The sequence below is a fragment of the Poromitra crassiceps genome (assembly GCF_964638095.1).
Source record: "Poromitra crassiceps genome assembly, chromosome: 10".
Taxonomy (NCBI): Eukaryota; Metazoa; Chordata; class Actinopteri; order Beryciformes; family Melamphaidae; genus Poromitra; species Poromitra crassiceps.
Window position 1 is genome coordinate 18004392 of NC_139631.1, and position 110000 is coordinate 18114391.

General features: G+C 43.4%; 8 protein-coding genes and 1 pseudogene across 11 annotated transcripts in view; 5 read left to right on the forward strand and 4 right to left on the reverse strand.

Moving 5' to 3' along the window:
• Positions 1-7464, forward strand: part of rassf2b (Ras association domain family member 2b) — a 14272-nt gene extending 6808 nt beyond the window's left edge. For all 3 annotated transcript variants that reach the window (XM_083644432.1, XM_083644434.1, XM_083644433.1), the window contains 7 exons: positions 114-265; positions 973-1091; positions 2217-2359; positions 2897-3050; positions 3781-3902; positions 4184-4281; positions 5389-7464. In XM_083644432.1, the coding sequence (XP_083500558.1) occupies positions 114-265; positions 973-1091; positions 2217-2359; positions 2897-3050; positions 3781-3902; positions 4184-4281; positions 5389-5455 (855 nt within the window). In that variant the 3' untranslated portion in view covers positions 5456-7464. The remainder of the gene's footprint in view (positions 1-113; positions 266-972; positions 1092-2216; positions 2360-2896; positions 3051-3780; positions 3903-4183; positions 4282-5388) is intronic.
• Positions 1529-2180, reverse strand: LOC310783728 (large ribosomal subunit protein eL42 pseudogene; annotated as a pseudogene). Its single transcript has 2 exons — positions 2158-2180; positions 1529-1838 (listed from the first exon to the last, which is right to left on the reverse strand). The product of its transcript is annotated as a large ribosomal subunit protein eL42 pseudogene (transcript).
• A 7467-nt stretch (positions 7465-14931) lies between the features above and the next one.
• sprn2 (shadow of prion protein 2) lies at positions 14932-15474 on the forward strand (the record flags this gene model as incomplete). Its single annotated transcript, XM_083645304.1, has 1 exon — positions 14932-15474. The coding sequence occupies one exon, from the start codon at positions 14932-14934 to the stop codon at positions 15472-15474; it is 543 nt and encodes a 180-aa protein (XP_083501430.1).
• Positions 15475-22970: 7496 nt separating this feature from the next.
• Positions 22971-27027, reverse strand: LOC310783997 (uncharacterized protein). The gene is made up of 2 exons (XM_083644943.1): positions 26982-27027; positions 22971-25014 (listed from the first exon to the last, which is right to left on the reverse strand). The coding sequence occupies exon 2, from the start codon at positions 25005-25007 to the stop codon at positions 23094-23096; it is 1914 nt and encodes a 637-aa protein (XP_083501069.1). The 5' UTR covers positions 25008-25014; positions 26982-27027; the 3' UTR covers positions 22971-23093.
• A 2707-nt stretch (positions 27028-29734) lies between these two features.
• Positions 29735-47503, reverse strand: letm2 (leucine zipper-EF-hand containing transmembrane protein 2). The gene is made up of 11 exons (XM_083644247.1): positions 47396-47503; positions 46717-46785; positions 42208-42751; positions 38440-38583; positions 37636-37779; positions 36553-36756; positions 36187-36306; positions 35642-35761; positions 34244-34342; positions 33558-33626; positions 29735-32917 (listed from the first exon to the last, which is right to left on the reverse strand). The coding sequence occupies exons 2-11, from the start codon at positions 46761-46763 to the stop codon at positions 32861-32863; spliced, it is 1548 nt and encodes a 515-aa protein (XP_083500373.1). The 5' UTR covers positions 46764-46785; positions 47396-47503; the 3' UTR covers positions 29735-32860.
• Positions 47504-50817: 3314 nt separating this feature from the next.
• nsd3 (nuclear receptor binding SET domain protein 3) lies at positions 50818-71863 on the forward strand (the record flags this gene model as incomplete). The annotated part of the gene is made up of 25 exons (XM_083643890.1): positions 50818-50907; positions 52247-53097; positions 53226-53474; positions 53597-53759; positions 54230-54384; positions 54680-55339; positions 56603-56762; positions 56854-56954; positions 57051-57096; positions 57457-57587; positions 59052-59177; positions 59309-59435; positions 59573-59773; positions 64053-64232; positions 65499-65645; positions 67092-67248; positions 67735-67937; positions 68075-68187; positions 68335-68481; positions 68589-68711; positions 69602-69718; positions 70791-70932; positions 71054-71160; positions 71282-71486; positions 71589-71863. The coding sequence occupies exons 2-25, from the start codon at positions 52291-52293 to the stop codon at positions 71861-71863; spliced, it is 4842 nt and encodes a 1613-aa protein (XP_083500016.1). The 5' UTR covers positions 50818-50907; positions 52247-52290.
• Positions 71864-77573: 5710 nt separating this feature from the next.
• On the forward strand, positions 77574-86959 carry plpp5 (phospholipid phosphatase 5). The gene is made up of 8 exons (XM_083644329.1): positions 77574-77684; positions 78201-78337; positions 80153-80261; positions 80498-80588; positions 81237-81300; positions 81467-81591; positions 82611-82781; positions 84446-86959. Exons 2-8 carry the CDS (start codon positions 78267-78269, stop codon positions 84613-84615), a joined length of 801 nt encoding a protein of 266 aa, XP_083500455.1. The 5' UTR covers positions 77574-77684; positions 78201-78266; the 3' UTR covers positions 84616-86959.
• A 628-nt stretch (positions 86960-87587) lies between these two features.
• cdc45 (CDC45 cell division cycle 45 homolog) lies at positions 87588-97065 on the forward strand. The gene is made up of 18 exons (XM_083644212.1): positions 87588-87705; positions 87843-87902; positions 88571-88663; positions 88809-88946; positions 89064-89213; positions 89315-89373; positions 89469-89517; positions 90180-90241; positions 90383-90433; positions 90551-90712; positions 91065-91196; positions 92716-92814; positions 92945-93106; positions 93511-93649; positions 94927-95010; positions 95127-95245; positions 96225-96301; positions 96916-97065. Exons 1-18 carry the CDS (start codon positions 87655-87657, stop codon positions 96978-96980), a joined length of 1752 nt encoding a protein of 583 aa, XP_083500338.1. The 5' UTR covers positions 87588-87654; the 3' UTR covers positions 96981-97065.
• A 12279-nt stretch (positions 97066-109344) lies between these two features.
• The window catches only part of cldn5a (claudin 5a), a 1567-nt gene continuing 911 nt past the window's right edge, over positions 109345-110000 (reverse strand). The window contains exon 1 of the mRNA XM_083643879.1: positions 109345-110000. This exon is cut by the window's right edge and continues 911 nt beyond it. The gene's annotated coding sequence lies outside the window, so the exon portion shown is untranslated.

The following is a 110000-nucleotide window of genomic DNA, read 5'->3' on the forward strand; positions in this document are numbered from 1 at the left end:
ACCACTGCCCTACCCAACTCTGTCTCTTCCCATAATTTGCCCCGGCCCAAAAGGATAACTCCCATTGTGTGTGTGTGTGCATGTGTATTGATCCCAGCTCTTTCCCCTAACAGGAAGAGGGGGAGTTGATCGTTGAGGGCTTGCTGAATATCTCCTGGGGCCTGCGTCGGCCAATCAGGCTTCAGATGCAGGATGACCACGAGCGGATACGACCACCTCCCTCTTCCACATCCTGGCACTCTGGCTGTGCCCTGGACAGTCAGGGGTAAGGTCCAGGCAGATCCACTTACACCTCACTGACCGGAAATGCTACACAGTGGCTCAATGGGTACAGATATAGTGTAGGTCTCGTTTGTCTGATGAGAAAGACAAGGTAAAGAATGGTCACTCAGCAGTACTGATCTCAGGTTTCAGAAATCAGCACTTTCACCTTTTGTTGACCTTATGTTTACATGAAGAGACTTCTGTAGTTTGTTCAATCTTTTGATTCAACAGCATCTGTCAACAGTCCCCTGATCTGCACTTTTGACTTAGTTTGTCATTTTGCCCCGAGGTATCATCGATCTATCTGTGTCAATATGAGGCGTTGAGCATCAGCTCTATAATCCCATTAATTCATCCAATCAGATGAAGCTATTCTTGTTCCCAGATTAATAAGCCTCAAGGGGATGGGGTTTGACTGATTCAGGGATATGTCCCTGTCTCTGACGTGTCTGGGCTAAGATGACCTACATTCAAAGCTGCTTGCAACTGTTAATGCATGCCTTGCTCTTACTCACTACACTCATATTTGTCTCAGAAATAATGCAGTTCATGCATTTTGTCACTTATCAGAAATGTCATTCATCTTGATAATAGAATATGCTCTATCCTTTACAGCTTTGTCAGCTTGCATTTCCTGCACTGTCCCCTGCCAATGTGCCTCTCCCTTCTCTTATTCATCTGTTCTTGTTGTGTGTTTTGTCTTGCAAGTTCCCCCAACAGCACAGAGGGTCAGCAGCCAGCACAGCAGATCCCGCCCACAGTGGAAGTGACCGCACCTGAAAGCCAACAGGATGATGATGATGATGTGAACGAAGACGACGCAGAAGGTGAATGATTTGAGCTACAGTAGGCAGGGCTGGACTGGCCACCTGGCATACCAGGCTTTTTTCCAAGGGGGTGACTAGCCTTATGGGCAGGTCAGGAAAAAAAAAAAAGGCCTGACCAGCCCATGAAACAGGTAGATAGGCCAGTTGTTTTTTTCTCTCTCGTAATTGACAGACACTGGGCTGGCCCAATCACATCTTTAAACCCCTCACCCTTAGGTCAATAATTAAATCAGGTTATCTCTAAAAGAAAGACTGTAGATCCTTGCTCAAAAACGCTGTGGGTTCTGGATATGCGTATGATCTAAACAAAGGTGGGAGTGAGGCCACACCTCCCTCTCATATTTACCTAATCTGTAAATGAAGATTTTTTTTATTTTTTTAACATTTCAATCCATTTATTGAAAACAGTGAGAACATCCAGAAGACTGGGCCACAGTTTAAAACTGGATGACCCGGCCCTTTCTCTTCTTGTCACCACCCAACTCAAAGTGCTTGTACCATTAGATGGCCAGCATTCTCTTGGATCTGCAGTTGGGCTCCACACACTCCAGCCTCAACACCATCTTCTTTGTAGTCTAGCCTGTTTATGGAAAATAGGCTTGGTCTGTCCACCGTACCCACTCTGCTTTCTGTCCTATCTCCTCTTACCCTGTGCGTAAAGAGAATCCTTTCCCTTCTTGTACTGGGTCACTTTGTGGGGTCTGGTGCTTCCTGCACTTTTTGCAGGAGGTCCTGCATTCACCATGGCTGCGTCCCGATGCAGAAGAAAAGAGGGCGTAAATGAATAGTTTTGTTCTAAAATGTGATACCCGCTACTTTTACAAAATGATTGCAAGCAACAAACAATCTGCAGCAAACAATCTAAAGAAAATATGGTGAAGAATAGGGGATAATGTAAGTCGTTGGCTGAAAGACTTAAAGCACTTTTGCAGCCTGAATCCTCTGTAATTTAAAGAGACTGAATAATGAACTTCAGGTAATATGTTTCCCCCATAGATATAGTATAAAGCATTTTGGAAATGAAGTCTGTCAAAATATTTCCCATTGTGTGCTTCTTTTGCATCACTTGTTCTTGAGAAGTAGCAGCATTAAAAGTATTTTCCATCCGTTGTGTTGAATGGACAGAGGACTATGAGAGCTCCGCTCAGCTGCTCAGGACGAAGAGTGACGCCGGGGTTTTAAGGCGGGGCCAGCGGCGGTCACCGAGCGACCAGAGGAGAATACGACGCCATCGCTTCTCCATCAACGGACACTTCTACAACCATAAGGTGACGTTGCCACCCCACCGTGTTGGCAGGTCTTCAAAAAGACTGAAGAATTAATCCAATAAATGAGCTAAATTGAAGGCCCCTAATGTTTCTTTGCATGTTCACCCAGATTAATATGCAAGAGTTGAATATGCAAAACAGGATCATGTCTGCTAGCTAAACACAACTGTCATTAGTTAAGTTCAAACAGAAGTGGTCTGGTTTTGCCATTATTGTTTTTTATTTTAGTTTTAAATCTGTCTTTAACTCCAGGTAGCATGAAAAAGACCTTAGAAAGTCCTAAATTTGTCTTTCTGAGACCTGAAGATTCCCTGCAAGCACACATATACAGTACATGCATATGCACACGCAAACATACTGTATACTAGTATACACATGTACATATAAACGCACGCACGCACGCACATACACACACACACACACACACACACACACACACACACACACACACACACACACACACACACACACACACACAGTTGTAAATGAAACTAAATGATTTTTGAATGTTTTTCTTTGTCTTTTCTAATCTCTCAGACAGCAGTGTTCACTCCTGCGTTTGGCTCTGTGACCAATGTTCGGATCAACAGCTGCATGAGGACGCCTCAGGTGCTGCGAGTTCTCCTCAACAAGTTCAAAATTGAGAACAGTCCTGACGATTTTGCCCTCTACCTCGTACATACAAGTGGAGGTGAGTGTGTGCATTCTTAGTAGTGTTAGTCAGTGTGTGCAGTGTTAGTAGTCTTAGTCAGTGTGTGCATTCTTAGTAGTGTTAGTCAGTGTGTGCAGTGTTAGTAGTCTTAGTCAGTGTGTGCATTCTTAGTAGTGTTAGTCAGTGTGTGCAGTGTTTTATTACTTCTTTATTTCTCCAGACAGGCCAATAACAAACACATCTTTAATTGCAATCCGGAATTCTCCTTTAAGGCAGGGGTGCCGAAAACCTTTTAGGATGAGTTCGACTTAAAAAAATGAAACTAGTCGCAAGCTACTTCTTTTTCCTTTGTCCCCCGGCCCAAGTACATATTTCACACATTTTAACAGTATTATATTATTTATTTAACATGATTTAATAATGGTATACTCTTAAATACTGTAGATACTGAGTTAGCTATACAGTACATGAGTGGGATTTAGTTTATGCATTCAAAAATGAAAATAATACATCTTGGATTTCTTTGGCTACTCATTGGTGGCGTATTGGGCACCCCTGCAATAAGGCAATTATGAGAGGTTATGGGATGGGAACCACATCAGTTTTAAGCAGTTGCTGTGTATACTATTTTGTGTGTTTGCACTGTTAACCTGTGTGTGTGTGTGTGTGTGTGTGTGTGTGTGTGTGTGTGTGTGTGTGTGTGTGTGTGTGTGTGTGTGTGTGTGTGTGTGTGTGTGTGTGTGTGTGTGTGTGTGTTTGTTTGTTTCAGAGCGCGTGAAACTGAAGCGCAGTGACTATCCTCTGGTGCTGAGGGTGATGCAGGGTCCGTGTGAGCAGGTCTGCAAGGTTTTCCTCATGGAACCGGACCTGGGAGAAGAAGTCACGTATGATGTAAGATCTCAGAGATTTATACCAACTAAAGACCTGTTTCATTATCCATTGGTTTGAGGGAGAAAATGGCTCGAGATCCAGAGATATGGATATGGAGATATGGCGTCGGGCTGTAAATTACCTTTCCTGCCTTCTTTCTTCTGACCATGTACAGCCTTAAACAAACCTCCCTGCACTTGTAAATAAGTCTCCAGTATGCCCCATGGACTGTAAATGTCCTCATTTACACCACAACGGTCTCTTTTGTGCTTTGTCATGATGTTTCCGCTCCCTCCCACCAGGTGGCGCAGTACATCAAGTTTGAGATGCCTGTCCTGCAGAGTTTCATCACCAAGCTGAAGGAAGAGGAGGACCGAGAGGTGCAGAAACTCAGGAGAAGGTACCACAGCTACTAAATAAAATCCTTTATCTGTTTGATAGAAGATAATATACTGTAGCATCTACCTCACAACGTCAGCTTGTATTTTGCCATGCATGAGCATGCCTGCAAGTTCTCTTCAACAAGTCAAGCCAAACATCTCCAAACAAGGACATAGCCATGGCACACCAACCAAACATTCTCCCTCAAACACAGACCAACACAGATGTTTGTTTGGAGATGTTTGGTCACGTTCAACAGGTTCAACCTGTGTTTGTTTGATGAAGTTTGGTCTGTGTGCCATGCTTTCAGATGCATATCCATAGCAACCAGCCAGCTGCTGTGTATTTGTTGCCATTGTGTTGAGTTAGGTGATTTAGCTGAAATGGCTTTGTCATATAAGTGGGGTAACCTCTTGCAACTGCTCTTGTGCGAATTGGGACAAGTTTACAAAACCAGATGTGTCTTGTATTGTTGTTATATTATTAGTTTATCTCCCTAAAGTGCGAGGCAGATGCTTTCCCCTGACCAGAACACACTCTGCAACCCTAAGGGTCTCCTCCTCCGCCCCCTCACACCGTCCCAACATCCTCCTTATGCATGCAATGGACAAAAGGATGTTTGTTTGTTTGTTTGTTTGTTTGTTTGTTTGTTTGTTTGTTTGTTTTCCCCCATTGTGTTAATTAAAATGGTCTTTTTCAGGGGGGGGGGTGTCTTCATTTTCCAGCTCATGACAAAGATGAGAAGCTCTTTTTGACCGTGCGACGTGTTTTTCTGGTTTGTAGGTGCCCATAAAAGTTTAAATATTTTCAAACTTTCTCAGAGTTGGGCCGCTTGTCAATGTCAGTTGGGCCAGGCAGTCAATTTAATCGAACAGAAGGCAGACATTCCTTCCTGTCTTGATGCCTTTTGATGTGGTGGGAGTGGTGGGACAGAGGAAAACACAGATGGAAATCTGATATTACCAGTATTTAACCCAGTCACACACGCAGCCCTGCTCCTCAGTGCTCCACCAAGCTGTTTTGCCCAACACAAAAATGGCATCAATAAAGTAACATGTTAAGTTCATCTCTGCTCACAGAGTGATTTGATCTTTCTTTCTCTCCCTTTGTCCACATGTATCTATAGGTATAACTCCCTGCGGTGTATAATTGAGAGGCAGATCCGGTGTGTTCCAGAAGGAACCTGTATGTGATCTGCTCTTGGAGACCAACAATGAAAATGTTACCCAGAGAGCAGCACGTTTTCCACCAGACTATGACCAAACATCAAATGAGACTGACCAAGAATCACCTGACAAGGAAGCAATGTATCCATGTGATATGTTCCAGTGATTTCCTCTGAATTCCTGTCTCCATATGGGTCTTTTGTCATCTTTAGCATTTGACCCATCATCGATCCCCTGTGTCCGATCCAACCAGCCAAAATATCAACCTGCAGACAATAATATAACATTACTGTTGTGTGCACGACCATCTCAGCAATAATCTTACCATGACGACTAAGATGAAATTCATTCAGACTCTCATTCATACAGAGTTGTACGGAGCCATGACCCAGACCCATCTACTAAAAAATGACTAGTTCTCTTTCTCGTACAGTACAAACGCAGACGGACTCTTTCAGCTTCTCACCTCATTGCTCTTCCTCCTGCAGTAATCCTCACCCTGTTGCAGTACATTACCTCTACAAACAAGCCTAAAATTGTACGTCTTGTCTACCTTCCTGATTGCAAGCTGATACACTATCCTTTTAAAGCACAATAATAATGTAAAGGCTTTGTAAAGTGCCTGTTACAAAGGTTTGACCAAGCCATTGGACCAAGCACAGAGGCGAGAACGATGATCAAATATTTTTGAAGCTGTTTCTGTGTAAATAATATTATGGATTGTATCAGGGAAGTAGCTCGAGCCACGCCAGAGTGACACAGTTTGGGTCGATGTCAAATCCAAGAATGGACCAGGAGCATGAAGGCGGTGGCCTCCCTGAGTGATGTCACCCAGTCCCACAGTCAAGGCACTGGGGCCCCAGCTTTTCTGAACTGAACTAGCTTGGTGACGTGACATTTTCTGCTTATTGTAATTACGTGTGACTTCAAACCAGGGGGCTGCCATCTTTATCTATCTTGGTGTGTGAAAATGTGTTTGATTCATGCAATTGGAGGAACTGAATTGACCCTGTCCATTTCATGGCAAACTAGAAGGTCACTGCAGGGATTGTGGAAGGCTGTGTGGACAGAAGATCCGTGTGCATGTTGTTACCATCCGTTCCTTTTGCCGGCCTGATGGTGACAACTGTCTCTGTGTTCACAGCTTTTCTGTAGGCGTTCAGATTGAATGTTAAAGACAAATAATGATTGAAGCTAAACAAGAGAAATCCACCCTAAAGCACTTAACACTGTTAAGAACAGCTATTGGTGATGTACCTTCCATTTATCGGTCCCCAGTCCCTCAGAGTCAAAGACCAATGGCTTCTAGACTCAGCATTTTGGACCATTTAATAATCCTACAAGGAGAAATCAGCATAGAAGAGGCAGAGACACCAATTTCTCTACTGACAGTAGCCTCAATAGACCAGGATGCAATCATGCAAAATCACTAAGTGAAGTAGAAGCAGAGGAGGCAGGTTGGGGGAAGTAAGCCCTTCATCACAAAATAATGCTGGAATAAATTGAACATCACATGCAACAGTTTTAGAATAGCCAAGGGTGGATTTTTCTTTTGAATCCAACAAAGAATGAAGCAAAAAGCACACAGAAGAGGGACGTCCCACCAGACTGTGAATTTATGCTGATGAGAATGTGTTGTGTGTGGAAGTGTGCGAGCCAAGCAAGCGTTTCAGGAGCTGTACACTTTGCCTCCTCATGTACAGCGCTTTGCATTATGTTTGCTTTTGCCTGTGTGTGTACAGCTGTGTGTATCTGTCCCATAGTGCTGACATCTTGGATGATATTCTCGCCGTACAGCACACAGTGCGCTGTGTTGACAAATGGCACAGCAATGAGTGTTGATGAAAAATCATGTGTAACAGACAGCGTGTGTGTGTGTGTGTGTGTGTGTGTGTGTGTGTGTGTGTGTGTGTGTGTGTGTGAGAGAGAGAGAGAGAGAGAGATTTTCAGTGTCCCTAATTGCCTGTTTATGAGCGTTTTGTATTTGTTTCTTTCACAAAATAATATGGTTTGTGATAGAGAATAAAATTCTTTACATCCGCTAAATGTGATAATTAACAGCTTATCTAACCAAATGAATTGAAGCCTTGAGTCCAGGACTGTTTAACATAAAAGTATATTTAATACCATATATTCTCTGCAATATGTATATTGACAGAGGGCATGAATCTCAATGTACACATTCTGATATGTCATACAGAGTCAAATATTCAGCCAATGGCCGACAGTGAACATATGCTTTATACTGTAAAAGAAGAGGAGGAGGAAAAGGCAGAGAGGAGGGGGTGATGACTTGACTTGGAGCCTACAGGGCTGCCTGTCTGTATCAGTTTGTTATGGGACTTGATGCACTTGATGCACTGTCCAAGGTTTCAGCAATGCGGGCAGTCCTCTGCTATTCTATATGGGTGAGAGGTCATGGGCCAATGCAAAGGGACTAATGACTCATAGCATTAATTATGTGTATGCAAATAGCTTATTGGGAAATGCCAATGGAACTTATATGGGGCTAATGACTCATAGCATTAATTATGTGTATGCAAATAGCTTATTGGGAAATGCCAATGGAACTTATATTTTTCTCCAACAATCCACCCAATTGTTATGTTCATCAACTATAACAATAATAATTACAAAATTTAAGTTCACTATTCAATATAATGCTTGTATCTGTACTTAATTGTGGGCCAGGGCTGGGCAGGGGGGGTTTTGAAAACATAGGAAACATTAAACACTTGAAAAAAACACAGAATTTTTGATCAATATGCAGTCCAGCGCAGTCTCAGCTCCATTATCACAGCATCTCCATTATCTATTGGGAAGAGAAAAAAACTGATTTTAGTGATACAATGACAAAATTACATCACCACTGCAGCTATAATATATAGGAGTGGGCCTACTAATCTTAACTCTATATGGTTCAATGCAAATAGTCTAATTAATATCACTATATATATTTTGCATTGAACTTAATATTCAGTGTGTTCCAAATCACACTTACGGTAAATCTTTTCCACTTTTGTAAAAGAAACTTCTTATATACATGTATGTATATATATTTTTTCCAGTTTCACTTTATTCAACGCTTGTTCGGACCTTCCTCTAAAAGGAATCATGTTAAGTATTCACAACAGGAACAATATTTTCAAAGTATTCACAACAACAACAATATTTCTCATCTTATGTGATGACTCTAGTTCATTCATTTATTTGTTTGTTCCTGGTGCTGTTGTTGTAATTGTTGTTATTAAACTATTTAATAGCCCAACTCCATCGCAGTGGTTAAAATTTCTTTTTGGGAACTATTTTATTAGAATAAAATTCTATTTCTAGTTTACTTTAATATTGGTTTGTTTGGAATAGGAACTGAAACTTTCTAAAATGCAAAACATTCATAACATTGATTAATCATATTCATTAAAACATAATCACAGTATCATATAACTGATTATTCTTAAAATGATACTTTAAAACACTTCATTTTATTTAATATTGAAAATAGAAAGAATTTTCTTTACTCTAGTGAGCACAGTTAAACGTACTCTCTCTAGTAGTTTACTAAACTAGGGAGCACAGTACTCAAAGTACAGATTTGTGCTGGTGTTGAAGGTCTTCCTGTGACGTACAACCTGCAACTGTAAACATTAGATTTCACAATGTGCCTGTATTTTAGACAAAATAATTTTCATTACAAGTTATTAGTACAACAAGTACGCACGTATGGCAGATAATGTTTGAGATACTCTGTGAGTACATATTCAATTGTTTACTTTATAATTTGTTTGCAATGAACCTCATACACAAGATGGCTCCTTGAGTCTGCCTTTCAAGTTTACAGATATTCGTGAACATGTCTCGAGAGTGGGTTGGATGAATTCCCAAAGAAAACTGCTTTAAGAGCTAGCTTATTGGGGTGGGTCAGTCCCCAGACTGAGGCAAAACAACAATACTCTAAACGCAAACTCAAGTGTAATCTCGTCCTCAGAGGCCATTGGCTTATTTATAGATACTTTTGAAAACATCTCACCGTACTTAAGTGTAAATTTTGGTTATGTGTACTGTAAATCATACCAAAAGTTAAATGTTGGTATGCCCACTTAATTTTATTTCTCATCCACCCAATTGGTGGTTGATAAATGTGCATTTTTCTGTTTAAGAAAATACTTCAGATTCAGATTATCTTACACAGGAACTCTTACCCTTCACAACACCTATTCTATTATGATTTATTTTCAAAATAATAATCAACAGTCTATTTATTATTGATTGATTCAAATTTGCTTACTGCACTTTAAATAATGCAGAGCTTACTTCACTCTATTGATTCATAACAAACAAACATTTCATTCAATCACATACTGTGGGGTTTGAACCTGGGGCTTGTTTCGACATTCAATTGCATAATGAATAATACTGTGGGGTTTGAACCTGTGACACAGGGCTTTATCTCTCCGACCTAGAAAGGCGGTGGCTGGCTCACTGTTTGCTCAAAGGTTTCAAATGTTTCTGGCTAAGTTTAACCTTGTTGGAAGACTGACTGTTCCAAGGGAACATAAACAAATTATTTCAGCCTGCTATGTTCCAACACATTGGGCCAGCTATAGGGGAAGAATGACCCTCGTGTTGCTGAATCAACAAGATGGCTGTTTGTCCACTGGCTGCTCCCGTTTTTTCTTATTCCGACATCTATTGGCCCAGTGTCCGAGCTTACCACAAATATGACATTTGTCTGTGCTAGGTGAGCGCTTTTGAGGTGCTTTTTCTGCGGTGTTTACATTGGGGAAAATCACAGCATTATTAATTGGGTTTGGCGCTGTGGCTAATTGTGGGGGCCCAAGCATCTGCTCAGCTCTCTCATATTGTTTGATAACAATCCCAAGCTGTCTAATTGTCTCTCTGGCTCCTTCACACTCTGGCCTTCTACAAGGCCCATTTTCAGTGTCCATTCTCAGAGAGCAGACAGTGTCTTATCTTATTTGTTTTAGTTACACACGACTCGGTGCAGAGCCGTTGTTTTGATCAATTCTGTTGCGTGTCTCTCTCTCTCGTAATCACTCCCTTTGGCAAAAGGCAAAGCACTGATTCCTCTATTTACTGTGAATGTCGCATTCATATTAATGTCTCATTGATTCACATTCAACTCTTTATATTTCAGTCTTGCATTATCTATGCACTAAGGGTGTTAAGCTTAATTGCTTACTTCATTGAGAGAGAGAGAGAGAGCTAGTGTTTTTGTTTATCACTTACTTGTGATCTGTGTCCGTGTGTGTAAAGTAATATTCAACACCTTACCTTTTAGTCGATGTGGGGTGGTGACAGAGGGACGGTTGTTCTCCTGTTGACCAGTTCCGTCCGTGTTTGGGGTATCTGGAACTACAAATTTGGTGACAGATCAATTTGTTCAATGGACAATTGATTCTGTATTTTGGGATTGGCTAAAATACACTTTTTGCAAACTTCCTTCAATTTTGCTCCTTTAAAATAGGCTTCTTAAGAAATTGTGTTGTTTTACAATGAAATAGCTGCTTCTTTTTGTTTGCTTGTTTGTTACATGCTTGTTACACATTGTGGGTATTTCCAAACATATCAACCATATTGGTTATACAACTATGATTGCTTCCCAGTCTCGCTCGGTGCTCAATATCTCTGGCCGATCCTAGCCAGCGCGCCACGGGGCTACACCCCGCCGAGTGAGTGGTAGGTTATGGGGAGATCTTTTGGTTTTATTTAGTATGTCGTGTGGTTCCTTCAGACCGTATCAATTATTGCCTAGGCTCTCTCACGTGTTTGCCGCAGTTTCCTAACTGGACTATTCTAGTCGCTGCTATGCAGCCTTTTGGCTTTGAAAAAGAGAGCTCATCTTGCCACAGTTTCCAAACTGGACTATTCTAGTCGCTGCTATGCAGCCTTTTGGCCTTTTTGAGGCAAATTATGTGATAACGCTTCTCAGGCTCTCTTGCTCTGCAGCTACCACTGAACCATCCAGGTCACTGCCAAATACAGCCTGTCAAGAGAGTTTTTAATGGTCCTGAGGTATATTTACAGTTATTTACATTGAGGCGTCCCCCCTTGTCTCAAGAAACCCACAAGATACTAACTTAGGTTATTATATAAACCATACATATTTACAGTTATATACAATGTTATTTTGACACACCCACAACATGCAAACATTTCAGATTATTTTAGATATCAGACGACAGCTCAGTAATGAATTATGAAATTAATTCAGACTTACCCGCTCTCGTAGATATCCTGTTCGTGACGCCAATTGATAGAGAATAAAATTCTTTACATCCGCTAAATGTGATAATTAACAGTTTATCTAACCAAATGAATTGAAGCCTTGAGTCCAGGACTGTTTAACATAAAAGTATATTTAATACCATATATTCTCTGCAATATGTATATTGACAGAGGGCATGAATCTCAATGTACACATTCTGATATGTCATACAGAGTCAAATATTCAGCCAATGGCCGACAGTGAACATATGCTTTATACTGTAAAAGAAGAGGAGGAGGAAAAGGCAGAGAGGACGGGGTGATGACTTGACTTGGAGCCTACAGGGCTGCCTGTCTGTATCAGTTTGTTATGGGACTTGATGCACTTGATGCACTGTCCAAGGTTTCAGCAATGCGGGCAGTCCTCTGCTATTCTATATGGGTGAGAGGTCATGGGCCAATGCAAAGGGACTAATGACTCATAGCATTAATTATGTGTATGCAAATAGCTTATTGGGAAATGCTAATGGAACTTATATGGGACTAATGACTCATAGCATTAATTATGTGTATGCAAATATCTTATTGGGAAATGCCAATGGAACTTATATTTTTCTCCAACAGTTTGAATGAAGCTTAGTCTCTCAGATGTTACGAACACACATGCCACTATTTGGATTTTTTTTTAACAATGATTGTAATTTAATAAAGGGTTATCTTGAGAGAAAATAGCTGTAATCTCTTTCCCTCTCATGTAGGTCATTGGGTAAAGAGCCTGAAATGTTGTAGAGATGATATAATACAAGAGGTTTGAGGTAACTTTTAAATATTCAGATTTTTCGGTGGGTCAGCGTTATAATAGTTTAGAAACAAAGACACACACACACACACACACACAGGTGTCTGCGTCTCATATTGGTGGTAGGGGCTTAAAAGATGACCACTGCTTACATGGCTCAGCCAATGAGGAGGTGTGAGACCGAGTGATCCACTGTACCTGAAGGAGATTGTCTGGAGATGTTGTCTGTCCCTGAGACATACTTTCACAGACAATCAGAGGACTCAGCGCCGCTCACACACACTCTCCGTTTGAGACTGAAGCCCAGTGGAGTAAAGAACATCATCTGAACCATTCAACCGTTTCACTCCTTTTTTCCTCAACCAGACATTCAACAGGTGAGCTGATTTACTCTAAGAGGAGTAAGAACATTGTTTACAATTAAGATGAAGTTTTATCCATGTGTTACTTCTCAAAAATATTTCTTATTGTTTCTGCAATGGTGGTATAGAAGTTATTTCTTAATTGCCTCAGTTTTGTAACGTTAATCATATCTCTCTTGCTTTGATTAAATGTCATTTTATACATCTACTGTAGAGCAAAAGAGGCTATTCATAGAAAACATGAGAATGCAGATAGCCTAAATAATAATGATGTGCTGGTAGGCAGCCCTTTCACAATGTTTCAAATTACACTAGAGTTCACAGGCACCCCAAGTCCTGGAAACCCCACAGAGAATGTTTCTTCACGCGCATTCAAATTTCAAAATGCTTACGTTTCCAAGACTTGGGGTGCTTGAACTCTAGTGCAATTTGGTTTTTTTTCTGAATGAGCCCTCCTGTAGCTGTATTGTAATCCAAGAGAAGTGTCATGGGATTATTCTCTCTGTGACCCAGTGTAATTATAGCTCAAGAGGACACAGATTATAATTTGTTGACAGCGGTATAAATGTCATGCTGCTCACTGATGGTGCAGTGCAGTCCTCACATTTTCAATCAATCAGTATCCTTTATTTAACCAGGTAAAAGTCTCATTGAGATTTTTACCTGGTTAAAGGTTTTGTTATGGTCTATTAGAACAGAGAGTCATTATCTCAGGTGGCATCTAAAGAAAAGGCAGAGTATTGTTTAAACAAATGCATCACAACGAACTTTTTGAGTTTCCCCCTTCAAAGGCAGATACCTTTTTGTTGTTTGCCAAAGGCCTCTTTACCATCTCGTCTATACCAATGAATGACTCATCAGACACCTTATTATTTAGTCTCCCTTGCAGATAGATTGTTTTAATCAGAGGAAGCTGTTTCTCTCTGCACATCAAGGGCTGCATATTCAATGGCACTGTGATCAGTATAGCATAATGTTTCATTCACAGATCCAGAACCAGAATAAACCTACAAAATCCTCATTATGGGCATTAGAGATTATGAAAGCTATCTGATCCCGGGTCAGCTGCAGTGTCAAGCTGTATTGCAGCAGTGATGGTTCTTGTGTAAGACGCGTCTCTCAAAGCTGGATTAGGAACCATGTTCTGCCCTCATTTGTAACACAGCAACGTAAAAATACCACGTAATCAGCCACACATGACTAAAGCCATGATGAGAACATCCCTGTGTGTGTGTGTGTGTGTGTGTGTGTGTGTGTGTGTGTGTGTGTGTGTGTGTGTGTGTGTGTGTGTGTGTGTGTGTGTGTGTGTGTGTGTGTGTGTGTGTGTGTGTGTGTGTGTGCGTGCGTGCGTGCGTGCGTGCGTGCGTGCGTGCGTGCGTGCGTGCGTGCGTGCGTGTGAGAGAGAGAGAGAGTGACAGAGGGAGAGAGAGACAGCAGTGTGTGCCTCCAAGACAAGACCAATCAACTGATAAATTGAGTGAATGAGTTAATATGACTCAGAAGATCTATTAGTTTAAGGCTGGAAGTTATCACAGGTTTTAAAGAGTAACTTAAAGGAACACTCTGCCCATTTTCAACCAGCTTTGTATCATTAGAACATCAGTAGTATATCAGAAAACTGTAAACTGTTTTGAAGTCTGTCATTTAATTTGACAGTTATTGAGTGTTAAAGTGTGGACCAGTGACATCACTGGTCCACACTAACTCAAATGAATAACTCATTAACTCAAATCAACTCTCAATAACTGTCATACTAGATGAATGATGAATAGTTTGACAGTTATTGAGAGTTGATTTGAGTTAATGAGTTATTAATTTGAGTTAGTGTGGACCAGTGATGTCACTGGTCCACACTTTAACACTCAATAACTGTCAAATTAAATGACAGACTTCAAAACCGTTTACAGTTTTCTGATATACTACTGATGTTCTAATGATACAAAGCTGGTTGAAAATGGGCGGAGTGTTCCTTTAAGCCCAACCTAAATATGTGCTGAAGCCTGAGACCTAATGGTGAAAAGTAGGGTACTGCACTGGTCACCTGCTATTGGTCTGTCTTACCTTCTCATTGCAGAGTGCATGATGATCTGACTTACCTTCTCATTGCAGGGTGCATGATGCCAGTGCAGCAGAAGCTCCTCGTCCCGGCGGCCCTGTCCCTGCTGCTCCTGGCCGCCCTGCTGCCCGGCTCTGACGCCCGGCGTGGCTTTGGAGGCGGCTTTGGCCGCGGCGGTGGGATGAGCCGCGGGGGGGGAGGCAGCCGGGGCTGGGGCGGGGGCGGAGGCGGGGCCTACAGACCCGCCCCGGTCCAGACAGGTGGCGCCAGCGCAGGGAAAGTAGCCGGTGCGGCTGCAGCGGGCGCCCTAGGAGGGGCCATGGTGGGGTCTGCGCTGAGCCGCCCTGGGTATGGGCATGGCGGCATGTTGGGCGGCGGGTATGGATACGGAGGCGGCTATGGAGGATATGGGGGGTATGGAGGTGGGTATGGCTACCCCCGGCACGGAGGCGGCTATGGCTCCAGGCCTGCCTATGAGCCCGAAGGCTCTGGAGATATGGAGTACTACTATGGAGCATCCAGCAGGCCCATCTACAACAGCATCATAGTCATCATCGGCTCTCTGATGTCTCTCATGATGGGCCACTGGGTGGCAGTCATGTAGAGCTGCAGGGCGATGGCGTCCCAAACAGACCCTAACTCACCCCGGCTAATAATAACCTGTGACTGACGATAACTAGGCTATTTTGAATCACAAACAATGTGACACTTGGATGAAGAGATGCCATGACCAAATTGCATCCTCAGCACCACAAGTTTGACAGGATGAGATCCACGAGAAGAGGAATTTGACCCATCTTATGAATTTGACCTGTCTGACCTGTAGGCTACAGTGTGTCAGCGTAACATCATCCCCCAGGCCTCAGGTGTGCAGAGTAAAGACACTTGTGTAGGATCCTGGTCTGAGCCTCAATGAATTGACTTGAGCAATACTTGTTTACTATATCCCCAATTCCCATTTCACTTTCCTTTTGACATTCTTATGTATTTAACCATGTAGTCATGATTATTTTATATAAGAAGATATATACTGTATATTATTGTCTTTTGATGAGGATGATGGCAATGATAAAGGCGATAACAATGATGTTGCTATATGGTAAGGATGATAGTGATGAATCCCCAACACAAGGGCAAGATAAGGACTGAATGTGCTGTATTATCAAGTTAAGTCTACGTCAGAAAATTATGTCAGGACTACAGTGTAAGAGCAGCTATACATTTTATATAATGCCATTCTGTCTGTATATTTCAGCTATTTTCCTCGCTTCCATTGTCCATTACACATTCTATCTCTACCATATGTTAGGAATAGGACAATAGGACAATATGATGCTCATAACCAAATACAATACGTTCCATGCCATGTTTTCTTGTTTTATGAATAACTATGCTTCCTTGTACAATGTTGTTATATAAACATAAAAAAAACAATTAGAATAAAAATTGCTGTCTAGAATATTATTCTCTGAATTGAGATGACCATTCAGATTTTACCTGCTAACAACAATAATGCATGACTCCACCCAATAGACATAACTAGAATATGTGTAGATTTAAAGTAAACACAGTCAGATTTTAGATTTTCAAGACATCTCTGACCGTAATCGTCAGTCAGAATTACAACTTTGGGTCCAGCTAGACAACATTTTCCATGCAGTAAATTCACGGCGAATTGAATGTGTTTATGAAATAAAGATGACTGTAGCATCTGTTTACTGCCCCTATATTCAAAGCAGACTAAAACCAGGCCAGCTACATCATGCTGAAAGGGCACACAGCGCTGTATGCAGTGATATGCCTATGAAGAATTATCTTGTTATCTTGAGAAAATGAACTTTGTTATCTCGAGATAATGAGAAAAATGATCTTGTAATCTCAACATAACAAGTTTTGTTATCTCGAGATAACCAGATAATCAACTCGTGAGTCATGTGGCCGTTCACATGCTTCCATACATCAACACATTTTGTGTGTGGGCTATAATTAAAGGGTTTTCAGTTTGGTCTGGCTGCTGCTGCACAAGGCTAATGAGCAGATGGAGACCTGAGGAGGGAGGCTGCATGACTCAGTGATCTGTATTAGGTTTTTGGCTTGTCTGCTGCTAGAACAGGTGTGAGGTTCACCAAGGGTCTCAAAGGCCAAGAGCCGATTACAGGTGATGTTTTGTTTTCAGGTGACAATAATGAGATAGCCAATCACATCAGCATTCCTGTTTGAGATTTTAACTTCGTTTGACACTACTGTTCCACTCTTTTTCACAGTATTTCTGCCGTCAGCTAAAGAGACAGGAGGAGCTAAAACAAAGGGCTTCAGATAGAGACTGGACTGGAGGGCTGCATAAAGGGACAGTACAAGATAAATAAAGAGTTTTCTGAACTGTGAATCCTACTCTAGTGGAGTCTCCGAATAAAATAATAATCAAATATAAAAGTGGAAAATTAGCATAGGTCCCCTTTAAGAGAGCAAAGGCTATTGATGCCCATGTCCTTGATTAGATATAGTATGAGCTTCAGGCTGTAGCCTATGTTAAGGATGTTGTCAGCCTCTCCAGGCTAGTACTGTAGTACCTTTCACTTCCAGCAGGTCAACCTTGAAACAGCGAGTAGAGTTGCCATACAGCAGCGGCCCTGAGGTGTCATGTAGGCCTTCATAAATAAGACATGTTGCCACCACAGACATGACCTTTTCAGACTGGGAACAAAGGGTGGAGCAATAGCCTTCAGCAGTCAGGGTAAAATTGAGGGAATAAGCCAAGTATTTATAGCAGGATGATGACTCTTTGCCTCTAAGAGCAATAGGCTACATGATGTATAAAAGCATCCTCTGAAGATCAACTCAACCCAAGAATGAAGTATTTTGCCATAATATTAATTTCCAATTAACCCAGAGCTGTAGTTCTTCATCTGTGTAAATAAAATCATTAATGATCATGGTTTATTTCTTAAATTGATATTTTTTCGCCCAAAGCCTATGCATAAGTTCAAAGCAAAAATTTACTTTTTAACCCTAACCCTAACCCTTTTTTTTAGCAGGGCAAAAACAAAACTTAACATGATTGCATTATTTCCTAGCCAGTGTTGGGCAAGTTACTCAGGAAATGTAATTAGTTACTTATTGCTCCTATAAAAAGTAATAAAATGACTTATTACTTATCAAAAGTAATTCGTTAGGTTACTCGTTACAACATGACATTTTTTTTGCTACCCCCTTCCAAAGGGGGTAGCAAAAGTAGCAGAACCTGTTTAGCCAGCTCCTTTTAGAACTGAATCCACGTTATTGGAACAATAATTAACCTTACAGGAGCTCCTGGAAAGTTAATTAACAATCAGCCAAACTGCATGCTTTCTATTTATTTGCCTACCTAGGACAAAAAACAAATGTTGTCCTGGCAATGCAGTAGTCTCACATAGCCAGACCTATCTCCACAATTCCTTTTTAGTACTGTGGCAGCACTGGGGAAAGTAATGCAGTAACTTAAGTTACTGTATGATTTTCATTTTAGTCTTTTGCATTTACCCCTTTATTTTTTTACTTTGTTTATAAGTTTATGGGCGGCACGGTGCCTCACAGCAAAAACGTCGTGGGTTTGAACCCCGGTGCTTTCTGTGTGGACTTTGCATATTCTCCTCGTGTTTGCGTGGGTTTCCTCTGGCTACTCTGGTTTCCTCCCACCATCAAAGACATTTTAGGGTTAATGGGGGGGGCGAGCAACCCCACCCAGTAAAAGCCCACTTGCTACAGAAAGCAGACTGCCCGGAGCCCATTGGCGTCGTGTGGTTGTGGGCCTATGCTCCATTTAGGAGCCTACAGGGAATAAGAAGATGGTTACAAATGTGTTTTTTTTTCACCATTAGAGTGAGCTCGAGCTTCCCAATGAAATAGAATACTAATTTCCAGCCAAAATGACACGCCACTTTTGTAACAAACCCCTGAAATATATATAATAATAAAATCCAGAAGAGCATATTAGTAAGATTGAGAAGTTTAATAGACAACACAAGCGTAGGTAAGGGAAAAGTGCAAGTCAACACCCAGGATTCAGTAGAGCCTCCAGCAACACTGTAACTGTGATCAGAGTAGCCGACACATCCATCAGCCAGAAAATTCACCCTGAATAATCAATGATGATTGTGTGGGGACAAAAGAGGATTGGACGTCTAAGGACTGATCTTGTAAATCTCCAACATGAGCAAACAAAAAGGGAAATGGATCGACGAAAAGTTGCTGAATCACCATGGTAAAAAAAAGGCAAGTTTTTACAAGGGATATCTTGTATGCATTCTGAAATACAATCAAAGTGAGAGACAATGTAGGAACACATAACATCACATTCATTGATTTATATAAAGAGGACTATTTCCACGATTAGAAAAGTCTTTGAAAAGTGTTCAAATCTTGACATCCAACCCCGCTAAGCGTAAACTCAGCTAATGACTCAAGATAACATTCAATAGCTTTGGAGATGGTCGATATGCATCCAGGTTGGTTCAACATTGGTACACCAGGAGCCTTACATAAGAGCACTTACAGGCTACAATCGCTGCCCGAGACAGGGGAGAGAGAGGTAAGGTAAACACTCAACAGAGCAAGGAGGGAGGGGAATCTATACAAAACTCACAAGATATATAATGTATTGTGCAACACAAGGAGAGGATATAGAAGAGTTTTACAAATGTCATCCAACAATGTTGTCATGGGTGGGGTGGGGGAGCTGTTTATAAGTCCAAATCTGTTTAACAGTAATTTGTCAAAGTTGTAGGCTACAAACAAAAAACAAAAAACAAAAAACAAAAAACAAAAAACCGTTGTTTAACACATTCACTGCCAGCCGTTTTTCAATACTGTAGTTAGCTTCTGCCAGAGGGTTTTTTTGAGGATTCTGGCTCATCTTTCAAGAGCCGAGGATTCGTTTCTGTTAGGATTTTGTGAACACACAATATCTCAAAAGAACTAATAGAATGTGTGCTTTCTCTGTCTAAAAGAGTTAGTTTGTAGAGTTAGTAGTTATGTAAGCATTAGCAGTTGAATACAGCATGGTTTCAGCGTCTGAAAATTTATTCTGAGATAAACGGCTTTTTGTGAAATTCGATAGAACAGTCACTTTAACCATTCATTTTTGGCATCAGTAAGACGTCAGACATCTAAACAATAGTTTTGAACAGTAATTTCCTCCATAACAGCAGGAAACACCCCTCTCCTTCAAACTCCTCCCTCCGTGTGTGTTCTTCTTGGCTGCAGCGGGCGTGTCACAAGCTCGTTTCTGTTGCTGCTGTAACCTCGCGTCACCAGGCTCACTGCTTTGCTGGTGCTGTGCCTGTCTGCTGGCGGCCGCTGGGCAAGTGTGGATGGGCTCGCTCGTTTCTTGGGGTTCTGAGAGCTTTGATGAAGCTTTTGCGATTCTGGTCTTATTTATGCTGCGTGTTTCAAAGTGTGTTCCACCCGTAATCTATTATGCAAATTTGCAAAACCCCACCGCCAGCTCCCAAGCGCGAAAGCGTTTTCGCCAATCCATTTTCATGAGAATGGCTTCCTCACACTGCTTTTTGCTTGCCTTCCTCTAGAATGGAGAGCACTGTCGCCACTTAGTGGGTCGGTGGAATGGGTTGTACATGTTCGGCATTGATCCACGTAGCACCGTCAAATTTTTTTTTTTTTTTTTTTTGACGTCTCAACTCGTCATTGGCAGTCAACCGTTGGATTTTTTTTGACGAGTCAACTCGCCATTGGCAGTGAACGTGTTAAAAGGGGATGGGGGGTGAGGGAGGGGGTAAGAAATGTCATCCAACACATGTAAAACTGCAGCATGAATATTAAAAGTCATAAATAATAAAATAATACATCCATTGGAGATTGAGAACTACACAAGTAAATGCTTTGTTGTTGTTGCTTGCACTGATTCCAAAAGTTTAATCTAAGAAGTTTAAGCTTAAGGAATGTTAGGACAATGATGTGCATATTTTGGTGTTTCTTTTCTACTGTACGTCTTGTGTTCTTGTGTAGCCTATGTGCCCCCCACCAAAAAGATAAAAATAAAAATAAATAAATTTAATCAGATCCCCCCCTCCCCCCCCCCCAAAAAAAAGTGGAGGGGGGGATACTTCAACCTGGATCTGGTTGTTTTCATTGGACCAAACACTGATTAAATAACAGTCCAGTTTGAACTATGGTAAAAAGGTGTAGATATGTTGCATTATAAGTAGACAACAATTATGCTTAGTGTATAGCCTTTCAGTCTGAAAGTGGTAATGTCAGTAATATTGGAATACTAGCAGACTACAGTATGAGTGTTTCAGAAATTAATTAGATCCATTGTTAATTGATAATATCGGATCATTATCCAGTGTTCTCCCACTTCTTGACTGTCATATGGTCGTCCATCACCAACGCCCCTCCAGCTAGCTTTACTGTACGCTATACACTTCTATTTCATCTCCAACATAATAGAGCAATTTATTTACACAGGTCATCACCATGGCTGAGCCTGTCCCAGCCGGCAAGCTAATCCTCTCAGCTGCGTTCTCCTCTGGGACAGAAAACCTAAGTGCCCGGTCACACAAACTGAATCAACAAAATAAAATCATAAATTCAGATTTTTGTGTGTGTGAAAAAAACACAAAGAAAACACCACTAATACTACTGAAACTATTCTATCATGAATAACTCATAATGGGGGGGGGGGAAGGCTTCCATCATAATAATCACAACCATTGAGGTATTCATCAGTGAGAGACAGTGCTACTTACGGTAATTGATATGGCTGTAGAGATAGTCAGTGTTTCCACAGTCTTGGTGTGTCTTATTAGCTATCAGATTGAAAGACTCTGGTTACCCAGATTGGTGTTTGCATAACATCCATCACTGTTTAGATCGAGACAGAGTCAGACAATTACACCACAGCTGGGAGGATCATGTCGCCCCCTCTGAGCAGACAGCCAGTTTAATGGATCTTTAATGGTTCAATTGTTCAGCCATCAACAGCCATCAAAAAGCTTGCAGCATTACAATGCAGTTAATGGGCCCGTTCTCTTCCACGAGAGGAAATGGGCAGTGCAATTGTTGTAACGGGTGGCTCAATCTAATGGCCCTTTCTTAATTTGAACACACAGTTCAGCGATGCAGCATGTACTGTATGCCAGCTAGGTGGTGCCAGTCATGTGCATGCATAAGGATGCAGGGCCTACATAATGATGCAGGGCCTACATAAGGATGCAGGGCCTACATAAGGATGCAGGGCGTACATAAGGATGCAGGCCCTACATAAGGATGCAGGGCCTACATAATGATGCAGGGCCTACATAAGGAGGCAGGGCCTACATAAGGATGCAGGGCCTACATAAGGATGCAGGCCCTACATAAGGATACAGGGCCTACATAATGAGGCAGGGCCTACATAAGGAGGCAGGGCCTACATAAGGATGCAGGGCCTACATAAGGAGGCAGGGCCTACATAAATATGCAGGGTCTACATAAGGATGCAGGGCCTACATAAGGATGCAGGGCCTACATAAGGATGCAGGGCCTACATAAGGATGCAGGGCCTACATAAGGATGCAGGGCCTACATAATGATGCAGGGCCTACATAAGGAGGCAGGGCCTACATAAGGATGCAGGGCCTACATAAGGATGCAGGCCCTACATAAGGATGCAGGGCCTACATAATGAGGCAGGGCCTACATAAGGAGGCAGGGCCTACATAAGGATGCAGGGCCTACATAAGGATGCAGGGCCTACATAAGGAGGCAGGGCCTACATAAATATGCAGGGTCTACATAAGGATGCAGGGCCTACATAAGGATGCAGGGCCTACATAAGGAGGCAGGGCCTACATAAGGATGCAGGGCCTACATAAGGATGCAGGCCCTACATAAGGATGCAGGGCCTACATAAAGTGAAAACAAGTTGAAAACAAAAACAAAAAACTAAGCAGAAATACACACACGATAGGGAGTCCTGAAGCTTCAGAGGGCAAACACACACCATCTGTTCCTCTCTCCATCGTTACCGTACACACTATAACTCCCTCCCACCCCCCCTCACACACACACACACACACACACACACACACACACACACACACACACACACACACACACACACACACACACACACACACAACCCTGCTTAAGCATCAATCTCCATCGGTTTCTTGTGACTCACTTTCACACATTCTCTGTCTTCCATTTGGATCTCAATCTAATCCAACACTTCTAGCAAACGCTTCAGTACAGCATTTGCATGTTGCTGTTCAGTAGCATCAGCACGGTCCCAGTGACCAGGGGCAGGAGCTCCCAGAAGCCCTTCCCCAATCCCTGCACTCCTCCCGGGAGTCCCCCCTTGGGCCCCGCGTGTCCCGCAGGTCCCGATTTCCCCGTAGGTCCCGCAGACCTCTTATCCTGCATCTGTTTTTCAGAGTACACCATGTACAGCTCCACACACCGCCTGGCCTTCATCTGCTCGATCAGCGCCGGGTAGCCGATCTCCACAATGCTCACCGTATCATCGTCATCATCGCTGCCGCCGGCCTGTGAAGCTGGGGGGTGCGGCTTGGCTTCAGGCTGCTTTGCAGGGCTGGGGGTTGCAGGTGCAGGGGCAGGTGCCTCTGATTTGTTGTTAGCAGTGCCGTTGTCTGGGGCTGAGGTAACAACAGTGCTGTTACTCTCTGATTTGCTGTTAGCGGTGCTGTTGTCTGGGGCGGAGATAACAACAGTGCTGTTACTCTCTGATTTGTTGTTAGCGGTGCCGTTGTCTGGGGCTGAAGTAACAACAGTGCTGTTACTCTCTGATTTGTTGTTAGCGGTGCCGTTGTCTGGGGCTGAAGGAACAACAGTGCTGTTACTCTCTGATTTGTTGTTAGCAGTGCCGTTGTCTGGGGCTGAGGTTACAACAGTAGTCGTGGTGGTGACGGGTTCATTCTTCCCCCGTCGATTCTCCACAGGCAGCAAGTCTGCTCTATTCATGCAAGTTTCCATGTACTTATCGTAAGTTATCGGGGGAGGGTTGAAGGTGTAGTCTCTGCTGTAGTCGTTCTGATCGGTGGACTTGGTGCCGTATTTCTTGTACATGTAGTGGTTGTAGTAGTACTCCTCCTGGGGGTTGTGGAAGTGGTAGTGGGGGCGAGGGAACCGCCCCAGTCCATAGCCCAGTGCCATGCCTGCCACCGCCCCAGCTCCTGCTGCCATCATCGCAGTACGCCCAAACCCTCTGGACCTATCAGATGGTCGCATGCCCATTCCGTGAACAGATTGGGCAAACGGAGAGCCACCCGCACCCCCATGGCCCCCATATCCATAGCTGCCCCCATAGTGAGGGCTCAGGATTCGGTTGTTGGGGTTTTGGTTGAAGTATCCTCCACCTCCGTAACCACCATAACCATAACCCCCAGGATATCCTGCAGCTCCACCACCTCCATATGGGGAGCCCCGTGCCGGGTAACCTCCGGCTGGATACCCTCCAGCAGGGTAGCCACCAGCTGGGTACTGGTTGGGGTAGCCTCCTCGTCCTGGCTGCTGGGGGTAGAAGCCACCCTGAGGGTAACCCCCTTGGTTAGGATAACCCCCTTGATTGGGATAACCACCTTGGTTAGGATAACCTCCTTGGTTGGGTTGCCCTGCTCTGCCTGGCTGCTGGGGGTAGCCTCCCTGGTTGGGAACACCGCCTTGGTTGGGATAACCACCTTGGTTGGGTTGACCACCTTGGTTGGGTTGCCCTGCTCTGCCTGGCTGCTGTGGGTAGCCTCCCTGGTTGGGATAACCACCTTGGTTGGGTTGACCACCTTGGTTGGGTTGCCCTGCTCTGCCTGGCTGCTGGGGGTAGCCTCCCTGGTAGGGAGAACCCCCTTGGTTGGGAGAACCCCCTTGGTTGGGTTGCCCTGCTCTGCCTGGCTGCTGGGGGTTGCTTCCCTGGTTGGGGTATCCACCTTGAGAGCTGGAGCCCTGATTGGTTTTGCCGCTTGTTTTGGTGTTTGTGCTGCTGCTGCTGCCCCGATTGGACGAGGAGCTGCCACCACGACCGGAGGTTTTCCCAAAGCCAAAGCTAGATTTCCCACCAAAGCCGCCTCCTCGCTTGGCCAGGGAGAAATGGGTGTGAACCAAGAGGAGGGAGAGACACAGCAAGGCTAATGAAGTCAGCTTCATATCTGCACTGCAGAGAGGAAACAAAGGAAAGGTGGGGAGAAATATGAGATATTATAGTTACAGTTACAGTAAGTTCAGGTCGAGCAATTTGATTGGACAAGAGACATTCTTCATGAGCACTGATATAATAGCATTGGGTTGGGTTTAGGCATGAGGAGGCATGAATAGTTTCCGTTCAGAAATTGAAACTGGTTTTATTCTGTTAATTAATCCCTACTATACAGTCTCTTGCTGCACTACAACTGCGGTGTGATCCATGGAAAATTCCAGGGATTATTACAGCATATTCTTTCATTTGAATCATTTCGTTTGATGTCTGAGTCACTCTCCATGTTAAAGTGGACAAGTGGCGGTATTAGACAGCAGGCATAATTCACAAAATGTAGCCTACAACAGAAGCACATTATCTGCTGGCAGGGATCATGAGAGAAATCACACAGTTCATAGAGCTTTAAAGGAAAACAAATGCAGCCAACACCTGTTTTCAAGAGTTGGGCAGCTGAGCCTGTAGACGAGCTTTACACAGTGGTGTAGTGAATAAACGTCCTGTGTTATAAACAGTGGCATGTATGACAAACTACGTTAATGCAGGAAATGCAAAGGCATAATGACAGAGGAAAAAAGATGAGACCGTTGAGAATATCAACATGTTCCTCAGGGGCCCGGACTGGCTATAGGGAGCATAGGGAGGTTTCCCAGTGGCCTGGCCTGCTAAATGGCCTGTAGGCTTAAAAAATAATAAATAAATTAAAATTAAAATTAAAATTAAATATTTTCAGAAAATGCACAATTGGTGCACAATTGGTGCCTCAAAATTTCCCTGGGGAGGACCCCGAGACCCCCCAGTTACAGTAATGTGTCCCCCCAATAGTCAAAGGAAGCCTACACCCGTCTGTACCTTTATGCTTGGGACAAAAAGTTGACACCCGCCCCCCCCCCTGGTATCAGTGCACTAAAATCCACCAGAATGGAGAAAATTAGTGGACTTAAACTTAAAATAAGTGGACTGACTGGGGCGATATTATTTCACCCTATAGCCTATTACCCGGGCAGCCGGGCTAAATGATTTTTGTAGTCCGCCACTGATAAAATGACTATGAAAAGCTCTATTGGTTGTTACATCACCACACGGCCATCTTGGTAGGAAAATAACAGGTGATTGTAATCAATTAACAGGTGAGATCAAGTGACACAAACAGGTAGGGGGGGAAAACAAGTTTCCATCAACGTCCATGGCATCCGCTATTCCTTCTTGCCCTGCAAGGTAGCAATTGTAGGCTATAGAGGGAATTTAGAAGCAGGTATACTCAATGATGACTGAAAAATAAGTGGGTATATTCCAAACCGTATACACATTATGGATTATTCATTCCACACATAAGACATAGGCTAATCGTATGCACTTATGACTGGAATGAATAAGCCATGTGTTCACCACATTAACATGACAGACTGTTTTTGCACCACACAGCAGTAGTAGAGCTAGAGGCTGTCAGTTTCAAAATGGCGCTAGTGTGCGCCTGTAACGGTCTTCACTAGACGCACACTTTATGGCTGACTACAGCTGCCCAAACTATTTTCTTTCTCGTTTATGATTAACCTGACTTCATGGGCATGTCTTGCTTTCTTTCCTTCAGCGTCCATGACCACAGTACTGCTAGGGAAATAACACGCTCCTTAAATGTCATGCGGTCTATTCACATTGTAATTTCACAAGCAATAATGTAACTGTAAGTAACGTTATATTTGGCCTATTTGTTCACTGGAGGCAGAGCAGTCAATAGACCGCAGCGACGGGAGACACAATGCTGTACAATCAAACAGGACTTTATTATAGGGTCGGTTTGCAATTTCGCAATTTTGGACCGTAAACTGCATTCATCAGTCTATTTTAGAAAACACCTGCTACAAAAAAACGGCACTGCACGTATCCCAATATAAAGTCATTTACAAAATTCAATCTCCAGTCCTTACCTTAAATATAGTACCTTCACCAGCGCCCTGTCTTCAGATCAGTCCGCTACAATGTGTGGCATGGCACGAGGGGAATTAAAGGTCCACAACACATGTGGGCGGAGTTTCCATGATACCCAGAATAATTGACCCACATTCTGATGACGTCATCTTTCCATGTGGGAAAGCTCAAGTTACCTACTGGATTTTGTGGTCTCGATAGTTCTATTATTATTATTATTATTATTATTATTATCCGAAAACATGTTTTGTAGACTAGCTTTCAATAAAAATTGGTTGCAGAATAAAGCATGTGACCAAGTTTAATTTTAAACGACTTCCTAGAAAACAAACTCAACACCTGTAGGTCTTTCACAAGCTGTTTCACAGTTGTGTGGAAATTGCAGGAAAAGCAGAGAGCTTTGACGGGCAAACCCCTGCGAGTGACCATGAGCTCACTGACTGGCTGCACAACACCTATCCTCTTCAATGTCTTGAACACGTATATGTCGCCATCTGCTGGCCATGAAAAGCTTGATAACATCAAAAAACACCCCGTCCTATGGCGGAACATAAATGTGTCACGACCATACATCTACTATGAATCACCTCATTGAATGGAAAGGAATTGCTTCAAAATGTCCCCATTCTATGGGGTGGAGTTGTACAATCTCTACAACCCAGTTTCTCTGGGTTCTAGAGATTACTTGCAAAACCCCATTCAATGGATAAACCTGGGGTCTCCGAGGCCTGGGTGGGCCGCAGGACCCTGTGGAGGTCCTGGGGTCGCTTCGGGGGGTCTGCGGGCCGAACGGAGGGTCTGGGGGCCGAACGGAGGGTTCGAGACCCTCGGGGGTCGTCTCCGGAGACCCCTCCAAGCCTCTCCCATGCCCCATACCTAATCCTAACCCAGACCCTAACCTCTCCCACCCCCTAACCCTAACCTCTCCCACCCCCATGCCTAAACCTAACCTCTCCCACCCCTAACCCTAAACCTAACCTCTCCCACCCCCCATGCCTAAACCTAACCTCTCCCACCCCCATGCCTAAACCTAACCTCTCCCACCCCTAACCCTAAACCTAACCTCTCCCACCCCCCATGCCTAAACCTAACCTCTCCCACCCCTAACCCTAACCTCTCCCACCCCCATGCCTAAACCTAACCTCTCCCACCCCTAACCCTAACCTCTCCCACCCCCATGCCTAAACCTAACCTCTCCCACCCCTAACCTCTCCCATCCCCCATGCCTGCAGAGGTGGGCAGGGTGGTTGAGAGAAGAGCCAATGGAGAATCCTATCCATTAAATGAGGTTTTGCAAGTAATCTGTACAACCCCCGAATCCTACCCATTAAATGGGGTTTTGCAAGTAATCTCTACAACCCCAGGGAAACTGGGTTGTAGAGATTGTACAACTCCACCCCATTGAATGGGGACATTTTGAAGCAATTCCTTTCCATTGAATGAGGTGATTCATAGTAGAACGGTGATCACACACCAGTGGCGATTCTAGAGTCTGTTGGGGCCCTAGGCTAAGATTCTAAGGGGGCCCCTTCCAACCAGCGTTCATCACAATTATTTTATAAATAATTGGTCAAAAAAAGTACAAAATCTAAACTTTTTTTTATTCCAAAACAATAAAAACCTAAATAAATAACCCAATAACTTCAACATTGTCACATTTTATATTATACAGTGCACTCCTCTTATAGTGATCACCTCGGGATGGGTCAAATTGATCACTATAAGCAGATGATCATTATAACAGGATTTTCTTCTTTTTCTTTATTTCTCGTGCAGATTACCATGTAATTGACATTTGTATATTTATTACATGAATACAGTACATATAAAGTAATGAAATGGACAGCTTTTCAATTTACTGAATGTTATTGACTTCAAAAATACAGTAAGTTAGGCCTCCAGCTATTGTAAGTAAAAAATTATAAAATGTAGTTTTAAACATTTCTTCCACTGTTCTCAGGTGTGCCAAGGCTAAAAATGATCACTGTAAGCGGAGTATTGATCACTATAAGTGAATTATTTGCTTTGTGGAGAGGGTGGGTGGGGTTGTTGTACATCTAGATTGCCATTTTGCTTATTGATTGAGAGAATAAGTCCTGGAGTTGGCGTTTGTGTCCAATGATCTTGGTGGACTGATTCACAACCTGTCAGTCTGCATTCAGTAGCCTACTATGTAATTGTTTAATCAGTAGGCCTCTCTGCTCCACTGTCTGGCTTTCCTTTTCCTCATCCTCTTTTTTTCTTTTTTGACTTCCAGATAACTTTGTAATTGTTCTTCCTTCACTTTCACTTCAAGAGAAAGTACATGAATCATGCAGGTTTGCCAGGAATGATTCACATAATGTTCTCTTGAATTGAAAGTGAAAGTAATCTAATAATAATCTGACATTCCATACACAGATGTTACACTATATCACCAACCAATTGATATAACACAATAGTAATTCAACCTATTATATTCAGCTCATGATTTTACATTGCTGTGTGAAGTGTCATGTAGGTCTTTCCTGGGAAAAATCACTGCAGCAAAGGCCATGCCCACTTATCACCAAGATGTAACCAAAATTAAAAAATAATCAAGATTCCCACATCATAACTTTACTGTTCTCATTCACTACAATCTCACTCACTGACAACTTCTAACATTACCGCTTGTTCATTTGAAATGAAGAAACTTATTTTAACTGCTATCGCATAATTGTATACATATTGTCGACAGAGAGACAGGACACAAGTGTAAAGGATTTCATGAATTTAATCATGTGAACTCTGGTCTTTCATCACCCAAACGCTCATTTGACATGGTAAAATGATGCAGAAGTTTAAATGCAGGGGAATGAGTAACAGGACAGCAAACGTTTTGGACTGAAAGAACAGACCTACAGTCACAGATCACAGTGGCGTTTAAACAAAAGTATGATCAGTTTGCAGTTAGCAGGCACAGTGATCGATACAAGAGTACGGAACAGTTAGTGCACACTTGGGTGCAACGATGCTGAATGAATGGAAACGAACGCTCTTCTTTGCGGAGAGATGAAATGAGGGCTATTTAGGAGAAGATGGACTATGTTGATCAATGAACTATGGCATATTTTGGCATCTTGAATCACAGCGATGGGCAAGTCGTTCATAAATGTCTGCCACTACTAGTCTAGTCTTCTTATCCAGTAGTTAGTTGTGAGGACATTTTACAAACATCTTTAAGTCTGAGACATGCTTAAGTCTGAGTCTAATGGCAGAAATAGAAGCCCAGTCCAATCATTCCCACTGCTTCATTACGCAGTACCAGCGATCAAATGTATGGGGGTGTGAGAACACTATCAACCAATTATCAACTCAACATCTGGAGAGCAACACGCGCGCGCGCGTGCACACACACAAACACACACACACACAAACACTACTGATGCCTTTCTCAATCACAGAGTGACACGGGCTGTTGTGAATTAAGCGCTGACCTCTTCCTCAAAACACCAACTTTCTGATTCTTTCCAAAGACCATTGTTGCTTAGATCAGATGACATATACACAGAGCTTCAAGTGAAAGCTGGGGATAAGGTTACATATGGCAGCAGAACACAAGTCAGGCTTGATAAATGCCAACTACTCGTGATTCACACATCTTTTCCTTTCTTGAGCTCCTTCCCACCAAGGACAGAGCTTTTCCTCAGTATCAGTGATGATGAGACGAGAGAAGATTCTTAACTTTGGGATCGAGTGGGGAGGAGAAAAGGAGACATTCCAAAGAGAAAAGGTGTGAGAAAGGTGTTGGACACACTCTCTGAATTGAGCCAAACCCAGTACAAATGACATGGTAGGACTGAAAATCAATATAATCTGATAAAAAAAAAAAAAAAGAGCAAACATCAACCCCAACGCCCTTCATCCACAGGAACATGAAAAACCAAGAATATTAAATCTCATTAGTTATCATTTGCTTAAAAAATATACCCATTCATTTATGGAATCTATTTCCAGCAAGTGTCTATGGGTGATGAGGTATGAAGAAGAATGTTGAGGACATGACAACTTCCATTCCATCCAGAGACGGTGAGAGATGAGTTGCCACGTGAGATCAGTTACACCATCAATCTCAGCTGTACTGTATGTAGGGTGTTTATAATCTCTCCAGACTTCATGCTAAACATTTCTCTCAGGCTAAGGCATTGTCCCTCTCGCTCTCTCACACACACACACACACACACACTCTCACTCACTCTCTCTCTCTCTCTCACACACACACACACACACACACACACACACACGTGTATACAGTACACTTTAACGTGGTAAACCTTCAAATAGCGACCTTCAAGGTCATAATAATTATGAAAGCTTAATGAAGTAGGATACCTGGGCATGGGCATATCACAGTCATAATACTATTATATTTTATCTCTTTTAGAACCACATTACAAAATGAAAATAAAATGTAAAACTTTCCCGTGTAATTATCTCATTTGTGGCTTCAACATTTAAATGCTACTCCAATATTATTGTATTTGATGCTTCTAATGACATATTCACAAGTAGTTTTAACAATTTGCATGGACAATATCAAATAGCAGCCAATGCTGTCAAGCACCTTTTCATTCAAATATGAATTAAGAAGCAAGTAGCCACATAACCTTAAACACAATATGCACACTGTATATTCCAGTGGAATAAAATAGGCTAATTTTACAGATTGCCCGTTCAGTTTATCAGTGGAGACAGACTGTGCACATCGCTACAGTCTCTCGTGGAGTTAAGGAGTGAGCGCTCTCTTACCACATCATAATAATAATAATATACCAGTCTTCATTAGCTATTTACAGCCGCAAGCACCAACACAATGCCCCCTCATTCAGTCTCGGGGCCAGTCCAAATCAGCTAGTCGTCAGCTGACATGCCCGACAACATGGGATTCTGGGATTTTCCCTGAACCTGTGGTTGATGTGAAATGCCAAAGGTTCAAATGTGACGTCTGTTGATGTTGGGACCTCTCTGCAGGGTTCAGAATGGCGAAGTTGCCGAGAGAAAACCAAAAGTTGAGACAGCTGCTGAACCCGAAAGTTCAACAAGACATCATCTCATCAGATGACTTCAGCTACAATCGGAACTGGAGTGAGTTAAATGTTACACAGATAAAATCAAATAAAATTGCTAAGAGGTAAACGTTCGATTTTGTTGTTGAAGAGAAATTAGGCAGTTGCATAGCAAACTGTACAAAGCTGCTGCTGCAGTGATGTCAGACAATGATAAAAATATACAGGATATTTACAAATATACAAGAGGAGGAGGAGGTCTAGAGTAGACCATAGGGAGACATCATCCAGCAGATGATTAAGTAGGTTGGGTAATTGCAGGCTGGGCCGTGTCTCTTCCAGGATATCAAATGAATTGATCGCACCATCAGTGGTCTGCCAGTCCAGTCAAAGTTCAGGTAGATACTTTGTCCCGGTGACCTGGAGAGATGTAGTAAACGGAGTGCACTCATTTGAAAGCAGAGGGAAGGGGGGTAAAGGGAGGCTGCTGAGATGAAGCAGAGGTGTCGCTCCGGGGAACCAAACCCGGATCTGGATCAGAAGAGAGCGATGTACCTGCTCTCAGCCACATGCCAGAGGTGCTGCCGCGGGAACAATGTTGAACGGGGCCAAGAACTTCCTATCCGTATGGTCCGAAGAAGGGACAATGGATTTGAAGATGGTGGGGATGAGGGATAGATTCCAAGTGGTTGATGATTTCTGCAATGTAGTTGTAGTAGATCACGGACGGCCCGACATCTGACCACTACTCCCCTGCCTTCCCTACTTTTCCTGTGGACATGGCGCTGTGGCGTGGCGTAGCTAAGCCCGTCTCTCCTTCAGTCCAGCCAGGAGCCTCCTGCACCTCCTCTTCACACACCGTTGGCACTCATCTTGCTCTTCTGGGACAAATCTGCAGCTGCCTTAGCCTGGGGAAGAGATCAGAGGTCAGGTCACAGAGCAAAGTTTAGCTTCATACGAGCACAAGAAAGTGACTTGACATGCTTGAGAAAAGGCTCATGTGGAGTACTTCATCTGTAAAGTCTGAGGAAAAGAGCAATATCCTGCTTTGTCTGATACTCAAGTTTGTATAGAAATATTCTTATGTACATGTACATAAACTTACCGTATTTGTTTAAATAATACAATTTTAATATTACAGCCAACATGAATGTGTATTTTAAGCCCATGTGGGCTGGCCACCTAGAGTGCATGTCACTGGGGAAAAAAGCTATAAAACATCAAGCTATTGCTTATTTTTTATCCTTCACATATTAAACTGAGATCTTTTTTTAGCCAGTAGCTACCTGCATCTGTGTGGGCTACTCTGACCTTCTCATCTAACGGGAAATCAATCTTTTCTCTTCAACCATCGGTTGAGCACTGTATCGTGTCTGACGGCTGGTTTCCAGGATTGTAGCTGTGACCTTCTGGTGTGAGAAATGAGCATGTCATGCAAGAAAGATCTAAGCCAGGAGGAACTAACTGGATTATGAAGCCCTGCCTAGCATCAAATCCCATACTGGATTGTGTGGACGCATACAGGCCCAGGGAACTACGAGTGCTCACCGCAAGGACTTCAGCAGGAGACAGAGGTTTGTCTGACAATACAGGAGCCTTGTCTCGTATCTCCTCCACCTTGGACAGACAGAGATAGAAGAATGCTGTGAATGAATGCATACATCAAAATCGAAAAATGGGATGATTGGTTGACATTTGTCAACCATGCCGTCTTCATTCATAACAAAATCTGCAGTGTGCTGACATCAGCTAGTACTATCAAATTTAAACTAAATTTCAACCAATAATATCATGACAATCAATCTTAATGGATGGAAGAAAATTCCGAGCAGGCAACATGGCTGCCTACATGGGCAGACTTTTCTAGCCCATAAATGTTAATATACTTAGCCAATAAGTATGTCTTCATTTAATGTAAATGCAAAAGACACGTAACTGGCTCGTTAACTCCCATTCCAGCAATATCGTTATTTACGAGGCTCGTTGCAGCTGAAATCCCCATTCTAAAACCCCATAGACTTTTTCCCTAATGAACCAAAATGTAAAATGGCAGCGATTTCTGGTTAAGCCTACAAAAATATGTCATCCCTGTGGTACTCTATATGGCATGATAAGGAATCACATCACCTGGAAATGCCATTTAAGCTCGACTTTAAGGTTCTGCAATGACCAAATTTCCATTTTAGCATCCATATACAGGTAATCTCATCTTGCTGTGTTTGGAGTGTACTGACCGGTCTGTCTTTGATGACCAGGGCAGGGTCTGCCAGCATGTCAGTAGAGATGGGGACTGTGGATACTTCTGCATTCTCCACTGGAGGAGGAGTTGCTTTCTGCAAAAATGACATCAAACATGTGAAAAAGAAAACTCACCCACAAAATAGGCATTGGCTATCTGAGATTATCTGTTAAATATTTCTATAGGTGTGTATACAAGTCTTTATTATCAGCCGCGACAGCGTGTGGCTGGCAGTGGTATTGTTTTCACCTTGTGAATCTGTGTCATCAAGGCAAAATGTGGTCCTGGAGACTCCTATTGTAGCGGCTGCGGGAACTATCACAGAAGCTGTTTTGAGGTCTTCTTCTGTGGTGTTTTATGGCAGGTGGCATCCTTTATGTTGCATTATCGCCTCCTTCTGGATTTATCCATCCACTGTTTCCCTACATTCTGTCCCTGGTCATGATTCCCTTCTTAACTCCCCTTCTTTTGAGTTCTTTGCAAGGTGTTTATATGTCTGTCTGTCTGTCTGTCTGTCTGTGGACAGATTTTGTGAGCGTGATATAGCATCAAAACTGTGCAAGATGCAGTGATGTAGTAGGACTTATGACATCATCAATGGCATCAAACCATCTCTGATTATCTCTGATGATGTCACCTCCCATGCTGACATCATCGAATACTTGTTGCTAATGATGTCACTTCTAACATCACCAGATGCGAATTACTGATTTTTATGGACCAACATTTTTAGGTGGACCAACCGACCAACCGAGTGTGGTTGGTTGGTTGGTTGGTTGGTTGGTTGGTGGGGGCGTGCTGCTGGCCGCAGCTAAAAAGTAGCCAGGTCATCAGTGATGTCACTCGAGCAATTGTAATGTCATCAGTGAGAGATGTCATCAGTGCCGATGTCAGTCTTGACAATGTGACATCATCGACTCACATTTGCCCAACTAGCATGTTCAGCCCGAATGACAATACTGATGATGTCATAAAGTCATGATGTGTGTGTGTGTGTCTGGTTGTGTCCAGCCGTGTGACACACATGTCACTTATAACTAACATCCCCTGCTCTTCCTGTGCCAGAACGAAGCATCCGCTTCAAGTGAGGAGCAACATTTTTTTTTAACAGAGTGATTTATATAGAGCTGCTGCTCAGCCATGCTGGCCGCAGCAGCTACAAACTTTTTGACAGAGCTAAGAATAATAAAACTAGTTATGTAACATCTGGTGTGTTCCACACACAGCTCAGAGACCAAGCTGGCCAGAACACATTCTACCTGACCTACATACCAACTGAACTTAAAAGTGAACTTTCCTGCACTGCGTTCCAATTCTCTAAATGGCACCTTTACGTTTGTAAGGTTTAATTAGCCTGTATAGGCTGAGTGTCGTATGTCGAACGTGGACTAACCTCTAGTTTGGGTACCGGTGGGATGACTGGGGGTTTTGGTTTGAGGTCAGTCAGGTACATGGCCCTGGACAGCAGCAGCAGGGATGGTGGAACATTCTCCTTTAGGTGCAGGTCCAGCCACTAGATGGGAGAGATGGACATTGATTAATGGGTATAATTGATAAGAGACATTTTTCATCAAAGACATTCCAAATTGAATTCTAATTAAGTCCATTCCAAACTGGTACATATGCCCATAAACAGTCAAAGCTAGTTTTACTGGCTCATTTTGTATTGGTTCAAGACTTATAGAATTACCAGAACACTTTTAAAATAAAAGGTTCATCAGATTTCTTTCACTTAAACAGATGCTGCCAATATGTTTGAGAATTTCTGCATGTATCACTTTCTTATCACTAAATTTACAATATAATACAAGACAATCTCTCGCACAATAGACTTAACTACAAATGAATTTATTCTAGCCTAATGGGCTCACCCAATTAATCATGCATAGAAATCAGGAGTTAGTTCCTGTCAGCCAATCAAAGTTTGAAATGTCTCACCTGCTGTATCTGCTGGCGTAGCTGGTCGGTGGTGAGACCTAGAGATCTCATCCCTCGACTACGACAAGCTGCCTGCAGCTCGGACACACTCATAGCCGGCACACCCTCGGTTGCTATCATCTGCACAGAAACAGAGAGGGAAGAGTCACAAACTGTTGTTGATACACATGAAGAGGAATTGGCACAAATTCCAAACTTTATTCTAACCTAAAGATTTGTCAATTTTTTAGTGCAGCATAAGTGAAAATGTCGTAACAGCAGGCCTCCACCCTTTGAACTTCCTCATTACATCTTCCTCTTGTTCTACCCCTTTCTCTCTCCCCTTCCCATGATGACTGCAGGTTACACCTTCTTCCTCCCTCTCACCTCGTCGTCTGCCTTGATGGTCCTGAGCTGCATCATCAGCTGGAAACGCAGCAAGTTGTTGGTGCCAATGGGCTGCAGCTCCAGTAGCTTACACAGAGCCACCAACTGGGGGCGCTCCAGGTGCTCCAGTGTCAGCTCATCCTCAAACAGCTTAGAGAACCTAACAATGTCCTGAGTGGCGGGCTGCTCTCCTGTGTGCCGCACCTAGAAAAAAAAGCAGAAGAGAAAGTGTGATCTATTTTAGCTAAACAAAATACCATTAGACAGTCTAAACACTTTAATTAGGTTCCAACTTTATGCCTAGTTCACTTAAATAAATCTGACTTTGAACCAGTTGTGTAGAATGACTCACTATGTTGTGCAAGTGTGTGTTTAGAACATGTCGTGGAAACTAATGGGGATCGGAATAAATGAATATAACGCATCTAGAGTGCTGCCTTTACTGTGGTTTACCTTCTGGACATATGTAATAAACTAATATAACGCATCTAGAGTGCTGCCTTTACTGTGGTTTACCTTCTGGACATATGTAATAAACTAATATAACGCATCTAGAGTGCTGTCTTTACTGTGGTTTACCTTCTGGACATATGTAATAAACTAATATAACGCATCTAGAGTGCTGTCTTTACTGTGGTTTACCTTCTGGACATATGTAATAAACTAATATAACGCATCTAGAGTGCTGCCTTTACTGTGGTTTACCTTCTGGACATATGTAATAAACTAATATAACGCATCTAGAGTGCTGTCTTTACTGTGGTTTACCTTCTGGACATATGTAATAAACTAATATAACACATCTAGAGTGCTGCCTTTACTGTGGTTTACCTTCTGAACATATGTAATAAACTAATATAACACATCTAGAGTGCTGCCTTTACTGTGGTTTACCTTCTGAACATATGTAATAAACTAATATAACACATCTAGAGTGCTGCCTTTACTGTGGTTTACCTTCTGAACATATGTAATAAACTAATATAACACATCTAGAGTGCTGCCTTTACTGTGGTTTACCTTCTGGACATATGTAATAAACTAATATAACACATCTAGAGTGCTGCCTTTACTGTGGTTTACCTTCTGGACATATGTGGAGAAGCGCTGCGTCTCATCCTCTGTCTGAGCCTTAGCCTTATTCCTGCGGGCCATCTCGGCAATGGTCTCCTGGAGAAACTTGGCCAGTTCCAGCTTTGCAGCCAGACCCTTCTTTTGCTTCTCCTCCTGTAGGGACAGAGGCTGGTTAGTTTCAAAAGCACCTGAAAACAGCTTCAGTTAGATGTGCTTTGCGATCAGTTAGATTAGTGAGAAGTACAGTCTAATTATTACTGCCTGGTCTGGGATACTATGTAATTATTTCACTGTAAAGTCAAACCACGTTATGCCAGGCTCAGAGAGGCCAGACGCCTCTCCGTTGTCCAGGAGCACAGGGGCATATCTGTGACTCACTCAACCATGTTCCAGATGAACCAGAGAACATTGGAGTTGACAGGGCTACTGGGCCCAATGCAGAAACCTGCTGCTTCTCCTCTACAGGAGGTTTGAAAAGCAACACCATGGAATGTCATATCATGGTGGATTTATGATAATGGCAACAATAGACAAATTAGATCAATATGGGGACATTTACAAGTCAGGGTCCTGCTCTTGCGAATGTTGAAACTGTGTGTACATTTTGATAAAGCTGTCACTGTAAATTGCCTCACTGTATCAGTTTAAGTCGGCCGCTTACATCAGCCATGGTCTGAACTGCTTAGTGCAGCTGCCTCAGCCATATCTGACAAGTTACACAAGCAAGAGAGGATAAACCCAGTCATGAGGTCATTGAGGTTTCTGGCGGCAGTGTGCATGTGCATAGTGTGTATATATATATGATACACATGCCTTTTTGGACTCTGTCTCGAAAGTGGAGGGCAACATCTCCGGGAAGAGCTTGAGGAAGACTGGAAGGAGGAACTCCATGAAAGGAACGATGATGAACACCGTGAAGGGCACCAGACGGAACAAGTCAGCACAGGTCCTCAGCAGCTGAAATGAGAAAGATGGAAATAAAAAAATATATATCAGTGTTTCCCCTAGAAAGATTTTCAGGCCTGGAGGGATTTCGAAACGTACCCCGACCGCAACGGTGACGGCTGGCGACGGTAAACTTTTAGCTAACCTGTTCGCATCTATGTTTCGCAATGGCATCTCAAGTATCATCATACTATTATATGATGCGATGTGATGCGAACAGTTGTATTATGGGATGTGCAAGTTTCCCAGGCAACGACACACGTTGACACGTTTTGGAACAGCGCTGCACACACTGGCACAATGCTCCTAAAAGCAAAATGCTTATTCTTTTGAATGACTTGGCATCTTCTATTACTGTCAACAACACTGTCAACACCAGTATTGTTGTATTGTAATAATATGCCATAAAGGTTTATTGACATTTTGGGGAGAACATGAAGAGAAAAAAGAACAAAAAAAGGCCCGCCAGGCCTGTAGAATGGTAGGGGATACACTGTATATCGTTAACACGTTGACTGCCACTGACGTATATATACGTCAAAAAAAATCCAGCGGTTCACTGCCATTGACGTATTAATACGTAAAAAAAAATCGTTTTTTTTTTTTGACGGTGCTACGTGGATCAATGCCCCCCGCGTCTCCTATGGAGATATTGGAAGTATTGAATGTGTATAATCTATTTTACCGACCAGCTAGGTGGCGACGGTGCCCTCCCGACAGAGAGAAAGTCAACCAAAAGCAGCCGCCTCCCGCGGCTGCTTCCTCCATTCTCAAGGAAATGGCTTGCCGATTTTACAGTCATCAGTCACCAGACTCGCCGCTCTCGGGCCGCGCCAGCAGCAGCACACGGGGGATTGCAAATTTGCATAAGCCTAGAGTCGCACGGGGCTTCATCGGGGCTCTCAAACCCAAGAGACGAGTGAGACCTATCCACACTCGCTGCCAGGGAGGGAGGCTGCTCGAACTCGCTGCAGCAGCAGCAGCAGCAGACCACTCGCTTGTGACAAACGCAGGCTGAAAGCCACTAGACACGCCCACGGAGGGAGGAGTTGAAGGAGAGGGCGTTCGGAACTATATTGTTTGGATGTCTGATCTCTCACTGATGCCAAAAATAAATGGTTAAAGTGACTGTTCTGCCTGTTTGATTGAATTTCACAAAACTGCGATTATCTCAGCTTTCACTCTCAGACAGCTGAAACCATGCTGTACTCAACGGCTAATATCTACATAACTACTAACTCTACAAACTAACTCTTTTAGACAGAGAAAGCACACATTCTATTAGTACTTTTCTGAACTTTGTGTTCACAAACTCCAAGCAGAAAAGAATCCTCGGCTCTTTTAAAATGAGCCAGAATCCTCAAAAAACAGCCTGGCAGAAGCTACCTACAGCAAAAAAAAAACGGCTGGCAGTCAATGTGTTAATAATGTTGTTGGCATCATGGGCTAGTAAAGATAGTAAAGTTACAGCATCTGGCAACTTGTAGGAAATCCCATCGCCCTTTTGCGATTTAGAGCCACTACATGTGCACTGCAGCTGTGCCAGTTCCCTTCTAAAATAGCCCCTCATGTAGTTCTACCCTGGCATGCACAGAGCTTGGGTCACTCACTGTGCGAGGCATGCATGTCCTGCTTACTCAATGTGTGCACCAGTCAGTCAGCACTCAGCAAGACATGTATCCTCCTTTCATGTAGTTTCTACTGCAAATGGTAAATACTTGCCATGACCTATAGGTGTCTAGTCTCCTTAAATAGACAGAAAGCCTAGATGATTTGTCTCATGCTCTCCAGGTAGAGCTCATAATATAAGGAACAGTAATCCCTACATAAAAGGCCTTAAGAAATCTCAGCAGGGCACACATGCTTGAACACAACGAAGACCAGCCCAGCTGACCACATCATCTGATCGGCGTTTCGTAACTGGCTCCTGGTACCAACTACTGATCCAATAAAATCACAGTATGGGCAATATGTGCTACTTAGTACAGTTGTTTGCAACTATACTTCAGGGGCCGGTTGCACCAACTGGTCTTACACTGGTCTTAAGCTAAGTTGGTCGTAACTTTACGACCTAACAGCTACGCCGGTTGCACCAAGACGACTTAAGCCTTATTTTCACTAAGACCAGGCGTAACTCCTACGCCTCGTCAGGAGGAGGCGTAGCAGAGATCTCCGCGGAGACCTTTTTGACCGCCATCGTCGTAACACCGCCAGTTCGCCGTCTTTGAAAGCACGACGTTAGATTATAACTAACTAGTTGTGTGGCTTAGCCTTCCCAAATGTTGCCGTTACTTTTTTAGAATGTAATACATAGAATTGGGAACGTTACATTCAATTTCATTCAGACTCCCTGACACTAATCGCCGCCGCCATTTTCCCCCGGGGCTTCCACAGGAGGAGGGGGGTGGGAGGAGGGAGGGTGTAGTGACGCACATACAGTAGTGGGTGACGGCGCGAGGCACATGTGGGCCAATCAGAGGGCATTCCCCGACAATTCACATAAACGCGCATTGCTACGACCAGCGTAGTTAAGACCAGAGTAAGCCGTGTTGGTGCAACAGGCGTAAATCCACTCTAAAGACTGGTCTTAACTAAGACCGACGTAGGAGTTACGACCAGGCATAGTTAAGACCAGTTGGTGCAACCGGCCCCAGATGTTTAAGTGCTACAGAGAACCACACCATGCTATAATAAGTATAATAATCTTACCACAATCCTCAGCAACATGGAGCAGATCATCCTCCTGACCAACTTCAGAAATGAATGTACTTCACAACTAAGTTAAGCAGCGATCAGCTCTACAAACTAAATCATGAACCGCTCAAGGATTGTTTATGTTTGCTTAATTTAATAGTGAATGGTTAAGAGACAAACCATGCATATTTCCTGTCAAAGGGAATAACTGCACCTACACAGATAAGCGAACATGGGTTGAACTAGGCCCTAGACCTTAACCCACTGACTTACTGAGACATCTTGTATTGTGCTAAACCAGGAAACCTATAGGCCAGTAAACAACAACAACAGTGTTAAGCTCACATCTCTAGAAGCTTACTCAGAGTCTACATTCATTTTGCACTCATATTTACAGCTCGTTTTGACTGGACACATGGCTGATAATGATAGACATATCGGAAGTTGCTGGGATCCAACTCGTGACGTATATTACAGCATAATCTCTCTAACCACTAGCCCCTCTCTATAGTACTCTGAAACAGAACACTTCCTGGTGCACATTCCCCGTTGACCGGGTAGAAGTGCAAAAATCCAAAACATGCCTTCAGGCATACAGTAAAGTGTGTCAGTGATTGTTTGTGTAACAACCTCAAAGCAGAGCAACCAGCGTGACAGCTTCTTACGTCTTTTGTAATGATGACAAGAGACCAGACGACTGTTACAAAACCAGACGACACCTTCTGTGACCCGAAGGGAATAAATGACAAGAGGGAAGGCAGAGGCAAAAAAGAACAAAGGCAAATACAGCTCAATGTTTTTTTTTACACTCCATGAATTTAGAACTGTAGCATAACTGATAAAAGATGCCTGTGCCTGGTGTTTCATTCCCACAGATGAGAATTAATCAAATAATAGCCGGCTGTATCCTATACTGCAACCAACATGCTCTGCTCTTCTTACCCTTCTCCTCTCCCTGCGTGTGAGCACTTGTCCGTGCAGCAGGCTCCACACCATCCTTCCCGCAATCGATGTGTCGATGCCTAGCAGCCGGAAGCCATTGTAGTAGTGCTTCAACTCGTCCACAATCCTCTGATACAGAGACTTTCTCACGACTGCCCTCTCCAGGGCTGGAGGAACAGCTGCTGCTGCTGTGGCAGCTGCGGACGCTGGAGGGGGACTTGATGGGGGTTGGGGTGGGGGCGGAGGGGCAGCAGCAGGGTCTTTCTTTGCCCCAGGAGGGCCATCCTGGGCAGGGACGGGCACAGCCTTGGTGTCCTCCTGCTTTGTGTCCTGGAGCCAAACACTTGAGTTGTGTAGTGACCTGGCCAGTAAGGTGGAGCTGTGAGTTCGGCAGGAGGCATGGCCCCGGTAACAGTGGGTATAGGTGGAGCGGGAGTGCCTGAGTGGGTACAATGAAGATACCACGCTGGGTGGGTCTATGTGGAGATAGGCTTTGGATGACAGAGAGGAGCAGCTGTGCCTGCTGGACAACAAATAGCACCCCCTGTTGACAGAAACAAGAAAAATGTATTAGTTATGAAATATGTCATAACGGATGCAAATGAAAGTTGTTACTGCCCAGGGTCTTAAATTAACATTTGGCAAGTGTCAAATGCCGGTTAAATGTGTCTTTGACGAATAAATGAGTACGGATCCCTGATTCCATATGCATACTAGGGGTGGGGGGAAAAAATCGATTCACCTAAGTATCGCGATTTTTAATGTCACGATTTTTTGGATCGATCTTTTATTCCAGAATCGATAATCGCAACAAATTTTTTTTTTTTTGTTTGTTTTGTTTTTTGTGCTTGCAGTCAGGCCACTCACTGAACAGCAGGCCAGGCGCCGCCTACTGGTTTACTAGTGGTTTTATTACTTTATTAGTTAGTCTGAAGTAATAATTACACTTCAGGGTTAAAGTGGGTGCATCTCATTGTAAAATTGGACTTCAAACGGCCCAAATCTGGCTTCAAACGGCCCAAATTTCACGCGCGTTGGCCCATATCGGCCTGGCCTGCTTGGTATCTAATGCCTGGCCTGAATTATGATCCCAGTCCGCCCCTGTTTTTAACTATATCGCCCAGCCCTACTCATGATATATAATATACAGTCTCTAGTGTATGATTCAACTTTTCCCATGTTCTAATCTAGTGTAAAAAAGCAAACAAACTGAAAAAAGAAAAGAAAAAAATAAACAAAAATCGCAATAAATCGTAATATCGAATCGCAATAATCGTAGAATCGCAATACTTAAGAATCGCAATATAAATCGAATCGGCACCCAAGAATCGTGATAGTATCGAATCGGGAGATAAGTGAATCGCCACAGCCCTAATGCATACTGGCTGGTAACTTTTTGAGACAATAACATTTTAATTCTTCAGCTATGCAGCCTACAGCCTTCTCTCAAACTTTGTCCAACCTGGCCACCGTACACTCTCTGAGATGGGAATTTCATGCATTTTCCTTAATTGAACACCTTAACGGTCAATTAATCGGTTAATCGTTAATGCTCCATAGCGCAAAAAATAAAAATAAAATAATATTGTTAAAAATAGCACGGCTTGTGCTTAGGGGGGCAGCCTTGTTCTCAATGTAGTTCAGTAGCTCACGAAATCCCTCACAGTCCACCACGTTGATCTGCATCATGTCCTTTTCCACCATAATGCAAATCCTCTGAGCTGTCTCTGCAGCACGCACATCAACAGCTTCTTCTGAACAGTCAGATGATGTCAGCGCCCGGGTGAGTTTCACTTTCGCCTCTCACTGCAACCTCACAACATTGACGATGCAGGCTACTGGAGCTGTATTTAAGAACGGCATCGCAATATAGCCTACATTTGTTTGTTATTTCTTGAATTAATCTTGACGACTCGCTTGCTTCACTGGAAATGGGAACGTATCAAATCAAATCAAAAACTATGATGATCCCCATCCAATCAAATCAAACCAAAGGATCTGTATCAAACAGGCTCCTGACTTGTTGCTCTACCCATTTTGACAGTGTCTAAACTTCTGGAGACTTTCCCTTCTATTTCTCAGCTACCTGGATGTTTAACTAGGCTAATATTACTTGTTGTGTAGTTTTACATTAAAACTTTAAATTTCAGAGTACCTGATCCTGTACACAAAACACTGAAAATCTCTCTCTCTCTCTCCAAATGGGAGTTTTATCTTTTATCTTTGCAGAGATGTGTGGGTTGGGCTATGTTTTTTCCTCTGCTGTTGGTTGGTTTGTTGTTCCTGTGGGGTGTGTGGGGGTGAGCGCTTATTAAGACAAAGTTTGATGAGATACAGCCAGGTCTCTGGAAACAGAGTCCAGACGCATGCGCACTGGCATCATTTCGTCTTCTACAGATATTTTGCAATGCATTCTAGACAGCCCCCGAACGCGTGACAGCAAAGATGGTCACAAAGATGGCAGATGTGACACATTGCTCAAGTTGCCAACAACCTTTCAACAAAAAAGGTTCAAAAGGGTGCAATCGGTGTAAACTTTCAACATGCATGCACTAGCCCAGAACATCAATTTATTTTTCACCAAATGATGCCAGTGCGTATGCGTGTGGAGTCTGGACTCTGTTTCCAGAGAACAGGCCGTATCTCGTCAAACTTTGTCTTTTAAAAGAATAACCGCTCACTTTTTGGAGCACCTAGGCTTCCGATATAATAAGGTTGCCCCATGCGACCCTACCTGTGACTTCAAAGTGCAGAAATAAGGTGAGTTTAATGCCTGACACAGATTCCCTAAGGAATTTTGGCTGGGTGACACACTACAGTGTAGTGTTGAAACGCAACATAGAAGAGCCTGAGGGTAATTCAGTCATGTGCCTCCGTCCTTTCCAACTACAGTAACATTAAGCTGGAAACGTGCTACAACGCCAGCCTCCACTTGGAGCCTTGCCGACGGCAGCTACACCGTATAGATTCGGAACGTCAGCTTGACGAGGGGGTTCGCAGAGGAGTCCCCGGCAAAATGAGTAAATTGTGTGATTTCACTAGGATTTCAATGACTAGAGGGAAGGCGAGAATGTAGTGCATATACTTGGTTATAGCTTTCACTCTCTCCTGTTATCTGCCCATCTACATTACACGTCAGCTGCATCGAGTCACATTTTCGGGGCTCACCAGCTGCGGCGCGCCCCTCGACGCGTACGGCAAGGGCTTTGACGTTGTAGCACGTTTTCCGCATTAGTCCACCACTCCGCATTCAGGCGTTCACTCAAAGCGAAGCTGTCTGCACTCTGCATGGAGGGTGAAACGAGCGAAAACACCGAGCCAACAAACCTTCTCAGAGAATTATGAGAGCAGTGTTAAAAAGTGTATAAAATAAATAATCATTCGTTAATTGTAATTGAGGTAAAAATGTGAAATAATCACCATATTGATTTGAAGCTATATCACCCAGTAGTGCCTGACACCATCCAAACCCTCAAAAATAATTTCTTCCGAAGGTTTTTAAAACCATTCAGAGAATTCGCCAGCCTAATTTCATTAGGGATTTTGTTCCATTCCTCTCCACTCGAATAGAGGAATGTACTTCTTCCTACTTTGGTCTTCAGATTAGGCAATTTTATCTTGTGTTCCGGTTATGGATGTCATGGACATACTGGAAGTACTTGTTGAAGTAGTTGGGGCAAAGGTTATGTAATATTTTATATACCATGGTAAGCTGTTGCGCTTTCCACTGGGAGCCAATTTAACTCTTTAAAGTGGGGTGGGCCAATGTGCATTCTTGGACAGGCCAAGGATGACCCTCATCAATTTGTTTCTCGGCTTTTTGGAGCCTGCCTTTAGACTTTTTTGTGATGCCAGTGCCACTGTACCAGTATACACAGGTGTAGTCATAGTGACATTGAATTAAGCATGTAGCTAAAGTCCTCATTGTCTTCTTGTCCACAAACTTAGATATTATTGCTAAATATTTAGTATTTGAGTGTACAGTACAGTACAGTAGTAGGGTCACTTTGGGGCTACTCTGAGGTGTGCTGGCCACTTCACATCATCACCCATTCACATATTGCACATGCAAGCTTCTCCATTCAGCAGCTTGGAAGGGTTCATCTGCTCTTCAACTACGTTTATGTCCCAGTTATCATACTCCCACTTTAGCATAACTGACATCCAGTGTCAGTTATGCCATAGTCTACTCCTTACCAATCGCTGCCTTTAGTCAAATATCAGATCTTACATCACTGAGTGTGTACGTGTGTGTGAGCTCGGTGCATACGGGAGTTATGCAGTTATTACCCGCAGTCGCTATCTATGCTAAACAGAAAGCTTGTGCTTTTGGCCCTCCTTCAATACATCGGATACCTCACTGTAACATGTAGCCCAACTATTATCAGTGGACTTTGTGAGGAGTAGTAATCAATTCATTATTTATGTTAACCTTTCGATATACAACCCTCTGTGTAATAACAATGATATTGTTTAACCTCCTAAATTTCGGGCAAGCGCATGACTTACCTTGATCTTGAGATTGCAAGGAGCACCTGGGGACTAAACACTGCCATTGCTGGTGCCGATTAAGGTATCCTGTTAATAAACACAAACGCAGAATACATTTCAGCCGTTTGGTCTAGCTAGCAGTCTGGAAAACAGATCCAAAAAGCTGCCTTGTTTCTATTCCCACCTGTCTCCAGCCAAATCACATGTTCCTAAGGGTTACTTAACAGACAAACGTGAGCCCGGCGAAACGTCATCACGTTTAGCTTTGTGGCTAACTTTGAATGAAAGACAGCACTTAACTACTCCTTTAACAGAAGCGGAATATGAGATAGCCTATTGTTAATTGAACATACACTCTTGGAAGAAATTCGCAGTGTTGACTATGCTAGCAAGTTAGCTGGCAACCTCTGCTAGCTAGCTTAGCCTAGCCTGACCGGTGAGTGGCATGACCCGCCCTACACTCTGTCTCTGATTGGCTTAAGTATGGGTTGGGTTTAGGCATGAGAAAATTATTGGTTGGGTTTAGGCATGAGGGGTGATAATTGGTTACGGTTAGGGTAAAATATTAGGGTAAGCCAATCGGAGGCAGAGTAGGGCGGGTCATGTCACTGCCATCCTGCATTTCTGGCTAGCGGCTAGCAGCCATGCTAGCAGCCAATATGCTACAACTGAAAATGGCTGTTGATGACGAGTTTACCTCCAGCGTCAATGACCAAGCGATGGCTGCTGACAGGGCGTTGTAAGGCTTCTCGGTGAGACAAGAACAATAATCCATTCACAACAACCGGACGACTGTGAGAGGCGCGACGAAAATAACGACTGATGTGATAATAAACCCATTTACGATGGGTTTATAACGTTAGATCGCTTCGAGAAACGTCGTGTTCCTCTTACCATCCGACCACTCGGTACAGCTTTCGCAAGCTGCAAAGGTCACAGTGTACATGCGTGAATGTTGTGTGCGTACAGACAAAGATCGTCTGTGTTTGAAAAGACGAATCACTCAGTAGTCAAAAACCGGCTGCCATCTTGCTTGTGTGACGTCATTTGTAACCGGAGTCTGCGAAGTCTGATGAAGGTTTGAGAGTGGCTGTCACAGCTGTCAATCAGCCGGTTTATAATCAAACAACTATTTAAAAACAAACTTATCAGAAAGATAAGCACTTGAACATACATCAGCATGATAAGAAGTAGCTACCTAAAATGATCGAAACCATCTCTGGGAAAATATTATCTGATGTGTAGGCTACTTTGACGTGTCCTGTCCACCAACATGGAGGGGGCAGGATTGAAGACCTATCCTGCAGCCAACCACAAGGGGTGATCAAGATGTTTTGACATCACTTGAATGAAGTAAAGTAGGCTATTTAGTGCCACATGGGTTGGAACGGAATGAAACAAAAAAGCAGAACAAAAAACGGCTTAAGTCCACAAGTACAAATTGACTTTGTGTTTTTGTATTTTAATCATTGCATTGTATTTTTGTCTTGGACCCCAGGAAGACTAGCTGTCGCCTAGGCGGCAGCTAATGGGGTTCCTTTCTAATAAACAAAACAAATTGACACTTCACTGATACAAGTGGTGCAAAAAGCAGAGCACAGGGACCTTGGAATTTGTGAGCGGAAAAAACTACATTTGAGACTCATAGTGGCAAAGCTGGTGTTTTGCTGATGACATTGATGGGCTAGCAGGAGAAGAAAAAGAACTTGCCAGGCTAGTTGAAAGGCTTGACACCACCTCCTGAGCCTACGGAATGGAAATCAGCGCAGAAAAAAACAAAGCTGATGAAAAAAACAACTGGCATCATCTCAAACATCAAAGTCAGTGGACAAGCACTTGACACAGTGTCCAGCTTCAAATACCTTGGAGCGATCGTGTCTGACGAAGGTTCCAAGCAAGTCCTTGCCAGAATAGCACAAACTGCTGCCATGACACAACTCAAGCCCATATGGAAGGACAGAAACATCAGTCTGGGATCAAAAGTGAGATTACTGCGCTTGTCATCTCGATCTTCCTATATGCATGCAAATCATGGACCCTTACAGCCAGTGTAGGAAATGTAAAAAATATTTTGGGGGCAACTTTTGACCCACTGTCTAAAAACTGGGGCCATTTACAAAATTTTGGGGGCACTTTGAAAAATAGTAATTAGTGCATAAAGTTGCTAAAGCATAGTGTAAACAACAGCACTGTATGTGTTTTTGTGTGTGTGTGTGTGTGTGTGTGTGTGTTCTTCATCATCGTCTTCTGGCAACCAGCTTGCAGGTGCTGAGTGTGTGTTAGAGATGAAAAATTATCAAAATATTGGGTCAATTTTTGCCCGTGGACAATGGTTTTTAGGGGCATTCTGAGATTTCTTGGGGGCATTTTTGCCCTTGCCCTGGCTAAATTATGTAGTATGGAAATGAGATGCTACAGAAGACTCTTGGGCATGTCTTACACCCAGCACATTACAAACAAGGAAGTCTGGCAAATGATCAGCCAAGCCATCGGTCCAACTCCTCACGATGACCTGCTTACCACTGTGAAGAAGCGAAAACTGAGGTGGTATGGACACATCGCCAGATCGTCAGGCCTTGCAAAGTCCATCCTGCAGGCACTGTACAAGGAGGCAGGAAACGTGGGAAACAAAAGAAAAGATGGGGAGGATAACAACCAAGAGTGGACTCACTTAAAACTCAGTGAAACAGTGAGAGCAGCTGAGGACAGAGAGAGATGGAGAGAGCTTGTCGACAGATTGTCTGTGGCGTGCCAATGATCCTCTGGGGCTATGGGATAGGTGAGGTGAGCAGTTGTAGTTATTGACTTATACTGTATTTGTGTTCGAAAAATATTAATGAAAAAAAAAAACATTTGTGAGAAAATATTCTACAAGGTGTACAACTCTCATTGCATGAATTCACATCATGATCTGCGGATGTACAAAATGTTGCCTTCACATTATTTGGTACGGGTATGTGAATGTTTTGCACCATATTAATTCACTGCAGCAACTGGTGCAAAACATTTGAGCATATGGGTTTCTTGATTTGTGTTTAATATAATTGGTTTTGTGCACCTCTAATGTAGAATTTGAGGTGTAACTCTTGTGATGTTTGTGGGAGAGAAAGAAACCTATAAGTCTGCCACTCCTAAAGCCTTCTGTGACCAAATTCACTGATAGCCTACACGTGTGACTATTTTCTACAACTACAAATTTACCGATACAGATGTGTGACCACTGACCTACAAAGTGACTGTCACAGGTGCACAGTTATTTTTGCTCCAATAATACCTATAGAGGCTATATTTACAATTTTACATCAAGAGCACAATGTGATCTGCAGCGTTTGCAGTAACCTCGCGTCACCACCAGGCGCTCTCTCACAGGAGAAGACGTTTGCACTTTGCGGTACCAGGCAGTGCGGGCAGAGTAAGAGCTCTTCTGTTTTGTCTCCTCTCAGGCACAGATCAGGCGAGGATGGTTACGTCGAGTATAAAAGCCAATGAGCCCCCACTGCAAATGTAGGCCTACTGCATCGGCATCGCGTTGTGTTTAGATTAAAATGTTTCAACACAGCTTATTTTGTGCCCTTTATTACAATATTAAAACTCTACATCCTGCAATCACACATGGCCTGAGACATACCTCCTCTCTGCTGATTTCTGCACATCATCCTTCTCAAAGGAAATGTGACATATTTTCGTTTTCATTGTAGTAACGTTATAGCTCACAAATCTGCCATGCCTATTTATTTTGTGCTGCTGCACTTGATTGATTTACCCCTCTATATTACACTTAATATGATATCTGAGCTAAACTACACATCCCGGTGTGCGCCTGATGACCCCTCCAATCGGCAGCTTGTGATTTGGCGCTGAGCGGAGAGACCGACAAGGCCCAAAGCGGGGTGCTTTTGTTAGCCAGAGGAAGAGGGAGCTAGAGATATCGAAAAGGCAACGTAGGGGGCGAGAGTTGAACATATCTCTCTAGCAAGGTTTCACGAAATGCCATAGTCCCTTGATTCAGGAGGAGCCGAGCAATGGGATTGGGTAGCCATCATCAGACACCGTAGCTAAACCCCCTCTGATCACACTGAACTGCGTTAAAACGGAGAGGCCTGCGCTTTAACAAGGATTTTGATTTCATTTTTTATTTTACATTTTATATAGATTATACGAGGAAACGCTGCTACCTGGTGCATGTGTTTAGAATGGGACACGCTGAAGGTATTGACATTTTATTACACTGCATCTCTCGACTCAGCATCTAAAGTGTGCTCCGCTTTGCTTTCTCTCTAACGATACGCGTGTTTGCCATTGTGTTGATGCATTTATCCCCGTACACGGACGTTTAGCCGTGGCTTATTTTTAAGCATTTTCTTCTTAAAAGCAGTGATGGAGGTATAATCACGACAGACAATTTGATTTAAAGGGGCAAAAGGCAGCCATATTGGCAACAATGTAGCATAGCTAACGTTAGCTTCCCTTTCATCTTGTTTCATGTCTTGTGCATATAAAAAAGCAATACTTGAAGCGTTCCGTCATGTGCAAGAATAGACGAACACCATATCGCCATTACAAACGTGTTTATAACGGGAAAATGGTGTACATTTTACAAGACGAGCCCGTTATGCCATGTAGCTTCAGGCTAGCTACCAGTAGCATCGCAGTGTAAGATCATTCAGTGAAACATTTTGTCTGCGCAGTGAGCAGTCATTTTCAAATGTAAGGACACAATAGTAACAATGTATCTGTGTATGGGAGCGGAGCGGAATATCCCAAATGCATGCAGGTAGCGGACGGGAAGTGACACGTAATGGCTTATGGCTGTTTACATCCCCGTTATTCATCGTGCGGTGGGAAACCTGGATCTGTTCTCAAATTAAATCGCAATCAGCAGATTAGTATTTACACTGTGACCGTACAGGCTAAGGCGTGATGATTTCATTTCCCCTTTTAATGTGATTAATCTTCACAGGAATTCAAACAGTCACCTATTCAAAGATCACTAAAGGGCAAATCAGCCACAAATTGCTTTGTTTTGTTGATGGCAGCCAGGCCCTATACCATGTGTTTATGAGAGATGGTATTAAAACATCAAAAGCAAGAACACAAACAATAAACCCTGAAAAGATGCATTATATTGTGGATTGATGGCCAGTAAAGAGAAGTCTGTCTTTGTGGGAAAACTTCCCAGTCACCTATGAGCTGTTTGGAATTTGTTTTGTGCCCTGACAATAATATAAGCAAAAAAATTATGTTGATGTTGGCTGGGGATTTGTTTTGTTTTAGAAAACAGTTGGACTTTGTAAGCCCACTTGTTAGCCAGCATCTTCCCTTCACACAATTACGAGAGCATGAGTAACTATTGTATCATTGTTATGTTGTTGACTATGTGCTGAGGAGAACACATGTGATATGTATTTATTGAACGGATTAAATAAACTGTTTGGGCCGGTAGCTTGTCTTGATTTTGAAGAAGGAATGTGTAGCTGTTGATTCAGTTTTACATTTATGATCTGAATCTGCTGTCCTCTCAGTCAATTGTATATATCTCTTTCAACAGGTCCAGTCAGAGAAAAAGACAGTTAAGGATGCAGGAGCACAACAATGGATTTCTCCTTCTCTTTCATGCAAGGGATCATGGGAAATACAATTCAGCAACCCCCTCAGCTCATTGACTCAGCCAACATCCGACAGGAGGGCACCTACGACACCGGTAGTGATCCGGGTGAGGATGGAGGCCCCTCCTACGATGCTGCCCTGGAAGCAGAGTTTGCTTACCCCCCCTCGGCCTCGGAGGACATGCCTCAAGTCGCCAATGGGTACCCCCCGGGTCTGGGCATGTACGAGCCACAAGCCAAGTTCTCCATGTACTCTCAGTTCCCCAACGGCTCGGCTAACGGCTACGGGGCGATACGGGGCTACGGCGAGCACGGGCTCATGCCGGGGGAGGGAACGGTGCTGAGAGGCCCGGGTCTCCAGGAGAGACCGCTGTCGCCAGTGTCTCCACCGCTGCCTCCGCACCACCCGCACCTCCACCCCCACCACCACCCCCACCACCACCACCACCACCCCCACCACCACCACTACCACTCCAACCCGCCTCATGTACAGCCTCACCCGCAGAGCCCGCCGCCGCTGCCCTCCCAGCACCACCTGCCCCAGACACCTCACATCATGACCCACACGCTGCCTCCTCCTCCCCCGCTACTCCTGCCCTCCTCCAGCCCTCCCCCCTCCCTGCTGGACAGTGCCCCGTCTTCTCAGCCGCCCCGCCCCCCGTCCACCAGCCCCGGCGGGGTGCTGAAGAAGACCAGCTCTCCGGAGATCAAGCTGAAGATCATCAAGACGTATCAGAATGGCAAGGAGCTGTTTGAGTCTGCTCTGTGTGGAGATTTGCTGCAGGAGTTGCAGGTAGTGCATGTTTGTCCGAGCAAGATAAGACACACTCACGAATAAAGACAATTCAGTAACTTGTAATGTAGTTAATGTTAAGTTAAGTGATGTTTCGCTGTCACAGTTCTAATTTTTTTACACTTCAGCAGGAGTCCCAGAAGGACCAGGCCACACAGATGGAGCGCAGACATGAGAGGAAGAAGGAGAAGAGGAAAAAGAGTGCTAGGCTGGAGGTGCAGGTCCAGGAGCAGGGTTTGGACCAGGGCCAAACACCGGCAGGAACCACGGGCCAGACGGAGGACGCCCACGTCGAGCCTCCGCCCAGTGAACAACCTGTGACTCAGACAGAGACGCCTCAGAAGACCGTCATCAAAGATGAGCCAAAGACGCCAAAGGCAAGAGCAGTTTAATTTGTTTATGCACCCGTCACTAGTACTAAATGTAAACCTATGTAGCAATTATTTATTTGCTGGATTGTTAAAGAATATTGCCTGTGTTTGTTTGTGTTCACCCGTAGGTTTCCAAGGTCCATCACCCTTCAGTGATCCAAGAGACCGGCTTCTGTAAGGAGTTTGTGATTGGGGATCTGGTGTGGTCAAAGGTGGGCACCTACCCCTGGTGGCCCTGCATGGTGTCATCCGACCCACAGATGAAGGTCCACACACGCATCAACACCAGAGGTAAGTCCATGCATGCATGCACGCACGCACGCTCTCTCACTCACACACACACGCACACGCACACGCACACGCACACACACACACACACACACACACACACACATGACACAAAATCACAAATAACACTCACCTTGAAACTGCACATTTCCTTCCTTTGTATAACTGCTAGGACATGCATATCGGTCACACTTTATTTATAGTCCAATGCAGACATTCAACTTTCTATCATGTGACTATGATGTGTCTAATGAGTTGAAGGTGATACAATAGTATGAAAAGTAGACTATAGATATTCAGTGTCTGAGTTAGCTAAGACTAAGTTCAGGGTTAGAGTTACATAGTATAGCGCCGATGTAGCAAATAGGCAAGTTACACTTTGTTCACCTGATAGTATCAACACTGAGCGTCCAAATCAAATGTGAAACAACAGCAGCTTGTTTGCCTGACTCTCTCTTTGTTCAACCATGCAGGTCACAGGGAGTATCATGTCCAGTTCTTTGGCAGTGTGGCTGAGCGAGCGTGGAGCCACGAGAAGAGGATAGTCCTCTACCAAGGGGAGCACCAGTTTGAGGAGCTGCAGGCCGAGACGCTGCGCAAGACCACCAACCCTGCAGAAAGACACAAAGTATGTTCATGGCTAGATCGGGCTTGCAAATTCTGATAGATTAGTATGTAAACTCATATGCCGAGTTTCATTCTGAATGCTTCATCTTGAGGGGAAACCATTAACTCAGGTTCATCATTCATTCATCCCCAATCCTTTTTTCTTTTCTTCAAATGCTGAGAAAAGGTTACATTTTAATTGACTTAACATTATGTATAACAGGTGGAGGAATTACATATTTGTAGAATCTGTTTAGATTATGACTAGAAGTAAAGTTCACCTGAGTCATGTGTACGTTTGGCACTTTCTCCCGCAGCTTATGAAGCCCATCCCCCAGAGGGAGCGTACTCAGTGGGAGGTGGGCGTAGGCCACGCCGAGGACGCCTTCGTGATGTCGCGGCAGGAGCGCATCGACAACTACACCTTCATCTACGTCGACCCGGACCCTAACGAGCCCCCGCCCACCAAGAAGGCTGCCGCCGCCCCCGCCCCCAGGGCCGAAAAACGTAGCCAGCGCTCCAGCAGCTCGACCAGCAAGAAGGAAGACGCGGGAGTCGCGTCGCCAGAGAGGGAGCAGCAGCAGCAGCAGCCGCCACGCAGACAGCTGCCTCGCAGGCAGTGCAGCGTCTCGAACACAAACGACTCCGCCAACTCCCAGGGTTCAAACGGAGAGAAGAGCCAGAGGGGGGGCTCCAGTCAGAGTGGCTCCCCCGCCCAGAACGCCGTCTCCGAGGCGAGGAGGGCGCGGCCGGAATCCCCGCCGCCGTTGAGGGCCTGGAAAACGGCGGCGGCGCGAAAGCTGCTGCCTCTCTCCATCACCATGAAGAAGCTGAACGTGGAGATCACCAAGTGCGACTGGCCGCTCCTGCAGAAGAAATTGGCGGCTGCCTCTCCCAAGAAAGAGAAAGTGGAAGAAAGAGAGGCAAGAGTGGAGGGAGAGGTCAGGCAGCCCGACCTGGGATACTGTTCACCAGAGGTTGGTGTGAGCCAGGCAGACGGCAACTTGTCAGAGGTCGCAGTGTCATCTAGTGTTAACTTTGACAGCAAATTTTGATTTAGTTTGAATCAGTCTCTCAACTAAGATTTAGTCACCTCAATTGTTTTTGTTTTAGTTTTCATCGACTTAATGTACTGTACATTCTGTTGACTAAATCTACTTTAGTCGATGAAAACTCACAGGTTTGATGAAAGTGTAATGCATTATTTAAACATTTCTTTGGAATTCCCAATTCATTTTCTGTATATATACAGTAGACTATACACAGATTGCTATACAACACTGGCTGCGACAAAGACATTTCTGAATAGTTTATGCTTGTTCATCTGGTCTTTTTTATTCTTGTATTTCTCTTATATTGTCAATAGGCTATTATCAACAGAGGATCGCATTATCTGGATACCTGGATGTACTCTATTTTAAATAGTTCCATTTGTCAAACAAATAACTAAACTGTATAATTTATATCTAAAGTGCTCCCTTTCAAGTACTTGGTGTCAAACTTAAAAATATAAACAGTGCTACCTTGTTCTGTTTGTTGCTTGTTTTTGTCTACAAAGTACAGAATAGAAATTAGACCCTTTTACAGAGTAATCTGCTTCTCTGCCCCTCTGCCCTGCTACATCTCTCTGTGCTGTCAGTCTCGCACCTGTATCTCCACATCATTCAATTCCTAGTCTTAATATTGTTACTGCTCAGCAGCAGCTCCTCAGGATGAGTCATTTTCCTTCTTTGAAAATATTTTCCAATATTAATCTGGATTGAGGGAGTCAGAGTTGAAAAGTTATTATTAACCTTATCAGGCCACTCAGTGGATTCTGACTATATACATCTAATGTGCTAATCTTGGAAACCCAGCGGTATTCTGAAAAAACCTTAACTCTAAGTTCTCCTTTTTGGGAATTCAGCCCCATGGAAAAAATAGATCCTTCATGCGAGTGCAATGGGAGGCAGACGGGTCCGGTGAGAGAAAGAGAGAGCGACTACTTATTTTTTGGATCTCTTCCCAACTCATCTTTGCTTAGCATTTTCATAAATGTTTTATTCATTGACAAAAGTGTCGATACATTTTGATGTTGTTATAGTTTTTCTGATAACTTTATTTTATTTTATTTAGTTGTCTCATTTTCATCAATGAACAAATTTGGTTGGTGAAAACTATGAATGAATATTATTCGTCAACAAAATACACTTGCGTTATCATTCTGTAAGCTGCTAATCAAATGCTGATGTTTTTAGCAGGACTGTGGAGCTAAACCTGAACCCAGCCCCGAGGAGGAAGATGGGGATGAGGTGGAGGAAGACGGGGAGGAGAAGAGAGGTTCCCCCGCCAGTCGAAGGAGCGAGGAGGGAGGGACGCAGCAGGCCTCCTCTCCTGGCTCCCCCCACAGTAGTACACAAGGTATGGGAACACACGGACATGTTTTGTACCAGTCGGATGACGTTACGTAGTCAGCGAGGGATCCAACTTCTTTGTTTCGTGTGTGTTTCAGGTTCTCAGGAGAGGAAGCAGCAGCGGCGGTCAGTCAGGAGCAGGTCTGAGTCTGAGAGAGGCAATGATCCCGTCCCGAAGAAGAAAACCAAAAAGGAACAGGTACCAGTCTTCCACGTGCTAAATGTCCTCAACTAACCTGCTAGCACCTGAATCAAAACGACTAAAACCAAACCTCTATGTTTCACCTGATCTCAGGCTGAGATGGCTCCTGAGACCACATTGAGGACGGGCTCACAGAAAGGTAGACTCTTCTTCTTTCACGACTACTGTAAACTTAGCTGTCACCTCATATTTCTAAAAGGCGAAACATTTATTATTATTTATTTATTCTGAAATTTCCCCCCCATTTTCTCCCTAATTGTACTTCGCCAATTTCCCCCCTGATGCCCCGGTTGCTGCGCCGCCCTCTGCTGATCTGGGGAGAGCTGTAGACTAGCACCATGCTTCCTCTGACACATGCGCAGTTGCCAGCCGCTTCTTTTAACCCGGGGGGCGTGAACCTGCAACCCTCGTGTTGGTAGGCAGGGAATCTACCGCTACACTACCCGGACGCCCTATTATTATTATTATTTTTTAAATCATTCCTTTGTGTTACCCTCAGGAGCCAGTGAGATCTCAGACGCCTGCAAGCCCCTGAAGAAGCGGAGCCGGGCTTCTACGGACGTGGAGATGGCTTCATCTCAGTATAGAGACACGTCTGATTCTGACTCGAGAGGCCTCAACGATCCCCAGGTTGGCTTGGGACACACAAGCACACGCACGCACGTGCGCACACACACACACACACACACACACACACACACACACACACACACACATACACACACACACACACACACACACAGAATAGAGCATTTGTTGAGACCAATAACATTGAGCTTGTTTAAGAATATGCCATTTTCTTACCTTAAAACTGACTGCTCACAGTTTTCATGATGCTCACTTGATTTATGACTAATTCACAATTCTTTTTCTTTTTTCCCGTTTCCTAATATTTGTATTACTTAAGCCGTTTTCCCACATGCGCTTTGTACCGCTAAATGGCCGGAACGTGGTCTAATGCCTGCATGTGGGAAAGTTGTTTTCCGGTATAAGCGCGACCCCGTCATCGCGGACATTTCACCAGTTTCGAGCCAGTCAGAAGAGCGGTATGCTCTTAAGGGGACACCAGTGGGAAACGGGTCCAGTCATTTTCCGCGACAGCGGTCCTTCTCTCATGGGCGAGGTGTAGCCTACACACGTTGCTTAATGTTCCAGCGGGCATAATCTAATCATTCACGCACATTAAAGCAAACTGGCGAAATGATCTTGTGATAATAAGAGCGGTAGCCTATGTCAGCTTCATGTGTGGGCGTGCTGATTTCCGAAGGCGAAGGCAAGCCCGGACACATCAAATGAAGCCAGTCTGTAAAAAGTGCTTCAACGCGACGCAGGTGAACGGATAAACATCGAACCAGCAACTATTTCTCTCAGACACGGATCCCAACTTCTTCAAAGTGCATCATCTAATCATTCGCGCACATCAAAGCAAACTACTTCCACATTTCGCTTCGTGCATTTGCTTTCTCTACATACATACAAGCGTTGGGCAGCTCAAGCCTCTGCCATTCTCGCTGTGTCTGTCCTGTGTGGCTGCTGCGAAGTGCGGAGGACTGGCCTCTCTCGAGCAGAGAGGGGAGGGGGGAAATCGGCTGTGTTTATTACGCTGGCTGCTTGACGCTGCTCTTAAGTCAAACGAGTGTGATTTATTGTGTGACAAGCGAACTTATTTCGAGTTTTGCCGACCCCCCAAATAAGCTCCCCCCTCCCTCCGCCCCCCAACATACAGGCAATTTCGCTGCTAGATTCCCATATGCGAGCGTGAAGGTGTGAAGGGAAATTCAGGGAAATGTCCGATATTGACTTACAGGTAATTTTCCGGTACGCATGTGGGAAAACGGCTTTAATGATATGCATACACAGTGAAATGATGTAACCATTTACTTGATTGGACTACTTATTTATTTGTTTATATACAGTATGCATGATGCAGATACAATGAAATTATCTTGTGTTAGTCTTTGTTGTTGTCGTCACTATTTGGTATTCTGTGTTTTGCTGAAAGACCCCCTCACACAATATAGATCCCAATATCACACATTGTCACACACTCACACTCGCACACACCAACACACCGTGTCTCTCTCTACCCCACAGGGTTTGTTTGGGAAGAGTCTTGACAGCCCGGCAGCAGCAGATGCAGATGCATCAGACACTCAGTCTGTGGACTCCAGTCACTCCCGGCAGGGCAGCAACACTGCCAAGAGAGACACTGTCTGCCAGGTCGGCACCACATCATTCATCTTTGTTATACTCTTTCTCTAAAAGCTTACAGGTATTGTGTCATATTATGATTTTTTTTAACTGTGTGTGTGTGTGTGCGTGTGCGTGCGTGCGTGTGCGTGCGTGTGTAGATCTGTGAAGTGTACGCAGAGGGTTTGGTGGTGTGTGAAGGAGATTGCAACAGACAGTTTCACTTGGAGTGTCTGGGTCTGTCATCCCTACCTGATGGCAAGTTCACCTGCCTGGAATGTAGAAACGGTGAGGCCGCCCGAGTACAACATTGTGCGCTTCACACTTCAACACTTGACAGCTAGACCTCTGCTGTGCCTCAGCTGCCTTGCGTTTCGCTCTCTATATTTTCACACTCTCTCCCTCACGTTTCTCTCTCCTCCCAGGCAATCATTCTTGTTTTAGCTGCAACACGGCGGGGCGCGACGTGACGCGCTGCTCTGTGGTTGGATGTGGCTGTTACTACCACGAGGAGTGTGTCCGTAAGCTCCCAGGCACCAGCAGCAGTCCGGGCGGAGGCTTCTGCTGCCCGCAGCACAGCTGCTCCACCTGCTGCCTGGAGAGAGACCCACAGCGCGCCAGTAAAGGTAGACAGCTCCCACTCTGCCCGCAGCGCGCCAGTAAAGGTAGACAGCTCCCACTCTGCCTGCAGCGCGCCAGTAAAGGTAGACAGCTCCCACTCTGCCCGCAGCGCGCCAGTAAAGGTAGACAGCTCCCACTCTGCCTTTGAAATCTCTCATTTTCCTCTCAATTTGTAATGTGAGGTTGCTGCTACGTCAGCATGGTGGGAAAGAAAAAACATTTGTCCTTAGTTGCATTTTCCATGACATTTTAGGCTTCTAGCTAAGGCTCCAGAATAAGTGCAACTGTAGAATACAAGGTCAAATACAGAGATCACTATAATTACAGGCTATAGAGAGGTCCAGGGATGACGTATTTTTGTAGGCTGAATGCGGAAGTCCCGAACTTCCTGGTTCTTCACTGTTTCTGTCTATGGGATTTTTGAATGGGTTTTTGGCGCGATGCTTCAAATAAGGTCTGTGGGCAACGCAAGTTTAATCAAACGCGAACCAAGGTTCAGCGGGATAATCTTCACACATGAGGACCACTTTCATGAGTTTTGAAGCGTAAATGCGAGCCCTAGAAGTAAAAAGCTCGTGCTAAGCTAATCCAGAACTACACACTGTCGCATAGGCTTCCACGTCACGTCAGCACTCAACCTGGACTTTTGTTGATGTGTGCACTGATTACCCCGGGGCCCGGGCTGAACGGGGCTGAACCAGGTGAGGGAAAGAGAATTTCCGTGTTCGTCCTTTGAGTGATGACGTTATTGACGTATATATCCCCATCGACTCAACAGTGGCACCTGGACAGGAGAGTGAGGATAGACACTGAGGCCATGTCCACACGGAGACGGAAGCTATCTTTTTTTTTTTCGTTTCAGAAAAGTTTTCCATAAACATGGAAACGTTTCAAGAAATGTGTGTATCCACATGAAACCACTGAAACCGCTGTAGAATAACAGAGAAAGACAATCTCGTCAATAATGGCATACAACCTCTAGGGGCGCACAGTCTATAATGTGTATCTCACTGTAGCAGCAGCTTAAACCCTTGGCTTTGCGGGGAGGTTTGCCATGTCGATGAATAAAATGATGAAACCTACAGTATACAGGCAAATGCAGAGCTGTTCAGCAGGGCTGATGGTCTCCCTGTAGCCTACAATATAGAACGTTAACTATCGGTGACATTCCTGATATCATCCACTTCCATGATCTTTAGACATGTTGCAAACACATCCCAGCGTATTGGCCGCTCCTGCACATCACAGCACAGGCTAAATGATGCAACATAAATATACATTATATAAACTCATGGCATAAATGTGTTTTTATTGGAAAAAGTCGCGTCAAGTAAGCTAAAGTCTTGTTGGAGTGGACACGAGCGGATATCACAGACATCACAGTGCAACCGCGTGTTCCTCAAACCTCTCACTTCCCTATTCACGTTGTATTTACGAGGGCTATATATAGGGCAAGAGAGTATGTTGGTTACACTCAGGGTTTAGATTTCATTTAATTTCATTTTGTCCAATATTAAAATATTCCAGAATTGCATGTTGTATTAAAAATAAATATAATTCCTATCTAACACGTTAAGCCTGATTTTGTTTGTGTTATTGTAAAAATGTAGCCGCCGCTAAGCCTTCTGGGAAATATCCGATGAAGGGAGGGGAGGGGTGGATGGGAAGAGTCAGCTGTGTGGAGCCCTGAGGATGTTGTAGGCTACACGCTGTTCTCCGTGTCCACTTGTTGCTGACGGTGGTAATAGAGGAGCATTATATTTTGCTGCAAGATCCCCACTGCTGTAGCACGAACGTTACTGCCATGATTGTTATTGTTGCTGGTGGAGAGAGGTGGGGCTATGGCGTCATCGTTTCAGGAAAGATGCGTATGGGTTGTAAACACGGAAATGCAAGGGTGGCGTCTTCAGATTTAATCACTCTGGGACCCGTTTTGAAAAATTAGCGTATACGGCCAGAACGTATAGTCCCAGAACGCGGTTCCATCTGGACGAAACGGCTATATGACAAAAAACTTTAGCGGATACACCTAAAGTCGTCTCCGTGTGGACATGGCCTGAGTGGCTACTTCATCAGGTGCACCTGGACAGGAGAGTGAAGATAGACACTCAGTGGCTACTTCATCAGGTGCACCTGGACAGGAGAATGAGGATAAACACCTGGACAGGGATCTTGGGTCCGTGCTGACTTGATAGCGGCAGGCATTTTCGGCAGCATAGTCGTGCTGTGAACACCCTGTTCCACCTCATCTCTATTGGGGAGAGAGTGAGCTGCAGGCTGCGCAGGCCGCTGGAATCAACCAAATATAATGGTCATGTTCCTGGAACCATGTTGAGATGATGGAGCATCATCCTGCTGGAGGTATCCATTTGAAAAAGGGGAGGCTGTGGCCATGGAGAGATGCTCCTGGTCAGCAACAGTGCTTAGGTATGCTGTGGCCTTCAAAGAAGGCTCAGTTATTACGAAGGGGCCCTAATTTGCACCTAGAAAACATCATCACACCTCAACACTCACACGAGGAATCCATGGATTCATGCTGTTGTTGTTAACATGGAATTCTGAGCCTGCCATAAGCGTGTTGTAGCAGGAGACAGAGTGATGCTTTTCCACTCTTCAGTCGTCAAGTTTAGCTGTAGCTTCATTCATGTTGTGAGATGCCTTTTTTCTGCAAACCACAGTTGTACTGAGCTACACTATTTGCATATCGCTGGCCTGCTTGTTAATTTGAGCAAGTGTGGCCGTTCTCCTCTGACCTATCTCCTCGAGGTGTTTTTCACCCACATGACTGCTGCTGACTGGATCTTTTTTGTTTATCACACTGTTCTCTGTAAACTCAACAACACACTGTAGTGCAAGAAATCTTCTTAAATGGTGGAAACTGCATGTATAATGCGTCATCCCCATTGTAAGGCGTAATTGAACACCAAAGCTTAATTTATACTTATTAGAAAGTGTCACTCAGCACATGGTGGCAGACGAAAAAGAAAGTGTCGCTCATGGTGTTGCATTTTATACTTCAGTGAATGTTCGCTTCGGTTCAACGGTCACGCGACACTCGAACGCTATAAGCAGACAGCCAAGAGAAGAGGAACGCACAGTGAAACCACCTCAGAGGCAAGATGTAACGTACTTGGCTGCAGCCGCATATAAACGACACACAACTCACCTCCTCTCTCGTTCTTTGTGATTCTCACGAAGTCATACATCAAGGACGGGCTGATAAAAATAGTGGGGACATTTCTGTCGGCGACCATTTCAAAAGTGTCGGCAGACAAAGCATAAATTGGGCTTAAGCCTGCTTTATTGCAGGCTACTGAACCACATGACTCACCGTTTGATGGAGCGAGCTGTTTTGTGTCATCTCTCTGGGAGGTGTACCTTTTTATAGTGGCCACTGAGTGTAGTGAGATAGGAGCTGCAAGTCAGGGAATATTGCAAAAATCTATGGAATAAATTCCTTAGCAAGAAATTTCTTCATCAATGTGTTTGTAAAGGTGTAGGTTGTAGAAAACCTATGACAGCTGTCATGTCATGTACTGTATTGGAGGCCAAACCATTGAAAAGATAATTTCCAACATGTATATAATATGTAAATATTTATTTTATTTTACGACGAGCGGGAAAAGTGGGCGTGACAAATAAGTGGTTTTGGTGCAAAACAAATGCTTGCAATCGATTCAGAATCCCGAAAAACCCCTCGTTTGACCCCTTACAAACTGCTCAGTGCATTTAAACATTTCACATTTTTCATGGATAAGGTTCCGGGTACCCTAGTCTCTCCCCAGACTCAAATATTACATTGAATCGCTGCGCTCCACATACTGTACTACATAGAGTCTGTGCCACTTCGCAGCCCCAGCTGCTGTTTTGAGGGTGGGTCTCTATGCGTCAAAATTGAATGCAGCGCCAATGAGAGAGTGGTTGGTTTTCAAAAGTCAACGCAGTAAGGTTGGGTGGGCACGCCTGATCGCTGAAGTCATTACTGATTGGTGCCCTCAGGATTTCAGGGGAACCAATCAGTGGCCGGGATTCCCGACACCAGTTCGGAGCTAGAAGTGTCCCAGACCCAGAGAGAGATCTGCAGCATGATGCAGTAACGTGTATCAGTGTAAGAACTCTCATGGGTCTGGCGGGTCTACTAAGGAATTTATTCCCAGATTTGCCAGATATCTGATAACATTCCCTGACTATAAGTTTAGAAAAACTGTCATCAAATGTTAGCTCGTCATCACCCATCACCGTCCCTTTTCTCCCCCCCCCCCCAAACCCCCTCCTCCCCCTCAGGGCGTTTGATGCGCTGTATCCGCTGTCCGCTGGCCTACCACACAGGAGACGGCTGTGTGGCGGCGGGCAGCGCTCTCCTCACCCCTCACATCTTGATCTGCAGCAGCCACAGCAGCGCCAAGAGGAACGGCCTCCTCTCCTCCCCCGTCAACGTTGGATGGTGTTTCCTGTGTGCCCGAGGTAAGCGCTCGCACCGCACCGCCCCGCACCGCGGTGCACCACCGGCGCTGCTCCCCCACAGGGCTGATTCAGCAGTGCAGTGCGTATGATCCACAACAAGCATTTTCTGATTTCACCAGACGTTGTCAGTCCCTCCAGGAAATTGCAATTTTGCGATGGCAATAATTGATGCAAATTCAACCAGCAATATTTGTGGGGGCTTGTAATTTTTCTAAAATTAAAACGGGCTGCTCGACTTGCAATTGTTGCCAGTTCCTGCAATTTTACAGCAAAAAATAAATGAACACTAAAAACTTTGCAAATTGCATTGCAATTTTTGAGGAAAGTTGCAATTAGGTAGTACTGTAGTTATAAAAAATTACAATAATAAAAATCTCCCCCCTTAACATGCAATTTTTGCCAGTTCCTGCAATAAAAAAAAGCACAATAACCTGCAAATTGTATTGGAATTTTTGAGGAAAAGCCGCTGCAAAATCAAGCAATTTATCCCAACAATCACACAAAAAACGGCAAAATCGTGGAGGGACTGCCTTGTGATGTTGTCTCTACTGGTTCCTGACTGATTTCAGACTTGTAACTTAACTCCTCAATCAATTCTTCTTACTTGCATTCCACACTGGAGCTTCAACAGGACCTGGTCGCCCTCCATCAGTGTTCTTTCTTGAGCTCTGTAACCTTTTGCTTCTCGGAAAGACCTCCGTAGTCATTTGTTAATACACTCACCGCTGCAGTAACGTAACGTTACAAGTGAAAACTGAAACAGTGTGTGCTTTTGTCGTATGCATATTTGATCTATAGTGTTACATGTGTCATGTTGGGCATTTTTGTTCATGAATAGCAGTGCTGTGAAATGTAATGTTTGTTTTCCATCATGATACTAATGTTATGAATGATCTAGGCTGTTACACTGCACTCCACTTACAAAAGATCCCATCTGTCTGGATTACGACTTGTGAGAGAATACACACAGGATTGACTCTGTTTTGAGTTATCCTGAACAGGATCCAAGTCACCCACAAAAAAACTAGATTTGTTTTTACCTTTGCCATTTTAACCGTAAGTCAAGTGCATTGTATAGGCCACTATTTGTGTTGGGACAAGCTTTTTTTTTTCTCTCTCCCCATGTTACTTGTGTTTCTTTCGTGGTCTAACAATATGTGTGAGTGTGAGTGTGTGTACTGTATGTGTGCTCTCTCTCTTTTGTGGAATTTGGATCCTCTAGTTTGATTGCGGCTCACTGCGTCTCTTCCTGTGTGTCTTGTGTAGGGCTGTTAGTGCAGGACGTTACTGACACCATATTAAGTTCATATGCCTATAAGTCCCACTACCTTCTGACTGAGTCAAATCGTGCTGAGTTGAAATTACCTATGATTCCCTCTCCTTCGTCAGCTACCAAAAAGAATGTTGGGAAAGGTAACTGAACCGTTTTTCTCTTTCTCCCTTGTCCCACTGGTATGTGTTTGTGTTTGTGCCTGCTCCCATTCTTATTTAATTTCCTCTTTTTTTTTATTTTTTATGCATCTTTCATTCAAAGCCTTGAGACGCTAAGTTAATTAACTGCAGTTAATTCTAATGCAGACTGGCACAAAATGACCTCAGCCAAGTTCCCCAACACCTAACTTCCGCAAGATAATATGCAGAGATTAAGCTGCTCCTACATGTTTGTGAATCAATCCACCCGGGTGAATATCTGTTTATATGTTATCACTCCATTATGAGTCCTTAAGCTTTTGCTTTATCTCGTAACGGATAAATCAAAAGTTATATTGGCTAAAGTCTGTTGTTTTCTCTGTTGGGAGAAAAAGAATTGGCGACGTAGGCTGTAATAGTTATACGATGTGTATTGATTGAAAGGGATTCCCTGGGCTAGTTGAGGTTCTGTCTGTGGTGTGTGGGGCTTATTGATGCTGGAGGCACACTGCTTCTCTGCTTCAGCACTCTGGGCTCTTTTTGCTTTGAAGGCCTGTAACCTCACCTCTTCTATGAAGGCCTGTAACCTCACCTCTTCTATGCTGACTGCAACTAAATGACATTTTTGACTGAAATTACCAGACCTTTTTACTTTTTTCCCTTTTTTTTTGCTCACTTCTTCTTGAGCTGTGACCTGCCTTGAATGGAATATTCTCTCAATCAGGAATTGACAATAGTAACCTGCAAAGAATTTCAGACTTCAGAGATGGAGTCCCCATATCCTAGGATTGTGAAATTAAACTGTTTAATGTTTGGCAAATTGTGACATATATATATATATATATATATATATATATATATATATATATATATATATATATATATATATATATATATATATATATATACGGTATATATAAAAAAAAAAAAAAAAAGATTCCATGCAAGCTGGTCTGCAGGATGCGGTATGTGTGATTGGAAAATGTGCTTTACTGGCAGGACTGCATGCCAGCTTTTTGCTAATATGTTGTTATTTTGAATTTAACCTGGTTAACTTGCTGGCTGGTTCATCCCTGTGCTACTGCATGTATTGATTGTAGACAGGTCTTGGTACAGTACTCTGAATCTGATTGTCATAACAGTAGATGCTAAACTGACCTGACGAGCCCGTGCAGCGGTTGCTAACCATTTTCAGGCCTGGTCATGCTGTATGGCGGTCACAGGAGCCTCCCTGCAAACCAAAAGAATAATGATAAGCTATTATTGCAGTAATGTTACTGTCGATCAAGATTTTCTTTACACGGTCCATATGTTCATATCGCACTGCAAATGAGATTCAGAGTATGGCCAGGTTTTCAGGTGCATCGTCTAATCGTATATTGCTCCTCTCTTTGTATGTCCATCTCCCACAATACATACACACACTTGCATACATCCATACACATGTAGGAGGCAAGTTGCTGTGCTGCGACTCATGCCCAGCCTCCTTCCACCCGGAGTGTCTGGAGGTGGAGATGCCGGAGGGGGCGTGGTCCTGTAGTGATTGCAGGGCCGGGAAGAAACGTCACTACAAACAAATTGTCTGGGTCAAACTGGGCAACTACAGGTAAGCAGGAAAGCAAGAGACCACTGCTCATAGCTGTGCAACTGTTGCCTTGTTGACTTTTTCACGACAAGGCCCCCTAAACTGACACAAATTGGGCCACGGACCCCCATTTGATAATATTTAGTGTCCCAGCGTCCCCCCATCTGATAAGATTTTGGTTTTTATTGCAGAAAGTTTATGAAACCATGACCAAAATAGTACTTATGGATGGAATTATAGTGAAATAAGTTATTTCCCTTTTTGCTGAGGACCCCTTGGATAATTAACTTTATTACAAGCATGTCCCAGAGGACTGTACAGAGAATGAGCCTAACTAGATCTAACTGATCAACAATCAGTTGATCCTATTTAAAAGAAAATATATATAGGATAAACTTAGTGAAAAGCACAAGACAAGCAGTCTGGAGGCTAGGGGAAGAGAGCAGGCTCTGCTCTTCTCTTCTCCCTCTTCTCTTTCAACAATGTCCCTGTCCTGTTACCCTGCAGGTGGTGGCCAGCAGAGATCTGCAACCCTCGCTTGGTGCCATCAAACATCCAGAGCCTTCGCCACGATATTGGCGACTTCCCCGTCTTCTTCTTTGGTTCCCATGACTACTACTGGATCAACCAGGGCCGCGTGTTCCCCTACGTGGAGAATGACAAGAACTTTGTGACGGGTCAGATCAACATCAACAAAACCTTCAAGAAAGGTAGTTGTCATATTACGGACCCAGAGTTAGAAATGAGCGCACAAAGTTCCCTCATACGTCGGGATAAATCTGTTATGATTTATGCCTAGAGAACATTTGGCATCATGTGTTTTTAAGAGACTGTCTATGTGTTTCAGCACTGGAGGAAGCAGCCCGGCGGTTCCAGGAGCTCAAGGCTCAGAGGGAGAGCAGGGAGGCCCTAGAGCAGGAACGCAACTCGCGCAAACCTCCACCCTACAAATTCATCAAGGTAATACCAATTCAACATCACACTCGATAATAAACCACACGACAAATGTCTTATATTTGGAAACATTGTAGTTGTATCGAGTAAGATGTTATGCTGCAAAGTCTACAGTGTTTTTACTTGTGTGTGGGTGTTCTGATTCTTTGCCAGTCCAACAAGCCAGTGGGGAAAGTGCAGGTGCATGTCGCGGACCTGTCAGAAATCCCACGATGCAACTGCAAACTGACTGATAAGCATCCATGCAACCTCGACTCCCAGTGTCTCAACCGCATGCTGCAGTACGAGTGTCATCCACAGGTCCGCGTGCATACATGTTCCTCAATGTGTGTGAAAATATATAAATAGTTGAATAATGAAAGCGGTGAAAAGGTCTTAACTGCTTAGCTGTATGTTGCCGTTGGCAGGTGTGTCCCGCAGGAGACAGCTGTGAGAACCAGTGTTTCTCCAAGCGGCTCTATGCAGAGACAGAGGTGATCAAGACAGAGGGCCGTGGCTGGGGCCTGAGGAGCAACCAGGCTCTAAGGAAGGTGAGCGTCGGGCTCAGCTGGTTTCCCTCACGTCTGATGCGTCACCTCTGTGTCATTGTCATTCATTTGTATTTAGTTGCATCTTGAACATGATCAATGCAAAATCTTGGAGGTAACCTTGACTGTCAACTGAGCAGCTGGTCAGAAACAGGTTGTCCTCCCCTTGAGTATCTACATAATGGATCTGTGAAAACTGGACATTCAAAAGTTCAATTTCGATGTCAAAATCAACTTTAGAATGTCTCAAAAACAGAGCATTACATTCAAGCCCGCGTTTGGACTCAACATGCAATTAAATGGAAATGAATTGCATCGACATCTTGAGGTCTGTCAGGAGGAATGACAAATCAAATGGCAAGCATCAAAACCATTTATTTTTTAGCTTACTGAAGTGCAGATGCAGAAACCTTTTCACAACGGTGTGACGAGAGGCTTGGATGAGGAAGAATTTGAGAAAAAATCAAAGTATCCAGGTGTCATCAGGGAAATGTTAATTTCAGAGCTACGACACGTGTGAATGGTGGTCATCGGAGCCATCAATTTTAATTGAGCAGTTTTCAGGGAAGACCAAATTAATTGCATAATTCTTCCCCATGGCTTTTGCCAGGTGGTTGTATGCAGGCTGGGAAATCACTAGCCACATAATTGACTTTTTTTTTAGAATACTTACTATTTGATTGCCTGGTGAAATTGTGGGGCATCAGCATGGCTTCATGATTAGAGAAGACTGTCCCGTATCAAAAGGTCACAAGTTCAATCCCTGCAGCAGCCATGTGTCCTGTTGCAGTGTCCTGAAGCAAGACACCGATCGTTCATTGTAAGTCGGGGTTGGATTTTTAAGAGTGTCTGCAAAATGCTTAAAATGTGACGTAAAACTTTGTTTTCTACAGGGTGACTTTGTGTGCGAGTATGTGGGAGAGGTGATAGACTCGGAGGAGTGCCAGCAGCGGATCAAACGTGCCCATGAGAATCACGTGACCAACTTCTACATGCTTACCCTCACTAAGGTAACGCCACTGAAACGGATGAACATGGAAGCACGTGTTCAGGGGGGAAACCCACTCCCAAGCAGGGACGTGCACAGAACATTAGAGGGGCAGGGGCTCAAATTCATAAAAGGGCACTACAGCCGCCGTCCGGAGAAATTTGAGGCAATTTGAAGGCCAATTTAGGGGTATAACTCATTTTAAATATTCCGATTTTAACCAGATTTAGAGGAATATCTCATTTTAGGATGAGACTTGTCACGGAAAAATAACTCCATAACTGAATAATATTAGTATATAAAAGTTGCATGCTGTTGCAATACTGTTGTGAAATCATTTAAGCATCAATATGTATTTGCTCCTTTTCTCCCTTTAGGTTGTTGTACTACAACAGATAGCAACACAGGCAGAAACATTGAACGATACTGAGTGAGGCTTGTAATATACCATGCCTTTTAACCATAATTCTAAAAAGCAAGACAGAAGATTTAGATAAGGTGTATTAGAATTTTTTTTATTTTTTGCGGATTCAACAACACAACATACCTTTCCAATAGTGCAAAGTCCAAAAGAGCAACAATTCTGCATTTGTTCCCTATATTTTGGTTATTTATTTATTGGGTGGTTTATTTATTTATGTATTTATTTATTCATTCATTTTTGGGTTCATTTTTGGGTTGGTGCCTTCAGGGGCAGTTTAGAAAAACACTGCTCCATGCAGAGGCCTATTACAAATGGTGCATTCAAGGCCAAGAGAGCTCGGAAAAGGCATTTCTCTTTGAATGCTGCCTTCAGTGACGGCATGGAAAGGGCAGTTTCCATACAAAGCACCATTAGAAATGCATTCATGGTCAGGAAAGGGCACTTTTTATTTTATTTTTTAATGTGTCTGAGCTGTTTGTTTTGTTCATGTGTTGTTGGAATGAAAATGAAAAATGTATTATAATTAAAAAAAAAAAAAGGGCACTTTTTACAGACTGAAAAAAAGGCAGGGGCTCAAGCCCCCTTTCATGTCTATGTGTGCACGTGCCTGCTCCCAAGTGTCTTGTAGAAACCTGCTCTCTCTCTCAAGCTCCATCTTCTCCTCCTATAGGATCGCGTGATCGACGCCGGGCCCAGAGGAAACTCCGCTCGCTTTATGAACCACAGCTGCAGCCCCAACTGTGAGACCCAGAAGTGGACGGTAAATGGAGACGTTCGCATCGGACTCTTCACCCTCTGTGACACTGAGGCTGGTGAGCTCACGTTCAAACACGCACACAAGCGTACACACACAGTCTATTACATCATGCATACGCCCACACTCAAGTGAGACCGCCCTTTTGATGTGAATGCTGTCCCTGGTGTTTGCTTCAGGCGCAGAGCTGACGTTCAACTACAACCTGCTCCTGGTGGGCAACAGGAGAACGTCTTGCCACTGCGGAGCCGACAACTGCTCCGGATTCCTAGGGGTGCAACCAACGGTGGGGCAACCTTCCTTATCATCATCATCATCATCGTCACCACCATGATTCCTTTCAGTCAGAGTGTGGTGTCGACTGTAGCGGCAGTCGGGGTAAGTATTCTGATTGGGTTTTTTTCCAGAGTGCGGTGGTGATGGAAAAAGAGGAGAAGGCCAGGAACGCCAAGCTGAAGCCTAAGAAGCGGAAGCTGCGGCCGGAGGGCAAACACACACACGAGTACTCCTGTTTCTGCTGCGGAGAGGGAGGCGAGCTGGTGATGTGCGACAGGAAGGACTGCCCCAAAGCGTACCACCTGCTGTGTCTCAACCTCACCAAGCCGCCATACGGTAATGGCAAAATGAGCTCGGCTGTAGTGTGTGAACCTGAGTCGGTAACACGCACGGCTGCTCACTGTATCTCCGTAACACCCTCTCTCCGTGTGCCTGCAGGTCGCTGGGATTGTCCGTGGCACGACTGCAGCGTGTGCGCCGGCCCCGCCTCGTCCTCCTGCGACTTCTGCCCTCGCTCCTTCTGCCGGGAGCACGTGGCGGGCGCTCTCACCCCCTCGTCCCTGGAGGGCCGCCCCTGCTGCTCCAACCACAACCCCCTCAGTCCCCTGGGCTCCAACTCCGAGCCCACCCGGCCCACGCGCGGCCCCGGTCTGAGCCCCGTCAGGGTGAAGGAGGAGCCCGAGGCGGAGCCTGGTCAGCCGGCCGCGGAGTGACGACACCTCGCTCCCCTGTACAGTGCGCTCCCGTGGGGCCGCGGCCTTACCGAGCTCCCCCTCACCCGACCCACCTCTGATCCCAGCAGTGCACTAAGAAAGGGAACGCGGCGCTTTTCGACCGGCGCTACAGAGCCGAGACACGCAGGTGAACGCCTCGCCGCCGCCGTGGAGTGAGCAGAGTGTCGGCAGGTGGAGGCGACCAGGCATCGTGGCACGCTATTTTCCTCCTCTCTTGCCATGAAAAAACACCACCACTAACACTTGATCTGAGCCCATCGGAGGACACAGACCACCACTCATTGTGTGCTTTTCCCCTCCCCCCCTTTCCATTTTTACAGCTGTGGAATTTAAAGTGTTGTCACGTATGTCAGTCACCGGCACTTTGAAGAACTCAATGAGGGAGGTGGGGAAAGAGAGAGAGAGATGGAGAGCTGGAGCTCTCCACCACGCTGCACTTCTCCTTGTTTACCTGCTGGTGGTGTGGTTGCTCGGAGCCTTGCGTCTCACATACAGATAGCCTCACGGAGCGCCGCCCGCGCGGAGCCAACCTTTACACTCTTCCACAGCGATCATCACTCCAGATATTTATCTCTTCTTTGAGAAAGGAGGGGGAAACGACTGATTTGTGCAATTTTCAGGACCACACTACATTCCAACCTTCCTTAGACATGGTTTCTAATATACTTATGAGTATAGATTATGAATATAATTATATACAGTATCTATGTTTGTTAATGTTTACAGACAGATTCTCTCACTTCATCTCGGTGAGTGGTGTATTATGTTTGTTTGTTTAGGTGTTAAGCATTACGCAGACCTCCTTGTGAAAATAGTCCTATTAAGGTGAAATATAATGGTATATAGTGTAATGTTATGACATTACAGAAGTACTTGTGATTTTCATATTGCCAGTCTCACTCGCCATTGTGTACATAATTGGCTCATAATATGGTAAAGTACTAAAGAACAGGAGGGACAGAGCGCTGAAGCGGTCACAGCCTTGCCTCTCCTGCAAGAAGGAAATGCTAAATGCATTTACTTTTTTTTAACAAGTGGACAAATTACTTTTGTTTTTGTTCTCTTTTTTTTTTGTTTTTTTTTAATGGTCCGATCATTTCTGTTCCACATGTTTCACCTATCACTTCCTGTTACAGTGTACTAGAGTAGTATTCTAGACGGAGGAGCCCAGCTTGTGATCACTGGTGCTGTCTAAAGTATTGTTAATCGGCCTTAAAGGATCACCTGGCTTTGACTCTGGCTGTAATCTCTACTGCCCAGACGCAGTCCCATTTCTGTAACGTTGTGTACAGTGACCGCTAATGCTTTGTTTTCCATTTGTTTTGCCAAACCTTTCTGAAGCACTTTCACACGGCTTATCGCTACACAATTTAGCTAGGTCATACATATACAGAAATGTACATAAAAAAAGATCATATGACAAGTGTACATGTTTAAAAATGGATACCTCTTCTTCTGTAGTAATGTTGAACTTTAAACTGTGTTGTAACTTTTTCTCTCGGTCAGAAATCAAAACATTGCGACATAGCGCTTGGCCCGGTTCTGGTGGGAAGCGTCCTAAATGCTGTTTTTGGATGGGAACGACGGCGCCTCTTTGGCCGTATAGCGAGACAAATGCCCTCGGTGTCGTCCAAGGTACGATGGAGTCAGTCCGCTGTCCTGAATGACCTCGAGAACATCTTCCAAGGCTGGGTTTTGTATTAAGCAGGAGATGTTATGTTATACAGCAGTCCAGTATAATGTACAAATAATATTGCAAACTTATGTACAGTGTTCTGTGAAATCAAATTTTTTTGTATTTATTACACCATATTTTATACCAGTCGATTTCTGTTTTAAACACCAGTGCAGTAACTTGACTCCCTCTCCACCACGGTTTAAGTGAAAAGAATATATATGGGGAGCTTTACATAATTTATCTGTATCTAGTCATTGCATTCATTTTGTTTTCGCATTGGTGTAATGATTCCACATTTGGTAACAGCCGCTGCTCATCGACCCGTACCGTGACTCACTGTATTGATGTTAAACCAGTGTGAAGCAGTCCAGTCCACTACTGGAGTGTAAAGTTTGGGTTTCGGGGCAGTTTGATGCTGTTTGAGCCTGGACTCGAGTAATCCTGGCAGGACGAAGCTTATTTTGGCAATCACGCCCGAGCCTATGCTAGTGATTCTTCTCTGACACATGACTTTGTGTTTTCTGTCCTTAAAGACTTTCTGAAAGACTCCTCAAGCTGATCGGTGTTAAAAAGTCAGTCGTCTCACAACAGGGTGAGCTATTGGTGCCAATCTCCCACATTCAGTTCACTTCAGATCTCTCCCAGCACGTACAAGTAGTTGCATTTGTGAAGAAGAAGAAAAATGGTTTGATTAAGAAGAACTATTCTGATTTATTTTCCTCATGCGAGTAGAGAACTGCTCCTCAAATTTGCCAAACTCTAGCCTTCAGAGACGAGGTGAGCAGCGTTTTGTTCGGTAGACGTTCAGTAGTTACTCATAGGATTTCTGATCCAGCACCCATCTCAGTGTTTCTTGGAGTCAGTCTTTTTTCCCCTATGTTACAGTCATAGGATTTAGGCCATTACAGTACTTGCTGTAGTTCACACAGCTCATTATCAGGTGGGTGCATAGTTAATGCACTTATACATATTCAAACAGTCTGCGTGTTAACAGTCTAAACTTGAATTTCCTTCGTTCATTCATTAGTTGACATTGATTTTTTTTTTTATTCCTGCAAGTTTTTTTTATACAGCATTCATACATTCTGTGATTAGTAGACTGTACGGGACAGATTTGAGTCTGTGTGGCTGAAATCTCTGTCATGCTTCAGTTCTTCAGTTTGGTCTCCCAAGTCTTTCCTAACCAACAGCAGCTGAGGCACATACACTCAAACTCCACCTTCCCAACACGAGTCTCTCCGTGCTGGAGACACTGGTTTAATCCCCTTTTTTTTAATTGGTTGGAGGGTCTATTATTTGAACGCTAATTGGTTAGTTTTATTTGTATCTTTATATTTTCCCCTTTTATTGCACAGAGATTCATTGTTACCAGACAGCCTTTACTTTTGCACCTCCAGACCGCATGAACATGAATCATGGTGTGCCAGTCTGGCGTAACACTCACACGTTTTGTCCTCTTGCCCTTCTCAGCCAACACATTCTCATTCAGAAGGCGTCCAATGCCGCCGCTTTGTCACATATCTGCTGCGTCGGATGTTGGCGTGCACGCTACCTTTGTGCGTCAGGATGAGACGCACCTGGTCAAGTGATGCCTTTGGGTTGGGGTTAGGCACTGGTAGCCACTTGGTTAGGGTTTGAATATGTTGTGGGGCTCCAGGGGAATGCACCCCTTTCCCAAAGCCCCCTCCTCACACTAGACAACTGCAGCTTCCAACCCCAAACTATGGCTCGGGTCATGGTTTGGGAGGCTTGTGCTCGTTAACTCGTTTCTCAGAATTCTCCGCCTGGTTTCCAAGAAATCAAGGTGGCGTGCGCGTCAACGTCCCACGCACAAGGTGTGCGACAAGGCAGCAGTATTTGATGCCCTCAGAATGAGAACGGGTTGTCTCAGCTGTTAACAGCAGCAGTATTATGTATGCTTAATTTTTGTGTCCCAGGTGTGGCATCATTTCATTTACTTAATATAGTATCTGATGTATATTGTTTTGTTGGTTCATTTTTGTGCGGTGACCACATTTTTGAGAAGACAGCATGTTGATTCTCATTTCAAGTGATCCTTACAAGCCTGACGAGAAGGATTTTGGTTTTTATGCGTGTCCAGAATTTTGCAAATGTTATTTTTTTTTACATTCATTTAGAATGGGTACCCCTATGTCTGAAGGGTATGGTTCAGTTCACTGTGATGTCTTTTGGTTTTTGTGCAATGTTGCTGACTGTCTTTACGTTTTTGATTGACATGCTGTCAGGGAGAAATATTGTTGGAATAAAGAAATTCAGTTTCATAAGCACTCCTCTTTTTACATGTAGTAAAATTGCTTACAGTAATTCTAACTGGGGTCATATCTATCTCTCTTGGTGTTGCTTCAATTAAAACGTGGATGAACACAAAATACCATGTTGATTACTGTTCAACCTGTGTTATTGCATATTGCATATTGTTGAAGACTTGTAAATAGTTTGCATTGAACTTGCATAGGATCATGTTAGTGTGGCGTGCTATTGCCTGTACAATTCTGCTTCTAAATGTGTGTGACTGTTGGGACAACACTCTTTTTGTACATGACTGTCTTTTTATTTGAGACTATTGATTCTGTCCTTTTTCATTCTAAAGTTGAGTTTGAAGAGTTCAGACATGCCTGAAGTTTGACTTTAATAAAGCTGTACTCTGTCTCAGTGAAACGGTTTCCCTCACTTGATTTAACACTTGTACAAAGTTGAAAACAAAAGAAAATAATTGAAAAGACAAATAAACTGTACACAGGTGTATACTGTAGGATTCATACGGATTCTTATTGTGAAGTAATTCTCCAGCTGTGTTTGTGCAATTCCTTTTTCTCAGTACAAATATATAGTGACTCAGAGGACATTTTTATCTTGACAAAAAAAATATAAATCAATCAATTAAAAAAAACTAAAGCTGCACCAATTCCCTGTGTCAATACTAACTGAATTAATTATAAAAATCAAACGAAAATGAAAAATCTGTTGTAGCTCTGTAGCCCTTTAACCACAAGATGGCAATCTACAGTGTGACGTGGCTGCTTGCATCCAGTTTGTCAAGGCAGACAAAATAGTCTGGAGTATTATTTCCGTTTTTTTAATGGCAACCTGTAATTGATTTTTCAAATTAAAACTTGGAAATACTCAATAAATTAAACTCAAAATGTTCGATATCTATTTGAAATAAAATAAAATAAAATAATCTATTAATACAATTTAATATTAAAGGAATAGATATTGAGTAATAAAATGTTTTTCATATCTATAATTACATTTCCATTATTATCAAACAAATCAGAAATGTGTGAAGATTAGGCTACACTTAAAAGGGGTGTTCCTCCAAATTTGTCTCAGTTATGGTGGTTTGAATGGGCTTTGTAGATCTGATATTCAATCTGGTGGATGGCAATATGGCTGTTGGAAGAATTATAGTCATATATTTTGAAAATATCAAAATATTTTCAAAGGTCAACAACATCTTGAATTTTATTTGCTCTCTTATTCATGTGCCCTGAAAGCAAATGTGATTATTGATGTCTTTTAATTTCGGGTCTGTACCTATGGTCTGTACTCTGACCGATAGTTAGAAAGTATGTGCCTTTCATTAGCAGTTAAAGCAGTGGTTAACCTTTTTCATATTGAAGACCCATAATTTAGTCCACATTTAGACCCATGGACCCCCATTTGATGACATGTTGATTTTGTCTCTTAAATCTGAGAATATACTAGATATAATTTTGTCCAGAATTCCAAGACTATCTATATTGTAGGTAGAGAGATGGCAGAGAATTATGATAAAGTATGTTTAACAATTTTGCTGAGGACCCCCTGGAACCTCCACAAGCACCCCCGGTGGTCCGCGGACCTCACCTGGAGAACCACTGATATGCAGTAAGCAGTAAATCACATTTTTCCTGTACTGCATTAAAATTTATACCTTTATTTTGAAAATACTGAACCGGATGAGCGCTGATTTTGTTGGCAGCTTCACGTGCTCATCTCCGTGGCATCCTGACATCCTGGATTATTGTGAGTCTTTAAACGCAGGACGGTACAAGTAGATGATGGAGCCCTAATCCACGTTCAAATCAGATGTTAATATGTGAGGAAACGTGGTTAAAGGTAAGTAACGGCGGGACGGTGCCCGAGGCGCTGGGGTTCCCATTTGAGAATGCGGAAATGGGCCAGATGTCGCTTGACAGATGTTGCTAGCTGCTGCTAGCTTAGCTTGCTCTCTCTGATGTTTGCTTCATCAACAAAGAAGACTGCTAACGTTTAGCATGTTGTCAGTTGTCCTGTGTGTTTGGCAAACAGGGGCTGTCCAGGCTAGTACGATTAACAAGCACGCAGTTGTCGCTAATAAAATGACGTTTCTATTTTAAATATTTGTAGTAGCGCTGCAGAAAGATGTCACTGTGAACAGGTGCGGTGTATTTGGCCTAACGTTAGGTGTAGGTGTGTAGGGTTTTACTGTAGATAGATAGGTAACGTAATGGATTTTACCAGTCAGGTTGCCACCTGACCATACATCCATGGACCTGACACGAACTCAAATGTTCACACCTTTAATCAATTTCCATCATGACAGTTTACACTCTACTGCCCCTCAACCTCTCATGTCTTTCTCTTCTGTCCCAGTTAAGGCAAGGTTGCAAGTGGATCGACCATGTTGGCTGTTGACTGAAGTCCACTCCAAGAACCAAAATGAAGAGGAGGCTCCTGCGTGGTTTACTCTCAGAGCTGTCCGTCCGAATGCTGCTTTTGGTTGTGTTCCTGTGAGTATGTCTTTCTTTTAATTACATGCCTCTGCTTTCTGAATTGAATATTGGCACAATGCAGGCGCGGAACCGGTAGGGCCAGTGGGCCTGGGGCTTCCCTACTGAACATCAAACATGTAAAACAAAAAGCAAAGTCTTCGTGCGTAATTGTGCACTTAAACAAACAGGAAGGGACAAGCTCCCTTCCCCTCTCTCTGTCCCACAGCCTTCTGTCATAGAGCAGCATTCACCTGCTGTCTCTCAGTGCGACGCACATCCCGGGAATACTGAACATCGGGGCTTACTAAAAACTCATCTATCTTGTCTCCATTCTTTGTATCTCTCTTCCACTCTTTTCCTCGTTATCTCTCTCATGATTAAAGTCCTAAATTCCCACATCGCCCTGCTGTAAATTACCCATGTTTAATACATTTTTTAAATCTGTGGTGAAAGAAAATGTGAGAGGAGGTAGGAAGGAGAGTGTGGTAGCAAAGGCAAGTATCAACGGATGGGGGAGAGTTTCAAGCAGAAGAGTTGAATTTAAAAAGAGGAAGGGTGGATGAGAAGAAGTAACAAAGAAAGGAGATCGTTTGATAAATGAGTTGTGACACTTTGGGGCCTCTTCTCCTTCCCCTATCTGCTTCTCATCATCCCCAGGATATTATGACACACACTGCCTGCCTGCGCGCACAGATAGCACATGGACACACACACACACACACACACACACACACACACACACACACACACACAAAGTCTCAAGAGTCTCCATATTGTAGTTTCAGTTGGCTACGTCTCACCCTGGCACACAACCAGGCAGTAAGACAAATCAACACAGAAAATGTCTGACTGTGTCTTAATGGTCACCTTGTATACAGTAGTAGTGACAAGGAATTACACAGGAAATTGAATGGTTAAATAAGATTGCTCTATGTATAGGGGAGAGCAGGGCATGTGGTCACACTTTTTACTCATTGGTGTATTTCTTACTAGTGCCTTACTACTGAGAAACAATATTTTTCTGGAACACTAAATAGGCGACTTAGTTATTCAATATACTGATGTGGACATTACTTTCTTTACTTTGAGTCTCTTTTAGTCCAGCACCAGTTTTTTTAACCCGTGGGGGGATGTGTGGGGGATGTTACAGTAAGGCCCCAACCCGACAAAATGTTCCATAAGTTTATGGACAATTAGAAGGTTATTGTGCTTTTGGCTTTAATTGAGTGTACCGGCACTGTAAATCCTGTGTTGGATACAGGTGAGTTTATTTCTTGTTATTGTGCTGTTGGCTTTGAGTGTTCAGTATGTATGTATGTCTTAGTTATTATTCTGGCCTTAATTGTGCGTATATGCTCTGTGAGGGGGACCTTTATGCATCCAGGCCCAGGGGCCCGTCATTTCATAATCCGCCTATGTCAGTGCCCGATGCTCCTGTACACATTTCCTCCGGTGGCGCTGATCCTGACTACATTGGCATAGATTCTGGTAGCCCCACGTTGGCCCAAGAAAGCATGGTTCACGGAGATCATTTCTCTTTTCAATGAGACCGTGGTGTTTCCCCATGCGAGACCTGCTGGCCCAGGGCCAGATTTGGCACCTGCGCCCTAAAACCACAGTCGGGGAGCGAGGGGGTGGTGGTGTTTGTGTGTGTTACTGTGTGTGCGTGTCTGTGTGTGTGTGTGGGGGGGGGGGGGTATATTGCAGTGCTGATGGGCCTGATCAATTTGAAATGTGTTCCGTGGCCAATGGCAAGCTGTATCTTTTTGTGTTGGAAATGTAAACATACCAACTTACTGTACACTGCTCTGCTTGTGTGTTTGTTGCCCTCAGTGTGACGGAACAGCTTCCCCCATTCTACCGTGAAATCCAGCCGGAGGAGATGTGGTTGTATAAATTCCATCGTGTGGAAAGGGACCACGTCCCCACCTCTCTGATGTTTGTAAGTAGCATTTCTGCATACTTGTAAGTTCAATTAAACTATATTGCTCCTACATCTCCTCACCTCATTCCTTCCTAACACTGCTCACTGGAGAGGATCTGAAGTTGCTCCCCTTTTATCTTTCCGGACAATGTATTTAAAAAGGAAAGCAGAAATACTTCCATTATTCATTTTCCATAAATCCATTGTAGTGGATTAGATTAGTTATATTCTCTGTTTTCCCTTCTCTGCGATAGAGTGTGGCGTGTTTCGCCCCGCTGATGGTAATCCTGCTTTTCACCCTGCTGAAGAAAACGGAGAGAGGAGATCTGAAGGAAGCCTCGCTGGGTAAGGAACGGACAGCTGCGTCTAAGCATTTGGCTGGTTGCATAAAAAAAAAGGTGACTGTTCTTGAGTTGACGCTCCTTTTTGTGATTCATTATGAAAAATAAAGGGAAAGAGACATTAACAGAACGAGAAAGGGAAAGAGTAAGAGGCTGTTCACACAGGACGTGTGTATTTGAGAAGCCAGCGCCTTTCTTAAATTCATTCTCTATGCTAAGGATGCGCTAGGAGAGCTCCTCTTTCAAGGACCACACCTGGCGTTTAAGCGCTCTTGGCGGTTAGTGCTTTTTGGCGGAGCACTCTGGGCGTCTCTAGCTGAAAAAAGCTCAACGTTTGGAGGAAAAGCGTGCTGCTCCTCAATGTCACTCCTCCTACCCCTTCTCCTGTCAAGGGGATCTTCAAACTCTGCTGCTGCCAGCAATAATCTGGCTTTCATGTTAACAGTGCGAACAATCAACAACAACAAACAGATTAAACTAGCTGGCTACCGTCCATGTGATCGTATTGCGTCCTGACCCGTAACTGCGCACGATGGCAGGGAAAAAACAAAACAAAAATACTCTGTGGCTGTGGTCTGTGCGTGCTGGAAGTGCGCACAGGAAGCTGCTAATAGTGAAGGATTGTTTTCAGTCCTGTCTCTCTGTTGTACAGCTGTGACTCTGACTCTGGTGCTGAATGGAGTTTTCACCAACGCCATCAAGCTAGTTGTCGGCAGGTAAATGCAACAAAGTCATCTCTACAAGCTGCAGACAATAATACTCTGTTTTATGCTGGATAGATGTTTAATTGTGTGTGTGTGTGTGTGTGTGTGTGTGTGTGTGTGTGTGTGTGTGTGTGTGTGTGTGTGTGTGTGTGCGTGCGTGTGCATGCGTGTGTCACAGGCCGCGACCAGACTTCTTCTACCGCTGTTTCCCAGACGGTCAGATGAACCTGGAGCTGCGCTGCAGCGGTGACCCAGATGTCGTCACAGAGGGCAGGAAGAGCTTCCCCAGTGGACATTCTTCCTGTAAGAGACTCTTTTCAACAGTTATTATTATTCTAGAGATGGAATATCGGTATTGCGTGCCGATACTGACGTAATTCACTTATCGGATATCGGACTGACGTCGCCAATCGATGTTCCGATCCAGATTCCATTCATAGCTTGTACTAGATCATGAACCCACTGTAACATAACACCAGACAGTGCTAATAAGTTGGTGTAGTAGTAGTAGTAATGAGCTAGTAATGTTCGCATTTGACTAACTCAACAACATGTCCTTAGTTGTGGAGGTATGTTAGTCTTCAATTACATCTTGCTGGCATAGAGGTGCCAGTGTTAACACAGTCGTAGTTTTACTCATTTACACAAAACAATTCAGTCAAAATAAAAAGACAATGTGTCTGGTACCGGAATCAGCATCAGTATTGTCAGATATTCAAATTCAGGTATTGGAATCGGATAGGAACTGGGGAAAAAATTGATCTGTGCATCTATTATTCCTGATTAACTGATACATCCTCATCGTCACAGAGGAAAGACATCCAAGAGTAGGAAGGGGGGCATGTAATACAAAATGGGTGCATGTAAGTGTATTTTTACCTCCAGGCAGTTTCTTTGTACGTGCGAGAAAGCACCTCACTCTGAGAGCGTCTTGCTCTCTCTGATGCTTGTCTTTCTGTTACAGTTATCTTCTCTGATAGAGAAATTTTTAGATCCATTGGCTTTATTTCATAATCAATAAGCTATAATTGCATACACATAGTAGTTATTGGTATGAGTTATTAATCATAAATGCATATCACATAGACAAATGGAAGATGGACTCCATATTCAGATCAACTATAAGGCACATTAGCAGCTCCTTTCTATCTCACACCGTGCCCTGTCATGGTGCTCTGACACTTCCTGACTCCTGAATTAATTTATTATTTTGATCTCAAATGGTTTTAAATTCCATTCTACAACATTCTCATCTTTCTGCTATCTCTGTATGTAGATGTTCTCTTCTGTCTGACCTCTCACTCTGTTCTCCTTTGTCCCAGTTGCGTTTGCAGGGTTGGGTTTCACAGCACTGTACATAGGAGGAAAGCTGCGGTGCTTCACCACAGGCGGCCAAGGCAGAGCGTGGCGGCTGTGTGCCTTCCTCACTCCTTTACTCCTAGCGTCCGTGATCGCCCTGTCCAGAACCTGTGACTACAAACACCATTGGCAAGGTCAGAGTCAAAAAACATTCTTGAGTACTGAAATCATTGCCCACCTGGTGTTGAATCAGAATCATGAAGTGGGCTAAGAATCACACATTGCACCTTACAAAGTAATGGGATTGTTCAATTTCAACTTCGCACAATGTCCAACACTTGCATAGTACTTTATTGCGACATTTCGTGTAACAATATAAGAGTAGATATGAAAAAGAGTACATCTCAAAAAAGACCCCTTTTGAACTTTTCTGAGCTGAAAAACAATAACAAACCAAGAAGAAATTATTTTTTTAGCCAATGAAAGCGTTTTGATTTTGTCATGGAATTTTAACACAAAACACCTTGAGTTAAAGACCACATGGAACGGGTCTCAGAGAGGGTCGGTGACATATCAGACTGAAAACAAATTTTGCCTGAGATGAAAGAGGGTTGAGAGGCGGTCCATAGCGTGTCGATGATTTGATTTGACAGTTCTGGGGACTGGAGTTGGCGTTGGCCAATCCTGGCGCTTGTATGGGGTGTTCTGCCCCCAAATTCAGCAAGTTCTGGTGGTATGCCAGTGGAATCCACAGAGAACCGAGGAACTGGCTGCCTCCGCGCGTACTGCTGTTTCAAAGCCGAGGTAAATGTGCTGTCTGCCGGCTTGGAATGTCCGAGCGACCAGGGAGCGACAGACCGGCGGACGTTAACGTTATTCAGGGAATGCGAGTTAACGAGCCAGTTACATGCATTCTACATTAAATGAAGACATTACTGTTTGTTTTATTGTGTATCGTACATACTTATTTGCCAAATCATGTATGGGCTAGAAAAGTGCCCATGTAGGCACTAGGCAGCCATTTCACCTGTTCAGAATTTTCTCACAATGAAGATTGGTTGACAGCTGTCACGTCGTGATATGATTGGTTGAAATGGGGTAGAAATTTGATAGTGCAGGCTGACGTCAGCATACTGTATTTACAGTTATGAATGAAATCCTGAAAAATTAACATTTGATGTGAAAAACGAAAGAAATTTGATTTTTGACTTTTTTTTGCATACTGTACATTATTAAATAGGTGCACTGAATACCCAGGGATGTGATCTAAAATAGAAAACGTCACTTTTCATTTCAGCTCAACTTTAAGATTTTCCTTAAAGTCCAAGTTAAAGTTTACATAAAATAAAATTGGTTGCACAAAACACTCTTAAATCTTGTTACAGTTAAACATTTTAGGGAAACCTTAAGGAGAAGATTTAACCGTGTTTTGTGCAACCGATTTTATTTTACGCATACGCGATTCCAAGCTCGATTCCTAGGCTCGCATACGCAGCTCGGCCGCTGCGTGGCCTCACCCGCCCTGCAGCTCGGCCGCTGCGTGGCCTCGCCTGCTCTCTTGGCATGCGCAGCACACAATTGGTCAACTTTGCATCACTAATGACATCACTCACTGATGACGTGTCACTGTGGGACACTATGATGACATCACTGATGATGTCATAGACATTGTGACATCATAATTGACATCACAATTGCTCAAGTGACATCACTGATGACATCACTGGTGTCTCCCTTTTATTATGATGATGATGATATGATGATGATGATGATGATTGACACCTTAACTCGGACTTCAAGGAAAATCTTAACTCAAGGTGTTGTATTTATGTGTTTGTTTGGTATCCCCTCTATGCAGATGTGTTGGTGGGTTCCCTACTGGGCCTTGCATTCGCCTGGTTGTGTTACAGACAGCACTACCCTCCGCTGCAGGACGCCGACTGTCACAGGCCTCTGCGCCACAGAGAGACTGTCCCTGCTGCACAGGAGCGCAAACTGGCCAACTCCAACTACATACTGCCCCTGTAGAAGGGGTCTCATAGGATAATGCTCCCTTGCTGGTGTGATTTATAATGTGTTTTTTAAATCCTCCTAATTCTGGTTTTCACAACTGTACAGTGTATATAGAACACAAAACTTCAGATACAACAGCTGACCAGGTGAACGAAGTTCACTCCCCATAGGTCTCTGCCTCAGTTGTTGTGCATCAGTTCCTTATATTCACCACCTCAATGTTTTTGTTTTTTTGTAGACACCATTTTGAATAAGTAGATCTGATTTACATAACTTAGCCAGAGAAAAACTGGGGAATTTCACCATGAAATTATGTAAGCTGTTCACATCCAGAAGCAACATTCTGTTCGGTTTCCGTTTAGTTACTGTAAATGTGGAGTCATCAAAATGGCTCCATCAGCATCATGTCTTCTTTGGTCAGCAGTTTTTCCATGATTGCCTCTTTGTTGACTGCTTTGTCTTCCTAAAGCATATTCTAAATGTTGTGTTTCCACTCACAGATGTTGAAATTGTTACCTCGAAACACGTCATACCCGGCCAGTCCTCAATATAACATCTACATGTAGCAGATTTGCTCAACTCTTGTCACAGTTTTTTTGCAATACCTGCTGTACTTATTTTTTGTTGTTTGTGATAGATGAACGACACTAATGAATATGACTCTTAACAGAAGAATGAGTCGGTGGTCTCAGGCTTAGGTCAGGCTCTGTTACCACAAACTGGCTCCTCCTCCCAGCCTGTCCAGCCCCTTTTTGAGGCATGAACTGTTCTCAGTGAATGCTATGGGGAGGCCTGGTTGTTGAAGGAGCTACAATGGAACCAGATCTCTCCGCTGAACCTGCATGGGGTGGGACCGACTTGAGTCCTAACCTCTCCAGGTACCTGGTGCTAGCCTCCCAGCGCTTCTGCTGGTCAGCTTTTCTATCCTGTGAATAGACCGTTTCTCTTGGCACATACAGTGGTTTATTTTTTTCTGATAGTTGTCACTCACGGCTGTCGGCTGGTATTTGTGTGCTTTGTTGCACTGTTGAGTTTCCGAGACACAATGAGAACTGCAGTGTGGTTCCGTTACATTTAGGTTTTTACTATTTTTGTGGTCCTAGTTCTCTCTGTTTTATCCTTGGGATATGATTGAAAAGCTGGCTTTACACTGGAACAAAAACATGTTTTTAACACTGTTTGACATAGATCTGATTGTTTTTGCAGGCGTAAACTTGGAAAACAATCAAACCTGGTCATGTTTTTGTCTCTGTGTGAAACCAGCCAAAGTTCCGATGGGTCAAAGCACTTGGCTCATCGCGGTTAATCAAGCAAAGGCAATCAGTGGTTTTGGACCAAATGGTTTGGCAGAAAGAACAGACTAATTTGTGCCTTTGTTTACAACATTTCTTTGTGGCTTTCTGTTAAACAATGACATAAATACTGCATACATGCGCTTTAGCATTTATATTCTGCTGTAGAAACAACTTGGGTCTGAATCCTAACCCAGGGTTGTTTTGCAGCGTATGGTATTCAGTAGGTGTAGGACTACTTTATGCTAAAATGTGACGTGCTAATTTTTTTTCTTACCTCAAAAATAACTTTTATTGTTTTCTATAGATTAAAATTGTGAGGTGTTTGTTTGGTACAAATATGTTTGTTGTTTTTTGGTGGAAAAGGTTAGAATCTACAACTGATAAAACAAGTGACAACTGGGATAAGTGAACTACAGTATGAAAATGAAACAAACATTTGACTTTATACTGAGGACATTAACCAATAGTATTTTATCTCGACTTTGCAAATCTTATTGATAAGATAATGTACAGCTCTGTAACTTATATTTAATTTTGGGGCACACAGGAGTTTACTTGAATTTTAAATATTCATGTGTTTACCCTAAATGTGATTATGGTATTTTGTGATTATGAATGGAATCGCATATGTGGGCAAATTGGGTTTTCTGGTAGATCCGTCATGCATAAAATGCTTCACTGTATTGCATTGCTGTCTGAGAACATACTGATGAAAGATGAAGATGAAACCATCTTGCATGTTCCACTGCTTATTTCCCTCATCACTTCCTCCCTTTCATTGCCAGCTACCAGGATGCAAAAAACCCATATTTCTCCCATTGTTTTAGTGATTTTCAGATCTGAAGGCAGTGTATGAGGTTATTAATTTTCTTAATCCTCTGCTTTCCTTCAGATCTGCTAATGTGGCAAAACTTGTCTTGCCTGTTGCTTTGTTCATGCTGATCATTTGCATTGGCATGTAGGATGATAGCAGCTGCTCCTGCTGGCACAGTATGCTGATTGTATATGTGATGCTTTCGATTAATCTTTTGGTGAATCTAAATTATGTTTCTAAATAAACTCCTTAAATCCACGCTGTCCTTTGCCTGTGTTTTGAGTTGCCAATCCATGTACTGATGTGGACTATGCTGCAATGTGCATGGAAATGGATTGATTAAAGCAGGGATTCCTAAATGTTTTCAAGTCAAGAACCACTAAGTTGAGATCCTTTAGACAACAGCTCCCATTTAGATAACATTAAACTTAAATGATGCTTTTGGGGAAATTGCAACAGCAAATGGTAACAAGTAACAAATAATTTCACTATTTGCACAGCCTGTTAATGCTGCAATGGTGCAATCCATACCTTTACAGTTACTAAGCTTTAACTTAACTTTTCATCATCAATTAAACTGGAAAATAAATGCTTAATTATTTTACTATCTTTATGTGGAGGTCAGTTAAATTGCTTTTGTTGGCACGCTTGTTTATTCCCGTGATGGGTGTGGCTTTCAAAGTTGTTTTTTTTTTGTTTTTTTTTTCAATAAACAATGTGTGTGGCTTTCAAAGTATGACGCCATCCGCATGCCATCTGCCTCCCACTGGATTGGTTGGATGTGACGTATGGATTTGGCGCCACATTTCTAACAAGGAAAAGGAACAACACTATCGGAGCAAAAAGGCTCTGACAGCGGCTCGCGCATTAACTCGCTTGATATTTTGGCTTTTAACTCGTGAACAAGCTTTTTAACCATATTCTATATCGTCGACACGGTGGAAAATGTTTGTCACGGACATAAGAAAGGAATTTTATGAAGTTGTTGTCAACCAGGTAAGTTGTTTAGCTTCACGTTAGCTAAACCTAACCAAGGACGACTGTCTGTGATGTAGCCATATAGCTAACGTTACTGTTAGCTCTGTTCCTACTCGTCTCGTAGTATTTACGTTTCTCTCGTACACTGCTTTCAGAGAGTTGCCCTCCTGGTTGCACCAGACATCGATGCTCTCTGCGCTTGTAAGATACTGCAGGTAAAGTATTCAGTTAACTATTAACGTTGTTGGCTAACATTAGCCTCTTTCGCCTCTGTTCCACATTTGCTTCCAAGCTAGTTGGCGTTGAATAGCAGCAAGCTCTGTATGTTCTTCCTTTTAGTTTTAACCGGCAATAATTTAAAATCCAATGTACCTGTGCCCTTCCTATAGTCAAGTCAAGTTTATTTGTATAGCACATTTCGTACAGAGGCAATTTAAAGTGCTTCACATAAAATGGTTGACAGGAAAAGAAGAGAATAAATGGACATTTAAAAGCATCACAACAAAACTTAAAAAAAGATTATAAAAAGTGCATTAAGCAACAGGCGCAGCAGTTGCAAAAGAGCTAAAAACTTATAGAGGACTCATTGGGTTTGCATAGTAGCTGTCAGCAGTTAAAAGCAACGGTAAACATAAAAGTCTTTAGTCTATTTTTAAAAGTAAGTAAGGTTGGGGCAGATCTGAGGTCTTCAGGCAATTTGTTCCAGCTAGCAGAAGCATAGTGGGTAAATGCAGCCTTCCCATGATTTGATTTGATCCTAGAGACAGTTAATAAGCTGGACCCTATAGTTGGATCATTAGTCATTGAAAAGCCTTAGGGGTTTGTGATGAACTGATACATTTTAATCCATACGACACCTGATGGTCTGTATACACTTTACCAGGCGCTGTTCCACTGTGACCAGGTCCAGTATACATTGGTGCCCGTTACAGGCTGGCAGGACCTTGGCACTGCCTTTCTTGAGCACAAAGAGCAGGTAATGCAATGTTATACCTGACTAGAACTGAGCCTGTACATGACTTAGGTTACAGTTTGGACAATAGGGCAGAGCTGTTGACGTATCTCACACTATCCATGGGAAATGTATGTACTGTACAATTTTGCTTCTTGGTCTCTCGTAGTTCCGTTATTTTGTTCTTGTCAACTGTGGAGCCAATGTCGACCTCCTTGAGATGTTGCAGCCAGATGACGACTCCATCTTCTTCATCTGTGACACCCACCGGCCTGTAGATGTAGTCAATGTCTACAATGACACCCAGGTGAGCGACAGCCGGCTTGAAGTGAGAACACTGAAGGACCCCAGAGTAAAAACCTTGAACCCACGCTAACACATGTAGAAGTTAACATTTAATAAGCTCTGATCATTCCTTCCACAGGTGAAGCTGCTAATCAAACAGGATGATGACCTGGGTGTGCCCTCCTATGATGATATCTTCCGTGATGAAGATGAGCAGGAAGGGGATGACTCAGGGAATGAGAGTGATGAAGGCTCAGAGCCTTCTGGGAAACGGAGGAGATTTGATGAAGTACGTGTTGAGCAGGATCAGTATCCACCACTGTAACCGAACGGAGCAGTACTATCCAGAGTGTAATGGTCGTATCACTGTTTGTGATCATGTCATTGTAGGGAGCAGTGGAGAGGAGAATCGAAAGACAGCGGGCAAAGAGGGAGTGGGAGGCACGGAGGTGAAGTATATTTTTTCAGAAGTCATTTGGAGTATTTCAAGAAGTCTGTTAGTACAATGTCTAAATTGACACTAACCTTTACACTCTTTTCACAGACGTGAAATCTTGTTTGACTATGAGCAGTATGAATACCACGGGACTTCAGTGAGTAATTCAATTATTAGTTTTTGCAGCCACTTCTATAAGTGACATGTTTGTCTGTTCTGGCACGGGATGTGGATGATGGGGTGCACGCGATGTCGGTAACTATGCGCACAAGATCTGCAGCCTAGGCCCCTCCCTCAACTCCCAGGTCGGCACAGACAGAGAGACAGGCGTAGAGAGAGTGAGAGCATCTCAAGGTCGATAGCGGGTCAAAGCCGGTGAAACACCCACGCGTGCACACGCACAGTTTAAGAAACATCTGGAAATTAATGGAGAATTCACTTCCTCATTGTCGAGACTTGACTGCTTTCCAGGTGAGGCAGCAGTCAACTCAAACAAGCCTAATGGCAAACTATGGCTATGAGAGAGCGGCTCGAAATGTGTGCACACACACACAATGCCGGGGAGGAGGGTTCGACTTGCGCAAACCTGCACCGCTTACTTCAACACCTTGGTGTGATTTTTATTTTTATTTTCTACATGGGTCTTGAAAGTCTAGAAAATAATTTAAAATGAATTGGATAATTTACATGTTTTAAATTTTAGTTTAGTTTAGGAATTGCACAAAAACTTGTCCAGATACACAACCTACATGTAGTTTTCTCTGTTGTGGTATTCAGTCCCTCCTCCTGAACAAAATGCAAATGTGTTTCTTCTGTTAGGCTGCAATGATGCTATTCGAGTTAGCATGGGTATTGACTAAAGACACAAAGGATATGCTGTGGTAAAGTATTTCATGTATTTTTTTATTACATAAAATGCCGATGCTTGAGGATTGACGAGAATAACAATGCACACAAACTTTTAAGACAGGCCGTCTACTGTGCATGTGCTTAGTGGAGAGTGATGTTTCTGTGTTTTGCAGGTGGGCTGTCATTGGGCTGACAGACCAGTGGGTTCATGACAAAATTACTCAGTAAGAATCTCTTCATAATTCCAAAACTACATATTTGGTTACAAGATGCGACGTGTAATATTTGCATGAAGACACGCTAACGCATGTTGTACCTGTGTCTGCCTTGCTCCTTTCTAGCATGAAGTATGTCACAGACATCGCCACCATGCAGCGGCACGTCTCCCGTCATAATCACAGGAACGAGGATGAGGAGAACTCTCTCTCCATCGACTGTATGAGGATTTCCTTTGAATACGAGCATCCTTTCCTCATCATGTCGTCTGTGTCATGTTCCCGGAAGTAAGCTTCTGGATGAAATAGTGCTGTAGAGTTGCAGCAGAATGGAACGTTTGTGATGTACTTTGAAAGGCTAAGACGTTTAAACAATCAAATTAAATTGCATCAGCTTTATTTGATGCATTCATGATTCAAACATACTTCCTGGAACATACTCCTCCACACACACTAATAGCTAGTATGTGACGTGCGTCATGTGACTATCAAGCATTTTGGACCTCCGTTGGCGCTACTCTCTTTAAATCACTGGGTCAGCGGTTGTAATTGCAGACATTAATAGTACAGACTTTTTGTAGCTGTGTGTCTCTCGCTGGCTCTTGTTTGTGTTTGTGTTGCCCTTAACCCTCTGCCTCAGCCTGCGTCTAAGCCTCTACCAGCACTGGTCACTGTATGAGAGCATCTGTAATTCATGCTACACGTCCTGCAGCTTCAAGCTTTGGTCCTTGAATGGCCAAAAGAAACTCCAGGAGTTCCTAGCTGACATGGGGTGAGTGCCTAGAATAAATGGCTTGGTGGATTAACACTAAAATGTCTATATAACAAGAGTAATGATTGTATTTAGTTAGTTTCAGTTGAGTGGAAGTTGGGCTTTGTCTTGTCCACTCTAAGGCCATGTCCACACGGAGACGGAAGCTATCTTTTTTTTTTTTCATTTCAGAAAAGTTTTCCATAAACATGGAAACGTTTCAAGAAATGTGTGTATCCACATGAAACCACTGAAACCGCTGTAGAATAACAGAGAAAGACAATCTCGTCAATAATGGCATACAACCTCTAGGGGCGCACAGTCTATAATGTGTATCTCACTGTAGCAGCAGCTTAAACCCTTGGCTTTGCGGGGAGGTTTGCCATGTCGATGAATAAAATGATGAAACCTACAGTATACAGGCAAATGCAGAGCTGTTCAGCAGGGCTGATGGTCTCCCTGTAGCCTACAATATAGAACGTTAACTATCGGTGACATTCCTGATATCATCCACTTCCATGATCTTTAGACATGTTGCAAACACATCCCAGCGTATTGGCCGCTCCTGCACATCACAGCACAGGCTATGATGCAACATAAATATACATTATATAAACTCATGGCATAAATGTGTTTTTATTGGAAAAAGTCGCGTCAAGTAAGCTAAAGTCTTGTTGGAGTGGACACGAGCGGATATCACAGACATCACAGTGCAACCGCGTGTTCCTCAAACCTCTCACTTCCCTATTCACGTTGTATTTACGAGGGCTATATATAGGGCAAGAGAGTATGTTGGTTACACTCAGGGTTTAGATTTCATTTCATTTCATTTTGTCCAATATTAAAATATTCCAGAATTGCATGTTGTATTAAAAATAAATATAATTTCTATCTAACACGTTAAGCCTGATTTTGTTTGTGTTATTGTAAAAATGTAGCCGCCGCTAAGCCTTCTGGGAAATATCCGATGAAGGGAGGGGAGGGGTGGATGGGAAGAGTCAGCTGTGTGGAGCCCTGAGGATGTTGTAGGCTACACGCTGTTCTCCGTGTCCACTTGTTGCTGACGGTGGTAATAGAGGAGCATTATATTTTGCTGCAAGATCCCCACTGCTGTAGCACGAACGTTACTGCCATGATTGTTATTGTTGCTGGTGGAGAGAGGTGGGGCTATGGCGTCATCGTTTCAGGAAAGATGCGTATGGGTTGTAAACACGGAAATGCAAGGGTGGCGTCTTCAGATTTAATCACTCTGGGACCCGTTTTGAAAAATTAGCGTATACGGCCAGAACGTATAGTCCCAGAACGCGGTTCCATCTGGACGAAACGGCTATATGACAAAAAACTTTAGCGGATACACCTAAAGTCGTCTCCGTGTGGACATGGCCTAAACCTTAACTGTGAAATAGAACTGCATCATGGCCTCACTTGATAGTAGTTCCACTAGCCGATATTACGGTACGGTACAGTACGGTACTAGTGGATGTTGCAAGGTTTGTTGTCTCTCATTCTCTCCTTTTTTTCTTCTTCAATGTCTTAACAGTCTACCCCTGAAGCAAGTGCGCCAGAAATTCAACTCCATGGACATGACGATCAAAGAAAACCTAAAGGATGTCATAGAGGAGTCTTCCAATAAATATGGGTATGAATCTAGAGAAGACTAGATCAGAAAAAGTGGCACTTGCTGTCATTCAGTTTCCTTTATAAATGACATGCCTGCATATACTTACAGAGAATCTGCAATGATACCCTGTGTCTTCCCCCTCCACCAGTATGAAGGATATCCGTATCCAAACCTTTGGCGTTCACTTTGGCTTCAAGAACCGTTTCCTGGCCAGTGACGTGGTGCATGCTGCTGCTGCCTTGCTGGAAGGCACTGAGAAAGAGGAGAGTGCCAGCGACAACTTCATCAAGGCCCTTGACTGCCTTTCTAGGTGTGTTGCAGGAATAACGGTGTGGACATTTTACAGCTTGCATCAAGTGTTACAGTAGATTAGAAGAAGTCAAACCAAACACACTCGGTGCAGGTTTCAACCAGTAGGGAGGAGAATGAACCAGCTTCACTGCATGAAATCCTTATGCTATCACATTTTCTTCAAACTTGACATGATGACCAGGATAGATGCCTAGGCAAGTAATGTATCTAGCTGTTTAGAGATGTAGGCAAGGAAAGTTTATATAGCAGAATAAAAACAGAAAAAAGATCAAGTTGTATAGGCACTGCAGATTAAAAACGTTTTGAGCCTAGAATGTTAATTGCTTCTTGTTATTGATCATAATTGCATTAAGTTGGTCAGAGTAATCTTTGTATGTCTCTGGTTGGTCTCTGTCTGTATAGGAGCAATCTGGAGCGTCTGCATTTGGGCATTGAGCTGGCTAAGAAGAAGCTGATTGCCATCCAACAGACTGTAGCCAGCTGCATCTGTACCAACCTCATCCTGTCCCAGGGGCCCTTCCTCTACTGCTACCTCATGGAGGTATGAGTGTGTCTCTCTGTTCCACCTGCACATGACACACTCACTGATCACTTTATTAGGAACACCATACAATACAGGGTAGGTATCAGCTTTCAGATCAATGTCAATCGGCTACCAAAGTGACATCTGCCTCAAGGTTTGACATGTTGCATTCTGAGATGCTTCTCTGCTCACCGTAGCTGTAAAGAGGTTATCTGAGTTCCTTCCTTTCTGTCAGCTCCAACCAGTCTGGCTGTTTTCCTCTGACCTCTCATCAACAAGGTGTTCGTTCCCTTTCTCTGTACTGCCGCTCACTGGATGCTTTTTGTTTTTCACAGCATTCTGTATCAACTCTAGACTGTTTTTGTGTGAAAAGCCCAGGAGATCAGCAGTTTCAGAAATACTCAAAGCCTGTCTGGCACCAACAGCCATCCCCATTCTGATGTTTGACGTTAACAATCTGAAGCTGCTGAACTATATCTACATGATCTTGCATGCACTGCACTGCTGCCATGTGATTAGCTGATTGGATCATTTCTCAGGGTGTCAGGAAAAAAATTGTGATTCGATTGATTGATTGATTGATTGATTTTATTTGATGAAAGTAAAAATGAACACATGACATGCATCTCAGAAACGCCATCAAGGACAAAAACACAATCAATTCAAATACTTTTTTCCATTGTGGTCCTTGGTCTTAGACAGACAAGACAAAACACAAAAAAAAAACAGCCATAGGTACTTAGAATCAATGATGAAAGTGAAACTACAAACTACAAACTAATTCACAATATTAAAGTACCGAAAGTGATTCTTACATGAAACGATTCTCAACTGCCTTTTTTTAATGAAAGAGCATTTTTATTTATTTATATTACTTCAACTTATTTTCTCTTAGGTTTGCCTTTGTGTGTAGTACTGTTTACATGATTGCAAACAGTTGATAAAACCCTTTCAAATATAGAAAAAACTACATAATGGACACTTTATTCTGCCAAAATTTGCTACACTGCCTTTCTTAGCACACAGCAGGCTAGAGTAGTCCCTGAAATCCCCCTATGTACTGAATCGAGAATACATTTGGAATCGTTTTGAATCGAAAATCGATTCTTGAATGGAATCGTGACCCCAGGAATTGAAATTGAATCGTGAGATACCCAAAGATTCACACCGCTAATAGTTTCAGAAATAAGCAGGTGTACAGGTGTTCCTTATAAAGAGTGTATGGCTGCAGGCGCAGCTTAGTGCTGCATACTCGCTGGCTTAATCCTTTCCTCCCCCTACCCTTTCATCTGTAGGGCACCCCTGATGTGAAACTATTTTCCAAGCCCATGGCCTTGACTCTGCTCTGCAAGTACCTCCTGAAGGCCTTTGTCCATTCTGTGAGTACCTCATACATATTGCTGTCAAAATGGATTTAGACTGGAGGAAGGTGCTGTCGTGTACATTGAAAGCACGTTGTTGATGCTCCCTGTCTGCACTCGTCTTTGTTGTTTAGACGAGGAATAAGCGCTGCAAAGTGCTGCCCCTCATCATGGCTGCTCCCATGGATGTGGAGAAGGGAACTGTCATTGTTCTGGGCATCCCACCAGAGTCTGAGACATCTGACAAGAAGAAGTAAGAGTCCTCTTTGTAGGGCTGTGGATATTGGGGAGGGGAGATTTATTAACATTTTCACATGAACAGAGTTGCTAAGGCTCAGAGTATACTTAGTTTAAATCAAATGAAAGATTTTCTCTAACTTGCAAATTGATTTGTTCTCACCAGTGCAGTACCTTTTTAGGAAGCTGTCTGAAACACAATTTTCTGTATAAAAAGCAATTTCCCTCCTTTGCAATTGGACATTGTAATAGTACATATTCAGGGTTTCCGCAGGTCCTTCAAGTCTAAAATACCATAATCTGAATTTTAGGCTTTTTAAATGTCTTAAATACTATTTTGACAGGTCTTAAAAATTGATTGGATTATGAAGTTAACATTACTTTTATCAAGTTAAGCTTCAGTCTTGCTTTTAAATGTGTTTGGGGCGGGGGGGATATTGATCACACTGTAACAAAACTACAAAACGAAACAAAGATGGAATCAATAACCACAAATGCAAACTTTGCAGCCCGGTCAGAATTGATCGGAGCACACCTAGCTGTGTCGCGATGTGGTGTGTGGGCTAATGTACTTTCATCTAAAAAGGGTAAGTGCAAGTTCAACGAGATCTTGCTCGAGAACAGCAAATTTAGTACTTGGTTGAAGCTGGTTGAAAATAACAAATTTGTGCAAGAAAACACTGAAATTAGGAATGTTTGGTATAAACCCCCCCCCCCCCCCCCCCCCCAAATATGGATGCAAAATAGGTCTTAAATTGCAATCATAATGCTCTTAAAAAAGTCATAAATCTAACTTGTTGAAACCTGCAGAAACCCTTGCGATTTTTATAGTTTTCCTTATAACCATGTAGCCTACTACCGCTAAGCACATGTTCTTGCCTTGTTTAAAAGGTTTTGTGTGTTGGTGTTATATGAGAGGCAAAGTATGTTATGTCTATATGGATGTAACAATTAATGCCTAATTCTCTTAACTCTTGTCCTTTTCTCTGTATTAGTTTCTTTGGTCGGGCATTTGAGAAAGCCGCAGAGAGCACCAGCTCCAGAACGCTCCATGACCACTTTGATACTTCGAGTAAGTGAAAGGCAGTCATCATTTACTATTGCATTGTCAAAATCCACACAAACCTGTTGTTCTTACAGGGAGTTGTCCTGCTCTTTATTGTCCACTAGGTGGCAGGCCTGATATAGTCTTCATTCCTTAGACCAGTGGTCTTTGATAGGGGAGGGGGTCTGCAGAGGTACTGCAGGGGGTTTGCCAATTGTTATCAAAGTAGTTTGTGGAAAATTGTAAACATGTATTTTAGACACACACACAAAAATATTGAGTAAACTCCAATCATTAATAGGCAATAATAAAGCTCTTTTCACACACAAATTATTTACAAAGCGAATCTGATGAAGCAATATGCAAAACATGTTCGCTCCTTGCTTTTTTAATGTAATATCTATTAATATAAGGAAGTGTCAATCCTGATATCCTGGGGTGTGCTGGATTATAAATGATGGTATAGGCCACACTTAAAATGCAACACTATTTTATTTATTTTTTAATCCTAGGGGTCCCTGCTCTGCTTCTCTATCAACCAAGGGGTCCTCCTTGAGCTGAAAACGGTTGAAGAGCCCTGCTTTAGAATGTAGATCCAAACTTCTGCACTTCTTCTTACCTGTTTTTTTCTCTCACCCCAGTAATTGAACTGAAGATGGAGGACAGGACCAAGTTTCTGGACGCACTCATCACCCTCCTGTCATAAGAAACCTTCCACACTCAAAGGAGAACTTCACCGAAAAACATGCTTTATTTTGCAGATGATCTCACGCATCCAAAAACTAAACAGTTTTGCAGGCATTCATTTAGTTTGACAGTGATTGAGAGTTGATTTGAGTTCAGTTGTGGACCAGTGATGTCATTCATGCAAAAATGACATCACTGGTCCACAACTTAACTAAAATCAACTCTCAATAACTGTCAAACTAAATGAATGGCTGCAAAACTGTTTACAGTTTTTGGATATGTGTGAGATCAGGTGCAAAATAAATCAGCTTTTTCCCCCCAGTGAAGTTCTCCTGGAACGTGGGCATGAGTTTTGAGTAAAAAACAACAACTAAAAAATAGGTGCTGCTGACATACACATCTACATGTCAGATGTGATTGAAATGAATTATTCTCCACCTCTGATGCGGCCTGATAACAACAACATTCAAGAGTCATAGCAGTGCAAGTGCTGCATCAATGTTTTTATCAGATGTATGTATATTGTACAGTCCTTTTTGTAAATGTGTTAACATTTTAATTTAGCTTTTAAATGCTTGTAAATTGTTTGCCTTTTATTACTGTCTATGTATGCGAGTGTCTTTCATGTATCTTGTTTGATTTCTTTTTTTAATAAATCTTAGTAAATTACCATTTATTTAAATGTTTTCATTGCCCATAGTGATGAATAGCTGCTGTATTTATATAACTCCAAGTAGGAAACTACCTCTTCAGGGTTGTACCGATATGAGGACCACCTCCATTTTTTAGATGCCCGTTATTAGCAGATTAGCTAATTCAAATACAAATTCCTCATAGATTTCTTGTTGGTTCATTGTGCTTGTGGCACTCTTGATCAAAGCAGAAATAAAATGACATTAAACAGTATCACATAAGGGCTGAAACATTGAAAGAAAACACAGACCTTTTCCACATTAGAAACAACGATCCCTCATGTGTAGAAGGGTTAGACTGGTAAATACCCTGGCCTGATTTACCGGGTATGGTCCAGACTTCATATGTGGAAATGGCTAGTCTGTGCCACCTGGCTGCCTTAAACGTGACAAGAGTTGCCATGGAATAGGTGGTGGCACCTTACTGGACGCGTGTTGAAGGTTACAAGGGACTTCATCTCAAGGGACTATTCATCTCTGTCAAGGAGAATTTGAACTTTCCCATCTGTCGCACTCATACAACACAAAGAGCTGGCACAGAGTGATAACCTGTTGGCAGTCAGCAGACTAGGGCAGAAAGGCTTGATCCAAAGTTCGACGACCATCTTTTCATCTCAGTCCAATCTTTTGTTTTCAAACCTAGCAGTTCTTTGTGGTTGAAGATAAGAAGTCAGACATGTGTATGAGATGTAAAGCTACTGAGGTTTGATGAATCTAACATCTTTCCCCTGAGCTGCTGATGTAGGGCAAAGGTGAAGACCGTGACCTTGGCCCACATAGGGGAATGTAGGCCAGGCTTCCTGGTGGTGATTTGGTGTTGGTCCAGAGCACGAGTGGGTGGGACCCAGGTCGCTCTCTGCGGGGTGATGGAGGTCCTTATCACCCTTGGATCATGATGACATCATGACCCTCAGAGCAAAGTGTTTGGGTTGTTTCACAGGAAAGGCTGGACTGATCAACACTGAGGACGAAACATGCCAAGCTCGGCATCGTGCTGAGGCAGGGAGTGCAGCGGGGATCTGTGTTATTGTCAGCCATGAGGTTGTGTGCGTCAAACATTTAATTTCCTGGTGTATAAATGTGTATGTCTCCATACTTCCTCCGGGTGGACAATTTGAGAAGCGATTCACATCCATGATGCTATTGTTTACAGAGCAGATTGATCTTATCCATAAGAAATAGTTATATAATTGACTGAGGGAACAGCTAGCAGACGTAACAAATGCATATCAGCAGAGATGACTTGTGTCACTTATAGGGTGGAGAGAGGTTGTTTATTATATCTACATCATCACAGCTTCCTACCAGTTGTTACTGTGTGTGCGCGTTCATATGGGGGAGTTTGTGAGTTTGTAATGATTGTTTCCGCTCTTCATGCCTTCATATACCTTGACCTCTGGGCTTATAATCTCCTGCTCCTGTGCAGTCTGACAGCTCCATGCCCCTCTGCTGTCCTGCCTGCCCTTCTTTACATCCAGCTGTTGGGCCCATCGCAGTCTTCTCCCCTCACCCGTCAATCACTCTGCTCTCCATCCCCCTCTTGCACCTCTGGTGAAGTGGGGCCACTGCCCTTTCCGCTGCTCTGCATCTGAGGAATGTGGCACGCACAAGACCCTACACACACACACACACACACACACACACACACACACACATACACATACATACATACATACGATACATACATACATACAATACACACACAAACATACCCACAGAGGGAGGATCATACAGCCAATGCGTACTGTAGATGTGCAGAGCTGCATTTTGAAGGCCTCACACTCAACCGGGCATGTTGCTTTTACTCCACAGGGGTAAGCTGCTTTGTGGGGCCTTGGGGGATGTTGGAGTGTGTGTTGGCAGGGGGGTGATTTTTTTTCTCTCTCTTTTTTGGTGGGGGGGGGGGGGGAGAGGGCATACACACCATGTCGAGTTTTGGTATACAGTATTTTTGGTGGTTTGTATTTAGACATTTTCCTTGACACATGATGCGGCGATGCCTGCAGTTCCAAGTTACTAAAGTTTTCGACGGCGATATCAGATCGTGCACCAAAGTGTATAGTGTACTCTATATAGAAGCTGCTTTAGAAGCATAGTTGTAATTTTAATAAGGGTTGGCCCGGCATAACCAGGTTCTAAAAACTGTCACTGAACAATGGCTCTTTTTTTGTCACTGACATGGTTACACTTGTTGCTCAATATCCTCCTTTATCGCCCGCCTTCTAAAGCCAGATCAGTTGTTTTCATCCCTCTTGTGTCTAACAGTCTCAGATTCCAGATAGGATTAGCTATACTGGACAGCCAGAGACAAAGCCACAGCTGACTCCTGCTCGCTGCCTGTCTCCCAGTCATGCTGTGAGAGGATGCACACGCACGCACGTACGTACGCGCACGCACACACGCACACACACACACACACACACACACACACACACACACACAGCATATGAACAACCACACAAACAATATACATTTGCCTATCTAGAAAATCCTCCAACATCAAAAACAACACATTCCCTCCAAACTGATATTGTCTGTCTGCCCCATTGCGACTAGCTCCCTTGTCAACTTGGGTCCTTGATCCCTAACCCTTGTGACCTTTAACCTCTTTGACCTTTCACAATTGGGGTGCCATTCTCAGAATCGGTCTCCTCTCCTCCATTCTTTTCAAATGCTCTCAAAGCAAAGGAAAATAGCACTGTCTGCAAAAACATATTTGCAGATATTGATGGATTTCACTGAATTGTACAAGTGAATTGTGGAACTCGGAGCCAGGTTTTACTTGACACTACATATACTTACACATTATTTTAATTTAGATGCAAATGATTGAGAAACAGGTCATGTCACATTCTTGAACACTTCAGAAACTTCCAAACCAAGGTTGTAATCAGGGGCATATCTAGAGAAATATTCATGGGGTTCCAAGAGGTGGCATGGAGATTTTAAGAGGTGACAGAAATATAGCCTGTATTTGCTGATTTAATCGCAAACAATCACATATCAATATTTGATTGGAAAAGCTCCAAAATGACGATATTTGAACTCAAAAACATTACATCATTGTGACGCGAGTAGAGCATTGAATCGAAATATCTAAAGGTGGCATGAGGGGTGGGTAACAAGTTACAAGTAATGCACATGTAAAAAGTAGATTACTTATTATGTTCCTTTTTTAACCTCTTCCACTCCACCCCTCCCTACCAGACACCAATGTTAGTCTTTTTTTTATGGGGGACAGGGGATCTTTTCCCTCTATACGGTAAGAATGTGGTTTCAACATTGCTGATGTGCAGATAACTTTTTTTGTCATGAAATGAAACCAATAGAAAACTGGAGTTGTTATTCAAACATTTTACAATGCTAGATACATGAGGAACATTTCTTGATACATCGAGGAACAGAAGGTTCTTATGTCCCACATACAGAATTATGAGAGAGTAAATCCAAGAAATGTGTTAAAATGTTACAAACTGCGGGGCGTCCTGGCAGCTCACCTGGTAGAGCATGTATCACAAAGGCTTATTAGTCCTGAGCTGTGGTCCTTTTCCACATGCATGTCATCCCCTCTCTCTCTCCACCTTTCCTGTCTGCCAGCTGCCACACCATGCCACCCTGCCAGATCCACCCCTGGTTGTAATCTTTATGACTTCTCATATATATCATTTTATTTCACCAAACATTTCATTAACTGTTAAAGAACAAATGAGAACAATTGGAAATGGCACCCTTCTTGCATTTTGTATCATTTTACGAGTCACAGTTCACTTTCAAGGAAAGTTTGGAATATACTTAAGTCAACAGTGCCGTTCCCATTTTTGTTTGGGTTTAAATTGGGATGCCAGTGACTAAAATCGGAGGAGGCCAGGCTTGAACACTCCAGACAAAACCTCCACTCTGCGGTAGGGTGTGATGAGGGTCTCTCTGTGGTAGGTGGCTCAGTCATGCAGGACTCCCTTCAGAGGATGACATGCACTACAACTTTCATTCTTGGAAATATACTAGAGTAGAGTCCCCTTGCACAAAGGCACAGAGTGAAGAACAAAACCACCCAACGTTTGTGTTAACAGATTGCCTGGTTTTGTTCTGGATTTGACATTTTCAAATGTCACGTGTTAGTTTTCTTGCATTTGTATTCCCTGTTTCCTGTGGTGGGACTAGGTCAGCAGAGCAAATACACAACAGTCCTGAGAATAGCCAGCAGAGTTTCCTGCAAGATGCAATTAGTTTCAAAACAATGCACTTATTACACCTCAAGAACCCTGATCCTGTGTGTGTGTGTGTGTGTGTTGCAGTCAGATTGTTTATTTACTTAGCCACTGATTGCCACATCCTATGTTAATATGGAAGTCAACATTACCACCACCAGCTAATTGTTAGTCTGTCACACAGGCCTTGGGTTGATTGTAAACACAGTGAGTAATTTACCCATATCTCTCTCTATTTTTTTTTCATTTTGCCTTTATTTTATAAGACAGTATGTGCTGGACAGCGACGGGAAGGCGGGGAGGGAGAGAGGATGGGACATGCAGCGGATGCCCGCAGGTCGGATTCGAACGCCGGTCGGCTGCATGAATGGTACACGTTCTACCAGGTGAGCCACCGGGAGGCCCCAACCCATATCTCCTTCATGTAAATATTATATGGGCAAGTATATATCTCCAATCTTCACAGAATTCACATCATACAAAAAAAATGTAGGTTGGCTACATTATCTAACTAACAGATTCGAACCATCAGCTCCTCTGAAAGAAAAAACTCAAAATACTCCCCATACAAAATATCAACACACTTACAAGTCTGCACCTTTGTTTATAAATGCATACACACACCTGTCTCTCTCCCTGCACCATGTAGGTTATACTTTCAACAAAATTCTAACATACATACACATAATACAAGACATTCAGGTCACCTACATCCCACTACTGTCAAACCAGTTTTCAATACGCTAGAGGTGCTGTAGTATCAATACCGCCAATCAAGCATTATCTCTTAACTCCTTCAAAATCAAACTCAAAATGTCCCTGATGAGTCACACAGAGTCCACATATTGCACATACACCTCACATTCCCTTTTAACTCTCTATTGTCTGTCTACTTACTCATTTTAGTTGCTCTTTTCTGTTCCTTATTTTGTTCTTTTCTTTTTTACTGTTGCTTGTCTTTTTCTTATTGTTTGCGTGTTTCTTTTCTCTTGTGTTTGTTTATATTGTTAATATTGGTTTAATTTCTGAGGTAGAGACCCAGAATAAGCCCACATAGGATTTCCTGTCTCTACCTGCACATGCTTTTGTTGATTTCCTTTTGTCTCTTTTTTATGTGCAAATAAATAATTACTACTACGGCCCTCCATGTTATAATGAACTTATTTGAAAGGATAAACCCCTTGTGGTGAATCATCTCATTTTCACAGGGGTCCTTGAAACACAAATACAAATCTACAAAAACATCTACACTAACAGATAACGGCTTAAATGATAATAAGGAAAATAAAACAAAACTGATTATACACAAACATATAACAACTGTGATAAGGTGATGAAATTACACAAACAACAGAAGCATTTATGAATATAAATGGATACATGCATGTACAAAAGTACATGTATTTTCATGCGTAATATTGAGGAATTGTTGGAACAAGTAGCTCAGTGTCATCCTCCCCCCCACCCTTTTTTTGCTTGGTCCCAGTTGAAGCGAAGACTGAAACCACGTAGGTTGAGCTAGCATGCTAAATCAAAAATGTCTCCTGATCTCTCTGACATTCCTCATGCTGCCAGGCCTCCTCTTCATCTCAGAGGGCTGTCATTCAGGGCTTTGTCTGGCCTAACTCACTTATATATGTGTGTGTGTGTGTGTGTGTGTGTGTGTGTGTGTGTGTGTGTGTGTGTGTGTGTGTGTGTGTGTGTGTGTGTGTGTGTGTGTGTGTGTGTGTGTGTGTGTGTGTGTGTGTGTGTGTGTGTGTGTGTGTGTGTGTGTGTGTGTGTGTGTGTGTGTGTGTGTGTGTGTGTGTGTTTCAGGCATGCATCCAAATGCTTCAAATTGTCTTGTTTTGATGATGTATGGTGGCATCATGATCCCTCTCAGATAGCTCTGAGAAGACCACTCCCAAACTCCCAATTTCAACATCTCCTTTTCTCATAAATTTGAGATTAAGCCATGCCTGGACACTCTATTCATCACGGATCTGTTGCCATGAAGGTGTTGGCTGGAGTAATGATGTGAGTGGTCAAAGGTTTTGTTGGCTTGTCTAAAATCTTCAACAAGCACAGCAACACTTAAATATTGTGTAGTATTGTAAAGGTGTGACTGAATATTTGGCAGCACATTTCTAAATATACGTTATGTAAGTGCTCAGGTGTGTTCCTCCATCTCTATCTACGAGCCAACGTGGAAAAAGAGGGCACATTTTGGCAAATGATGTATCTTTACATTCACTGCATTAAGATTGTATAACATAATATAATAACATATAATAATAATAACATAATATCGTAGTTTCATTATTTTTGAATTATTGGATCCAAAATGTATTGAATCAAAAAAAGTGCAATCCTATAATAAGAATGCAAAGTGTCTGTGTGTTGTGTGTGTGTGTGTGTGTGTGTGTGTGTGTGTGTGTGTGTGTGTGTGTGTGTGTGTGAAATTGGATGCTGTCCCTTATCTTGTATTACAGTATAACTGTATGTCAATCTGCCTTTGTCATCACCCTGTGCGGTATTATATCTTCTTTGTATGCATTATTGTGGTCGCCAATTAGGCACTCTTGTATCTGACCAACTCCCAACATCTGATTGCATTACTAGTGTTTATGTCCTTTGTACTCTGTATTTATGTGGACATAAATAAATCATTTAAATGTGTGTGTGTGTGTGTGTGTGTGTGTGTGTGAGAGAGAGAGAGAGAGAGCAGAATTGTGTTCAGCCACAGCTATGCCATTTTACATGCGATCTGGTTGAATCTTTCAGGAAGTGTAAAGAGCACCCCTGCGGGTGACCTAGTGGAGCCAGCTTTTTTAATTAGCTAATTACGGCAGATTAATTGCTCTAATTACCTAATGATGTGATGTAACTCGAGCAATGGCGACATCATCTGGTGACATCATCACTGATGACATCACAACATCATCATTTGGCCCATTTCCACCGCTGGTATCAACGCGCACAGCTCGTCTCGCTTTTTTGTCTCATTCCAGCGATCAAAAATGTGGACAGCCCGGGTTGAGTCGTGCTGCTTTTGGTCCCTGCTCTGTTGAGGTTCTAGGGCTGTGGACCCGGTACCATACGGTGACGTGAAAACACTGCAGACGACTGATTGGTCAGGCAGAATCGTGTTTATTGTAGCCATCTGCTGTCAATGCTGGATACCAGTTTAGTGGGGCTTACCTTCTCTTCTGTTATTTCCAGAAGTTATTTATTTTGTGTTGCTGCCTTCGGCTCTGGTGAAATAAAATCGATCTCCTTGCTCAGCTTTAACATGACGGTGGTTTTCAATTGTTTTGAGAGAAAAAGTCCGCTAGGCCGCAGGCAGGGGTTTAGCGAAGCCGCGGTCTTGCCTGGTGAGCTGCCGCTGGGGTTCTCCCTGTAGCGCCTCTCCCGTCCCCCGCGCATTGCATGCATGCGAGTTTGAGTAACAACAAAGTGATATCCATTCTCCTAGCCGATTGTCACATTTGCCCATGTACACTGTAGGTAATTTATAGGCACCAGTATTTCATAATCAGTTTAAAAGTTCCGTGTATGGATTTAATTTTAACGTTATACGTTATAGGCTACTTCGGCTATGGGCGGAGGGCAGATATGCGATCGCTATGACGACCAGGTGTGGGCGGAGGCGAGTAAACTTGCTATGGAAATAGAGTCTATATCAAGTAGAGCCGAGTAAGACCAGATGGAGTAGAGCTGTACTGTGCTGTTATGTGGTGGAAATGAGCCAATTGCGACAATATAGTAGCCTAGGTGGCGGTAATGCAATTAAGGATGCCAACCGCCGTAAAACACCAACGAAGAAGAAGATGAAGGCCCACATTAGGTTGTTTTCAGATGACGTCATGGCAAGATGGCGACCGGGACGAGACCATTGAAATCGGACAAGTTGCTGGAAAAACCGCTTCTCTTCATTGCATATGAATCATAATCCTATATGTTTTGCAATCTTCTGGCGATACCTGCAGCGTGGAGCGGCATCCAACCTCTTGCATACTCACTTTCCTCCATTCTCCATGGGAGAGCTGCCCCTCAGACGTCACAGAGATGTCATCCGAATCACGTGGTCGAAAACAAGCTATTGCTCAACTGAGTCAATGATGTCACTTGAACAACTGTGATGTCATACAAGCAGTTGTGATGTCATTAGTGATGGGCAGTTCTGATGTCATCAGTGATGTCACTCAAGGAACTGTGATGTCATCAGTGATGTCATAAGTGAAACTGAGCATGCACGCTTCATCGACTGATGATGTCATACCCACTGATGATGTGGCATGAGTTGATGATTTTGGTCACAACAAAATGTGTGTGTGTGTGTGTGTGTGTGTGTGTGTGTGTGTGTGTGTGTGTGTGTGTGTGTGTGCGTGCGTGTGCGTGCGTGTGTGTGCATGTGTGCGAGTGTGTGTGTGTGTGTGTGTGTGTGTGTGTGTGTGTGTGTGTGTGTTTGCATTCCCTTGCCTGTACCTGTGAGTATGTGTGCTTTGGGAGCAGTTCAACATGACCCATTGAGCCCATTTCAAGTGACATTAACGCTCCAGCCCCCCCCCCTCCCCTCCCACACCTCACATGTTACTTCCTGTTTCCTGTTCCGCTGTCCGCTGGACAGGAAGCCTGACCGCTGCGACAAAAAACCTGTGAGTCACCAAGCTGATGTAACGGTGCGGACAAATTAGAGAAAAGGATGTGTTGTTTTGGCTCATGTGGTCGTTAGCTTCACAAAGCAGCATTTGTCCTACACGTTTAGCCACCTGCTGACTCTTGGCGCTACAATCTATGAGTAAGAACTCTATCCAGCTGGGAGGTCTAGACTTTATGCACCTGCTTGCTCTATTGTAAGTCTGAGTCATGATCAATAAAAACATCCTGGTTCAGAAATATCTCCTTCATCTGCACTGTAGCTGCAATTTCTTTGAGGAATTCGGCTCATTCTGTGAGAAAAGAAAAAAGTCTGCCACGGACCAGGTTTGACACACTCTCACTCCATGTATACTTCAGACATCTCATAAGCTGTTACCACGGCAGCCGTTTTGTTTGATCAAATGCTTCAGCTGGTTTGGGGAGCTCGGGGTCAAGGGTTGTGACCCCTATCAAATGCGGACGATTCTGGTTGGATGAGATCATGCCTGGCCAGTCGAGGGAAGTAACTTCCGACTTGGCTGACCTGAGGCCAGATTCAAGGTTCAAAGATCAGGTCATGAGAAACAACGACACCCACCCCCCCTGCCCCAAGCCACCCCCCCCCCCCCCCCCCCCCTCCCATCCTACCCGACAGCACAGCCCTCGTTACGTCGCAGGCTGCACGTCATCACAGATCTGAAATCAGTTTGCCACCTGACCAAATACTAATGTGACCTTAACCGTGCTGCTCTTTCACAGCCTGGCTGAGCGAGGTCAAGTTTACAGGTCAAAACAGCTCCACGTGTCATGTGGGTAGTATATGCTGAGACAAAGTATCTCTCTGACAATCTTTTTGCGACATGAGTGATGCGAAAGACAACATCACTAATGTTTAATTCTCATGTCTGTTAACATTTGTATTCTACTTCTTTTGACCACAACTAGTGTTTGTTTCCAATCTACATTCATGGCAACATTTAACAGTTGCCATTAGAACAACCACAATGAAACAAAATGTGTTTCTGCTGTCACAGCTCTTTCTCCATGACCATTGCTAAATCAAAGACTTTACATAAATCCCAGATCTTCATCTTCCAAACTGCTGTGCTGTGCTGTGCTGTGCTGTGCTGTGCTGTGTGTGTGTGTGTGTGTGTGTGTGTGTGTGTGTGTGTGTGTGTGTGTGTGTGTGTGTGTGTGTGTGTGTGTTTGTGTGTGTGTGCTTGCTTACTGGAATGTCTGCAGCCCAGGCCTTTTATTAGGCTCATCCATACCACCACATTATAGGGTCCCGTAGCCAGGCAACTGCAGGTTCTGGCTGGTTACCATGGAGAGCGCCCATTGAGTGACGTCGCTGGCCCTGTTTGCCTCTCTTCTCATTGGAATGGGGGTCTTTTTTAAAGGTGCACCCCCAACCCTCTACACAACACACACACACACACACACACACACAGACACCCATAACCCCTTGCACACACCCCCACACCCTGCGCTTCGTCACCCTCTGTGCGGTGACTAGAGTGGAACTAACAATCCCACAAAAACATCTCACTGAGTGCGGCCGGACCAGAGCTTCCAGGGTGTCTCTTTGAGTAGAAACATATTGAAACCTCAAACTCTGGGTAGCCTACCTTTCCTATGGTTTTCGGTACTTAGTGAACTGCACTGCTATAGTGGTGTGCTGTACCAGCCGATAAATAGATTATGTGTTTGTTGCATAATATGATATATAATAGTATATGTGTTTGTTGCATGTGGATGTGGAAGATATTATTTTGTTGATTGAAAGTTTATAATTGAGTTAACATTTTACTTTACTGCCTCTTGAAACTTTTATAGAAGTTCCCCTTTAACATGGACCAGAGTGCTCACACACTCGCCTGACTGTATTCAGGCTTTCTGCATGGTTATATTTCCAACTTTTAAGAAGGCATATGACCCGCTAAGATTCTTAACTGGCCAGCAAAAGTATGGATAAGCTTGGTAATCCAGCCACAGCTTTTAAATAAGAGGGCCATTACTCATCGCCTCAAATAGCATGTGTTATTGTGAATGTTTGTCATTGCTTTTCTTGTCACAACTAAAATAACCCTATAGGGTTATTTGATTATGGTATAGATAGAATATAGGTATAGGTATAATAATAATAATAATAATAATAATAATAATAATAATAATAATAATAATAATAATAATAATAATAATAATAATAATAATAATATATAATAGCCTATAGGTAATATAGGTCATACTAAAATATGTAATGCAGATCCTTTTGAGTAAATAAATAAATAGGCTAAATGTGGTCTCCAGAAGTATAGCTATCTGTGGATAAACTAATTGGTTCAAAGTGATTGGCTGAAATATTTTGTCATACAGTCCACAGTACCGTCCTATATGGAGGGAGATGGACTCGTGATGGCGGCTGAATAGTGACTTGCGGGAAGACGATTCCAGCAAATTCTCCATAGCTCTAATTTGAACGCCTTTCAATGACTGCGAATGAGGGGGGGGCTGTGAAGCATTGTGAGCTGAACAGCAGAGCCCCACTCTAGTTGAATGGGCATTGTCATCTGGATTTCTATGGCCAACCAAAATACTTTCTCCCGCCGTGGGGGTTTATGGATGCATGGTGGGAACGGCATGCATTACGCACAGCCGTGTAGCGCTCCTGCCATCATAACGCCACTGCAGACCATCAAAGCTCGTCTTTGGCAATGTTGACAGAGGGTTATCAGTTTTTGTTTGTTTTAAGAACACACTTCAACTAATTTTGAGACAATATATTCAGTTTAATCTTAATAAAACGAAAGAATATTGCATCTTCAAATACATGAATAATGAATCATTACATCAAACATCCACAAACCAACAGAAGACATGTTTATTCCTAGAAATGAAAAGAGAGATAGCCTACATCCGGCACAGTGACAATGACCCAAAACTTTGCACTGTTTGCAGGTGCTCATTACAGCCAAATGAACTGTGGTTCATGTGACCTAAATCCCTGCAGGCTCCCCAGGTATCAATCAAAAAAACTGAACTTCAAACTTTATAGTCACTGCTATCACAACACAAAAAGACTGTCCGAGTTTTATTTTGGCTTAAACATTTTGTTGCTTGTTTTTATTGCTATAGACACTGTAGGAGTCCTCAACATGTCGGGCGTAAATCCACTGACCGAAATGGGTATTTGAATGTTTGGGAGTGCAATTCTCAGTTAGCCTACTGTACAAGTGTGCTCAAATTGCACATCAATGTAAAAGAACAGTGTGTATTGGGTGGCGAGACCCTCGAAAAGGAAAAAAACTGTTACAACGGTAAACAATTCAAAACACTAATTTCGATCGCTTTATAGAAAAAAAATACAAAAGCAGGTACCTAACAAAGATACTCCTTTTTGTCGTGAGCTACCTCTTGTAGCAGTTGATAGTCTTTTAATTTCCAACCGTTTTCTGTAGATACGAAAAGGATGTGAATATGTGGTCCGAGTGTAAGGGCCAGTGTAAAACAGCAGAGGTG

Coding starts and splice junctions, on each gene's coding strand:
- LOC310783997 (XM_083644943.1), bottom strand. CDS start 25,007: ATGAAGCTGACTTCATTAGCCTTGCTGTGTCTCTCCCTCCTCTTGGTT.
- letm2 (XM_083644247.1), bottom strand. CDS start 46,763: ATGGCAGTGTTTAGTCCCCAGGTGCTCCTTGCAATCTCAAGATCAAG. Junction 38,584..42,207: donor CACGCAGGGAGAGGAGAAGG/GTAAGAAGAGCA, acceptor TTCTCATTTCAG/CTGCTGAGGACCTGTGCTGA. Junction 32,918..33,557: donor CTCCTGCTGAAGTCCTTGCG/GTGAGCACTCGT, acceptor TCTCTTCCCCAG/GCTAAGGCAGCTGCAGATTT.
- plpp5 (XM_083644329.1), top strand. CDS start 78,267: ATGAAGAGGAGGCTCCTGCGTGGTTTACTCTCAGAGCTGTCCGTCCGA. Junction 78,338..80,152: donor CTGCTTTTGGTTGTGTTCCT/GTGAGTATGTCT, acceptor TGTTGCCCTCAG/TGTGACGGAACAGCTTCCCC. Junction 82,782..84,445: donor CTACAAACACCATTGGCAAG/GTCAGAGTCAAA, acceptor CCCTCTATGCAG/ATGTGTTGGTGGGTTCCCTA.
- cdc45 (XM_083644212.1), top strand. CDS start 87,655: ATGTTTGTCACGGACATAAGAAAGGAATTTTATGAAGTTGTTGTCAAC. Junction 88,664..88,808: donor TTCTTGAGCACAAAGAGCAG/GTAATGCAATGT, acceptor GGTCTCTCGTAG/TTCCGTTATTTTGTTCTTGT. Junction 90,434..90,550: donor GTTCATGACAAAATTACTCA/GTAAGAATCTCT, acceptor GCTCCTTTCTAG/CATGAAGTATGTCACAGACA.